This window comes from Siphateles boraxobius, unplaced genomic scaffold (assembly GCF_051911475.1).
Source record: "Siphateles boraxobius isolate OS27281-9 unplaced genomic scaffold, OSU_SipBor_1 13, whole genome shotgun sequence".
NCBI lineage: Eukaryota > Metazoa > Chordata > Actinopteri > Cypriniformes > Leuciscidae > Siphateles > Siphateles boraxobius.
Window position 1 is genome coordinate 16,161,325 of NW_027508733.1, and position 144,179 is coordinate 16,305,503.

The window sequence follows — 144,179 nt, forward strand, 5'->3', positions numbered from 1 at the left end:
TCTAGCCAAGTGAAGGACACTCTCCAGGAGGTAGGCGTGTCATTGTCAAAGTCTACAATCAAGAGAAGACTTCACGAGAGCCAATACAGAGGGTTCACCACAAGGTGCAAACCATTCATAAGCATCAAGAATAGAAAGGCCAGATTAGACTTTGCCAAAAGCATCTAAAAAAGCCTGATCAGTTCTGGAAAAGCATTCTTTGGACGGATGAAACTAAGATCAACCTGTACCAAAATGACGGGAAGAAAAAAGTATGGAGAAAGCTTGGAACAGCTCATGATCCAAAGAATACAACATCTTCTGTAAAACATGGTGGAGGCAGTGTGATGGCATGGGCATGCATGGCTTCTAGTGGCACTGGATCACTGGTGTTTATTGATGATGTGACAGAAGACAGAAGCAGCCGGATGAATTCTGAAGTGTATAGGAATATACTGTCCGCCCAGATTAAGCCAAATGCAGCAAAGTTGGTTGGACGGCGCTTCACGGTACAGATGGACAATGATCCAAAACACACTGCAAAAGCAACCCAGGAGTTTTTTAAGGAAAAGAAGTGGAATATTCTGCAATGGCCGAGTCAATCACCTGATCTCAACCCGATTGAGCATGCATTTCACTTGCTGAAGGTAAAACTAAAGGCAGAAAGACCTAAAAACAAACAACAGCTGAAGACAGCTGCAGTTAAGGCCTGGCAAAGCATCACAAAGCAGGAAACCCAGTCTTTGGTGATGTCTATGAGTTCCAGACTTCAAGCAGTCATTGCCTGCAAAGGATTCTCAACAAAATATTAAAAATGAACATTTTATTTATGATTATATTAATTTGTCCAATTACATTTGAGCCCCTGAAAATGGGGGTACTGTGTAGAGTTACACAGTAGAAGAACTGCGCTATTACACTAGTGAACTGACTCCAGGCCTACAGAGAAGGAAATGAATAGTTGAAATGAAGTCGTTATTTTTGTTTTTTTTCCGCACAAAAAGTATTCGCGTCGTTTGATAAACTTAAGATTGAGCCACTGTAGTCACTTGGACTATTTTAACGATATTTTTAATAACTTTTCGGGGCTGGCAAGTTCAATCCCTGAAGAAACCTATGGACTAGTATGGAGGAGTGATCCAGCTCTCAGATTTCATCAAAAATATCTTAATTCGTGTTACGAAGATGAATGAAGGTCTTACGGGGTTGGAACAACATGAGGGTGAGTAAATACTAACAGAATTTTCATTTTTGGGTGAACTATCCCTTTAATTATGGAACATAAACTAGGTGGTAGGCTTTAACTGATTGCCCACTTCTTGAAGGGTTTGGAAATGGGTTAAAACTGGGCTAAAACACTAGAACAAATAACTGAAGTCAGACGGTTCAAACAATGGTGGTTGAATATGTGATCTAATATTTGCAATCTCGTCTATAAAGAAATGTAAAAAATTATCATAAAGTGTTTGTGACGAATTTGGGAGAACAACTGAATAGGGATTTATAACAGAGTTAATAGTAGAAAATATAATTTTTGGCCTATAACAATTTTTTGTAATGACCTCTGAAAAATATTTAGTTCTAGCGGCTTTAACTGCTTTTTGAAAGGCTGACATGAAATGCTTAGAGATTCACTAAGACACCTGGAGCTTGTCTTTTTTCCATCCGTTCCAATCCGTTCCGCACTTCTACAGATCTGTCTTAGGGAACGTATACTATCATTTAACCAAGGCTCTGATTTTGGTTGAACAGTTTTATGTTTTAAGGGAGCAATATCGTCCAGAATATTTATAAGATGTTCTTCAGAACTCAATGCCTCTAAGGGACCTTCTAAATTACAAGACTTACATGCCTTTTTAAAGGCTGTGGAAAAAACTGCCCCGGTGTCAGCACAAATTTTCCGAGACCATCTTGTAAAGGTCTGAGGGTTTACAGGTGGACAAAAGAGAGAGGTTGTAAATATTACAGGTTTGTGCTCTGTAAAACTGACATCACAAATATCAATATCATAGATAGATAAGGCATAGGACAACACAAGATCCAATGTATGACCAAGGGTGTGTGTGGGGTCTTTCACTAGCTGTTCAAACCCAAAAGAATCATCAAAAGTTGAAAAGTCTTTTACCAAAGAGTTCGAGGAACAACATATGTGTATATTAAAATCTCCTAGAATTAAAAGTCTATCGCAGTGAGAATGCTGTATGATCTTAAAGGATTGGTGAAATCGCGCAGTCTGTAGCAGGAGATATTTACCAGAGGTTGACTAAAGCCTAACATAACTGGTGGAAATTCTCTAGAAAATCTCAGAGTTTGATGTAAGTTCATCTGTAGGTCATCAACTCCAGTTGTTTCCATTTGGGGCAAACTACTGTAGAATACGTCAAAACAGTTGATTAGCATGTTCTATTGAAGAAAACATGAATGTCCCAATCTCAGCATATAGATATCATAGGCAAATGTGATGGACATCGATTAAGCTAATTTTTGCTCGCTTCTTTGAAGGTGTCTTGAGTAAAATGGCTCTATATAGAGTGGTGCGGAACGTGGAAACGAGTTAGCATTTAGTCATACTAGTCTTGAAAAAGGCGGTTGCTAACAAGTGGCTAAATGGGACTCTATAGGCTGTCGAGGAGATTAAACGTCATCACGCTGAACAGGTAAACTCAGTCCGCTTTTACAGCATCGTTATGCTTATAATTGTGCTCTTATAAACTGTTCTAACTCAAACCTTCTGGGAAAATGTTTTTTGATAAACACTGAGAAAGTTGTCAGAAGCTTAGTGATGGTGACGTTGAAGTCGTGGGAACGTGATGTAGTTCGTTTATAGCCTATCTTTAGGTTTTTACTTCTGGCGACTGCATTTAGGCTTCAACATTTATTAAGTTGTGTTCTTGATGGTCAAAACTACTTTTTACTACATTTAAACTACAGCTACTTACTAAAAAACCACACACTCTTCTCAACAAACCACGCGATTTGAAGCCTCATTCATATCCGTTCTAGCACAAACAGTGGGGGACAACTTCAGGTTAGAGGTTTGGTCTGACCTTTAACCCTAATTATGAGCAATATTAATAGCGATACTCAGCTTAAAACCACAGCCAGCGAATTTCATCACGCAATTATCCTTCCAACGCTTTAGTTCAGATGACCATTTTGTAGTAAATGGCTGTTTACCGTGGCAGAATTGCCAGCTTCATAAATCAATGCAAAATCATATTCTCTTTCATACTCACTGACTCTCAGACACCTTCTCAGCACCGTCACGGGGCTTTTGAGCTGTCAAATACGTCCTTTCCACCACTAATACGGTCTGTGGCGAGACGTAATTGAAGTGTAAATTTATAATATGACGCACAAAAAGAACAGCCGGAGCCTTATCCATTAAGCGGCTGCAGGTAGCGTTAATCATAAACGGCCTTATTTTGGTGTCTAATCCCCACTGATAGGACTGATTGTGTTTTTGGTCATTATCTTGCAAAAGCCACGCATACTGCGCGACAAACATCTGAGTGTGTAAAATAAACAGAGACCACCACCAGGGTTGTAAGGAGCGGCAGTCATCCTGTTGTAAATATAATCACATTAGCAAATGACACCCATTAGGCAGTTTTGAACACATCGCAGTGTCTTTCTTTATTCCTCGGGGCGGACGCTGGCGTCCGCAACACTGATGTTTCCCCAACCGTGTGCTGGATGTCATTAGAAACTCATTTAGTGAGAACTGGCCCCCAAATTTCCATGTTTGTATGTGCGTGTGAGAGATAATGTGCTTAGCGCAGCAAATTTCGCCTGTTTTTTGGCTAACTAATGAGTTCTCCTCTGCATGGGAGTTTAAGGAAGATTAATGGTTTACGCAGGGAACGAGGTATCGGAAGAACAAATTATGTGCGATTCTCCCCCTCCCCCAACTCCCAAAAAAAAAAAAAAAAAACACCTCATCACAAACACCAGAGGCTGCACACCTGCCGTTCCTGTCTTCTTAAAACCCAACGTCCATCCTTTTTTAATTTTTAATGTTTTTTTCCCCTGCCCCTTTCCTCAATCGCTTGTTTTGCGTGTTGGTTTGGCGCCTGCAGGGACGCTTGACGCTCTCCGCAGTGATTACTGTAATTAATTGGATGGAGGGGAATATTCTCCTGTCGTGCAGTTCTGGGATCGGTTCTAGACATTGTCTGATTATCAGAGAGAATTGGGATTGGGCAGCGAAGACTGTTTCTGGATCAATGTGACTGTGCGTGTATACAAATAATATATGTTATATAAGTGTTTATATTTTAATATATTAAAATATATAATTATAAAAATATAAAAAATATTAGAATATATAATTATTAAAATACTATAACTTATCTGTTATATATTGTTCAAATAATTTATATGCATATATATATGTATATAAATGATTTAGTACTAAATTACACCGCTGTCTCTCTATAGAAAAAAATACACTGCTCATTGCTCAAACACACACACACTGCTCATTGCGTGAGATGATGGAAAAACCAGCCAAATTTAGTTGCGTCTCTAAATTCATTCTCTTACAGCATTGCTGCTAAAATATGTTATAATTTGACCATGGCAACCCATCCCATTTAGCATGGTATTAGCATCTGATACCATCACTGAACCATGGTTTAGCAATAATTATTCCATTTAGTCTTGTCTTGATTTAACATTAATTTCAATGCTACACTTGCAGACGACAGCTAGTAATAACATTTCAGAATCTTGGGCTGTGTTACTCGAGAATTTAGCTTTGCATAACTTGATCTTCAGTCAGTAGCTAAAGGGCAAATTCTTGATGCACAGAGAAAAGTTTGAGAATGAGCTAAGATGCTCAGGGTTCCCTTAGAAACAGACATGATCCTTCAGATCACTGCAATTCATCTTTACAGATCACACAGTCTTTCATAACGCCTTCAATGTTACTATACCTGACCGACATCCACACTGCATGGTGGCAGAAAACAGCTAAACTCATTCAAGGACATGGATGGTACAGATCTATGGAAGCTTATTTCCGCCACGGAATAAAAAGTTAATTTTTTAACTTAAAAAGTTAATTTTTAAAATAACTTTTTATCTTACAATTCAGATTTTTTTTTTTCAAAGAATTTTGCGTGTTTATACCTCGCAATTCTGAGTTTAATTTTACAATTCCCACAATGGCGAGGACAAGGAATTGTGAGATAAAAAGTCGCAATTACCCATTTTATTCCTTGGTGGTTTCCTTATTCCATACAGAAGCTTGTTTCCGCCACTGAAAAAAAAAGAAGCTAAACTTGATTTTTTTCTAGAATTGTGAGATATAAACTTGCAATTGTGAACAATAAAGTCAAAAATGCAACATATAAACTCGCAATTTCGAATTATAAAGTCAGAATTGTGAGATATAAACTCGCAATTGCGAGTTGTAAAGTCAGCATATAAACTCACAATTGCAAGTTGTAAAGTCAGGATATAAACTCACAATTGCGAGTTGTAAAGTCAGGATATAAACTCACAATTGCAAGTTGTAAAGTCAGCATATAAACTCACAATTGCAAGTTGTAAAGTCAGGATATAAACTCACAATTGCAAGTTGTAAAGTCAGGATATAAACTCACAATTGCAAGTTGTAAAGTCAGGATATAAACTCACAATTGCAAGTTGTAAAGTCAGGATATAAACTCACAATTGCGAGTTGTAATATCAGAATTGTGAGGAATAAACTCGCAATTACGAGTTATAGTTAGATTTGTGTGATAGTCTCGCAATTGCGAGTAATAAAGTCGGAATCGCGTGATATAAACACGCAATTCTGAGAAAAGTCTTTATAACTCGCAATTGCAATGTAAATTCTGAGAAAAGAAGTCAATTGCGAGATTTAAACTCGCAATTGCGGAAAAAGTCGGAAGTTTATATTCGAAGTGCGAAGTTTATATTTCGCAATTCTGACTTTATTTCTCGCAGTTGCGAGTTTATATCTTGCAAATTCTGAGAAAAAAAGTCAAAATTGTGAGATAAAAATCACAATTATCTTTTTAATTGTTTTATTCTGTGGCGGAAACAACCCTCCATATGGATCAGCCGCCATCTGACATAAAAGCGGTTTCTCGCACATCCTTGACTTTGACAGACAGTAGCCGGTCTCCTACCCCGGAGCGCTACTTCTGCCCAACGTCACCTACTTTATTACCTTCTTCTGTGTTATTGTTTAGTCCGCATTTCTCCCTCGCTATGTTCGCCCGACAAGAAACACAAAAAGTCATTTGAATCTGGCCTCCTTCAGAGATCCCTCGGGGCCGTCGGGACGCGTGCCTTCATTTGATGTCCACTCAATATCTCTCAGTCTCTGCATTATTAAAGTTGTTGTCTTGCTGCTAGTCTTTTGTTCTCGTCTGTAATAAAGTTGTGCAGACGTGCCAGTGGTCGCATAGGTCCGCGTTCGCAGGTGTGAACTGTGATTTTTTTGACAGGAAGAGAAGTAATGACCATTACTCACCAGGGCCGTAGCGTATTGACAGCAGAGCCTTATTACAGCGAGACGGCGGACACATCAACCCTTTCCAATGACCCAAGAGATCTTTCAAAAGTCAACGCACACCTGTCTTTTAAAGTTGTACGAGTGTACTTGTTTTGCCATCCTCTGTGGCAAAAAGCTACTTGTTGTCTCACCATTGAGGGCCATTATCACAAGTGCATAAAAGTACTTAAAGACAACAGTAATGTCCAGTAAAGCCTGATATATTAAATAGTCATAAATGTAGTATTTTTTTTCCCAAGAATGAATATATTTTTTATTAACTGAGTATCAAATCAGCATAATGATTTAATAATAAATGATAATGATTTCTGAAGGATCATGTGAGACTAGAATATCATTTATTTCTGTGATGCAAAGCTGAATTTTCAGCATCATTACTCCAGTATTCAAAGTATATTAAAATAGAAAACAATTATTTAAATTATAATATTGCACATTATTAATATTTTTTCTGTATTTATGATCAAATAAATGCAGGCTTGATAAGCATAAGAGACTTATTTAAAAAATGAATAAAAATGTTTCCAAACTTTTGACCAGTATTGTTTGTATATATATATATATATATATATTTATATTCTTAATATGTAGATTATTTATCTCCCATAAAAACAAACAAACAAAAAAATAATAATATTAATAAATAATATTATTATAATATAAATACATATGTGTATGCGTGTATGTTTTATTTGGGGTGAGATAAAAAAAGTGGGAGATAATTTATATGAATTACATTTTTTACATTTCACCAATATCAATATTTTTTTTAAATGACTGTGCATACATTTTATTAAAAAATGTATAATATAATAATTTATAAAAATGTATAGTATATTCAAAAAAATATGTATTTTATAATTTTTTTATATATTTAATTTTTATACATTTAAGTTACATTTCTCTTATTTCAAAATGGATATTTATTTTTTCAGTTGTTTAATCGTGAAAAAAAATCTGATTATGTGTATGTATATTAAAGATTTTTTTTTAACGTGTACTATTTTAGCATATTTAGATAAAATAGCTTAATATTCACCTGGTTAAACTGGAAAACAAGTGGTTAGTCAATAATATACTGCATGCTAAACTGCTGGTTATGTTTGACATACGTCTTGAGTTATGAAAAATAAAAGTGGAGACCAAACATACTTGTTATTGTTGCCATTATGATCCATTTTTTCTATAACAGATGCGTTTCCAGCCTCATCATCAGTGATGTGTAAATTTAGGAGCTCGCACTGCGTGTGGGTTTGTTAAGGTTTCAGACGTCAGAGGCTGCGTTTTCTCTGAAGCCGGAGTAAAGAGCCAACAAAATGGAAAAAGATCAAAAAACTGGGATTCAAAGGAAAGGAAACCGAGGGAATCACCGATGATTGGCCGCTCGTGTGTTTGCGCATCCTTGTTATTCTAAATTCAGTCTCCGGTCCATTCAGGACTGCCTGGCTACTCATAAAACGGAGATGTAAAGAGAATAAAAGCACACAGCCGTGTCTATATAAGCAGTTTTTGGTTGTGCCTCATTAGCTCGTACACTCGGGCGAATCTCACACCTGAGAGAAATCAGACTCGGAGGTGCCGAACGAGTCACAGAACATCATGATTATCCAAACGGGTACTTTCATAAACCGACCAATGCAATTTTCACGCGTCTTAAAATAAAATATCAACTTATGTCGACATGAACAAAACGCTCCAAGTGACATGCCAACATTCAACTTTTCCCAGAGAATATCACACTAATTACCGTGTTTCCGTCTACTTTGGAAACACGGACTATGTTAGTCACTTCCTGAAACGTCTCTTACGTTTGGAAGTTCTTCAAAAAACGCCTAATCTAATCTATTAAACGAACAGTTCGTTCCCTCCTGGTCATATCTGATCTTGTTTATTCTGTGGTGTCGTGCTAATGAAAGGTGCGTGGTGATTTGGTCAGAGGTTAACAACGCTGACGGCAGAGGTGTGTTCGGGACACGGGTTTTAAGCGGCTAATTTGTCTGGCAGCATCACTGTGAACAGACAGTCGAATTGTAAAAAAGCCCCCATCTCCCTGGCAATATGCATCACTCAAGTCTGTTGCCATGGCGACGGAAGTATTGTCCTCCCTCCCCCAGCCTTTATTGAGTTTACTCCTGAGAGACAGATTAAAATAACACAAAGTTTTGCTGCAGCGCAATTTCTTTTCTGCGACGCCTGAAGAAGGATTACATCTCGTTTCACGACTCATTCACAATATATCTTGACAAAGATATATTTAACATACACAACTACATAATCAGGATTCATGACTATATTTTCAGGTTTATATATATATATATATATATATATATATATATATATACTAAGCTATATATAGATAGATAGATACACTAGAATACTTCTAGTCAAAGATTCATCCTTTTCATCTGTAAATATTTAAACTTTTGTTTAAATCCTTGAAATCAATTTTGTAGACAAGTATGACTACATAATAATTTTTATACAAAACCAAAACATTTATTTTTCTAAGTATTATTTGGACCAAATAGCAAAAAAAATTGAAATAATTAAATTAAAAAGATATAAATAATGAATAATAAAAATATTTCTTAACATATAAATGATACATTTTATATTAAATAAAAATATATTTTGAATTGTACGCACATTTAACTTAAATTATATACATTTAGTATATAGCTGTTATTTCACATATGTATCTGTACCTTGGAATATATAAATCAGAATAAATAGTTCAGAATATACATATAATGTGTATATATATATATATAGTGTATATTTATAGTTATTCAGATTATATAAAATGTAAATCCTGTTGAATTTATATATGTTATTATACTATAAATTATTATCTTAATCTTTTATTTCATCCATTTGAATTTGATCAAATTCGATACACTATCGAGAGGTTACAAGGAACCTGCAAATAAAATAAAATGTGAAAACATCACAAATGTTTGAGTTCTCAAACTCGGGTTCGGGTTAATGTTTTATAAATAAATAGCTTCAGGTTTGTAACTAAAGAAAAACTTTAGTTACAAACTTTACTCATATATAGATATACACACACACACAGTGTATATATATGAATAAATAAATATGTTTGCATGCCGACAACGGTGTAGTGACCAAAAGAGCGTGCGAGAGCAAGAACAACAGTTTTGGATAAACTTTTTAAGTTTGACTTCCAGAGGAATTTATGTGACTGTTACACCTGTTCACCCAGCAAAGTTTCATAACTGGTAAGTATGTGCTTTTTCGCTTTTGCTCTCTTTTGCTGACTGTCTTGATGAAACTGTGTTTGTTTACATGCATTTGTTTACTGATAGTTGCATGCTAATCGTAAAATACAGCATATCGCAAAAACTTATTTTCAGTGAGAGACGGACTTCAGGATTCGGATTTGGGCTTAAAATGTAACTATACCGGTTGGGTCAGGTCGGGTTAAACGATCTCGGATACGGGCTTCAGTCTAAAGCCTGTACAGACCTCTAAAATGTGCATGTAACTAACATAGGAGTTTCTTGTAAGTTTATTCAGCAGTCTAAGAATAACCTACCCTGTGTCTCGTGCCAATCTGTGTCGTACTCTGGTGAGTAGCAGAGATAAGCTTTATCCCGCTTTATAGACACTCATGACCCGGCCTGGAGAACATCCTGCTCCACACAGCCTTCTATCTCTGCACTGACCTCAAAAAACCTCGGGGACACTGGGAAACCTCTCACGCTAACAAACCCTGCGGCGGTCTGCAGTGCGTCCTTTAAACCTGCAACACAAATATTTTGCAATCCAAAAAAAGTTATGCATGTTCCAAAAGAAACTTCGACGAAAATGACAAATCATGAGCAAATTCTTAGAATTTCAGTTCTTTGAATGGTTAAATGTGTAACAGGATGGCTAAATGTGCCGGATTCGAACTTGAGAAGCCCGCATGAGCACCACAGCTCAATGGGTCAATAACCACTACGCCATGAAAACTTAATGAAGACTGCTTTAAAAATAACATGTTTATTTGGTGACTTTACTGAAATGTATGGTTATTCACATCGAATATAATAGTTTCAAAAGCTGTGACTCATGCTGAGAGCAGTGATTTAAAAACAGCCATCCAATCAACTAACTCATGTTCACAGAATTAACAATTCTCAAATACTTCAGATGTGTGTAAATAACGCCTGTGACATGTAACACGCAGACAGCCCGTTTCCAAGGCAATGGCTCCTTGCTTCTCATATTGTGTTTTTTTTAATAGTTACAGAGAGTGCGTCTCATTTCTTGATGAAGAATCGTGTGATGTCAGAGGCCAGTTTGGAGGCTGCTTGGCCTCGCTTCATCTGACTTCTGTCTTTGGCCTGCTGTGCTGTTCTCTGCAAAATAAACCGTCCACAAACTCACCACCAAATCGTACAAATGAGTTGCATATTCATAAGAAAATGATAATCTAATTAAATCCTATCTAAATGAAATTAATTTAAAGAATATATAACATACTAATATAATATATACATTATTATTATTAATTAATATCATATATTTACAAACATTTTAAATGTATTTATGTATATAATAAATACATGTATATTTAACATGGTTTCTATAAAAACAATTATATATATAAATAACAAAATAAATTTGATCTTATTTAAATGCCATATAATTTTTATGGAAATAAATGAATAAATAAATATTAGTATATATGCGTTTGCTGTACCATCCGATGGCAGACGGTACAAAGGGTTTGAAGGTTGTCCAGGGAACACTGTCCTCCCCCTCTGTACACAGGGTTAATGTGGTCCACCTGCCAGAACTGTCCCTCCACGGGACTCTGTATCATCTCATTCAGCTGCAACACAATGTCAGATAAATCATCAGATAACACAGCGTGCAAAGAAACCTGCGGAGCAATCACATTTGAGTTTGAATTCTGCATGAAATTAAAAATACAAGCTTTTCTATGACCGATATAATACATATTATTTGTATGCCTAAGTGTCCGATAACCGATAAGAGGAATCCTTTTATTCACTGATTTTATTTGCAGCTTTTTTAAACAATAACTAAACCATTGTCAAAAATAATAAAAATAATATTATAATTAATTTGAATAATTTTTTGTTCATTAATAACAACACAAATATTTTTATAATCCATCAATGATAATAAAAAGATGTTATTATAAACAATAATATTGAATAAAAATATTGTTTATTATTACCGACAACAATTTAATAGAAATAATGCTATATTAATAATAATACCATACCACCAATATTGTTGTTTATTTAATAAGAGTACTATCATTAATAAAAGTATATTCTAATAATAATTTAATTCAAATAGTTAACAACAACAATTAAATAAAAAATGTGTTGTAATTAAAAATAATTATTTTAAATATTTTTAATAATATTGATACATTTTAATAAAAATATTTGTATCATTATTAACAGCAGCAGCAGCAACAACGATTTAATAAACATTTTGTTTTGTATTAATAACAGAAATAATACTTCTAATAATTTTGAGAAACGTACTATAATAGTTATAAAATGTTTAATAATTATAATAAAAGTGTTATTTTCATTACTAATATTAACACAAACAATAATTTAAATATATATATATATATATATATATATATTGTTTATTATTAATAACGAAAATATTTTTTAATAACAATTTTTTTAATAAATCTAACTGTCAAGCTTAAAATGAACAATGATGTTTCCTGTAAAGCGATAAAGTCCCACTTTAATCTCTCTTGAAGCCAATACGGAAGTGACTTAAACTGCAGTTCATCAACTGACCGCTAGAGACAGGCTCCAAAAGGGAGTCAATTCCATATATCCCTCATGTTAAAATGCTTCACATCAGAAAAAAAAACTGGTTTACAGCCTGGAATTCTTTTGGGGAATATTTCATACAATTTAATACACGTATTTAATACATATATTAATATATTAATACATAATATACAGTACATTCGCCCATGCCATTGGACTCGTTCTTCGGTACCGTTTCTCTCACTGAACAGATAGACTAGATATGCTTATGTACTGTCAGATGAATTCCTGCAGGTGTCAGTGCTTTCCCCGTCCATGCAATAAATGCTCATACTTGAATGAGCGCGGATTTCTAGCGCATTTACTTGCACTTCTTAGGTAATATCTATGGTTTGACCCATTTGAGAGGCGGCCAAAATCAGAATTTAAAATGGACTGAATATAAATAAAGCCATCTCCGTACCTGACGTGCGATGCCGCGCTGACTGACATGTATGCGCATGAATCACTGTCACACGCTAAGTTACTGCATAATACATTTTTAACTATAAGCATCACGACACACATAGTCTCACTTTTAGCTATGTCTTTTAAATTATATAGTATTTTGAAGGGCAAAAATATGAAGTTTAACTATTGGCTTTACATCATCAAGTCAGCTGTCACTTTAGCGCGAGGCCCTGTGTGGTCACACACTTGGCACAGCCCTTGCAACTGTACTGCCAGTAGCATATAGCATTAATTATCTCCTTTAGCTCCTGAGCAAACTCAATCTCGTTGAGCTAGGCGGGGGTGGTTTCAGCATCCAGGCACCTCAGCTCCACCCACGTCCCGCCTCTTTGCCCATTTTCTGTTATGCGGGAGCGAAGTGCGGTAATGCGTTGCCAAGATGGCCAAGATGGCAATGCCATCCAAGATATCCATGTCTCACGCTCGATGTCACTGGCGCTGGCAGTAGTACCGCCCCACTGTTTACAAAGCGACCAATACAATTTGAACTATCCTCCTTCGCACGGTCGCTTTGTGAACAGTGTGGCGTTACTTCCGCCGACGCCGGCGACATTGAGCGTGACCTTTCAACGTAGTTCCCGGTGCGTTGCAGATCAGCTCAATCCGAACAATTGTAGTTAAAAAGTATATATATATATGTATATATATTTTTTTTTGTGTGAAAATGACCCATTGTTTCGTTTGATAAGACCCTCCTCCGCAGCTGCGATCGTGCACAGTCCATTGAAGCACTTCAAAGACCTTTGAAACTGCATTGATTTGGACTTCAAAACGCTGGTTGTCATTGAAGTCCATAATCCAGAAATGTTTCCCTCAAAAAACTTAATTTCCATTCCACTGAGGAAAGAAAGACATATCATGGATGGCATTGGGGTGAGTAAATTATTAGGAATTTTTCATTTTGAGGTGAACTAATCCTTTAATTCTGCCATACATATTTGAACCAGGAACTAATTCAGAAGAAAAAGTGGAAGAGTGAATCATACAGGCTCATCTACAAGCTGATGTATCACAATGGTAATGCGTTTTATGTATCGCTATCTACGTCTGACACATAATGGTAACTGATATGATTAGCCTTTGGCTTGACTACGTTATCAAACAGCTAATAAGGTGTTGCTAATGTTACACAAACCAAGTTCCCGTTCACCATCTCCGAGTCAGACATCTGCCTTCTAACAATCATCAGAAACGCTTTGAACATCTCAGAACGTCAGTGAAGGCATATAGTTCATCATAACATCATAATATACATATGTATATATATATACACATACATACATACATACACACACACATATACTTACACACACATAATTCGCGTTTTTGAGAGTCTTTTTTTCTCTGCAGTTTTAAGGAAAAAATACTCAGCAACGGCGTTGACTGATGAATTTGCACATGGTTTGTCTGTTAGTCTATTAAAAACACCACAAGGACATTAAAAACTAGATTTTTCACCACAGGGGGGTCTTTAAGTAAAAAAGTGTGATTGCTGGTTAACAAATATCAGTAAAACCAATTGTCGGTTTGTCACTTGAAAGTCAGCAGAGAGTCTTGAGTGTCTCAAAAGTGTCGTTGTTGTGTGTAAAGCCTTTTTATTCCTGTTGTTTTATTGAACAGCGACATGAAAGTGCTCTGAATAGCCCACCGGGAACTCATAATTCCCTCATTCCAAACCGCTCCGCAGGCCTCAACAGACCACCGTGGCGAAGGACTTCAGGTGTTTCACCAGGATTAAAGCTCGAGTGGAAATCACAAGTGGAAGATCAGCGCTGGGAACACAAAGAGGCCGAAGCCAAAGCGCTGGCATTTCAGTCGGCGTCTGTTTTTAGCCTCGCGGTCTCTGGGGGGAAAAAGGCAGCGCTAGGAATCAATCCTTTCCTTCCCCCTCAACAGAGTCGGCCAATAATTATCCTAAATCTCTCAGGAGCCCCGGGGGTCGCGGCACGGACGATAACCTCCCGGTACGAGAGTGGGAAGTTTCCTTCCTAGACCTCGGAAGTCGATAAGTCAACACGTACACATGCTAATGCTAGGAAACGCCAAACGCACACAAACGTCTCTCCGTAACAATCCTTCGCATGTACGACAGTGAGCTTGTTTGTGTGCCGAGGGCACTTGGAGCTTAAAGCGCGTTATTGATCAGGCATCAGCCGCTCGGGGCTCTAACAGAAAAGCCGAACAAAAATCAAAGCTGCATCTCGTAGCAATGCACTGTGGGAAAAATCAATGGCAATCTGACAGACTAGGCGTTGTGTTAAGGCTGGATGCTCCGGGGAGGAAAGGACGGCGGGTGTTTGTGTGCTACACGATGAGGCCAGGTTTGTGTGTGTGTGTGTGAGTGTGAACTCCACTGATAACTCTATAGAGAGAGTCAGAGAGCAGACGCCCAAGGCCGCTAAGCTCTTATTGCCTCTGCAAGCTAAACAGGCCATCTTTATTTATCTTTCTCTGTAAGCAATATTTTCTCAATAAAATGCAGCGTCTGCCGAGCTCCTTTCGAATGTTTTGGGGATAATTCTGGCTAATGTGCTTTTGGAAGCGACTAATGCACACTATTCGGAAATCCTGGCCAACTTCCCAGACGAAATGAGTCCTGGTCGTACACGCCATGCAGATCCTTCTAGAGGAAGTTTTTGAACAGAAGGAACAAGGGGGTAATCGGACGCTTTTGGACACGGTTAAATCTAAGAAATTCAAAGGAAAGAACAATTATTTCTCATTGGAGAGCAGATGATGATGTTGATGATAATAGCTATTATTATTGTTAGTATTAACAACAACAACAAATAATAATAATAATTGTGGCGCATTTAATAATAATGATGGCACATTACTGTTTATTATTATCATTAATAATAATAATAACATTAATGACAATATTATATTTTATTATTATTTGTGGCATATTTAACAGTATTTGTGTTGTTAATAACAATAACTATTAACAACTAATAAAAATAACAATACTAATAACTATAATTAACAAATAATAACAACAATAATAAAATGTAACAAATAGTATTATTATGATTTTTATTTTATATTTATAACAATAATATTCCAAAGATAATAATAAAACTATATTAATGGCGATTTTATAATTATTATTATTATTATGTGATTATTATTTGTGGCATATTTATTATTATATGTTGTTAATAACAATAACCATTACTAACAACAACAAATAATAATAATAATAATAAAACATGCTGCAAATATTATTATTATGATCATTATTATAATTTAAAACAATAATATAAATGATATATATTATTATTATTGTTATTATTATTACCAACAACTAATAAAAATAAGCCACAAATACAGTAGTAGAAGTAGTAATAATAATAATAATAATAAACTAATTGTGGCAAGCATTAATATTTTAACAAATATTTTTATGCAAGCATTACATTTACATTTTGAAATGTGTTAGGGACAGAGACGCATTCGGAAGTGCATTTTCAGAAGTGCTGGGTACAAACTTGTCAGTGTTGTGGGGTGATGTCTTAAAGAGGCTAGGCACTGAGTTGAAAGCCAGATTACCTGATGTGTTGTTTAGGCTAACAGTAAACATTACGCACAAGCGCGGCATATCAAGAAATGTACAAATCGGGATGTATATCGTGTACTCTCACCGGCTCTCTCTCTCTCCCTCTCTCTCTCTCTTTCTCTCTCTCTCTTTCTCTCTCCCACGCACACACACACACACACACACACACACACACACATACACGCACGCAGGCACACACACAAGAGCGGCACAGGCACACACCGGTAGTTAATGTCCACTCCAGCATCAGAATGCAACCATTCTTAATCCCTAATTGTTGCACAGCGGCCAATTATGTTTGTCAGTCAGCAAAAGTAAAATCACACACTGCTCAATTGAATATAAAGGCAAATGGCTTGCATTAATTCAACCACATTTATCAATTCAATATTAAGCCAAAAATAGTTTTTGACTCACCAATCGGTAGATTATTTGTACATAAAATCCCTCCACTGCTCTTTCCTCGTGAAGACGTCGATCACATCTTTTCTTTCATACCAGTCTGTTTGAAACGATCGCACAATTTTGGGGCCCTTTTGCTGCACTAGTCCATCTAAGGCTGGCGTAGATCTCCCTCTTGCTATTAACTCAGATTTTGAATTAAAATCGAGCTTGGAAAAATTTCTTAACTCCGTGATCACGGCCAGTGCTGTCATTTTGACTTTGAATTTGGCGGGAATTAACCATGGGGACGCGTACCCACCGAAATCGACGCCTATGTGCATTGCAGTTTTAAAACAGACCAGAATAAGCATGATGAATTCACTAAACATTTGAGGAAGTTTAGCATGGAATATTTCAGCATAAAAAAACCCATAGGCCAATGTAAAATGCCGCTATAGCAGGGGTTCTCAAAGTTTTCATAGGTGAGGGCCAATTTAGTAACCCAACATTGAACTGAGGGCCGCTAAAGGGGCGGGGGAGAAAAAGAAAAAAAACCGAAATAAAATCCCATTTGAAATAATTTTAATGAACAGATTGCATCTCTACAGTTAACATTTATTGCAATAAACAGATTTTAATTCATAACTGAGGCAAAACCTGGCGAGTTTTTTTTTAACAGAAACTTTTAAAATAGAAGCTTACCAAACAAGTCATCATCATTGATATCTATCATTGCCTGTCAGTCGCGTTTCCATTATTGCAGATTTTCGCAAATGTTTTGCGCTATTATTATCTATTTTTTTTAACCGTAACTGAAAAACGAAAAATTTACGATTGTCGTCTTTTTAAAACGCAAAGTTGAACATCAACATTTTAATTTGAACTGGCAACAGCAACTGCTGCGCAAAAAAGTAAATACCAACAGACTTTTTCAGATTTTTGTTTAAATGAGCCTACTTTTTGCACCTTTATTAAACATTTAAAATATTTACAAATTAATATGGAAAACATGTCGATTTTACTGGTTTTCTAAGGCCAAATTAGAACCTGGAATTTATATTTTTCCCGCAGTGCTGAATGAGAAGAGCCATATAGGCTATAGCCTGTGTGTCTGGAACCACAGCCAACAGAAAGTTGATTTATAGGTGAGTTATAGGCGAATGATAATAAATGTGTCTGAAAAAACAGCAAGGCATTTTAATTGTTTATTAATTATTGTTTTCTAAGTGTCGGCTAAAAACATGTCTATATCTCCGCTGTTAAGCAGATGCGCTTTTAGAGAGAAATGCTCCTTTCATACGGATTACATAATCAGAAGGTATTGCTTTCGATTCGAATTTGTTTAAAAGTGGACATTTCAAGCTTTCGCCTACATAGGTTATATTGTTTCAGTTCTCGCGCTCCAGTTCACGGAGATCATGAAAGCACGTAGGCTAGCTACTGATTGTTTTATTTTATTTTACAAAAGGACAATGTTTTCTTGTTATTATGAGTTTACACAAATAAAAGTAGTTGCGAATAATGTATTATTATTTTCTGTATGATCAGAAATGATAGAGTATTTTAAGTTGTCTCCACTGTTGATAGGAAAATGCAAGTGTTCGCGCCGGTGAAAAATTTGAAAGTTAATGGAAGCGCGGCTATTAATAAGCTTGTCATTAAGTCACACTGAATATTGATTACTTGGTCAACATACCCTTTTAAATTGTAATGGGATTTGCGGTGCTGTTTTCGGCCGCTAAACACCACTAAACGGATAGATTAATTTTTTCAAAGCAATGTACAGTTTTAACAGTTTTACAGATGTTTTTCAGATGTTATCGCCATTGGCCCGCGGGCCGCACTTTGAGAACCTATGCGCTATAGTAATAGCTAGTGATATACTTGTCACCACTGTCACTCTTTTCTGGCCAAGAATGAGGGCATGAAGCTCCTATAAATGCCCAACCTGTTTGAGAGGAAGTTGTGCCAGCCATGTGTTGTCCAGCATCTCCTTGCGGTGTGTGTGCGGGGCGTCCCGGACCTGCACGTACAGCTGGTGGGCGTTCAGTCCGCAGTGCTGACACACACCCTGCTCCGTCTCCAGCACGCGGGCGCGCATGTATCCCTGATTGGAGCGGAGCTGGAAGTCCTCCATACAGGCAGGGCTGCAGAATCCTCCTGCCCAGCCAGAGTGCTCCCCGCTGGGCTTCTGGCAGGACAGACACAGGGGGGTCCCTGCCGAGTCCACGGCCTGCAGGTAACCGGCCGAAGTGTTTGTCTGAATACAAACAGAGCTCTCAGGTTCGCTGCGGACACAAAGACACAATATAAAGCAGATTTGAACATTTTCTGAAGGAATGTCACTAGTGCTGGCTGTAAATACACTTGCTGCTATACAGTTACTAGTGTGTTCGGAGTGGTTTTTACAGCAATGCTATGCAGTTGCTATGATGTTCTTGATGGTTGCCTATGTAGGGTTGAAAATAATCAGACATTTGCTTTAACAGTTTCAACCCCCCTCTTTCTTACCCCAAGGACCATTAGAATTCGTAAAAACAGAGGTATTGATAGTGCTCAAGGCCTGTAGGCCAATGTATGCACATTGGGGGTCTACGAATTGTTACACCTTTAGTACAGTGGGGGAAGTTGTCATTTTCTAATTGGTCAGTTTGAATGTCTCACATTTGGGTTAAGTAAGGGATATTGCAACTGTTGCTCTGTCTTTTATTCTCTGGCTCTTCTTTTCTTTGTCTCTTTCTCTCTACACTTTCTACCTCTTATTCTACATATATGCTGGGTACGATTATTGGTATAGGTTTTTATCATCTCATACATCTATTTTGTAACTATTTTAAGTTGAACCATAATCATATTGTCATTAAACCCTTTCAAATTGCAAATGCTGTGCTACCTAGTTTTTATTAGGTATTGACTTTGATCACACTATAGCAACACTCTCCCACATATTTAGCTATAGTAACTGCGCTTATTTCCATCATTGGTATAAGTAGCAGTGGTAATAGACAAGAAACGTACAGTTCTCTTACGAGAGGTTCTCTCGTATTGCGTAAGTTTAGCTTACGCTACGGGAAAGATTCATCTTCTCGAGATACTGAAGCCAAAAAATTATCCTTAATTTTGTATTCCTTGTCAACGCAGTGCAGCAGCTAGCAGACCTAGAGCAGGCCATCTAGCGTGCTCATTGGCTGCCCTGCGGGCAACTGCTGCAGCCTACCAGTGAGCCCGGCGTGACGTCACGCCCAATGAAGGGCGCCCGCGCCTTCATAGCGTCACAGCCCGCCAGAATGGGCGTGGCTTAGCGTATAACACTAGGGGCTGTAGGCTGACTTCCCTGGTTTTCGTCGACTGAAGCGAAGTCGCTCATGGCGCGAGCACGGCCGGTTACGCAATACTCGTTCTCTCTCTAGAGAGAACCGAGGTTACGTTAGTAACCGAGTATCGTTCTCTTACGAGAGGTTCTCTCGTATTGCGTAAGTTTAGCTTACGCTACGGGAACACTTTGTCAACGCCGTGCGCGCCAAGCATCCACATGAGACCCGAGCTTTCAGGGGAACCCCATAAGTGGAAAAAATAAGGTGGCCAGCCACGCGGGCCATCACTTGTACATAAGCTCACATAGGGAATACAGAGCAGCGCGCCGGTCTGTATAGGCACATGGCACATACCCTACTTAGTGTAGCTCAACCAGGAGAGCTGAGTCATGTGAGAGTGATCTGAGCAGGAGATCTGGGCAGAATACACCTCTCCTTCAGACTGACAACAGCCCGCTCACGAGCGCTCACGCTTACTAACAGACACATCGCCTCCGAAAAGACGTGCGTGTTTAAGTTTATTCCCTGTCAGTCCCCTTCAAACAGGCTACTGCAGTGGTTCAATTAGCAGCCAACGAGCCGGTTTGTTGACCCTCTCGCCTGCACACAAACGCCGTTTTCACGGCGACCCAGAAAAATCTCAAAAAGAGTATTTAATGTCTGGTCCGGCTCATGCCGTCGGTGTTGTAAGTGTAATGAAAGTGCCCACGCCCCAGCGTTCACCACTACACATAAGCACTCCGAACCTCGCAGAGCACACTCTCATGAAGCGCAGAGAAGCCGCTCGAGTGTTGAATGTAAGAAATGTGTCCACAAGTCTGTGCCCACTATCTGCCCGCTCTGTTACACGATCAAGAAAGCAGGTTATGAATGTAAGTCTCGTGCCCGCCAGAGTGCGTTCACGCTTGCTAACACAAACCTCCCCCCGGGCTCCGCCCGCGCGTTTAAGTGTTATCACAAAACGCAAGGCATTAATAAAACGCTCCCCATCCATTATGATCGGGGCGTCAAATACACTTGTAAGTCTAGTGCCCGCGCTCACGCTTACAGGAAGCTTTTCCGCCCGGAGCGCTGCTCGCGCGTCAAAAAAATGACAAAAGACTGTTCCCCATCCCTTATGATTGGGACATCTCACATAAATCAGCCAGTCTCGGCTTTCAGCGAGCAGCCATTGCCCAGAACCGAGAGCGCGCGCGCCGCGCTTTCGGCTCCGGGTCAGTTTCACAAAAGAAAGCAGGTTATGGATGTAAGTCTCGTGCCCGCCAGAGTGCGTTCACGCTTGCTAACACAAACCTCCCCCCGGGCTCCGCCCGCGCGTTTTTAAGTGTTCTCACAAAACGCAGGGCATTAATAAAACGCTCCACATATATTATGATCGGGGCATCAAATACACTTGTAAGTCTCGTGCCCGCGCTCACGCTTACAGGAAGCTTTTAAGCCCGGAGCGCTGCTCGCGCGTCAAAAAGTGAAAAAAAAAAAAGAAAAAAAGAATGTTCCCCATCCCTTATGATTGGGACATCTCACATAAATCAGCCGGTCTCGGTTTTCAGCGAGCAGCCATTGCCCAGAACCTAGAGCGCGCGCGCCACGCTTTCGGCTCCGGGTCAGTTTCACAAAAGAAAGCAGGTTATGAATGTAAGTCTCGTGCCCGCCTGAGTGCGTTCACGCTTGCTAACACTAACCTCCCCCCGGGCTCCGCCCGCGCGTTTAAGTGTTATCACAAAACGCAGGGCATTAATAAAACGCTCCCCATCCATTATGATCGGGGCATCAAATACACTTGTAAGTCTTGTGCCCGCGCACACGCGCTCACGCTTACAGGAAGCTTTCCCGCCCGGAGCGCTGCACGCGCGTCAAAAAAAATGACAAAAGACTGTTCCCCATCCCTTATGATTGGGACATCTCACATAAATCAGCCGGTTTCGGCTTTTCAGTGAGCAGCCATTGCCCAGAACCGAGAGCGCGTGCACCGCGCTTTCGGCTCCGGTTCAGTTTCACAAGCCCGCAAATGGCGGCGGTCTGAACCCGGAGGCCATTCGCCCCCTAGCGGCTCACATAGCTGCGTGGGAAACTATCCCAGGGATTTCAGAATGGGTGTTGAGCACAATAAAGCAGGGCTATACAGTTCAATTCATTCGCCGTCCCCCGCGCTTTCAAGCCCGGACCGCGACGATAGTGAATGCGGAAGTAGCACACCTACTTCACGCAGAAATAGCAAAGCTGCTGTGCAAAGGGGCTATAGAAAAGGTACCGCCTTCTCTGAGCGAGTCAGGCTTTTACAGCCGATATTTTCTCGTACCCAAGAAGGACGGAGCCTTCAGACCTATCCTAGATCTGAGACATTTGAACTAAGTGCTTGCAAAAAGACCGTTCAAAACGCTGACGACCAGGAAAATCCTCGCGCACGTTCGCCCGAGGGACTGGTTTATTTCTCTAGATCTGAAGGATGCCTATTTTCAGATTCAGATAGTACCCCGTCACAGGCAATTTTTGAGATTCGCCTTCGACGGTCAGGTATATCATTACACCGTCCTGCCGTTCGGCCTGTCCCTGGCACCCTGTACATTTACAAAGTGCATGGACGCGGCGCTCGCCCCCCTGAGAAGTCAGGGGCTGCGAATAATGAACTATCTGGACGATTGGCTGATATTGGCACAGTCAGAGACAGAACTGCTATCTCACAGAACAGTGCTTCTCAGTCATCTGGAAAGCTTGGGTCTCACGGTCAACTGGACCAAGAGCTCATTACTGCCCAGCCAGTCAATTTCCTTTTTAGGAATAGCACTGGACTCGGTGACCATGACGGCTCGTTTATCGACACAGCGCGCGCGCCGTGTTCGCCACCTAGCCGCATCTTTCCAGAAGGGCAGCTTTCTCCCTTTGAAAACATTTCAAAGGATGTTGGGCTGTATGGCATCAGCTGCAGCGGTGCTCCAGCTGGGCCTACTGCGTGTGCGCCTGCTCCAACGCTGGTTGAATGCTTGCGTGTCCCGCCGGGTGTCTGGCGGCCAGAAAATCAGAGTGACTCAGGCCTGCATAGCAGCTCTGCAGCCCTGGTTAGTGGCTGACTGGTACCAGCAGGGAGTAATGATGGGAACCATCTCTTATCGTAAAGTCATCTCGACAGACGCGTCCAACTCGGGTTGGGGCGCATTGTTTGAGGGCAGACCGGCCTTTGGCCAGTGGTCAGACCAGGAGAAGGGTTTTCACATAAACTGTCTGGAAATGATAGCGGTCGAGAACGCGCTGAAGTGCTTCCTCCCGTTCATAAAGGACCAGCATGTTCTTGTCCGCTCGGACAACATGTCTGTGGTATCCTATGTAAACCGTCAGGGCGGTGTCAGATCCAGAAATCTCTGCAATCTGACGGAACGCCTCCTTATTTGGTCTCAGATGCACCTGCGCTCGCTGAGGGCGGCGCATGTGCCTGGCCATTTGAACGACGGCCCAGACAAACTGTCCAGGGACAATGTTCCCCAGGGAAATGGTCCCTGCACCCCAAACGGTCCAGAAACTGTGGCGCCTATTCGGCAGAGTGGAAGTCGACCTATTTGCGTCAAAAGACAACGCTCAATGCCCGACGGTCTGTTCGAAGGACGAGGACGCGCTGGCCCAGGTTTGGCCCAGCCTCCCGCTATATGCTTTCCCTCCGGTCTCTCTGTTGCCACAGGTGATCAAGAGAATCAGGGAAACGTGCCACTCGGTGCTCCTCATAGCCCCGCGTTGGGAGAATCAGATTTGGTTCCCGGAACTAGCAGGGCTGTCACATACAGCTCCGTGGCCGAATCCGGTGAGGGCAGATCTCCTCTCTCAGGCTCGCGGCACGATCTGGCATCCCAATCCAGAGCGCTGGTCTCTGCATGCATGGTTGATCAACGGGTACTCGTTGCCCTGCCAGAAGGAGTGATGAACACGATCACGCAGTCTAGAGCCCCTTCCACGAGAAGGCTCTACGCGTCTAAATGGTCGGTTTTCTCTGGATGGTGCACCGACAGAGGTCTGGACCCGCGGACATGCGGGGTGGCGCATCTGCTCACCTTCCTACTAGAGCTGTTGGATAAGGGAAGGTCCCGATCCACGCTCAATGTATACGTGGCGGCCGTGGCAGCGTTCGCAGAATCGACGCACGGCCAGTCATTGGGAAGACACGAGTTGGCCATCCGCTTCCTTAGAGGAGCTAGAAGGATGAATCCGCCGCGCCCCCCGTTTCCCATGTGGATCTTTCATTGGTCCGCGAGGCCCTGAAAGCTTTTCCATTTGAACCACTAGACACCGTGGGGTTGAAATATCTATCACTGAAAACCGTCTTTCTGACTGCAGTGTCGTCAGTAAAACGTGTAGGGGACCTGCATGTGCCGTCTGTCAGCGCGTCGGGTCTTGAGTTCGGACCGAATGACTCTAAAGTCATCCTCAGACCTAGACATGGCTATGTCCCTAAAGTGATGGGCACTCCATTCAGAGCGCAAGTTATTTCGTTGTCAGCTCTCCCAGCATCTGACAGCGAAGGTGATGTGAATCTCCTCTGCCCTGTCAGAGCGCTGAGGTTTTACATTACGCGCTCTGCCTCCTTCAGGCGTTCGGAACAGCTTTTTGTTTCGTTTAGTGGGCGCACCAAGGGTCTCGCCTTCTCGAAACAGAGCCTGTCCAGATGGATAGTAGACGCTATAGCGGCCGCTTACGCGTCAAAAGGTCTGCAATGCCCTCTGGGCATCAGGGCTCATTCCACGAGAGGCGTGGCCTCTTCGTGGGCATGGTCCAGTGGAATTTCTATCCATGATATATGTGTAGCGGCGGGCTGGAGCTCCCCGTCTACCTTTGTCAGGTTTTATAACCTAGAAGTTCCTGCCTTGCAGGCTAAACTGTTGTCAGTCTGAAGGAGAGGTGTATTCTGCCCAGATCTCCTGCTCAGATCACTCTCACATGACTCAGCTCTCCTGGTTGAGCTGCACTAAGTAGGGTATGTGCCATGTGCCTATACAGACCGGCGCGCTGCTCTGTATTCCCTATGTGAGCTTATGTACAAGTGATGGCCCGCGTGGCTGGCCACCTTATTTTTTCCACTTATGGGGTTCCCCTGAAAGCTCGGGTCTCATTTGGATGCTTGGCGCGCACGGCGTTGACAAAGTGTTCCCGTAGCGTAAGCTAAACTTACGCAATACGAGAGAACCTCTCGTAAGAGAACGATACTCGGTTACTAACGTAACCTCGGTTCTCTCTAGAGAGGGAACGAGTATTGCGTAACCGGCGGTGCTCGCGCCACGAGCGACTTCGCTTCAGTCGACGAAAACCAGGGAAGTCAGCCTACAGCCCCTAGTGTTATACGCTAAGCCACGCCCATTCTGGCGGGCTGTGACGCTATGAAGGCGCGGGCGCCCTTCATTGGGCGTGACGTCACGCCGGGCTCACTGGTAGGCTGCAGCAGTTGCCCGCAGGGCAGCCAATGAGCACGCTAGATGGCCTGCTCTAGGTCTGCTAGCTGCTGCACTGCGTTGACAAGGAATACAAAATTAAGGATAATTTTTTGGGTTCAGTATCTCGAGAAGATGAATCTTTCCCGTAGCGTAAGCTAAACTTACGCAATACTCGTTCCCTCTCTAGAGAGAACCGAGGTTACGTTAGTAACCGAGTATCGTTTTCTACCATCTTGCTTACAACGTTTCTTTAGTCATTCGGCAGTCCTGCAGCCTGAACCCCTGTAGGAAAACCACACTTACATATACAGTACATGGTTGCTAGGGTGTTTTGGTTGGTGACAGTGTTGCTATGACATTCTATATATATATATATATATATATAAAACAATTTAAATTAAAAAATATTTGAATATGAACGTTTGATGGAAAATGATAAATGAGAATGTCTTTAGTGAGAAATTAGATTGTTTGACAAATAAATCTGCACTTTTACCCCCAAAATTAAAATAAATGCATCTACATTTATTAAAATTACAAGAAAATAACAATGCCACAAATAAATATCTATTAATAATTGTTTCAAAAAGAAACAAATTGACAAACAGAAAGTAAGTTATCAAAAACATAAAAATATCATTTGTGACTATTCATAATTCAAAAAATGCATTAATATGGAACATATTATTATTATTTTATAATTATGTAGTTAGTTTTAAAAAGCAAATGTAAAATTACAAATTTTGCATGTTATCGGACTCTTAAACAAAAATATTTAATTTGTGACTAATTATATTGCAAACTGCATAAATAACAATAGCTTTAACAATAATAATAATGTTATTATTACATTTACTGTTAAGCTAATGCAGTTATTGTTTTAAAAAAAAAGTATAAATGAAACCACAAATAAAAATTGGTCCAGCACAACAGTTATTGGACACTTAAACATTGGAATAATATGTAATTATTGACTTTATAGATTCGCTAAAAAAACGCAAAAATATGACACTAATAATAAAAATAATATTTTTATTACTATTATTATTATACAAACATATTGTTCCAATAAATAAATAAAAATTATACAAAAATGCAGAATTATCTGTAATTTTCAACCATGTAGATTTGCAAAAAAACACATAAACATGGCAAAAATAATAATAATTATTATTTATATTATTATCATTATTATTATGGTACAAAGTAAGTTTTTGTTTCAAAAAGCAGAAAAAAACTATACAAAAAAATCAGCTCTGCATAAGTTTTTGGTCACGTAAACCAAAATAATCTGTCATATTGGTCATAAAACAATCAGTGGATCTCAAAACGCCACGACTCCAACATCATTTGACATCGTCACAAATGTTGTCAGGCATCATCATCACATTCAAACACAAAACAACCAAACATCTTCCTTCACATCTCCCAAATATGATCGACGTGTGATTAAGTGTGTATGTATGATACTGATCTTCCCTACACTAACTAGTCTAAAGTTCATCAGGAAAGACTTTCTCTCTAATACTCCATCAGTTCTCACTTTCTCTATCTGGCTTCTTCCTCTTTTCTCTCCATCTCCTAAAAATATCCAGCCCCAGACAGCGCTCAGTACGTCGCAGTTTTTTCCTCCCGCCGTTTCCATGGCGACGCCGCAGCACTCGCATGTGTGTGGATTAAGCTCTTATCCTCTGCACTAAGCATTCTTGAGCACACTCTACACACACACACACACATCCCAGGTTTACAAGGTTAACCGTTCGCTACTACACACATAATTACATGCGGAAATGCACTTTCAAAATAAATTGTCACTTGCTGTGCAATATATATTTTTTTTTTTCCTGACAGCAATGCAAATTCATAAAAATGTATCCGTCAGCGTCAGTCTCTACCCTGACCATGTGGGAAAAGTAATTTGATGATCCAAAAGCCAAGTGAAAAATATATCTATTCATTTCCGTTTCTGCATTAGATACACCTGGGGTAGCAGCCGTCGGTTTGAGGTCTGAGCGCGAGATCTCATCGCGCAAGAAGAAAGTCTGATGACTTTCGCACGTACAGACAAAGTACGAGAGGAAACAGCTGTCACATATGATCAGAAAGCTGTGCCGTGGCTGACAGGGTGTGTGTGTGTGTGTGTTGATGACTTCATCAGCAATTGCGGCGTTATTCTCTTGTTCCTGTCAGAGCGGCGGTGTCGAGAACTCGCTGAGATTGTGTCGTTTGTGTGGTCGCCTCATCAAGCTCAACGTGGAGAAGGTTTAGAGGGTTTTTCCAAAGGATTTAACGTTTGAAATACTCTCTAGATGCTAAGTGGGTGTTGCTGTGTGGTTGCTAGGGTGTTATGAGAGGTTTTCACGGCATTGCTATGATGTTCCTGATGGCTGTCATTAGAGGTGGGATCAGGATTTACCGACAACCGATTTCTTGTCATCGTGATCAGCCAACCGATCACAATCATTCAAGCGTTATTTTTAAGTGATATCTAAATTCTCTATTGACTGTCAATGTTAACCCCTTACACCCTGAAGCCATTTTTTTTAATGATTCACATCTAAGTGGCATATTTAAAAGCAATGGTAACTAATAACTCTACAAAAAAGGTGTCATCAAGTACATAATCTCATTTCATAGAAAACCTTTAAAAAAAAAAAAAATTATCATGTTTGGCGGTTCTTATGTAACATCCCTGCTGACAAAACCCCAGAAAAAGTGATGCAATTTATTGATTTATTTTGTTATCATTAATGCTTGACATGATGACTATTAGAATGTATATACACTATAAACTCTTGTTCTGTAAACTGCTTTGAAACGATATTTATTGTGAAAAGCGTATTGGGATTGTTCACAATTATGTCAACTGCATCTGGGCTAAATTTTGTGTTTTGTGTAAATCTCAAAGTAATCAAAAGTTATGGCAGCCTCTTTATCAACAGTCCAGAAACCTCTTCGAACAAGTGATCTGAATGTTTTACTGAACATAACTACTCACAAAGCATAACAATATTTATAATTACACAGAATAAGTAACAAATATTAAGATCCTTATTTATGATTGATGATCTTCCAGCACTGTTTCAGCTGTGCGCCCTAATTCTATGGCATACGGTAAATCAAGACCTGTCAATCTGAGCAATCGATCAAATCCAAGCGCTCTCCAGCTGTCAAACAATGTCTCGATAATATTACCCGAGATCCAGTTACCGTTGGCTGAACTTTCAAATGACGTTGCAAAACACTGCGTCAAATTCGTGACGCGACCAGATCCCGGAAGTCATAGCTTTAGCCAAGCAGTATGTCAATGTCACTCCATGAGGTTTTTTTTAGGATCTACGTGTCATATTATGTTGTGTGTCGGCTCGTTTGATTCAAAACAATCTGGTCTAAATAAAGATGTGCGATTTACTATGGTTTACTAATGTTTCACAAAGTTATAAAGCAGAATGTGATGCAAAAGCCTCATCTGTGTACTGTTTACATGCGCATCAGCGGGGACTTTTTACGGTTTGGTCATAACATTGTGATGGGTTTGTTCGCTCAGCCAAATTTAGTGACTACCGATCGAGTCATTGAATGGGGTTATTGACCGATACTGATCTGCGGCAGATCAATTGGAGCATCCCTAGTTGTCATAGCATTGCTAGGTGGTTGCTAAGGTGTTCTTGGGTGGTTGCCAGGGCATTGCTATAACATTCAAAATTGAAACCTGTTGGAGTGGTCAGTAGGTTTGGATGCGGATCTTCCTTTCAGGGCAACGTTGTCCTTTTTGATGATGCGGAGGGCTCCGCCCTCTTTCTGGGCCACAGCGATGGAGGTCTGAGCTACATCCTGTTTGGAGAGATACCTGAGAGAGAGAGAGAGAGAGAGAGAGAGAGAGAGAGAGAGAGAGAGAGAGAGAGTAACTGTGAGTACCATAAGGGGAACATCATGGTGCCATTAAAGGGCAGTACAGTATCTGCTCCCGTACAAAACTCAGAGTTGATGTTTGTGTAACAGAGCAACAAACTGAGTCAGGAAATCCTCAAATAAAACTAAAATTAAAAACCTTCTCAACAATAATCTTACATGATTCACAACTTCATGTAAAACTGATAAACATTGGGCTTTAATTTAAGTGAACTTAACTTAATTATAATAAATCACACATTTACCTGCCCTTCGATATATCAGGGCTCAATTTCTTTCTATTGGCCCAGTCAGACCGGTTCAGATTTTTACTTTCCCTGTTAAAATGCACATACAGTTTTTCTTTTTGTTGTTTTGACCCATGTAACCTTGTAAACAGTGCTTTAAGATTTTTTAGGTAAGTCCAACAGGTAGGACATATATAAAGAAATTAAATAAAGTTACCAAACACTTGACAGTCTTCACTGCATAAAGTATAAATTAAATATAGATGACTCCTTATTAAAGCTAGAAAAGTTATTCAGTCAAGTGCAGTGAGTGATTTTCTCATTTTCTTTTGTTCTTTGATTAACATTAATGACAGACAGTAGCAGATTTATTAGGCTGCTGTCACTTTAAGAACTGAAGCACATGACACGGATCTGACACGCATTTTCTCACAACTCCTTACGTTCATTTAAGACTTTTGAGGATACTCGACAAAACAGCCATTTTGGCATAATTTTGTGCGTTTTTGTCTGTTCAAGTGCTGTCTGAAGCGGCTTTCTGTGCGTGCAATGTGATTCTTGTGCAGCAAATCATCATATTAGAATGATTTTTGAAGGATCATGTGACACTCAGGACTTGAGTAATGATGCCAAAAATTCAGCTTTGATCACAGGAATTACATTTCAAAATGTATGTTATTTTAAATTGTAATAATATTTCACAATATATTTTACTTTATTTTTGATTAAATAATTTGAGATTAAAAAGACTTCTTTCAAAAACATCAAAGAAATCTTACCGACCACAAAAATTTGACTGGTAGTGTGTGAACTGCAGAAATAGATTCAAAATTTAAAAAAAGGTGAAAATAAACAATGAATTACCAAACACATTTAAAATAAATAAAATATATACATTAAAGGTTAAAGGTAATATAAAGGTTCCGTGATTCTGAAGTTTAAAATTTTGAGTGTGGGGGGAAACAAAATAAACAAAAACAGCTTAATTTGATTGACATCCACATGTGAGCTAATTAGATTGGCCCACATGTCCCAATCCCCTCCAGCTTTGATAGCGTATGTGTGTTTTCTCTTGCCTGGAGGTGCTGCTGTGCCGTCGCTGTGATTGTGTTAGTTCCTCCAGCAGCAGGATAGGGCTGTGAAACGCTCTTCCACTCTTCCTCACCATCCTCTGCCTCATCGCAGTCAGAGAGCTCCACTCACGCACGAATCGTACAACCTGACACACACACACACACATTTACACACAGATGTGATTCAAGAAATCTGATGAAACAGTACTTGAAGATCCCGTCACACACACACCTGTCTCCTGTTCTCTCTGTGATTGAATTCTGGTGGCAGTTCCTCCCAGTTCTGCAGTCTGATATCCAAGGGAATGAAGTTACAGTGGAGCGGGAGGCCATCCTGTAGGAGAGAAACACACACACCCACAGACACACACGCACACGCACGCATCAAAATCAGTTCTGATCATATATACTGAATATTTATAATTTATTTATTAATTTGTTGATGATATAAAATTAAGCAAAATTGTGAAAATGGAGATATTTTAACTGTTTTTATTTGAATTTTCAAGCCAATACTTAGAAATATCATTTCTGTGAATTAGTTCTTTCAAACTGCTAGATTCAATGAATTGGTGCAAAATGATTGAATGATTTAGTTGAGTCTTCACTCAAAAGTGTTCACAGAAACCTCTGTGGGGCGTTTGTTTTAAAATGTTTTAGTAAAAGCGTATGTAGGTACAGAATTATACTGTCGCACATAAATAAATGATAAAAAAATAATAATAATATTTATGTTTAGTAAATAAGGAAAATATACCTAACACTTTTTATTGAACATTTTGATCTCAATGTTTAATCTGGAAAAAAGGTAATTTATGTATATAGGTAATTTAATAGGTAAAAGGTAATTTATGTATATATACATATATATATATACATATATATATATATATATATATATATATATATATAAATATGGACTAAATGGACTATATAAATGTTGGCTGAAATATATTAATACACTATTCCACAAACCTAATACCTTTAATAATTTTTCAATATATTTGAATAAAATTCAAATAAAATATTGAAACAAATCCAATTAAATCAAAAAAATAATACGTATATATATATATATATATATATATATATATATATATATATATATATATATATACATACATACACATATATGCTTTTATATATATATATATATATATATATATATATATATATATATAACATACATACATACATACATACACATATGTGACCCTGGATGACAAAACCAGTCTTATGGGTCATTTTTTTGAAAATGAGATTTATACATCATATGAAAGCTGAATAAATAAGCTTTCCACTGATGTATGGTTTGTTAGGATAGGACAATATTTGGCCGCGATACAACTATTTGAAAATCTGGAATCTGAGGGAGCAGAAAAATTGAAACATTGAGAAAATCGCCTTTAAAGTTGTCCATTCATGTTCAACAAAAATAAATGTTTTATACATTTACGGCAGGACATTTACCAAATACCTTCATGGAACATGATCTTTACTTAATATCCTAATGATTTTTGGCATAAAAGAAAAATTTATAATTTTGACCCATACAATGTATTATTGGCTATTCCCACAAATATACCTGTGCTACTTAAGACTCGTTTTGTGATCCAGGGTCACATTTATATGCTTTTTTAAATAAAATATATAATTCACAGCACAGCTGAAAAGGATAGGGAAAAAAGAACGATTTTAATTAAACAGATTTATAGTTGCAAGTTACTTTTAGACTGAGCAGTATTACTACACTATACCACAAATCTAATAGTAACTATGAAAAAAATGTAAAACACAAAACAATCAGTACAGTACAGCTGGAGAATATAAAATAACTTCAACGTGGCTGTTTCTTTAAGTGAGAAATAACGAATATGAAGAAACACCTATAGGTCATCGCTCAAGGTCATGATGACAGGAAGCTGTGGTCGACCAAGCAGAGACGTTCCTTAAATAGCCGCCAATCACAAGAATGGCCCTTATAGGCACCTGTCCAGTTCTCATACACCAGCTGGACCGCCGTCCTCCAACGTCTGTCCACAGGGATCCACTAGGCCCTTTAGAAAATATTACATTTCCAGCCCAAGGCAGGCCTCTTTCCAGCTCTGTCTTCTTACTAAACTCCACCATTCATCACTGCTCAGCTGAAATCGCCTCAGGAAAAGCTCTTATTAAAAACGAACCTGGATAATATTTCTCAATCAAAGTCAATTAGGGGCCCCCTGCTTATATCTGCTTCCATTTAATACAGTTGCAGAGAACTATAAGAATCCCAGCGTTACGCTGTACAAACGAGGACTGTGAGATTTCAACACTTTATTTGCCCTCAGATTAACACTGGAATCCCTTGTCATCCAACCGTGTGTTCAGGACTCTGGAACGAGATAATATTTAAGGCCGTTTTCACACTAGAGCTCCTGGTGCAGGTCTGAGTGAGATAAGTATGAAAGAAATCTGGATGTATTTGCAGAATTTAAGTGTTTCTGACAAAGTTATACAATAAATATATTTTTATGCCTTGCATACTTAATTTGGTTTTCTAGGACATTTGGTTGTGAATTCTGTAAAATTATTGGCTAACATAATTTTTGTCAAAAGAATGACTTGTAATCGCATCAGTATCAATATTTTATTAAATACTGTATTTTATCATCTGAAATGTGCTGCAAATTTTATTCCAAATTGACTTGTATAATGCAATTAACGTAACGCACAAAAAACATTTGCAAAAGTCACAAATCTAGATTTGTGTTGAATGAGAAGTAAGTGAGCACAAGTTTATTTGTTTAACGCATTTCCAACATGCAGTAGTTTCAGTTTTCATTTTAAATAAATTTGTTTTTAAGTTTGCCGTTTATACTAAATGTTGTTTTTAATGAATGTCACTATACTGTAATTTATCTTCATTTTATATTTACATTTTTATTCTTGTTCTAAATACTGTTAAACTTAAGATTTTTTTTTTGTGAAGTTTAACTTAAATACGTGATTATAGTTTTTATGGTTGCAAGGGTTTTGTTTTATTTAACAGTATTTTACATTATTTCTGAGCGTAATAATCACCAGATCCTCCCGTCAACCCTCACGACGAAAGGCATCTCAAGAAGTGCACCCCATGGACGGGTGAGTTGTCTAAGTTGCAACATCTAGCTACTGGGGTGCCTCAGGGCTCAGTGCTTGGACCACTTTTCTTCTGTCATTACTAGGATCTGTCATTAAGAAACATGGCTTTTCCTGTCACTGCTACACTGATGACACAAAACTCTACCTCTCATGATCCAATGGTCGCTGCTCGCATCTCAGCCTGCCTGACAGAAATTTTTGACTGGATGAAGGACCATCGCCTTCAACTCAACCTTGTGAAGACAGAACTGCTTGAGGTCTCAGCCAAGCGAACACTTCATCACAGCTTTTTCTTTCAGCTAGGTTCATCAACCACAACTCCATCGAGGTCAGCCAGGAACCTTGGAGTTGTGATTAATGACCAGTTAAACTTCACAAACCACATTGCTAGAACTTCCTGGTCCTATATATTTATCTATCTATCTATCTATCTATCTATCTATCTATCTATCTATCTATCTATCTATCTATCTATCTATCTATCTATATATATATATATATATATATATATATATATATATATATATGAATGTTGTGTGTGTCTTGAAGTTTCTATATAATTATATAAATTATTGTATATTTGTTTTAAATGTATATTATTTAAAAAATATTATTAAAAATGCTTACTTTTTTTAAATAAAATGTTATTTTTAATATAGTATTCAATAATATAAAGTGTGTAAAATTTTACATTTATTACATTTAAATGGTTTATTATACTTTTATATTATACATATAAATTATGAATTGTAATTTTGATGATAAATAAAAAAAATTATAAAAATAATATAATAATAAATAAAAAATGTGTTGGGGCCAGTGAAAATGCTGGCAGGCAAGTATAAATCTGAACTCTTCTCTCAACTTAGAGAGCAGAAATCATCTTTACTCATCTTTACTTTATTCTAATCCTTACTAAAAAAATCATAAGTAGTAAAGGCAACTAGTTTATCTAGTTTTTTTTTTTGCAGTGCTTTAAAGTGGATGAATATAAACTGTTAATTCAAACAGTCTAAAAGTAACATACAACTGTTTGTATGCTTCAAATCTATTATGAAAATTTGCAACTCTAAATTTAACCCAAGCACCACCGCGGTAATTTTTTCAGCAAAAGATGCATTGACTCAAAACATTTGATTCGATTCACTGAAACACGATTCATTTGAACCCAATTCACAGAAATGAGATGCCATTTTGATACTGAAGTTTAAATAAGATACGGTATTAAAACTCACAAAGGTCACGAATAACCAATCAAAGAAGTGCCGCCAAATTCGAATCTATCATGAATATTCAATAGCTCTAGGGGTGTTTGGATTTATAGTCCTCTTTACCTTGTCATAGATGTAGATCCTGTCCGTATTTTTGCTGGCACAGAACTTCAGACAGTCGTATACACGAACAGAGTCATCCGACTCCTTTTGAGTGTGATCTTCATTATCTATCAGAGAGAGAGAGGGAGGGAGACATGATGGGAAAGTCGGAATGACTAATAGAAGGAGGAAAAAAAGAGTATAGGGCAATGAGAGGACGAGAAGAGCAGACGATCATTATGCTCCATACCGACCAATGATAAAGGTCAGGTGGAGCGCAGCAGAAACGAGCACTCTAACGATGCTAACGAACACTATATTCAGCAGGTACGGAGTGACCTGAAACGATCCTGCTGTTCTAAGAAATCAGATTTGTCCAGATTTCGTCCCACAGAGCCGTTCTACATTCATTTGGGTCAGGCTCTAAAGGCGCCCCATGAGGCTTAGTTACCAGAACCCTACCGTGGACTAAAATAGCCAAGCCGTCGCCGGCTGGCCAATCACACCATGTTATTAAAGAGCCATTATGCGTACTGTATGCTGGTGGGAAGCTGGGATTGTCTGTGTATGGTACCGTAGAGGTGGGTGTTAAGACAAACCCAGCAGTGTCTGAAAGTTGCACTATAAGAATGGTGAACGCTTGTCAATTGTCTAGCTTTAAAATGGCCTGTTATTATCAGTATTTTATATAGACGCACTCTTAGCTGCAGTGACGCAACTGTGAGTGTTCTTAGAAGGTAATTTTACTTACTTAAAGAGTTATAAGAGTTATAAGATATTCGAAAAATGTCGAAGCTGCTACCTAAATTGTTATAGGTTCTTTAATATCCAATTTACAATAAATAAATAAACTCTATCTATCGATGTATAGTATCTATCTATCTGTCCGTCCGTCCGTCCATCCATCCATCCATCCATCCATCAATCCATCAATCCATCAATCCATCTGCGTTGCTTGCTTAAATTTTGATTTTGTTTCTATTTAAACGTTTAATTTATTAAAATGTATTCTTTTTTTAAATTTTAAATTAAATTAATTTAAATTACATTTATATTTAACAATCTTGTAATCTTGTATAACGTGTCGTTCACCTTCTGAAGTTAGTGATGAATCCTTTAGTCTTCATATCGGTTATTGGGCACTTAAAAACAAATGAAAACCGTATTGGTGGAGTTTCTGTCATAAACAAACAATATCTGTCATTCTAAATTAAATAATAAGAGAACCTACATTTAGGGGTGAACTATTGCTTTAAAATCTTAGTAAAAAGTGCTGAAACTGTGTTTGGAACAGACCTGGATTACTACTAGTGAGTGTTTGTGGGGTGAATACACCACTTGGTTGCATTTCTTGAGATATATCCAGGTGTGTTTCCTCCACATCCTGATTGGCCCGTTGGCTTGGGCGTGCGTGTGGAGTTTGTGGGGTGGTTGGTTCACTTTCGTGGTCTGAATCAGAGATGCAGACGGTAGTGAGCGATGTGGACGAGGAGGAAGAGGGGGGGTCCGGTAATGAGGAAGCCGGGCTAAGAGCTAATAGAGAGAAAGAGAGAGAGAGAGAGAGAGAGAGAGAGAGAGAAACAGAGGATGAGTTACATTGATGGAGTTTATGTTGGTCGATTGACAACATTTTATGACACAAAACTAGTCTGGCTAAACTGATACTTCACTCAAAAATTTAAATTCAGGGCAGAATTCAAAAGTTCTTTTTGTGAGCGTTTGAACGACCAAATTTTCCTTTATTCTGCCAAACTATCCCTTTACTTCGGGCCTTTGGCTGGTGAGCTCATACCCAGAGAGGGCCGTCACAGTTCTCCGCAGTCGTCTGATGTGAAGGACATGAAGACGAGCCAGCGTTAACGTCGAGCACACAGAGCGGGGAACAGATGCTGTCTGTTTTGCGTTTGACTGATTCCCTTCCCTCAGACCAGCAGTTTCACATCTCTCTGCCATATGGCGCCACGGGACAAAAAAAAAAAAATAATTCCGATCTACATTTAAAGCCTCCCTTACGCCCCTCCATCTCAGAAAAACATCTTTATGATGTCGAGGCGCTGAAATGCATTATCTGTCTCGTAACTGTTGTCTCACCGCCTCCCCAAGGGGACGATCGTCAAAAACGTGACAGGACGCTCCGTCCATAATGATGAAGTTCTGATGCGCTTTATTTGGATCTGCGAGGCTGTGGAGGAGTTTGATAATTGCGATTGTCTTCCTTCGAGGCCGCTAATGAATTTCCACACCTCTGATTCGCTCGTTTGCCTTCTTTTTTTCGGATTCTGTCTCTCTTCTTTTTCACACCATCCCCTCCAAGCTTTGCATTACCCTTTCTTTCTTTTTTCGCTCTCTCCTTCTCACTCTCACTCTCACTGAAAGGTCTCGTATGGATCTTCTAAAATGTCAGCTGAATTTGTGAGAAGCCGAATAAAAGCTCCACTGCTGTGCTGTCTCTTAACAAGCGGGCTTGCAGAAAGAAAGCCAGACACTAGCAGAAAACAACTCCCGCTGCGTATCTGAACCCTTATCACTGTCTGGAGTGCTCTACGGTTCCACCTTTGTGGCCGCGGATCTGTAACAGTCCAGGACGGACGGATAAAAAGCCCTGTATTCGTAAACTCACCGCTTTCATTCGGAAAAATGAAATGCAGAAAGGTTGTTCGAAGGGGCAAACGATCAAAATGAGGACTGCTGTGAATGTCATGCAGATCATGCACCATTTTCAAAACTGAAATTGGATATTTGGATGAGTTGTGTAGATTGGGGACATTTACTTTGACGCCACCTTTATGACCACATATCTATAAAAGTCAAGGGCAAACAGTTCAAAAGTGCTGTATTCGTAAACGCTAACTTTCTTGGTTACATTATTTATAGAAGGGGGAAAAACAGGCTTTGTTTAAAGAAAGACAGTAAAGAAAGTGAGACATCCAAAGGCCAAGCTAAGGCATGATGGGAGGTTTCAGAGGACTGCAGTGAATGCTATGCAGAACAAGCTGAAAGGTTTGAAAGCATAAACACCTTAAGTTGTATAAATATGCACTATTTGCCCATGACAGTGTTTAGATCAATATTCCTGGTGTCTGAATTTATCAGTCTAAGAAAAGTTGCCTGGTTTCTCTCAGAAAACAAATCTTGAATGAAGTCTTGACATACCGTTGCTGTCATTTTCTAAAAAAACAGTTGAGCTTTGATGGGTTTGTGTTGAGTTGACAGAGACACAGCGCACCGCATGTTTGTTTTACGCTTCAAATTAAGCTGGTAGTCACAGAGAATCAGATATTTGCTGCAAATGATTGATCTACAATGATGTGGGTGTCAGCGTTTGGTCTGTTTTTGTGAGCGCAAGCAGTTGATGTGAGAGTGAGAAAGAAAGTTTAATTACTCATACAACCCAAGTCAACGTTTATAACGTTTTTAATAGGGCTGTCGACGTGAGCGTGTAATTCAAAATCCTTAACGCATTCAAATAATTTAACACAAATAACGCGAATTACTGAAGCATGTGAAATTGCGTCATTAACTTAATTTACATCACGCAGTTAGATGATCTGAGAAGTCTTAAGTTTATCACAATGAACATCTACAACAGCGCAAGCATCTTTAACACTGGTAGGCAGAATTTTCTATTCTAACCCTTTTAAACGATTTTCGCTTCCCTGTTTGCGATCAGATCATTTTAAGCCGCTAAACTCTGAGAAAGGTTTCACTCCAATGATCCTTGTATTGTTTGGTTATTTGGTGTCTTTTTTTTTTTTAGTAAGACATAAAAAATTACGTTTAAAAAAAGATTGCAGAAAATTGTGAGAATCATCATTCAATCTGAGTTTACTATGCTGGATATAGAAAATTATGACAAAATAAATGCGTTAAACAAGATAAATTATGTTTGCTTCATTTCATAATAAGTATGCAATTAATCACACAAAAAGGGTGCGATTAATCGTGATACTTTTTTTTTAAATCTATTGACAGCCCTAATTTTTAAGTGTGTTTTGCATGGCACCAATCACATTTTTGTTGAGAACATCTATGTAATGTATATATTATATATATATGATATAATATATTGTATAATATACTATAATAATTTTTTTTTTGTATAAATGATACATTTCTGAAAACTTGTGACTGCAGATCTATAAAAGTAGCTAAAATAGCTAAATGCAAATAGCTAAATGCCACATCACTATAGTATAAAAATACAAAATAACGATAATAATAATAATAATAATGCTAACTCACAATAATAATAAAACACTCACATATTTTGTAAAACAAATCTAGTTGTAGATGCAGTTTTTAGAGAAGAAAAATCACATTAATAAGAAAAAGAGGAAGAAAAACAACATTTAAAATATATACATTTTCAAAATTTGTTTTTTATTTATTTATATATTTTTTAAATATATAAATTATTTAAAAAAACTTTTAAAACGATTGATATTACACACCTTAGCAATGCCTTGGCATAATGGTTTTTGCATGACACCACTCACATTTTTATATAAAAATCTAGTTATAGATGCAGTTTTTATAAGAGAAAAATCATATTAATGAAAAAAGATAAAGATTATAATAAGAGAAAATATACATAATAATAAAAATAAATAATACATGTATATATGTAAAATATTTAATATTTAAATATTTAAAACACACACATATATATAATATATTTTTTTTTATATGTACATTTTAAAAATATTATTATTATTAATATTATTATTATAATTAACAGGTTTCAAGTCCTCTTTCGCTTTCATTAAATAATAAAAGAGCAGCGAGAACATGTTGCTAAACGTCTCTTTTTGGTGTTCCACGAAATAAAAATTCATGCAGGTTTGGATTAACAAAGATGAATTAATAATCACATTTTTCTCTTTTAGCTGAACTATTTTTTTAAAGAACAAAAAAAACATATCATAAACGGTGTGTTTTAAGTGTATACTTGTCCAGATTGTGGCTTTCAAACACACACAGAGATGTACACGTGCAATAAGACAGCAGCAGCTGGCCTGGTATGTGCTTATATCTCTGTGTTTGATTTTGCATCACCAGGCTGTTGTCAGAGGACAGGCTGACGATCTGATCGATGGCATTGGAGTTGATGGTGAAAACAAAGCTTACGAAGATTTCACAAACTTTTCCAGTGGTGACGCTGAACGAAAGCGGCATTCTTGATTTGACAGGTGCCAAAATCCATTCCGCCTCGCCGTGGCCGTGATAATGAGTCATTTTCAATCTGATCTATTTCTGTCGTTCACAGTGCACACCTCCTTTTTAGTCTTCAAGACATTTCTGCCTGTTGTTCTTTCACATTTGGATTCTCTTGGAACTTCTGCGACAGAGAGGAAGGAAGGTTTCGACATTGCTTTACTAAGGATCAGGGCCTTGGATCAGCCGTGCCTTTATAAAGCCGATCAAATACAAAAGGGGTCCAAAAGTCTGAGACCAAACTGAAAATCTGGGGTTCAAAATCTAATTTAAACGTAGAAATAAACAAAGTTTTAGGATTTGAGTGCTGCTGTCACTAAAACAAAAGATAAACGCAAATCTGAGACACTTAAACTCTTAAAATAGTTGAACTTTAACAACACAACTTTCCTCAACAAGCCACAAGATTTGAGGCTTTATCCATGTCAGTAGCACGAATGAGTTAAGCACATACTGTAAGTTTGTTCAAATACAGGATACTGCTTTGATAAGTTGATGGTCCATGTAAAATAAAACTGACTAATGTAAACACATATGGACGTGGTATGTGTGTAGATATCACCTTTCTGCAAATTTCGTGGACTTTCACACATCTCACAGCGTAGCAGCAGTCCGCTGTTAGAGAACGTACATGCCGAACAGTTCCACTTCTGATTGTGGAGCGGAGCCTGCAGTCCCGCCGAGAGCCTGCGGGGGGCGCACAAGGGGCTCTCCTTACCCCTGCGTCGCGACAAGGGGCTAACCACCCTAAAGCGCTTCACCTGCGGTGAAAAATCCTCCCCCTGGTCGGCCTTCAAATCAGCACTCTGGATCTCTGGTGTCCGAATAGGCTCCGCCCCCTCTGGTAATTGGGGAAGAGGGGATCCATCGGAAGATGAATCCCCAGTTCGTTTCCTCTTCTTTTCTTTGTTCACAGAGGGGGAAAAGAATGATCGGATGTCGTGCTGCTTGTCCCTTTCAAACTGTGGCGGATGGGAAGAAAAGAAAAAGAAAAAAAGAACACTTTTTGTGACACACAAAATGAAACTTCATCTCATGACAGCAAAGTGATGAAACCACAGACACTTCTGAAAGAATAGCACTTTGTGAGGTTCAGGTTTCCACGATTGGAAGCCTAGTCATGTGCAGGGATGTCAAAAGTACCAGTTCTATCACTAACAATGTCGATTCAATAAAAAAAAAATTATTAACGATAATTAAAACATCTTTTTTTGATTGAATCGGCATTGCTAAGAGTAATTTGCAAATTTTCATGTATATATTTCAATTTTTGCATAAAGCATATTCTTATTTGCTGTGTTAATGGTATCATGACAACCCTAGCGCAGTGGATAAGACACATGCCTTTGGTGTGAGAGACCTGGGGTTCGAATCCACTGTGAGACACCAATGTGTCCCTGAGCAAGACACTTAACCCCTAGTTGCTCCAGAGGCGTGCAACCTCTGACATATAACAATTGTAAGTCGCTTTGGATAAAAGCGTCAGCTAAATAATAAATGTAAATGTAGTCACTTTTACGTTTAATTTGTGGTGATGAAACTTTTTACATACGTGAGAAAAGAAAATTCCGTCTTTGTCGTCCTCAGAATCACCCTTCACGTTCTCGCTTGGCGTCCACGCCTGAGCAAAGTTCAGAAAGTCCCATTTCTCTTGGTCTCCCACCTCAGCTTTCAAATATTCTTTCTTTCCATTCAGAGCGCTGCCCGTAACCGTTTCCTGTCCAATATCATTTGTAAGAATCTCAGCAAATGAAAGCAAATTTCCCAAACAAGCCCTTATTTTACACTCAGAGCTTCCAGTATATATTTTGTTTCATCTTTATTTAGTCCCAAGACATTATATATTGATTATTTTAAGAGCAATTTGGCAAGTCTGGAAACTAAGTTTCGACCAATTCAAAAGTGTACATTTAAAGTAATTATTAAAATGTTCACAAAAACTTTTTGAGTGCATCTATGAATTTTTTCCTAATCTGAAGCTTAGAGACCGTTGATCTACCTTTCTGTTGAGCATGGACCACATGACCGTGTCAAAGGTTCCTTTAGCGATGAGGTAGTGGATGTGTACGGTCGTGGTCTGTCCTATGCGATGTGCTCTGTCCTCTGCTTGTTTGATTTGTCCAGGGTTCCAGTAGAGTTCGGCAAAGACCACGTGAGACGCTGCCGTAAATGTCAAACCCTGAGTGCAAGTGGATACATCATACAGTATTACAACAATATTTGCATGTCATCCAAAAATATAGTTAGTAATAATATAGTAATAATATAGTAATAATAAAGTTATTAAGGTTGACACGCTTTAGAGTATTATGAGGTTGCGTGAAGAATAAAGAAGAACAGTGCAATGGTTATGAGATTGAGGTGTTACGAGGTTGTGTGAAACATTACGGACGTTTAAGAGGTTTTACGAAGTTGCGTGAAATGTTATGAACATCAGTGTGAAGGGTGTTAGGAGGATGTGACATACAAACGGGAACATTACAATGTTTAAGGCGTTTAGGTGTTACTATTTGCATTAAGTATAAAGAACAGTAAAAAGTATACAAATGTTGAATGTTACAAGACTTTGTAACGTATAAAGGGGGGCATTACAATTTGCCCGAAGTTGGGGGGTTACATGGTTGTGTGATGTACTCTATAGAGGAATGTTAAAATGATTACAAGTTTGAGTGTTGTGATGTTGTGACGTACTACTATACAAAACTGGGGTAGTACAAGGTTGTGGGACGATTTACGTACAACAGTACAATGTTCATGAAGTTGAGGTGTTACAACATTGTTTATAAGGTTGAGTCCTCAGTACCTGTCCAGCTGCCTGTATACTTAGTATGGCCACACGCGTGTCTGGATCGTTTTGAAAACGATGCACCAGTTGAATCCTCTCTGCAGATGGAACGTTGCCATCGATGCGGATATAACTAGCCTGGAAAAAAACGCGGAAAAGAAAGAGTCCAAAGTAACACCAAGTTTTGATTTTAAACATTATTTTATTCTTTTTGTATATGTAAAAGCTTTAAAATTACTGAGTGCACCTAAAAATCAAAATGCCTTCCAACTCAAAGCATTGTAAGAAGTATCAAAACCCTTCATAACTATCGATCAATGCCATAAAGACTGAGTTTCGCAGATCTGTGGTTGTTCAGAGAGCATTAGCGTACTCAAGTCAAAACTTGCTGCAAAGTGACATCCAGAGTTGGCAACGTTTTAGTGTGTTTCATGTACATTTTGGGCATTATCATCTTCCTACCATCATCTGACAGCTGTAAAACACAGGTGAAGCGGTGTACAACACCTTTCTCTCTCTTCGCCTGGCAGAATTTCAGAACTTTTCTCACCCGTGTTAATTTTAGCTTCCTGCCTAACATTTCTTGCCATCTCTCGCTCGGATTGCAAGGAGCGTGACAGGTGTGAGAACGTAGGGAGCGCATACGCTGCCCCATTCGCATGCGATCACACCTGCTGGTGCGAGGCCCCCTCTTTCCCATAAGATTCATAAGCACCAATTAACGGCTGGATGGCTAAAAAAGGAAGAAAATCTTCACAGTGTTTGGGATCAAACGTCTGGTCAGAGAGCAGCGAAACAAGAAAGTGAGAGAGATGGAGGAAAAGAGAGGGGGCCGGGGGTCTAAAAGAAGAGGAAATTAACAAAACAAGCTCTCATTAAAACAGTGAGACATGTGTGAAGACACCGTGTCGGCAACCAGTCGCGCTCTTTAGGGTGCAAAGTGTTTTTAGCGTGCCGCTGTGTGAACAGGGACAAAAAGAACGGATAGTGGCAAAAGATGAATCAACAGCTCTGATGAAATGTCTGTTAGGCAATAAAAATGGATTTGTCAAGTGATGCAAGTTTTGGGCTGATACGATTCAGAAATCCACCCATTTCTGAGTCAAACCAAAGTTTATGATGGATTTGTCATTACCTGGATTAATATTCTGGATCAGAATTTGAGAACAGTCTGATTTGTAAATGAATCATTCGGACCGTTTTGTGAACTGGACCAACTGATTCAATCTAAAGATCTAAGCCAAATAATAGAGCAAAGCTATAAAAAATGTATTTCCATGCCGTTTCCATAATCTTATAAATTGAATTAATTTTCATGACTTTTCAAGAACTTGAAATCACCTTTTTCCTTAAAAGTCCTTGATAATCCCATGTTTTTTACTTGTTATAAATGCTTTTCACAAAATCTTTCACAATAAAAAGATACTGAATCATTTGATCTAGTTGAGAGAAAAAAAACCCCACTCTAAATGTTTAATTTACAAATCAGGCTAATCAGGTTCTCGAACTCAACTCAATTTTAATGGAAAAATTACTGAATCACTTGATCCAATTCACAAAACAAGACTGAATGATTCATTTCTAACCGGACTGATCTGGTTCTCGAACTCAACTCACTTTTTAACAAAAGAAAAAGTACTGATTTGTTTGAGCCAGTTCACAAAATAAGAACGATTAATTTACAAGTCTGTCTTATCAGGTTGTCAAATTCAACTCGCTGACTCCAACACAAAATGAGTGTTTGATTCATGAATCAAACATCGTTACTCCAAGAACTCTAATGAAAGCGACCAGAGGGATGAATGTCAAGATGATTTCATAAGACTTAAAATACAGCGCACAAGCCGAATGGATGATTTTTTTTATTATACTTTTATGAATCTTTCCAATAGCACAATATTCAAAATTTCTCTTATATCGTTCATCAGAATATAGAAAGTCATTTAGCTTTAGAACAACAGGGGTGAGTAAATGATGACAGAATTGACTTTTTTGCATGACATTTTTTTGAAATATAACTAAAGTAGTAGTTCACACACACTCACCTGATTGACAGCAAGACTGACCCATTCTTTTGCTGTAAGAATGAACCAGTGCCCTACTGAGGGAATGTGTTAAAGCAAAGAATGAACTCTACCCAGGGAATCAACATGCTCTCCTTCACCTCCTTTAGTCCTGTCAAGCCCTTTCATTCTGTGTTTTTCCCCCCACAAAAACACTTTTTTCGGCCTTATCTCTCATTCAGCTCACACACAAATACACACCTCTCTTTCTCTCTCTGAATGGGTCAGTGTGTGCATGTTGGGACGGTGGTGTGACAGGCTTTGCTGCTGGCTGATGTAATGAACAGTGTTGAGGTGCTAACATACTTTTGCTTTCACTAGAGTCTCAGCTCACGCACACACACATACACACACACACACACACGCACACACCTACCTTGGCCTCGATGACAGCCTCGGTACACGCCTGCAGCATGCTGAGATGATGAGCAAAGACCAGAAACTTCAGCTGTTCGGTCTCCAACATCATCTTTATATAGTCCTTCACCGCTCCGGCCTGAGAGAGACGGAAAGAAAGAGAAAAATAAAGAAGTAAAACACATTGTGATCCAGCTAGGAAATGCCATTTAGGAATTCCAACTAATATGTCACAAAATTAATTTAAAAATTTATCATTTATATACAAAACCGTTCAAATGTTTGGGGTCGGTATGATTTTTGTTCTGCTCTTCTGCTCACCAGATCTACATTTATTTGACCAAAAATACAGTAAAAAGTAATAAAGTAATAAAAAAAAGATCCTTTCTTTCTGTGATTTCCCTGTGAATTTTTAGCATCATTACTCCAGTCATCAGCATCGCATAATCCTTCAGGAATCATTATAAAATGATGATTTGCAGATCAAGAAACATTGATTTTTACTATCAATTCTGAAAACAGTTGTTCTGTTTAATATTTTTGTGGAAACCATGATTCATTTTTATTCTTTGATAAATAGAAAGTTAAAGAATTAAAGTCAAAAGAACAGCATTTACTCAAAATAGAAATATTTTATAACATTATAAATGTGTGCTTGTGTGTGTGTGTGCGTGCGTGCGTGCGTGCGTGTGTGTGTGTGTGTGTGTGTGTGTAAAAATCCAGCACACCCTAGCAACCGCATAGCAATGCCCAGGCAACCTTCCTAGCAGCTTCTGTAAAAATATAGTCAATAATTGAATTATTTGTAAGACATTGGTGTCTTTTACAAAATTGCAGTTGCCACATTTCATAAATGCAACATGCTATCTGATTCAACACATTTAAAGGGGTTCTGTTTTGCCAGTTTAATCTCAAATCTCCTTTTATCCTCCATTACCTGCCTATCCCTCTCCAAAAAAATCTTATTAAATCCCTAAACTTTGAGATGAACTCGAGCTAATGCCCGTTATGTCTAGCGTAGTTGTTAAATGAACAGCGTATCGAGTCATTTGCCGCAAGCCAGTCCTCTTTTCTTGAGTTTCAAAGCTGCGCTCCAATTTCTCATTACTGGAGAGTTGTGCCTTTTTAATATCGCCTAATTGGAGCCCAAAAGTGTCTGTGAAGGAGCGCAAAGGCTTTTTTTTTTACAGCCTCAAGTGTACGTGTGTGCGTGGTGGGCTCCGGCTCACTCATTTTCACTTGGCAAAAACAGCGATTTCAAAAAGTGACACCATTCCTGACGCCGCACATTTCTGCCCTGAGAGAGCGAGAGGATATCATCTCAGCGGCAAACAATAAATGAAAGAGCGAGGAGGACAAGAGCAGCAGGGACCAGAACACATGGGTTTGACAAATTAAAAAAAAAAACACACGCGGTGGTACGTCGGGGACGCACACTGCTTTCGCACACGGGCTGGTTTGATGTACACACACACACACGGTGGAAAGCTTCATTCAAGACGCATGCTGTGCTCAGGAGGACGATATAAAGTGGTTGTAGTTTGAGAAGAAAGAACATCCAAAACTCCTGGTGGAAAGCAAATGTGTTGGTAGAGCCTGCTTTTCATGACAAAACTGTGCGAAGTCACTTTACTGTCCGAACTGTGACGTTAAAGTTCATCCGATTGATGCAAAAATCACAAAAAGTTACTGCAGGTCTCGCCTGGAGCTCATAAAAACACCTTGTTAAGTCTCTGAAACAGCGAGATCTGCAGGAAAAGATGTCGGGCAATCAAAAAGGTCAGCATTAAGGTCGGCTCAGCGCTGGACCGGCCCCCCTGGAGCTCGTTCCCATGGCAATGTCGCGGTGTTTGATGTGGAGAACAGAAGGGCCGGTTGCCATGGTGGTCGTTAGCGGTGATATCACGCTGTCCCTCATCGTTAGAGGGAACGAGAGAGAGGGAAACTCACTGCAGATGGCCGTTATTCTGATGGCATTCAGAAAAAGAGCTGAATCTGAAATGCGGGCTGATGTCATTTTCCATTTACAGAAACTGTAAATAACAGATCCGATGTAGATCTAGTGCATTAGTGTTTTGTTTTAAAGGAAGGTTTGTTGAGGAGTGGAGTGATATTACTATTTAAGTGATTAGACTTATGATTTTCGGCTGATGGATGATACATTTCATAATCTTACATTGAAGGAGGGACCCAAGCCATAGTAATGAGAATCGGAGAGGAATTAGCTTAATTTTTATTAAAAAGAAATCTGTACAATCTGTATGTAAAAAAATATTCCTTATTTTTTCCCTTCTCATTTTGGGGTGAGGCTCAAATGTGTTCATGACAGTTTTTATGAGAGTCAGACATTTAAAACAAAAGTAAAAAGCTAATGTTGGTTAATGATACGGTTGATCTATCCCACATTTAAAGGAGTGTTTTGAAGCCAAAAGGAACAAAATACTCTTATACAACACTGTAAAAATGCCAACAAATGCACAGAAATTCCTACAGCATCAAAATCCACAATCCTTTTAAGAAATAAACATTGTGACTATTTTGCAAACGCTTTACCTTGGCAACGGCGGTCTGCTTATACATGTGTGTGATGAGACTCATCACCTCCACAAACTGATTCTCACTCTCACAGCTCATCAGTTTCTCCCACTGCTCAAAACTAGCACTCGCTTCCTGTGTGAGAGAGAGAGAGAAAGAGAGAGAGAGAGAGAATCCATAAAGGGCAGCACAATTAATGATATCGTAAACTGTCCTACTTTCCCTGTGTTTGGCAAAAAGCAGCAAGAAAAACAGAAAATAAAGAAATATGAAGTGTGAACGAGAGAAAGTGAGGGGTAGAGAGAGCGAGAGGAAGGAGACACAATTCCCTGAAGTTGCAGAACGAATCCTTGGGTCATGTGACCTGCCCAATTATAGCGCTACAGTGACAGCAGCAGTGGAAGATGGAAACACACCGTACCGGCACCATAAATCTCCTGCGCGCACACACACTGAGTCCTGCTCTGCCTGCCCCTAAAACAAATGCAGATCCTCTCCGTCTCCTTTCACACAAACACTGCACTACCCGAGAGGTGCTGCCAGGGTTTGGACATCAGGCTGACAGGAAGTCAAGCAGTGAATGAAGGAAATAGAGTATGTGAAAGACACACAACCATTATTCACCCCAGGGCTCTTTTATAAGCTTCACAATGTATAACTTGACAGTAATAATGAGGTGACAAAGAAAGAAAGAAAGATAGATAGATAGATAGATAGATAGACACTGTTGATACTTTGGACAGACAAACAGAGAGATAGATAGACACTGTTGATACAACAGAAATACAGATAGATAGATACTATAGACAGACAGACAAACAGACAGTTACTTTAGATACTATAGACAGATAGAGAGATAGATGATAGATAGATAGATAGATAGATAGATAGATAGATAGATAGATAGATAGATAGATAGATAGATAGAGACACTGTCGATACAACAGAAATACAGATAGATAGATACTCTAGATACTACAGACAGACAGAGAGATAGAGATAGATAGATACTATAGACACTATAGACAGACAAACAGAGAGATAGATAGATACTATAGACACTGTCGACACAACAGAAATACAGATAGATATGGCGCTTTTCCACTGCATGGTATGGTAAGGTTCGGTTCGGTACAGTACGCTTTGGCGCTTTTTCCACTGCATGGTACGGTACGGCTCGGTACGGCTCTCTTGTGGCGCTTTTCCACTGCATGGTACGGTACGGTTCGCTCCGGCTCGCTTTAAATGGTACCACCTCTGTTGAGGTTCCAAGCGTACCGTACCGATACTAAAATGTGCCGTGGAAGCACTGTAGATCACTGATTGGTCAGAGAGACAGAATCGTCACTACCAGCGTCATTGTATTTGCGAGACATCAAACCTGCTAGATTTAAATAGCCAGTAACAGCCACCGCTGTAGCACCTGTTTTAAAACTACTTGATTGACTTGCTTGAAGAAAAAAAACTTCCAAAAAATAAATGGCTAAATCGAGGTTAGTGGATGAGAAGCGCAGACGTGAAAAGTGAAGCGAGCCGAACCGTGCCGAACCGTACCATGCAGTGAAAAAGCGCCAATAGATATTATAGACAGACAGACAAACATATAGATATTTTAGATACTATAGACAGACAGAGAGAAAGATGGATAGATAGATAGACACTGTCGATACAACAAAAAATACAGATATTACTATAGAGAGAGAGAGAGAGAGAGAGAGAGAGAGAGAGAGAGATAGAGAGATAGAGAGATAGAGAGATAGATAGATAGATAGATAGATAGATAGATAGATAGATAGACACTGCTGATACAACAGAAATACAGATAGATACTATAGACAGACAGGTACTGTCGATACTTTAGACAGACAAACAGAGATATATAGATAGATACTACAGACAGACAGACAGACAGACAGACAGACAGACAGACAGACAGACAGACAGACAGACAGACAGACAGATAGATAGATAGATAGATAGATAGATAGATAGATAGATAGATAGATAGATAGATAGATAGATAGATACTATTCATACTTTGCAGTCACGTGACTACCATGGATACATGGTGGGCAACAAACGCTGAAAAAAACGGCAAATTTCCAATACAATCAATTATATAGTGAGGCTATTTCGTTCCATAGCACATTAACAAAACGTTTAATGACACTAATAACACTAAACAATACAATTACTAAATATTAATATCACTAAAATGACGTAACGATCCCGAGCTCTATATCATTTTATTGATATTATTAATATTTAGTAATTGTATTGTTTTTAGTGTTATTAGTGTCATTAAACGTTTTGTTAATGTGCTATGGAAACAAAATTGCAGTCTTTAGTTCACGAACAGCACAACTCTGCCATCTGTGAAAATAAAAAGCAGCTTCAAAAACTTGTTTAAAAAGAAATATTCTTCTAATTTTTTACTGTCATTAATGTAGGTCCACAAGAGAAATATTAAGCCAGTAAATTAAGATAGTCGCTATACCGTTATATCCATCGTCGTCTCTGAGAGAACGCGGTGTTAATGCAGCGACAGATGCTGAAAGCTCAGTCCGTTTCTACTTTCACTTTAAGGGAATGAGCGCGTTTACATGCACGGTCTTAACCCGATTATGCTGAATTATAGTGCATCCAATCGCACAGCAACTATCTGGCATGTCGTTTAAACCTCAAAACACCAACTTTTGTATATCAAAAATGGCGACGTCCTGGCATGATCCTTGATTAGTTTACTGGGTTTTGTTGCTAGAGAACGACGTTCTTGCCCGCCAGCCAGCACTTGTGACGTCACGGGCAAAGTATGAATTGACACTACAGACAGACAGACAGGTACTGTCGATACTACAGACAGAATAGATAGATAAACAAATAACAAAAACAACATTACACAAAAAAGGCTGTTTGTAGATAACCTAATGCATAATTAGTGAACAGCTAGTGTGTTTGTAAAATATAAATGCATAAATTTGTCTGTGAGGGTCAGTTAGCAAACGAGTCACAGGGTGTGTGTTTGCTCGGCCCAACTGTTCGTTAAAACACAGGTCGTTTCTTTTTAAAAGTGATCTGGTGAGATTTGGGTTATGATGGTAGCTGAAGTTGAACATCTGTCCCCTGGATCAGTGTGTGTGTGTGTGTGTGTTTGTGTGAGAGAGTGTGCTGACAGCAGATGATTTATGAGGTCCTACAGCAGGTGAGCTGCTCTTTGTGTTTCTGAAATCTGACACACACACTCAAAACTTGCTGTACAAGCACTCCTGCCCACACACACTCATTACTTGGAGAGAGAGACAGCGAGAGAGACAGACAGACAAAATAATCACAAGGAAAAAAGAGAGGCAGCAAGATACATAGAGGGGAAAAAAAACGTCTTTATCTCAAGGCAGACTGAAGGATTCTCACACATTGCCGCCCTGGTCCACAGAAAGTTCACGTGAAAATGAAATAACGGAGGGACAAGCACCTCTGACATTTTTTTTAGACAACACAGCAATTATAAGCCGAGCCCCGCTAAACGCGTCGGCTCGGAACAGGATGTGATGATTACTAACGTCCATTCGTCTTTGAATAACATGCTGGCATCTTGTTCGGCTGCCAAAGAAGGAAAAAAAAGATGTGGAAATAAAAGAGAGTGATCAGAGACAAGTGAGATGAAATGATAATTTGTGTTAATCGGATACTATTGCCTAGCAACAGGCACGGGGCGGTTATACTGGGGAAAATAACTATATTTAACTGCTATTGTTCTGTTAGTTCGGAACAAGTGATGGAAAAAAGTGTAAAGGAGAAAGAGAGAGGGACAGTAGAAAAACTACTTGGAATGGATGATATCAATGCCATTTTTATAATAAGAAACTGATAATTGTATTTGTTTGTTCTTTCGCCTGTTGTTTTTTTAATGTAACCTTTGTTGTTTTTCTTTTTTGTTTTATTCAAGTATTTTTCGAACAATTTTTAGATTTAGGTATTAATTTAATTACTAGTGAAATTAATGTATACAAAAAACGATTCAGAGATGATAAATTTCTTAATGTAAATGTTATTTTCTTTTTCTTTTCTTTATTGAAATGTTTCCTTCTCACTATTTTTTAGATTTGAAGTATTATTAATTTAATTACTAGTAAAAATGTATGTATAAATAAAAAAAAAATCATAAATTAAGTTTTTTTAATTTTTTAAATTTTTTTTAAGTTTTTAACTATTTATTAGATTTAAGGTATTTTTACTTGAATTTCTAGTCAAATAAATACATACATAAAAAAACTATACAGAAATTATATTTAAAAAAATATATTTTGTTTTTGTTTTATGCAAGTGAAATTATTATATAAAATGTTTTATCATAAATTTAGTTTTATGCGAGTTTTTACTTCAAACTATTTTTAGATTCAAGGTATTATTACTTGAAGCAATAGAAAAAAATTATGCATACATAAAAAACTATTCAGAAATTATATTTTAAAAATTAAAATTGTATCAACTGGCTATCAACTGTGTTAGTTTAATACTATAAAAATGTAATATTGGTTACTTTGATAAATACCATGCCACTGACTTCCAAGATAACCATGATATAAAAAAAACACACAAAAAAAACTATGTATTAGCATGGCACATATTCAAAAAGCATGGTAATGACCATAGTACCATAACTTTTTATATTCTGAACTGTGAAGCTGTGGAAACTTGAGAAACTAGTTTTGAAACGTTCACTGCCTACCTTGGCGGCATCTTTAGGAAGGTCGAAAGGAATTCTCTGGCGTATTTTGGGTGGCAGTTGAGTCAGCACCTGATTCTTGAGTCTACGAATCATAATCTCACTCAAACGCTGGTGTAACTCGTCCAAATGAGACGCGCCGCGACAGTCCCATTGCCGCCTGGCCCCGAAAAACCTGCACAAAAAACCCCCCAAAACACAGGCATTTTACTTATTCATTCTACACACTTCTGCTGTGTATATCCACCTCATTTAACCACAATCCTCAGGCATTATCATTGTAATGAGACCTTTTCGGTCCTAAATGTGTGTGTGTACGAGCGATTTAATTATGAATATTTTATATTTACTGCTGCGTATACGAATGATTGGCAGGAACTTGTGGCCACGCTTTCGAGTGGCAGAGCTTTTTCCTCGGTAGATTAATTTGTACTCGGAGACCCTTGTGTGAATCGCTGTCGTTTCATTTCTCCACTGTAGATTTGATAAGAAGAACAGGGGAACAAAACTCCTCTCAGATGTTCTGAACACCTCTCATCTTCATGACATATCTCATATTTTGGCTTCACATAAATGTTGCTACTTCACACACATAAACAAATTAGCTCTGCACCAAAACCTAGGCAGCTGTCTACATTTCAAAGCATCATAGAGTTGTGTTACAAGTGTAAAATCTATTAAAAAAGGTATTTACATTGTCTTTTAGGGATGCACCGATATGAAAATTTTGCCTGTTACGATAATTCTTTTGATTTGCAAGCCGATAACCGATATATTGGCCGATAAATCTAAAATCACGTTTTTGTATAATTTTTGAGAGCCCAATTTCAAAAACAAAGCACACAATTATAATGTTCTCATTCAAATTTGATGTTGTCTATAAGACAGACAGTGATTCCAATCATATTTTAAGCAATTCAAAACCATCATGGTGAACATCTGAAGTGTCTCAGCTGAAGGAAATAATCCATTATTTATCGGCTTTAATATATCGGCCAAATCTGCTTTTTGGGCCGATAACCATAACATTAAAAATGAACATATATCAGCCGATAACGATATAGCGGCCGTTTTATCGTGCCACCCTATTTTCTTTAACAAATTTTAAGCAAGTGTCACATGTATACTTAAAGAAAACCATCCCAGAATTACCTGTTATAAGACTAGTGAAAAAATATCTAAGATGGAAGTTGACAAGTCAATTTCATGAGATACTGAAAAAACATAAATAAAAATATAATTAAAATTAATAATAATGAAAAAAAAATCGTAGGATGGAACAAAATTGGCAGGACTTAAAAATGTCCACACAACTAAATCTTTGAAAAACAATTTAATTATATGATTATCAGTAAAAGTTGCCTGAGAAATAAATGGTAAACAATAACAATAATAATGATAATAATAAAATGGCGTGTAGATTTAGCGGTCAAACAACTAGTTAAAAGTTTTCTAATAAAATAAATGTAGGAATGTTTACTGTTTGGATTGTACTTAAACTGCATGTCATTGATGCCTTTTATTAATTTGTCATTTGAATTCAATATTGTAGAATAAAATAACATTTTTTACCTGTAGTGTGCATTGCAGTATTTTTTGGCGTAGTCGCTCCAGGTTCCAAATCTCCGTGGATACAAAGCATCAATTTGCATGAAAAGCTGAAAAAGAGAGTAAGATGTCAAAACATCAAACAATGTGACATCATTAATGTCATATACAGAACTAACGTTACAGTAGCAACTACCAAATGGGAAAAAAATACCATTAAAAAGAGGGAGACTTTCATAGTTCTGACCTTGGACCTTTGCAATCATGAGTTTATTGAAATTCGGTCAGCAGAATTCTGTTTATAGCTGGTGCAAATGAATACTCTTGCTGATTAAATCAGGTATTAAGTTCATAAATTGCAAATGTGTTTCCTCTAAGAGAAAGTCTCACAGTGCCCATTATGCTCAGTTAGCATAAATTAAACAGCGGTTATCTTGATGAATTAAAAAACCACGGTCTTTCATAAGAAGTGCAGCAAGACGTTTCAGGGGAATCAGGGAAGCAATAGAGGACGAAACTCCCATAATATAAACACAAGGGTTATCTTGAGAAGTCTTTACATTTTTGTCCCGTGAAAATTTTCAAGACGGAAAATAGCAGCTCTCACAAGATACTAGGAAAGTAAACAGAATGTAACATCCCTTAAAATGAAGCCTTTAGTATTGTCTTTGTATAATGTATTGGTCGATTAACTGGCCATCAGTGACTGGTAGTACAGCTTTAAAACACAATTCAGAGTAAACACAATATATAATATGTAATGAATAAAACTGAGGCTGTGAAGAGTTGAATTATAGTTTGTTCAGTGGGCCTCGTTCATAAAACAAGAAGAATGAATTTCGTAAAATCATTTTTGCCACTGTTGCACTGAACTGAATGAAACACGTTACATAAATAATGGTTTTATAAACAGGTTACAGAGAAATGGTCTCAGTCTGTTAAAAAAAAAATGTAACCAATAATTTGCACAGATTTGTTCAACTCGTAAGAATGTTTTTTTTATAAATGATTTAAACCTAATGGTTTAGAACGATTTGCGCAAAAAAAATTGTTCATAAGAATGTTTTTCTTAATGATTTGCGAAAAGAATTCGTAATGGTTTTGTGAACGATTGGCACAAAGAATCGTTCCATTCTTAAGAATGGTTTCCTGAACAATTTGCAAATGAATTCACTCCGCCCGTAAGAATGGTTTTACGAACATTTTGCACAAATTCACTTTGCTTGTAAAGTGGTTCTGCAAACAAATTTGCTCTGCTTGTAAAAAATGGTTTTGCAGACCATTTGCTGAGAAATTCATTCTGCACATAAGAGTGGTTTTACGAACATCTCGCAAAAAAAATATTTTTGTAAGAATGGTTTTGCGAATGATTTTCAGAGACATTTGCTTAGCTTGTAAGAATGATTTTCCAAAGTTTACACAAATTTGTTCTGCTCGTAAGAATGGTTTTCCAAGCATTTTGCTAAGAAATTTCTTCTGCCCGAAAGAATGTTTTTGCACAAATCCGCTCTGCTCGTATGAATGGTTTGCGAACATTTAGCAGAAATTCATTCTGCTTGTAAGAATGCTTTTACAAATGATTTCCCAATAAATGCACTCTTCTCCAAACAATGGTTTTACGATCGATTTACACAGAAATCCACATGGTTAGTAAAACTAACCATCTTTAAAAAAAAAAAAAACTAAAAAGAGAGGAAAAGAGACAGGAACGGAGCGAGAAAGTGCGAGGACGAAGGTGTTTGTGTAAACTACAAATATTGCTGGCACATCTCTGGACAGAGTAATAACAGCAGAGATGAGCGTTGTGCTTTTGAGACCTCAGAAAGAGACCTCTCTCTCTCTTCTTTTCCTTCTCATTCAGAGCTGTGGCTCAAATCTCCTCGTTTTTCCTCACATCGCCCCTTGGTATTGATATTCCCCCTTCAATAGAGGTCACTGGGTTAAATAAACACCCGCGCCAGCGTAATATCGAAGCAAACAGAACAAGGTGGACAAAACCACATGAAATGGGATGTCACCAGTGCCAAATTACTGGGCTGTGTCGTATAAAAGGATAAATGTTGAAAACGATCTCTTGTTTGATTGATTAATTTAATTTCGCTGCGAGTGGGTCATTAGACCAGCAAGATAGTAACTGCGTGACAAATTCCAAGCTGTCACTTTACAAAAGAAATGGGAACGACTCTACATGTTTATTTCTAACGTAAACTAATGTGCTGTACAGGGAACTTCATGTAATAACCCGATCATTTTATAGTGTGTAGTAGTACAATAGTAAAATAAATGATTTTAATAACTTTAGTGATAATATTCACGAGGGAAACTTATCAAAACTTTTAGTTTATGATATTATCGTACTTGCAATTTTGGGGGACATGAGCGATGACTGGAGGATTGGAAATATGTCAGCTAATGACAAGATCTCCTCCTGGTTTAGCTCAAACAAAACCGTGCTGCATATTACCAAATGGCTTAATAAATCAAAGCAAATGACAAACAGATTTGGAGGAAACCGTACCTCCTCTGGTCTGCCCAGCGCCGGGGTGCCAGTTAGAAGGATGGCACGCTTGGCGTTCTGAATGATTGGCACCAGTATTTTACTACGAGCTGCGTTGCGAGATTTCAGGTAGTGGGATTCATCCACCAGGACAACGCCGAAACGTTGCTTGTTCAGGGCCTCCAGCAGGGGGCGCGCGTCTGTCGTGAGCAGCCCGTATCCCAGTATTGTCACTTTGCTAGTACTGATACTCCTGCAAAAAAATAAATAAATAAATAATCTTTTTTTCTTTTCAAATGTGCACCAGATTTATATTCAGATTAAATAAAGTCCCACCCGGCTCCATTTTGAAAATGACACATTACAAAAATTGCGATGTGAATGTATGTCTGTTGTCTTTAAATACTTCTATACACAATATCACAAAATAAAGCTAGAGTTTTCAGCTTAGAACAATTTACTAAACAATATTTAATTTTATTTACTGTAATATTTAACTTTTAATAACGTTTTTACGAAGAATAATTTTTTTCCGAAAATTTGCTATACATTTTAGTCTCACAGCTTCCTTTATTGCATTACTGTTTTAAAAATACCAGACGTACTTGGAAAACCATCAAGTTACAGACATTGAGGATTCCGCTTTAATACACAATATATACAACCAAGACTCAAAATTTACAAGCTCAAATTTAAGCAAAAAATGTCACGCAGCATCTCCATGTTGACATTTACAAAAATGTAGCTTGCTTCTAAAAATGAACGGGTAAAAATTTAAAACAAACGAGCTTTGGCAAACAATTTCGAAAATAATTATAAACGAATCTTGTCGGTTGCACTTTGAATTACTTTTTGACAGCGGCTTTTTGCACTAAGTGAAAATAGCATATTTTCTTAGCGACGGATGCTATTTACACTATGTTTAGATAGCAATAGATTTTATTTACAGTAAGTGAAATTAGCGATATATTCTATTTACAATAGGTAAAAATAGCAGTATTGTCTTTGCAATAAATATAAATAGTGGTTAGATGCTATTTATACTTATAAATAGTGGAAGATACTATTTGCACCTCAGTGTTGTTGTACATTAAACAGTATGCAATAATAATATAGAGTGTAAACAATTATATTTATTAAAATTATTATTATTCTGCCTTACTGGGACAATAAAGCCCTCCCTACACCTACCCCTAACCACCAAAAAAACCAAAAAACGTTATTAATAAACTCACATTAGACGCTATATTCACTTTTCGAATATTTTCTTCATTTTTATTGAAAATAACTGCCTTTCCGATCTGATATTTGATGGGGAAAAGGAGTAGAGCAAGTTCGGCGAATTCGAAAACGGGTCGATTCAGCTCAAAACTTTCTGCCACGCGCCTTACATACTATTGCTACTGGTGACAATCGCGTGTCTTGGACAGAGTTAGTGTAAATAGGCTCTGCCAATTACTTTTTTGTCTAAAACAAAACTAATATTTCCTCACAACACACTAGTAAGTCGTAACTCACAAATCCGTCACAACAGAAACTGTGCACACGTAGACATATTTATAATGGTTTATATTATTAGTGCTTTTATTGGAGCCACAAGGTTTTTACAAGGTCTTTAGCCTCACAGTTTTCAGTTACAGACTGTGTAAAGACTGCCAGCCATACACTAAGAGGAAATGATGTTTGTGCAATATGAGCCATTAGAGTTAAAATATCATTCACCATGCTGACAGGCCTTCATCAAGCTCGGAGGGAGATGTTGCCAAGGTAACGACTTTACAGGTCGCCTCAACCTCGGGCCAGAATTCTCAGGGTAAACAGAGCAATTTGTGAGCCTCTTTTTAGAAGCGTCAATAACAGGCAAAAAGACAACATGACCCTCTGACTGCATGGGCTGTACAATCAATCCCAGCATTCTCTGTGGAAGGGCAGCTCTCATAAGCTCTATCTGATCCTAAGATAGAGCTAAAGTATTCTTCATGGAAGATTCCTAGCCGTAAAAGGTGAGATAAGTTAGGATTTGTTTAATATCTCTCCGGGGAGGTGATTTGATTTCTGCGGTGTAATTTGTATTGTGGTGTAATTTTGTAGTCACTGAACAGGAGATTTTACTTCTGTTTTGTATTTCCACAGGCTGAAAATCTGCAAGAATGGCGTTCATAACTTTCTAAAGCTACTCATAAAAATGTGTCACACAAAGAGAAGGGAAAAAAAGAAATCAAGAGATTTCCTCCTAACTTTTCCGGAGGCTTCTTCAAAGTCAGACCCAGTCATAAATTTCATGAATCAATTTTGCCACTATGATTAAACTCACACACAGTCTGAAAGAATCAATCTTTCATTTTGAGCAAAAAAATCTCTCGGCCACCAGTGCAGACGTTCTCTAGTACGGTCCACTGGATCCCAATGAATTACGAACCGATGTCCTCTTTTTTTTTTTTGTGCCAGGGACTGCAAAACAAACTTAAACGATCGATTACCCAAGATGCCCATTGGGTGTTTGAAACTAGCAAGCATTTACAAGGCATTACATTTTCTCCACTTTAACAACATTAAGATGTTTATGTGACGTTTAATATTTAGATTACATGTTAATCTGCTGTTTTTAAGAAGATAATCATTGGACAAAAATAAAACACTTAAATTTGAATGCAATGTTTTCCGGATGGTGTGCGCTTAGCAAATAGTTAAATATAGGAATTAATAAATACAAATAAATAAATAAATATATTTATCATCTTTCACCTTTAAAATCTTTTACATTAAATATTTAAAAAAATATTAAAATGTTTAAATTGTTAAATTATATATTAAGTTCTAAATATAAATCACTTAAGATGTTAATGACAAGAATGAATTTCTCAATGGAGAAAATAAATGCGATTGTCAATTCACTTCCTCTCCAACTGATGCACTCTATTGAACTTAAAGTTGTCGTACATTGTATCGGTCTTGCTTTCCACCAAGTTGATGTCTCTGGGGTCGAGTTCAGGAAGCCACTTCTCCAGCTCTTCAATCCAAGGGTATTTGAGAGATGAAGGTACCACGATGAGCAGAGGCCATTCCTGTTTGAAGATGTACGCCACAGAAATGGCCTGGATCGTCTTTCCCAAACCCATCTGATGGCAAAAATGGTGAGTGGTCTTAGGAGTCTCTGGGAAAACGAATTGGATCAGAGTAGAGAAAAGCAAATTGCTCTTACCTCATCTGCAATCATACACCTGCAAAAGAGAAATGAAACCTAATAAGGCATATCGAACTCACGCTTTCAGAGTTCAGTGACGATGACCTACCCAGACTACACAACATCTTCTAGTCATTCTCTAAATAATTACCATCTGTATCACGTTTTTAATTTCTTCCCTAAACCGATGTCCGGAGAGGCACGTATTGATCCAGGCAATATTGTGAAAGCTGGGCTTCCTAGCCAGTGCACATTGCTCAATATAATTTCCCGCACACCTGAACTCAACGACCAATTTCACACTCACAGCCAGACACCTTGGAAAAAGTCAATCCCGAAGCAGAGCCGTGTGGAGCCCTATAGCGGCATACAGGGGTTTATTTAAAATGGCCATTCATTTAAGACCCCAATAAACAACTTATATAGGACTTGAATCAATCAAGCTGCTCCTCTAAATGAAATTTTGCCAACATCCTGAGCTCAGCATGTTGTCGTTGAAGATATGAGCCACATGATTCCTAATCAAAGCAGCAACAAAAAGATCCATATTGTACACGTTCGTAGCCTTTTCATTTAAAAATAAGTCAACAAAAATGTGAAGAATGTGACCATTGCCCCCCCCCCCCCCGCTCGATAACCCTTAGAATTAAAAAGGCTGTTTTTGTTACTATACTTTACAAGTCGGCAGATATTTGACCATTTTGAGATAAGACAATAAAAACAATTAAAAATGATAAAACTATAATATTTAAAATATATGTACTTTTATTTAAAAAAAAAAATAAATGATAAATGATACTCTAAATAACTGTCAGTAGGTGGTTAATGTCTAAATGAGTAACTGAGTCATTTATTTATTCATTCGATTAGTTCAAACGGCTGATTCATTCAGGAATGAATGAAATGGCTCTCTTTATGAATGGGTCGTTGAATCATTGGTTCACCCGTTTGATTCGCTCAAAATGCGGATTCATTCAGAAATTAAACATCGTGTTGCTCGGAGACACACAACAGTTCTGCTCTGGCTTTAAAGGTAATATTTTGTGGGTAAAATTGAGCAAAAACAGTAAATATTGCGTTTAAAATAAAACAATATTAACTTCTTATTAACTGACCTGTTGTGTAAAATCAATTTCATGTTTGCACTCATGCTATTGGGGACAGAAACATCACTCGTGTGATATTGCGCTTATTACTTGTGTGATATTGCTTAACTATATATCATATTATATAAATATGAGATAAAAATCTCCTGAAGGGGTATTTTTCCACAATCTTTAATTTTAGTGGCATTAAATCAACAATATATATATATATATATATATATATTGCAGTTTAGTTTTAATGAAGGATCCGAGTAAATTATAGAGGCAGCTTTGTGATCATTATGACGTCTCTGCAAAGTACACTTGTTCAAAAGAAAATAACATAAAAGTGTTTTATGAACATCTTGTACATACTTTTCATCTCTTGCCTGTGGTTAAGCGTATGATAAAATCTACTAAGATCTAAAACTTCCTCGAATGCCACCTGAAGATAGATGCAGATAAATATAGTTAAACAGCCTACAACATTTGTCTATATCCTGATGATACCAGTAAGAAAGCAAAGCATCAATACTTTTCTCATTTCCGTAACCGAAATGTCACAGTGCTCCGCGAGTCGCCGTATCCATTGTTCAAACAGCGGATCTACTCATTAGAGGGGAGATGTTTCCTCTTTTTCATCTCACTTTCTTTCTTTCTTTTTTTTTTAAGTAATGCCGAGAGACACTGATCTGCTGTGGATTCTTTCAGGGGAAAAAATTTAATTGCTCATGCGGCAGGCAATGTTCTAGGATTTACTGGGAACAAATGAAGCAGATACATGCAGGGCTACAAAATGAAAGAGCTTTGCATCTTTTTGGGGGTTTTTTTCTCGTTTATTTACTCTTTTTGGTTTATTAATGCGAATTCCAGCAACGCCTCGGTTGGCGATGACGTACAGGATGGTCATTATAAACGCGCTCCCTTGACAGCAGCGCATTTAGCTAATGCTGATGCGATATTTGCATACAGTGTACAAATACAGTGCATTTTCCAAACAATACATTACACAGAAGTCTAATGCAGCAAAATGTATTGTAACAGTTTTAGAAACAAATCCATCTTAATAGACTCATTGATACAAACAAAAAGTATCAAGTATTAGTGGGATTTTTTGGACATCACAGTACATTGTGTTGAAAATACTAGAATTGTTGTTCTATTATGAAAGCAACATGTAAATATTGTGACAATACCTTTTTGTATAATTAATTAATATAAATACTACTAATAATAAATGTGTATATGCGCGCGCACACACACACACACACACACACACACACACACACACACACACACACACACACACACACACACACACACACACACACACACACACACACACACACACACACACACACACACACACACACACACACACAGTAGATTTAAAATATGTATACAATAAATGTGAAAAACAAAAATGGCACATATTGTGTCAATTCCTTTTTTTAAATAAATCAATAAATAACAATAAAGGAAAGAATATATATATATATATATATATATATATATATATATACATCAAATAATTTTCTTAATATACTGAAAATAAACAAAAACTACAATAGCATTTGTATGTTTTTTGAAAATGATAGTCCAGAATATCTATAGAATTTCTTAGTTTTTAAATAGCAAAACTCCTAAAAGTTTTGGTTTATTTCCAGGTTCAAACCCCACTAAACCAGCATTATATATAAAAGTACCATAGTATTAATGTCACTGCATTTTGAAATGGCACAAATACTATTACTAAAGGTAATAAGGCATAAAAGTAAGCTAATTTAACCTTATGATATTTTTTATCAGTATCGATAAGAGAATAAAGTGACCTCTTGAAATGTCTAGGAGCGACAGAAGACCAAATAAAGATAAAGAGATGAGAGACAGAGAGAGACAGCTATGATGCCCATTTCATCTTGTTTTCTCCTCCCTTACTGTGAAAGGATGATTAACAGCCTCTGTCCTGCCGGTGGGGTTTTATTTTTTCTTGCCTTCAAATTGTTGAGCACTTGCTAGGGCTGTGTAATGCGCTCTCACACGCCTCGAATGGCTCTCAGGTGTGTGTGTGTGTGCCGTTTCACACATTAATCACTGTTCTTAAATAACGGCGCTTGCAACCGATGCACCGCTGTGTCCTGAAGGAGGGCCCCGTCTGATTTGCTTGTCAACAACACAGTGAACTTAATTCGAGCATGTTTTTAAATGTTACTGCTTCAGCTTGTGAACTTTCCTATTTCACAATAGTGTAAATATATCAAAGCTAACCAACATAGACTGAAAAGTCACAAAACCAACTAATCAAATATTAAAATATGCATATTGTTCTGCACATCCATAATACCTTCTCAAGGCATTTTAAAACTACAGTCCATAACTTACACACCTGCTGTTTTTGTTGCCCGAGTCATTGACCCTGACATGAAGGCCACCGATAGAACTAGTAAAGACAACTTAATTTGCACTAATTCGCTTTGTTATTTCACTTTCATTACAAGCGTAATATTGAATAATCTCTTAATCTTCCTCCATGCCTTCATTTGCACTTCTGATGCAATTATAAGCGGCCGTACAGTATCACTTCTTTGCTGCCTTCATCTCAGATCAATATCTATCGATCGTCTCGGGCCACGGCGCTCGATACAGAGACAGATATAGCTTGGCTCCTGTGTGCTACATGGTGGCTGATGGTGTAGCGCTTTGATTGGTGGTTCAGAGTTCAGGGCTCATTAAACCGCAGTAATTGTGTCAGCGCGGCGTATGCTAATCCGCCCTCGCATAGCATTTCATCATCCAATATGATGAATTAACATTTAGTCATAGTCCATACGCTGGTGCTTTACGGCTTTATTAGCATTTTTTAACGTGGTGTGAGGGTGTTGCGCGGTAGCACGCCGTTGATAAACATGGGCTTCTAGCTCCTGTGACACACAGAGAACAAAAGTATGCATCATCCTTATATATATACATCCCAATTCTGTGGAAAAAGAATCTTAAAATAAACAACAACACATGCTGTACCAGTATAACCAGTCTAGATGACTTCTACTACTGTAGAAATGCTTTGTTTTTACTTTTATGAACACCTTAAATGTTATTACAGTAAAACTGTGGTAAAACTTAGCATTAACCACCACTGTAAACAAAAAATTACATTTAAGGGTTAGTTAAATGAAAATTATCCAATCATTTACTCACCCTCAAGCCATTCTAGGTGTATATGACTTTCTTCTTTCAGCCAAACACAATCGGAGTTATATAAAATATCTTGACTCTTCCAAGCTTTATAATGGGAGTGAATAGTAACTGAGATTTTGAGGCCCAAAAAAATTTATCCATCATAAGAATAATCTATACGGCTCCAAGGGGTGAATAAAGGCCTTCTGAAGCAAAGCGATGCATTTTTTGTAAGAAAAACATCTATAATTATAACTTTAGAAATCACTAATCACTAGCTTCCGTCCGCGCGTACACAAGAGAGTCGAGTTCCGGCGTATGATGCAGGACATTATGTATAGCGTAAGCTTAGGTAAGAGAAGACGCCTCTCGCGGTTCAAACAAATAGAGCTGGGAAACAAACTCAAGCTTTAAAATTATCGTTTTAGACTTCTAATTCGTGACCGGTATTGCTCTATCCTCTGCACTACTACATTCGTCAAACCGTTATATGTCGGGTCAGAGGTCACTCTTCTGCTGGAACTAGACTCGTGTACAGCTGTTACACGAAAGAAATTAAACACATTATAATTATGGATATTTTTCTTTCAAAAATGCAACGCTTCACTTCAGAAGGCCTTTATTAACCCACTGAAGCCATATAGATTATTTTATGATGGATGGATGTGCTTTTCTGGGCTTTCGGACACCATTCATTCCCATTATAAAGTTTGGAAGAGAATATTTTTTAATATAAATCTGATAGTGTTTGGCTGAAAGAAGAAAGTCGTGTACACTTAGGATGGCTTGAGGCCAGGGTGAGTAAATTATAGATTATTTTCATTTTTGGGTGAACAAACTTTTTATTTCTGAAGAAAAAGATGCAAAAACCATGCTAACATGTTGCTATGCGGGCGCAAAGGTTTTTTGAACGGTTGCTAGGGTGTTTTGGGTGATTGCTAGGTGCTTGTCAAAAGAGCTCACTTCCAAGTCTTTATAATATTCGGATCTTTTGTGTCTATTTTACCAGACGAAAAACGTAGTATAATTGCTTAGAAAAGAAATGAGAAAAAAAAGCTGTTTGAATGAGATCCCAAATTAATTCACTATGATTTTACAGTAGTAACAATAACCGACTATGGTATTTTAGAGTAAACTGTGGTTACCACAGTAATTTCTCATAATCTATAGCCTTAGATCTAATACTCCAAGTAATGGCTGCCGTTCACCTTTTGTGCTTTCAAGATATGAAAGCAACCACGGATATCTATCTTCTCGACTGGTAACAAGCCGCTGATGAAATCTTGCTATAAACAGCACAGCGCAGCTTAAAACACTGCATCATCTGAACAAGTATCGTGTTTCAGTGTGTGGTTTGGCTGTGCTGTAACAAAAAAAAAAGAAGCAATTCTGTTTCAGGGGGATTATTGAATTGCAGAGAGAGAGGTGGGAGATAAAGAGAGCGAAAAAACGGAAATCAATGGTTTAGAAAACACAGAGTGGTTGTATTCTATTACATGAGGGGCACATCTACTCCAACCGCAGGGTAAAGATTCACACGAGTAAACGAAACAGACTCTCCAAACACGTAAACAAACACAAACACCACTAAATACTTCCTGCCTCAGTTCTCAGTGCCACCGAGTACAGCAAATCTGTAGTCCCGCGACTGAAGACAATCAAACGTTTTATTTAAATACCTTCCCTAATCAAAAAGTGACATGTCTGAATTAACAAACTGACACTGACACTGACCACTTTTACTTCAGAATTTCTGAATGAAATATGGATATTCCAATAAACATGTGTGAAGGAGTAATTTAACTTCAACATTAGCAGAGGGGAAAAAACGAATAATTTAATTTAAAACAGTCCGTTTTGTTGCAGAATTGAACCTGCATCACAGGTTTGAGCACCACAGCTCAATGGGTCAAGATCACTTGTGACGACAAGGCATCTGTTTAATAGCAACATCTCATTCTGATTAACAACCTGACACTGAAAACAACTGGAAACAGCTTGTTTTAAAACAATTTGTACGCAAACCAATTTGCAATCAATTTTTCTTCCAAATTTCTGATTTAATGTGGCGGAAGATAACAAGGTATGATCTGATATTAAACTAATAAGTAAAATGCTCCAAAAGAAGTCTAGTTCTGGCGGAAGAGTGACCTCTGACCCCACGCAACTAGACTCACGTACGGCCGTCGCGGAAGCCAGTGATTATAGTTTATTAAGTTATAAATATGGATATTTTTCTTACAAAAACGCATTGCGTCGCTACAGGAGGACTTTATTATACATTGAATTACTCTTAAGAAAGTAATGAAATGCTTGGAATTGATTACATCTTCAACGGAGTAACTCACCAACACTGCTGGTTACTTTAGGTTTTTATCGTAATCTATTGCCATAGTTTTAATACTTCAAGACAATACAGATAAAAGTGACATTTCATTCGGATTAACAACCTGACACTAAAAACTAAATAAAAAAAAGGTTTGTTTAGACACAATTTGTATGCAAACCAATTTGCAACCAATTTTACTTTCGAAATTCCGAATAAAACTTGGACATTCCAATAATTGGTGGGGAAGAAGATAACGGGGTATGATCTGGCATTAAACTTCGACATTAGTGAGAAACGAATAAACAAACTGCTCAAAAAGAATGTGACAACGTTAAATCAACGTTAAATAAACCCTTGGAGCAAATATCAATTTACTTTCAGCATCGGCGCTGCTCTCAAATTATCCACGTTAATGAGATTTTCTCTTAAGTCTGTCAAGTCTAATATGAAAAGTAAACAGTAACTAACCACCTTCATTTCCCACGGCAAAAAAACATTAAATGAAAAGTGGCTAGTCATTGGAGTTGACACACAGCCGTGTGGACGCCTGTCCTGATTCATTAGACTGTAGGTGGAGAGTCTCTGTACGGATAAAGTAATTACAGTTGAGGATTTCTGGGGTTATTGGCTGGAGTGGAGATTACATATTTAATTAGAGAGCAATTATCTGGGGCCATAATCCGCATACTAACTGATTAGCGGGATCAAAGCGCTACACAAGGGGAAATTAATCGCTAAATTAGATTCAAGAACGAAAAACAAAGGACGAACCAAACGCCCGTTCGGATAAAGTGATAGCTTCACAGAGGTGACTGATGTTGGCTTCATGTCGTAACTTTTAAGCTGCTACTGTTATCAATAATGTCTAGATCCAATAGAGAACACAGGACACTGAACAGAGACACACACACGCCCAAAAAAATGATATGTTGGCTTTAATTAACTTTTTTATCTCAATAGGTTCCACATAACTGGGTTACGTTAAACAAACATAATTTGTTCATGTAACTTCAAAATCATGGAATTAAGTCATTTTACATCTATTAAATCTTTTGAATCCTATTGAATCTTAACTTTAAGTGCTTCTGAATGGAAGGTTACATTTAGAATGATATACACTAGCGTTCAAAAGTTTGGGGTCAGCAAGATATTATTTTATGGAAGGAAATGAATTATTTGATTTATTGTTTATTCATACTTTTGAACTTTCTATTTATCAAAGAATCCTGAAAAAATATTTCCACAAATATTATTAAGCAGCACAACTGTTATAAGAAAAGTGAACATCAAATCATTATATTAGAATGATTACTGGAGGATCATGTGACACTGAAGACTGGAGTAATGACGCAGAAAATTCAGCTTTGCCATTACAGGAATAAATAATTTTAAAATAGAAACTAGTATTTTAAATGGTTAAAAAAAAATCCACAATATTACTGTTTTACTGTATTTTTGATTAAATAAAGGCATCCTTAGTAAGAGACTTAAACATTCAATAATACACTTTACTTTGATTGTCAAAAAGACATTTTATACAAAATTGCATTAAAAATGCAAGAGAAGTAAAACTAAAACTGGACTTCCGCAGTCATATGACAACCCAGCGATAATCATTTTATCCAATATTTGATTGCAAAACAACTTTGCATAAATATGATAGCATATGTTTTGTATTTGTTGTATTCTAATAACCAGTTTGTTATTGCCAAAGTGCACAAATAAGAATTAAAAATCGGTTGCAAGCAACCTATCAATCACAAAAAAAGCAATATTTGTAAATATTTTCTATTGTTTGAAACGTCTACATTACATAATGTTTAACACACTATTTCTACTATTGTAGACACATAACTTCTTCCAGATATTTTGAATTCATTTAATTTTGTATTTTTTGTACATGTATGTAAAAAAATGGAAGGTCAAGTTGATTTGTGATGAAGCGAGTTGCATCATGGGATATGTTACGCACACCTTTTTCAGATCATCAAACCATCTAATATTAAACAAAGAGAATTAAAGTGCAGAAAATGATATTTGTTTACTGAAGAGAGTTATCTATCAACAGCTGGCACTGTGCGAAACCGTACCTGTCTAGTTAAAGAGGAAATTAGTGTCGGCCCACTGAATACAGTCAGACTTGATTACAGTCAATAAAAGCTTGTTTATTCTGCGGCCAGATGCACCAGATCCCTTAAAGGAAGAAAAACCTTAGAATAATACCCTTACAATTATTAAGGGTTTCCTTAACTTTCGGATCAGCAACAAACACATTACGCCAAATCCGTCAGTGTGGAAAGTGGGAAATTGTGTTCGAGTGTTTCTAGAGCTGTTTGTTCAATAATACATTCAATAAAAGATGCATTATTTATGGGAGCTAAAAGAAAACAAAACATCTGCCAGCAAAAGGTTTTGGTTATCGACAAGTGCATAAAACTTTTTTTAAATGGCACGATAATATAATTCTTATCAGATTTGCTCATAAATATAATAGTCATCAGTTAATAAATATATATATTTTAAAGGGATGTAAGAATAAAAAGTAAATATTTATTTGTTCGTTTAATAATATGTTGTAACGTTCATTTTTGTTTCCGTTTCATTTTCCTGAGGTACGTCCCAATTCGTGTACTTCTGCACTATTCTATGACATTTTTAAGTATAGATAGTGCGAGTAGTGGGTTCACACTGAAAATTCCAAAAATAAAAAGTGCACTTTAAAAACTAGGATGATGCACTAAATTAACAACGAAGTGTGGAATGTTGGACAATTCATACACTCGAATCGACTATTACACACTGGTACATGTAAATTGCACAGCGGGTGGGAGGGGCTATCAGATTCCAATGTTGAATGAAAAATAACCTTAAAAAATTCACACACTACACAGATGAGAACATAGTGCGAAAGTACATAGAGTGTGTGCATAGTGTACTGTATACTGTGTCATTTGGGATGCAACTCTCGAGTTTTAGTCTTTAACTCTTCGTTTCTAGAAAGTTCTCGTTTGTTGTCATGGCAACTCATTGAAAGATTGATTTGTTTCACCTGTTCCTTGCTTGGCCTTTTGTTTCTCTCTACATATAGCCCTCAGTTTCAGTTGATCTTGGACCGTTCTCATCTTTGTTTACATTGACGTTTTAGCTGATTGTTATACTCCAGCGTTCTTATATTCTTCTGTGGTCTTGAGTATTTTTGTTTTGTCAGAATTATTAATAAATGTGACTGCTGTGATTAGATCCTGCCTCTACTCTCTTCACAGCATACATGACATACATTCAATAAAAGATGATTATTTAAGAACAGCTGCCTGTTCGTGGATGTTAAAAACTAAAAGTTTTGGTTATTGATAAGTGCATAAAATTTACAAAAAAAGACAATATAATGCTTATCAGCTTTGCTCATAAATAAATAAACATCAGTTAATAAATATTTTTATATTTAAAAAAGTAAACAAATAAAACAAATAAACACCACGCACAATTAAAACACTAATAAATTGTTCATTTTTTATGAATTATTTATTTTTATATATTCTGTTATCAATGTAATTTTTGTTTAAACTTTTGTTATTTTGATGTGCCTTTTTGTTTTTCTAAAATTAAGTTAAACTAAATGAAAATGTTGCTTTGGAAACTAGCTGAAATAAAATAAGCTTAAGTTTCTTAAATATAATATATATATTATAACAGTTAATGTTTACTTTATTTTGAAATAGCAAAACATTTTTTCTATGGGTTTAGTTAATTATTATAACCCGGTCAGTAATTGGCTATGTTTTGTTCTCTCCCTTAAATATAGCTATTGAAATAAAAAAAATCTGTAACTACATCCATCCCATCAGCCACTGTGACTCCTTTGAGATTCTGACATATCCGTCCCGCTGAATGTCTGCCTAATTAAGTGACTGACCCTGTCTGCACCAAACAGAACTCTGTGTGTCCTGCCATCGATCCGGGACCCCTCAGCAGCGTTGACTAACTGACCCTGTCTGACCCAGAACATTGACTGACAGAACTGGAGTAAATTAGATTCTCACCTGCTTAAATCAGGCACAGGTTAAGAGATAGAATGACAGACAGACAAAAGAGTGAAATATAAAGAGAGCTGTTCCGTTTCTAGATACCAGATGCAACAATACCAAGTCTATAAGAAACACAGGGGTACAAAAAGTATATATATACACTGATGAGCCAAAACATTATGACCATCTGCCTAATATGCTGTTGGTCCTCTGCATGCTGCCAAAACAGCACCTACCCGCCGCGGCATGGACTCTACAAGAGCACTGAAGTTGTCCTGTGGTTTCTGACGCCGAGGCGTTAGCAGCAGTTCCTTCAAGTCCTGTAGGTTACGAAGTGGACCAAATTTGTTTGTCCAGCACATCCCACAGATGCTCAATTGGATTGAGATCTGGGGAATTTGGAGGCCAGGGCAACAACTCTTCATCAAGTTCCTCAAACCATTCTTGAACAATGGGTGCCTCTCAATACTCAAATTGATGCTTCCTTGTTTCCTCAAGCCTGTGACCCGGAAACCGATTGAACTCAGCCATCTTGAAGGACATCCCAATTCTCTAATTGCACCGCGAGGAGGCGAGGAATGAGGAGCGAGGAAGCTTCATGTGGAGTCATGAGCGAGGACACACAGGTGTATCCTTTCACTCGCATCCTAAAGGGGGGCGGGGCTGAGACACAGGGAATGGAACCGAGGAAAGGAAACAAGGATGCACAAATAAGACATGAGAAGCACCCAATGTGTGCAGTGTGGCAAGGTGCAGTATCCTGCTGAAAGAGGTCCAACAGGGAACACCATTGTCATGAAGGGGTGTACCTGGTCTGCAACAACTTTAGGTAAGTGGCACGTGTCAAATTTACGTCCACATGGATGGCCGGACCCAGTGCATTCTGGTGCCATCACCTCCCAGGTAAACGGCGCACACGCACATGGCCGTCCACGTGATGTAAAAGAAAATAGGACTCAACGGACCAGGCAACCTTTTTCCACATATCCATTCCCGATGCTCACATGCCCGTTGTAGGCGCTTTCGACACATTCCCCCATAACCATCATTAAAATTTTGTGTGGCTTGTTCCACAGTAGGCCTTCTGTTGGTTTAGACCAGACAGGATAGCCTTCATTGATATCCAATGAGTCTTGGGCGCCCAACACCATGTCCCTGGTTTGTGGTTTGTCCCTACTGGGACACTGTTGCTAAATTCTCACCACTGCTGACCGGGAACAACACACAAGTCTTGCCGTTTCAGAGATGCTCTGACCCAATTGCCTTGCCATAACAATTTCGCCCTAGTCAAAGTCGCTCAGATATTTATTCCTGCCCATATCTCCTGCATTCAACATGTTGATTCCGGGAACTGATTGTTTGTTTACCATCTAATCTACAAGTAGGTTTTTGAGTGGATTAAAACATGATTAATAATTTTTTTTTTTTTAGAAAGCAAACATATTATTTCAGTACTTAAGCATCATAAACTATGTATTGATTCTTACAAAATTCTTTGTTTATTAAGCTAATCAATTTTCAATTTTAACTGGTCAACTGGAATTAAATATTAGTTCATTAATATTTATGAAAAATAATGTGGCTAAATTATTGAGATTATTGAATATTGTAAGAATTACCTATTTTTTTAAACTTGTTTTTATTATTATTATTTATTTAGATTTATTTAATTATTTGATGCATGAAAATATTTACGGGTCAAAAATGTTGAATAATTGTGTTTTTATATGCTCAACAAGGCTGCATTTCTTAATCATACACACAGTAAAAGCAGTAATATTGTGAAATATTATTACAATTTAAAATAACTGTATTGAATATATTTAAAAAAATAAGCCATGGTGAGCAGAAGATCATTCTGTCAAATAGATAGAAAAATCATAATTACTCCAAACTTTTGAACACCAGTGCTTATGTACATGTTACGTGAATGTATCTATATATATATATATATATATATATATATATGTATGTGTTTGAGATTTGTCTTAACATTTCATTTAATTATCCGTATATTTATGTTATATAAGTGCCATTCATTTCTAACGTGCAAGTTCATATCTTGTTTTGCCTGATTTGATGTAGGCCTATATTGATACACTTTGTAATAAAGAAAATAACAGAATTGGACATCAAGATGAAAAAATTGGTTATTAGCAAAAAAACAAACAAAAGGCATATATTCACATATATAACAGAAAGCTAACTGACCGTCCATCCATTGATAGGGCAAAACAGACACCCTCTCTCTGGAAGGGCATCAGCTTTTCCTGCAGTTTCTGTGGAAGGAGTTGAAGTGCATCCTTGCCATGTATGGAAACCCCATCTGAACCTCTTTTGACTTGACTTTTCATTGTTTTCATTCTCTGTATATTACAAATGCATGCAGTCAGATTCATACAATTAAATGAGATGCATTGTGGTTTGTAGTTTGCTAAATTACACACATTAAGAAAACAAAACAAATACATCATAATAGAATACTGCAGCATTACCTTTTCACACTCACCATGAGACGATCATTTCTGAATTCCTACTCTGCCATGATTTGACATTTCGCGGCAATACAGTAAGATGCGTCACAAAAAACGCTGTGCGTCATATCCGCGCGACGAGTGGCAATTTGCTGGAAATGAAAGTATATATATCTGTAGTGAAAATAATGTTCTTTTTTGTTTTTTTGCTGAAAATGTTTGCCATTTAAGACATTTTACTGCCAACTAACGCTTAATTGAGTTTGTCTGGCAACTTCAAATGTGTTTATTTAAGAAGTTAAGGTGCCTCGAAGTTCTACTATTTTTTTATACAGTCAAAAGAGCATTTTTAATCAAATTTAGTAAGTTTTAAGAGTAAATGTCACTCACTGAGTTTCTTTCACCCTTCTGTGGATCTTAGAAATGTGAACAAAACCTAGAGCGGAGAACAGTAGAAACATAGCAGTACTTCCGGGACGTGATTACTGATCACCGATTGGTTAAACCCGTGTCACGTGACATAACGATTCATAGGAAAAGTTTAAACTTTCAATAAATTCTATAAGAAAAATAACATATTTACTATTATTAATGTTTAGTTTATGAATTATGACATAATGAAATCTTATTCTCCTTTATATTAAAGTAAACAATAATATTACATTATTAAAGTGTTTATAATAAAGATAATAGTAAAAATAAAAAGAAAGATTTAAGATTTAACTGCAAATATTCAAAATATATTTGCTTAAATTATAATATTAAAGTGTCCAATGTATATATAATAAACTTGTTTTAGTAATTTCTTTACTTTCCATATTATTTGCATGTTTTTTTATTTAAAAAACTATTATTTTTGTTTTTTAATTAATGTGAAATTGAATTAAATTTTAGCTCCTACGTTGCTTTGAATCTTATTGTGTACTTATTATTTAAATAAATATACTAATTAAATAAATGCATCTTAAATCGTTTTTCTTTTATAATTAGACTAATTATTTTTTATTTAATTTTTTTACAATATTTTTTTTTATCAATCTTTGAATTATTGCAAACCTTTACTACATCTCAACTTAAAGTGGCTATAAACATATTGCATTTTTTTATATATAATAATTTATAATTTAGGATAAAAAATATAGATTTATTTCTCATTCAGTTGAATTCTTGAGCCACTCTGCGCCCTCTTTCGGTATATTCCTGCTACTTCGCCTATTGAAATTATATTTTCCCTTCTAGATGTTTGAATATTGTGTCTTCAATGCCGCTGACAGACCGACAGCTTTGACTTCAGCCTTTAGCAGCCATTAGACTCATTATTTCTCTTCATTCCTTCAAATATTTATTTGTCTATCCATCTTACAGGTAAGCTTCAAGCATATTACCTTCCTTAACCCTTTAATATCAAGATTTTCGGTGTTATTCCTGTGAATTTTAATGATCTGGAAAAGCTGTATGTGTGTTTAAACTCATTTAGCTTTACCATGTGTGCTAACACACCACAGTGTTTTAGTCTCATATGAATGATTTCAAAGCAAATATCCGCCTCAGATGACTGACAATGTGTCGTTTTCGTGTCAAAGAGTGTTTTATAAACAGCCTGTGTGTTTTGCTCCTCATATATTTGAAGTAAATGTGATAAATGATCTTGTATCTCAAGGGCCAAGGAGAGATCAGGCACATGAAGAGTAAATAAACATGCAGGTTTATAAATTACAGATATGTACATGCTTTGATATGCTTTATTATTATTTCATGATAAAGTAGTGCTGATATGTTTTTGTAGCTTTAGGGTTGATCTTTGTATGTTTATGAAGCTCCAGGCTTCATTCATAAGGGCCTTTGCAGGTTATTAAACCACCAGGAGGAGATGTCAAGACAATAAGTGTTTTTGTTATTAATTTTTTAATACATTTTATTAAATGTTATTTTTTTTACGACTTACACTTATCTAACCTGTTAATTTACACTGTTTTTGTACTCCGATTTAGTTTTTTTTGTCTGTTCAGATTTCAAACATACAATTTTTTTTCTGTACATTTTCACCCCCTGCGCTTTTCTTGCATATTTTTCCAAAAATTGCTGTAGATATTTTTTTGTAGTGCACTCATCTTGCTGGAAAAGGAAATTCGAGCATGTTGCATACAACAGTGTGCTTAGTTGTGTATTTCATGCTTTTAGGCAAATGTAGTAGATGATCCTGGTATTCAATGCATACAAAAAAATTGCATACTATGCACAGTATACATACTGCCATGGTAGTACAATGCTATTTGAAATGTTTTGAAACCTAATTTCAATATTGGCTCTTCAATTTTAACACTTAAAAAAAAGCAAGCTAATCAGTAGGCCTATAGATTTAAATATAAATAAATAACTAAATAAAGAGATACTAATTATTGGTATAGGGCGAAATTTCTAGATTGTTGCGTGCCAAATTCACATCTACTATTTAAATGTTAGAAGTCGCTGAATAAATGAATAATTGTAAATATTTCTTTATAGTAAAATGTCTGATTTTGGGCTGCTTTCTCTCATCCACATTTCTTAGTCTTTGTTTTTATTTAGGGGGTTTGGTGTCACTTAGTAAACGGCCTACTTTGTCATATTAGGCGTCAAATCTAGTGAGCTCCCTTTCTAGACAGCTTTTATTTGGTGTCATAAGTAGTGAGTTTCTTTCCTAGACTACATTTTTGCACATCAACCCTAGCTGTGTAGCTGCTTACCTGCTTTTTTATTTTATTTTTCAGTGCTAAATTTTATTGAATAATTGTAAATATTTTTTTTAGGAAAAAGTGTCTGGTTTTGGGCTGCTTTCTCTCATCCACATTTGATCTGTTTGCAGTTAATTTAGCTTTTTTTTTATCTTAAATCCTTGGCTTGAAATCAATGTTAGTTTGGTTAGTCACCAGATGCTTTTTGATCCTTGCATATTCTGATTAGGGCTGCAAGATATTGGAAAAAACTGGCATTGCGCTATTTTGATTTTCATATATATATATATATATATATATATATATATATATATATATATATATATATATATATATATATATATATATATATTTGCGACATGAAAACAGTTTCACCAGATGCCTTGAATAGCTCTATTTTGACAGAATGAATTGATGATTCGGGTGATATTGTAGGGGAGTGAATCTGCATAGAAAATAAACAAATTACAAGCATCAGATGAATACAATAGAGCAAAGGTACAAATGAAATAAACAGTGCTTTAGGTTTTTCAGGTAAGTCTAACAGTAGTATTTAGGTACAGAAATTGAATAATCAAATGTAAAATAACACTGTATATGTCTCGACTGTATAAATTTAATTAAATTAATCTTTTGTCAAAGCTACAAAAGAGATTTCTTCTTTGTATTTTGTTGTTTGATTAACGTTAATGACAGACATTAGCAGGTTTATTAGGCTACTGTCACTTTAAGGCTGAATGCACGGATCCAATATAATGATACGCATCCGTTTTCTTTCTCAATTGTGTACGTTCTCGAAAGCCATAAGCGGCTGTATTTACGAGGAAACACACAGAGACTGGTATTTTAACTTTGCAAGTATGTGTCCGTTCACGCTCAACCAGAGGTAGAAGAGAACTGAATTCGGAGTTCACGTAATGTTACGAAATTAGTTCTCTTTCTTGCGCTCAATTTTACTTAAAATCACTCAAATGTTTAAACTGACAAAACCTAAAACCAATACAAATAATATATCACTCTATGATGGTTAAACTTCGAAAATTGCCTGGTCTTACATATCACAGATAAACTATGATCGTCTTGACATCGCACATCCTGTGATGTGACATATCGCGGATGTGCACATCGCAATATCGATGCTAAAACAATTTATCGTGCAGCCCTAATTCATATGAATCACAGTGACAACGCAAGGTCACATCAGTGATATCACAGATATTATAATCTGCATTTTGCATTTCAAATCCAGATCTTTGACCATATTCCAGCAGCCAAACAATATATCCCGTATCTGGTACATGAACTTTATTTTTCTTGTAAAGCGCTGACATGATGCATAGTCTTGCGCTGGGGTTCTTTTTGACCTTGCGATTGTTCAGCTGTTATTTTATTTATATATATTTTTAAACACTCATGCAGTGTATTGTTAGGCGTCCTGGTTTCCTGTGCCGCCGGCCTGTTTCTGTCACGCTGAATATTAATGTTCGTGCGCGGAGGCGCTGCGGTAAGGAATGATCCACGAGCTCCTGTTCGTACAAGCTCATCTGCATCACCACAGGAGAATTCTCACCTGCGCGCCCCTCACCCCCCTTTCACCTGAGCATCACTTCATTCTGCAGCACCGCATTCATTAAAGACAATGAGATGACTTTAATTTAATGACTTTTTACCTAGTAGGTACTAGGTGGACTGCCATTTGTGTTAAGAAATTAAACTAGTGCTGTGAAATGCAGTTGAACTGGTGTCCAAAGGAGATCAATATCGATTTGTTAAATTTTTCTGTCATTGTGAACATTACCTGTTCACCATATGTGCCCTGTTCACCCATTAAGTTCTGTGAATTTAAAGCCGGCCATTTGTGTTGAGGAGTATCCACTGTATCCTTACTGTTTACATACATTGATATGTAGTTGAATGGTGTCCAAAAGACGCCATAATCCCTTTTAAAAATCCCTAAGTTTTTAGCATAATATTATAACCTGTTCACCTAAAAAGTAGTGTGGATGTAGAGCCAGACTTTAATGAGAGTACAGTGAAATACAATTAAATTGGGTCCAAAAGAGTTAAAAAATAAATAGATAATATAATAAATAGAATTGTATCTGTTATACCTGTGCATCTTGTGCACTCAAAAAGTACTTCGAATCTTTCTGCCAGTTTTTTTTTTTGTGTGTGGAGTGAAGAGTTATATGCTGTTATATACAGTTGAATTGTTCCAGAATAGGCCATACTCACCAGGTTTTTAGCAAACGCCAGTTATTGTTTTGAATGTTACCTTTTCACCCTGTGCGCCCTGTTCACCCAAAAAGTAGTGTGAATGAAGAGCCAGACTTTGTTAATGAGAGTACAATGATATAAAGTTGAATTGGTGCCCAAAAGAGCCTATAATCACCTTGTTAATGAGAGTAGAGTGTTTTATATAGTTAAATTGATGGCTAAAATCAACTTGATACATTTTTTGGCGAAATATTAGCCTAGTTTTTACCCGTTCACCCAATAAGTACTGTGACTCTAGAGCAGGACCACTTTATGTTTTTCGGGTAAGATTTCTTATCGCCTTGAGAGGGTCTTGCATCCATATTTCCACAAAACTCTCGTCGACTAATTTTTCTCTGAAGCATCCAGGTCTCAGAGCTGTCCAGAGGTGTCAACTAGACCAGAGAAATGACCGTTGTGACCGGTCACCTTTAAATGTCAACACGTTTTCTCATTCTGTTCTTACATGGCTGGAAAAGCCAGTGGACAGCAGACCTTCTCTCTTCCCTACGTATTAACGAGAATAATGGCTAGTTTGGTGAATTATGGCGCTGTGGTATTTTGGGGCGCTACAGAGTTATTGACCTGTTCTATCTTTCGGTAATCAGTGTGGAGCTGGACATTTCTCCCTAATGAGATAATATCTGATACAAATTACCACTGTGCTACCTCTCGCTGTCTCCACTGCTTCAGTAATCCATATCTTTTTCATTTATTCTTGTTGTTTTGCATAGGTAACGTTTTTTTTAGTTGTGGGTCAAGATAGCCCAGAAGTACAATGCTAACTGCCCCTGACCCCAACATGCTTATTAGAAGTTGTCTGCAAATCCCGATCCTTATCCTGAGGCTATTCCCACCGTTCTTGCAGACACCACCGTCAGGGGGAAAGCAGAATAAACGCGGCTGTCACATTTCCTCCGCAGGCTAACGGCATCTTGGGCTACAATTAGCCAGCAGTGCCAGTCCTCCCCCCTCTGGTCTTTTGTTATGCAAATGAGACGCATGTAATGCGGCGTTTAGCTGGAATTTTTGCAGATTTTCTCTTTCACTGAAAGGAGCCGCTTGGTGAATGGGGAGTTTTACTTTAACTTGACTGGCTTTGTGCAACTGTCAGTTTGACTTTTATTCCTTTTTTTTTACACACGAAAACGGCGGTACTTGTTGTCAAAGTCAGTCACCATCATGTCAAGATTATGATTGTTTGTTAATTTTTAGTGTTGTCTGGATATATTGTTTTGTCTGGAAGCATGTTTGGTTTGAATTGTCTTTCTAGACTGTGGTCAGCATCAAGCCTAGTGAGCTACCTACCTTGATGACATTCTGAGCATCGAACATTCTGACCTTCCTTCCTAGACAGAGTTTTTGAGCATTAAACAAGAAAGCAGAGGTGGCTTTTTTGTCAACTCCCTACCTAGACAGCATTTTTAGACCTCAAACCTAGTGACCCGCCTAGCTAGATAACATTTCTGGCATTAACCCAGTAAGTACCTCAGTAAGCTTCCCATCTAGAAAGATACTTGGGGAACTGCCTAAGTGGACTGAAATTTGGGCATGAATCCTAGTTACATTTTGGGGGGTAAAACCTCCTGACCTCCCCATATAGACAGCATTTTTGAGTGTCAAAGCTTGAAAATTGCCTTAGTTAGCTCCCTTTCTAGACAGAATTTTTGAGGATCAAACCGAGTGAGCTCCCAATCTAGACAGCATTTTTGGCTATCCAAGCTAGTGAGTCCCCTACATAAATAGCATTTATGGGCATTTTACCTAGTTATCTCCCTATTTAGACAGCATTTTTGGACATCAAACCTAGCGTGCTCCCTGTCTAGATAGCAATTTCGGTGTCATACCCAATAAGCTGGCTACAGATAGAAATGTGGGCATCAAACCTAAGACCGCATGTTTGGGCATAGACTGCATTTTGTTGGTTTTGTCTGAAAATCGTTTAGTCTGAAAGCTTGTTTGTTTGGCTGTAGTTAACCTTTCGTTCATATTCAACGCCATTTTTTTTACCTGCCCTTTGTTTTTGGGGCGACTTTTCAACAGTAACACGTAAATCGTTTTCCGTGACCCACTTTTCTCCACGACCTCACGTCCCTGTGTCAGTCAGCAATGGAAAGAGTGCTTGCTTGTTAAACCGGGGTGTCTACCTAACCACCAGGTATTATTTTTTTCCGCAAAAATGTGCACGCAAATGTGCATTTGAGGCACAAGGGGACATCACTTTAAGTAGGGCGTGTGTGTGCGACTGCGGCACTGAGTTCGATGAGTATCTTACATGCACCCTTTGCAACCGAATAAGGTAGATTTGCAGTGCTGGCGTGCTCCTACCCTGACAGACTGTCCCACAGTGGCACTTCGCCACAGTTGGTCGTGTGTGTGTGTGTGTGTGTCTTCGCCGTCTGCCTCTCTCTCCGGTCCACAGGGGCCCTCTGATTGGCTCTCGAGGGTGGAGCCCTGCTTAGCGCTGACATACTGCACCCAGCCCTCAGGGCGTTCTGATTGGCCAGGGGAGGGGTGACATCACAAAGGCCAGCTGTTGATTTGGCGGAGAGTGTGTGTGTGTGAGAGAGAGAGAGGAGAATCAGGAAGGATTGCGGCAGCGATGGCTTTGGGCAGGTACGCGAACGCTCCACGCTCAGACGGAGGAGTGCAGAGCTGCACTGAGCGCGCTCCGTTTGATGCCACTCTGTCTGCTATGGAAACTAATGATGTGAGCCGAGCAGCGGATCATGAACGACAGGCAGGTGTGTGTGAAGTCTTGAACATGTTGATTTGCATGCTGGTGGTTTTTTTTTTCTTGCTCTTTTTAATTGAGGTGAACGTAAAAATATATACGTAAAGTAGTAAAAAAAAAAACTCTTGAAATTTCCTACGTATATTTTTTACAATGAAGGAATTTAATTTAAATGGAAAACATTGCAACATTTGAGCTTGTTCTTCAAATAAATATTTGCAAAAGTGATCAAATAATCTAGATTAGTTTTTAGTGCTAATTCCATATTAATTCTAAACCTTGGTTAAATTCATTGTGACTAAATTTGCATGTCAGCAAATTGCAGTCTCTGCTCGTGTGTGTGTGCGCACTTTGTAATGACATTCTTGTAATTGCTCTATTTTATAATTTAAAAAAGCGCCTGAGGCGGCTATCAGCAGAAAGCTGGGTGTTTGTGACGGTGTAAATTACAGCCGAAGGCAGCCCGGCTAATATCGTTAATGTGGCGAATCGTGTAAATGAACTGATGAGGAGAGGAGAGGAGAAGAATAGCTCGACTGTGACAGCGGCCACACACTGAGAACACGGATTGTGACGGGAGGAGGAAAAAAGAGGGAAAACCATTAGCAATGCTTTTATCCAGAAATATGGGCCATTTGCATATTAGTCTAAAACAGGGGTGAAGTGAAATATGTGTAGCCTGGAGCCCGGCACGGTGGTGCACTTCTTTTGTCAGGAGGGTAAGTCCTCGTTGCTTCCTGAAATATGGTGATTAATAATTGATAATGGGAAATTACGGATGGGCTTTATTATCTTGGACAACAAGGTTAAAGCGAGATGATGTTGCATCCATTTTTGTGAAAAGTTGTGGTTGTGTTTGTCTTTATTTATTTTACTTTGCATGTGTTAGTCTGCTTTTTTTGTCTTTTTTTTTTGTGTGGTTCGTTGAGACAAAATTAAAAAATAAACGTAAGTAGTATTTGTGGGCTGATGTTTTAGTTTCGTCTAAATAAAGTCTGTGTGTCCGTCCCAGATTTAGTGACATTATGACGGTCTCAAAACTCAGTAAACTACCTTGGAAGCATTTTTGGGCATTGTACTTTGTGAGCTTCCTACTTAAATGCCAAAAAAAGCTTATTAACTGTTTGCCTAGATGGCATTTGTGCATCACAATTAGTGCAGTTGCTTCTTAGACAGCATTTTTGGGCATGAAACCTTGTGAACTACCTTGTCGGATGCATTTTTTAAGTATCAAACCTACTGAGCTGCCTACTTTGACTGCATTTTCAGGCATCAAAAGCTGTTTGCCTAGACAGCATTTGTGAGCATCATACTTTGAGCATAATTTTTTGTCTGCTAAATACATGAATATAAATGTAAACCCTTATTTAACGCCTACCCAGAGAGCATTTCTGGCCATCAAATTTAGTGAGCTGGTTTCCTTGATACATTTTATGGCATTATACCAATTGAGCCACCTACCAAGACGGCATTTTCAGGCATCAAAAGCTTATTAACTGTTTGCCTAGACAGCAATTGCGTCCTTCCTAGACAGCATTTTTTGTCATTATTCCTTGTGAGCTGCCTTTCTAGATGCATTTAGAGCATTATATACCCTTTGTGCTGCCCAAGTAGCAGTTTTGAGCATCATTTTCCTCATGCTAATGCATAAATGTGAATGTAAAACCTTGTTATACACCTACACAGACCGCATTTTTGATCATCAAATCTAGTGAGCTGGATGCATTTTAGGTCATTATATCTATTGAGTCGCCTACCTAGACTGCATTTGCAAGCATCAAACGCTTATATGCCTAGACAGCAATTGTGGGCATCATACTTAGTGCGCTACCTTCCTAGACAGCAGTTTTGGGCATTGTATCAAGTGAGCTTCCTACCTACACAGCATGTTTCGGCATCAAACCAAGTTAGCAAGCTGTCTACCTAGATGGCCTTACTTACCTAGACAATATTGTTGTGCACTACCTTTCTAGACAGCCATTTTGGGAATTGTACCCCTACTAAATGGCGATTCGGGGCATGAGATCTAGTTAGCCGCCTTTCTAGAAATCTTACCTCGACAACAGTACCAAGAGAGCTGTCTAAGACGACAATTTTTTTTAGCATCTTATATTGAAAATTATGTAAGGTGCCTATCTAGACAGCAGTATTTGAGTATTTTACCTTTTGAGACCTTGACTGTTTTTTGAAGGGGCTTGTACCTAGTGAGCTGCCTAGCTAGAATGCATTTATGGGCAATCTCAGATATAATATCCAGTACATTACCAATCTAGACAAAATTTTTAGTCATCATACTTAGCAAAGATAGCTTTTTTTTGGGCAACATACGTTATTCTTGAGCATCAATCGACTGGAAACACACCAATTATACCCAAAAATGCTGTCTAGGTAGTCAGCTGTGTAGTTTTTGAGAGACAGTCGGTGCATTTGTTTGTTTCTGCGGTGGTTGGTTTTTCTCTCTTTTTTTTATCCTCCATCATCAAACTCGGACATCTGTACTGTCAAGTTTGTGAAAATATGCAGCCGCCGATATCCGTGGGGAGTCTTTTCTCTCTAGTGATGCTTGGTAGAACTTATTGAATATGGAGTGAAAACTGTTGTGCGTGCAGGAGGGGAGGGTAGTTGCGGTGGAGGGCGTATTTTGAAATGCAGATTTGGATATTTCACTTCACCTCGACATAAACGCTGTGTTCAGAGGAAAAGATACGGTAGCGCTGAGATTAGCCCGCAGCAAGAGAGATGCTTGGATATTTATGAACAGCGCTCGTGTAATTCCTGCCCAACAGTAGGTGTTTCAATCCATGTGTGGGAGGAAAAGCGCTCTCATAAGTCATAATTGTCCTTGAAAGCGTCAGTTGCTGCGCAATTGTGCCGCCCTTTGTCCCTGCGCCTCAGATTGGTCTGTTCTGAGCCTAAAGAAGATAAAGAGACCCTTTATTCACTCCTACTTCCTGCGGTGATATGGGATAATGCCAGTGACCTGTGCGCAAACACTCACGAAAAAGTCATGGCATGGTCTCGGATAATTTTGAGGGACCGTCTGGCTGTTATCTTGAGTGGTCAAACACACCTGTTCTTGTCATCGCCACCTGCGCTACTGTCAAATCGCGCGTGATGCTAATCGCTTGAATTTTGATCAGTGTGCGTGTTTCGTGGTTTGATGGTTTCGGTAACTTGAATCTCTAGCAAGACTCTACCTTGGTCAAATTTGTACAGTGTATTTGGACCCAGTTCTTTGTGGGATTACTGAGGCAGGTTAGGCCTGTTTGACCTCGAGATATATGGTGGGTCACAACTTGGCACAGCTTTCTAGATTGGCGGTGGCAGGATAGACGAGGGCGGAGGCGGAGGCTGGGTGTTTTTGGGTCATTAATGCCCAGGTGAACACTGGCACTTATGTTCAGTTCATTCAGACACAAGCTTGAATGAATGAATCCTACTGTCGGGAAGGCGTTACTTTAACGTCATAGGATTATTATGAAACAACTTATTAATATTTATTATTTTCTTAACTTGTCAGAACACCAAGTAGTTTGAATGAACTAAACATTCATTAGTAGGATTGGTATTTGGTCATCTTTATTGAGTTGGCACCAGGGTTGTTGTCGAAATAAAGCTGAAATAAAGAAAAAAATACTAGGGATCGTTCACCCAAAATAGATTTTTGGGTGAACTATCCCTTAAGTTTTGTGAACGAAACCTATATTGAAAGGTTACGTTACACTGTGACCTATTAAATATTCATATATTTCTTGACATCAACTATGATGTTATCGGTTTACAGTATTATCATAATTTTTTATGATAGTTATTCATAATGTGTTTTTTTCTTTCTTGTGTTAGTGTTGCTTAAATACTACCGATGCTAATCGTTCATCATAGTAGTGCCAAAACATTTTTTTTTTTTAGAGTTGGTACTACTAAAGATTTGTCATAGTAGGGTGCGTTGAATCAACGATACTAATCATTCATCACAATAGGATTCCTAATTGTGCTACTTGTATTCAGTTGGTACTACAAATTCTTCATTGTTGGATTTGCAATTACTCCAGTCTAATTAAGTTGGTATTATCGGTAGGTACTAATTGTTTGTCATAGTAGGATTCGTAATTTCACCACTTGTGTTGAGTTTGAAGTACTGATCATTTCAGCAGTCATATTGTTCGTAATAGTAGGATTTCTAATTTCGCAACTCTTGTTGAGGTGATACCAATCGTTATTGTTTGTGACACTAGGATTTGTAATAAATTTGGTTTGTTTTTAAATACGCCTTGACAAGTACTGTACCAAATGTCACTTGCTTTTTCTTATTTATAAGTCTCTTTTTTTTTTTGACTAGCAAGATTTCTCAGTTCGAAGATGAATAGGGCTTATCTCAATTTATCTCCATCTGTTAATTAAAGTGATTGCACTACATGGGAAGGTTAAAGATGAAACATCACAAGACCTATGCGTGAGCTATATTGACTGAGTGAAAAAAACAACTATTTTTATATATCAACAGATATATACTTTTAAATTGAGTATGGAGCCGTATTTATCGGCTTAGAATTCCTTTTAGCTGGTTGAAATGCTTAAAATGCGTATAAGGTTAAGCGTTAAACGTGACTTCCTCTCAGTGTATTTTAATGTCCCTGCTTCTCTGCGGCACAGACTGTTCTCCATATTCATGTCACCACCCTGACACTTTTTTAAAAGCGCTGCAGTGCTTCTGCTCCCGAAAGACCTTTTATACTTTCCATCAAACAACCCACACACAAGTTCAGTTCTCCCTCACGGATGCTACTGTATCCATGCATCCCTGACCTCTTGACCTCGCTGTATTTGACCCCCTGACCTCTGTCCTTGTGTGTGTGACAGGTGTCCGAGGGTGATGCGGAGCGTGTGCATGAGCCGTGGCTTGGCGACCCGACCCGAGCGCTGGTGACGGGGGTCATGGGACTGCTGCTGCCCCCTGTCCGTCTCTCAGTCCGCCCCTCTGCCTCCGGAGGCCCCAGGGTCCTACGCTCCCTAAGGTTCCTGCCCAGTCCTGAAAACAGCACAGCCGGTAAACACCAACATTCGTACCGATGTCGTTTGTGCGAATACATTTACTTTTAAACAAATAAAAATAATTTGTCAAAATATTACTTTTGACGCAAAAGGTGAATAGAAGTACCCCGTTCTCTTTCACGTTCCTAGATTTCAAGAGTTATGTAACTTGCGGAACTCATAGTTATAGACTACGTTAATGCATGTTGGTTTTTTTAAACTTCGAATAATTCCTTGGAATTTACTGAACGCCTTATTGTGCGTACAATCTTGTTTTTATTTGCAGCATATTAGTTATGGCGGCTAACTAGCGAAATTTGATATCCAAAAACTGTAAAGGCATTAACATTTGCGCAAATATTTCAAATCTAATCAACTATAATTAAAATGTAGACTTTCAAGAATTAACCTACAGTATTCTACAGTTTCTTTTTCAACTAGCCTGCACTGCTTGATTTCTTTTTTTTTTTTTTACGCAAGCTTTTCTAACAAATCAGATTTACGAACTGTTCAAAGTAAAAGGTTTTGTAGATGAATATGAATTAGTTTACGTAATTTCTCAATTCCAGATGTAATGTCAGCAGCTAATTCATATTTATGAGTTAATCTTTTGCCATATGTGGCGAAATTACGAATCCTACTATGGTAAAGTTTTTATGAATGCCTCATGAATATATTAATTTGTTTGTGATTGCATGTTACATAAGGCATGGCATTAATAAAGCTTATGATAATACATTTTATGAACTAATCCTTTTAGTTAAGTAACAAATTGAGTCCTACGGCAACTATCCAGAAAAATTTGGTATGACATTGAGCATGATTTAAGTTCGCAACCTCAAATTTATTCACATCAAATTAACTATAGCTGCAAATTTATCTATGAAAAAATGTACTTATGATTTTTAATTATCTATATTGACATTAACCTGCAGGCTTAACTGATTGACCGAAAGGCATATGATGAAAATTTGGCGCTAGTCAGCTGGCTAATTAACGAATACTACTATAGGAAATAAATATTAATTAGGTTACATGACTGCACATTCAAGGAAGGTTACAAAGCAGCTTCAGACATCATTAATATTCATAATGTGAGCCTATGGCACTGCAGAATTCGTAATTTCGCCCAACCTTTGTTACGTTTTTTACAAGTTTAACATCAATTTTGGAGCAAAGAACTAGTAATTTTAACATCACAAGTTGAAATCAACATAATTACGCTGTCAACGACATCACCATTGTGTCTGTTTATCTGACAGGTGGTGATTTTCGGCCTTGCGTCTGAAGATAATGTCTGAATCTTCTCTGGACACCAGAAGTTGTGACGTTATGAAGGTTCTGGAGAGTGACGGGCCGCACGTGGCCGAACCGTCCGCGACCCTCAACGACCCCCAACACACGCCCCAGAACAACGGCACACACGCCCAGGAGTGTGTGACAGACCAAAGTTCCGCACATCAAACTCAGGTAAACTTGTGCATTATGGGTAATATTATCCAAAGCCAACAGAAAATGAGATTGTAGCCTCTTTGCTGATGACTTATTATGGGATGTTAACGACCACTGAGTGGTATGCTGTTGCTGTGGTTTCCATTGTCTCTGCTTAAAGACAACAAGATGAGTAGAATCAGCCAATCGAATCCAAGCTGGCTTGTGATTGGCTAATGCCAGTAAAGAGAAGAAGGACAGTTAATCTGCACCTGAAATCCTGCTGGTTTATCTGCAAACCCTCAGGGTGTGTGCGTGTGCGTGTGTGTGTGTGTGTGTGTGTGTGTGTGTGTGTGTGTGTGTGTGTGTGTGTGTGTGTGTGTGTGTGTGTGTGTGTGTGTGTGTGTGTGTGTGTGTGTGTGTGTGTGTGACTTTGCCACCATCTGCTCTTGGTGCAATGAGAAAGGGCAGTGGCCAGGTGCATTGAAACACATGCTGATCTCAGCTCTATTCCTCGCATTGTTCATTTCTCTCTCCTTTCCTGCACAATTAGCTGCTTCACTGGTGCACACACTCCTTTAACGATATATTACCTGCAATATCTCAACTTTTTGACCTTCTGGATTTGCCATATATTTCCAGGACTGGGCGATACATTAATTATTTAATATATTTTAAAAAAAGAAAATAATTTATTTGATTTAGAAATCTAGAAAACATTATAAATGTCTTTACTGTCACTCTCGATCAATTTAATGCATCCATGCCGAATATTAATAATAATAAAAAAAATAGTGGTGACATTAGTAGTGTAAAAAAATAATGCTTTCAGCTCAATTGAATATAATGTTTAAGGTTTTTACATGATTGCAAAGGCAGTTTGGTTGAAATTAGGGTTCACAAAAACTACATAAATATATCCTAAAGTCTGAAAACAAAATATATTTTTTAATGTACATTTATATTATTATTTTAATTAAATCCACTATAGTTCACATATATATAATTTTTAGCATGTCATACTTTAACAAACAATTGTGTATTTTAAATATTTAATAACATGATCCAAATTTCCTCCTTTTTAACAACAGCTCGGCCAATCAGCACAGAGTATTAAACGGTCCAAGGTACGGTATGATCACAGCATGAGTTGGTTCGCTTTTTTTTCTTCTTCTTTTTTTGATTGATTGGTTGGTTGTTTTGTTTGCCTGCGCTCTGTGTGCCTTGTGAGAAAAAGAGAGAGAGAGAGTTCAGCAGTGCATTGTGGGAATAAAAGCCCCTGCTCGAGTCAGTAAAGAATAATAAATGTGCTTATAGAGGGGGGATGCTGCGTTTACCACTTTTGCAGCATGAACCAAAATGCCGGGGGTTTGTAAAAAGTGCCTCCTCTGGAGATTTTCCCACCTAGTGTCGAATTCTGCTCTGCTCTTGATGTCGGTTTATCCCTGCATTTTGAACAGCCGCTGTTTTTGTGATTTTCGTTGAGTTTGTGCATTAAAACTCTGTTCTGTTTGGTTGTTTTGACATTGCCTGCAAGAAATTGTCTCTTGTGTTTATTATTATTTCTAAAAATTATTTATACATTCGAGATTTTCAGACTTTCAGGGGTTTCAGGTGTGTTTATATAAGAGTTGGTTTTAATAAACATGCCTTTAATTAACACAGACCCCTCCCAGAGCTCTGAAAAGTCTCCTGAGACGTTGCAAAATGGTGCTTGTATATTTTTAGTCATGCGTTGTTGGACGTTTTTTTGCGAATGAGTGCCAGACGTTTTGGTAACCATGGTTACTCTCCTCCAGTCCAACGGCAAGTTAAAGTTAGTTCGCAGCTTGGCGGTGTGTGAGGAACCATCTCCACCTCTGCTCCAAGAACTGCCACAAGAACAGGTAAACGTGTGTGTGTGTATGTGTGTTCGAAATAGCATATGCCTTACCTTTTAGGTCATGTGACCTACTTTATTCACATACTATTTAAAATAAAAATAGCATGCCGTTCATAATACAAAGTATGAAGGCCCTTAGGGGACATTGTAATGGTAAAAAAAAAAGAGAATAAATTATATTTCAATGATTTTGCATTCGCTCACAAAACTTTTGTGATGAAATAATATGAGGTGGGAGGACAAACTATATTTCAGGGCTTTTGCGAGCGAACGCAACGTTTCTTGGGGGAACGGAAAGGTTTTTATGAGAAAATGCAAATGTTAATTTTCTCGGGGGAACACAAACTACATTTTTCTTGGGGGAATGCAATAGTATTGCAAAAGCGCATTTTTTCTCTGTGGAACATAATGGTTTTGCAAGAGAATGCAAAGTCTCTCTGGGAATGCTATAGTTTTGTGAGAAAATGCAAAATGTTTTGCGAGAAAACTCCAAAGTTTTGCAAGAGAAGGCCAATTTTCTCAGGGAAACGCTATAGTTTTGTGAGAGAATGCAAAGTTTCTCGCGGGAACGCAATAGTTTTGTGAGAGAATGCAAAATTTCTTAGGGAATGCAATTGTTTTGCGAGAAAACGCAAAAGTTTCGCATAAGGCAAAGTTTCTCAGGGAAACAATAGTTTTGTGAGAAAATGCAAAGTATCTCGGGGAACACAATAGTTTTGCAAGAGAATGCTAATATTTTAGCGAGAAAACGCAAATGTTTTGCAAGAGAAGGCACATTTTCTCGAAGAACGTAATAGTTTGGCGAGAATGCAAAGTTTCTCAGGAAACAAAATTGTTTTCCAAGACAACTAAAATTTTCTCGAGACAATGCACATTTTTTGCGAGAAATGCACATTTTAAGGGGGAGAGCATATGTTTTGCGAGAAAACAGTAGTTTTGCGAGACAACACAAAGTTTTTCTGGGGATGGCATTTGCGATAGAAGGCAAAAGCATTGAAATATAATTTTTTCTTTGATTTTACATCATTCCCCTTAGGGGCATCATTGGCAAAGCACATAGACTATGATCAAACCGATGTCCTTGCTCCAGTGCTTCCCACATCAATAACGCTGTCAAAACATCAACGCTGCTCTTAGTTATAAAGACGTTTTGCGCGAGTCGATCGCGTGTGTGCACGTTTTATAGAGCTGTGCGTTTATTAAAGGTGTGCGCGTCCCCAGCACAGGATTGCATTCATCCATCATCTATACCAAATACAATTTTCCTGTCTCAGCTGCCTAGCTCAGTGGATTGCTATAATTGCCTGTTCTTATCCAAACCCCATTTTTGTTCTATTTATTAGGTTAGTGTGCAGCTCAGAGCTGGTATTAGGAAGCCCAGAGCTCGCTTTAGGCGGTCAACACCATAAGCTCTTTGTATACAAGGCTGCAACTTTCTTTGTGTGTTGGTTATTTCATAGTTACTGATAGTGATCTGCAAAAAGTATGTATTTGGTAAAAAGGGTTATGTAATTCTGTCGCATATGGATACATCACAATTACTTTACTTTAGGTGCGTGTATATATATATATATATATATATATATATACACACACACACATACACACGTAGTATGTTTCTAGTAACAGGCACGACTTCATTTATTTATTTTCTAGATCTATTTACTCTTGAATCTATTTATAACACTTGAAATGATAAAAGAAATTATAATTGCATTGTATATATTCAACATATTTATTCATTTTTTAAAACTTTACTTTTAAGTTTTTCAAAAGTAATGCATATATTGTTTTTTTTATCATTATTGATGTCACATTTGAGATGTAAACCAAATACATTGCATGTTATATCATACTCATTGTTGGCTTGCATTTATTTTTATAAGCATGTCAACACTTGACCATATAATATTTCAGAGAAAAGTTATGCACAGTGAATACATTTGACAACCTTGCTTTTTAAAGACGTTTTTGTTAAGAAACCCAGCCGATCGTTTCGTTTTTATCTTTTTTTTAATCGGAAGTCATGCAGTGCAAGAGCAGGTGAGGACGAAAAGAACTCAAGGTCTTTGTGGACAAACCGTCTGAAAGATGAATAAATGTCCTTAATCAAGTTTACGTCCTTGAAAGAGTGAATGAGACTTCCTCCCCGAGGAAAGAGGGTCTCTATTCATAGACCTTTCTCATCTCTCTGTACCCCCCCCCACCCCCCACAACCTGCTCATTCACGATCTGTCCGTTTGTCTTCTCTTTCGCCATCCCTCGTTTTGCATGACATTTTTGTCCTCGTTGAGGTGGAGAAAAAAGGCAGAGACCGAAAAACAGTGCGTTTTATACGAACGATTTATAACGAACATAAAAGGACCCAAAAATGAAACCTGTCATCATTTACTATGTACAAAATCCAAACCATTTTAGAGCTTGACAGCCCTGGTTCCCATTTACTTTCATTATATGGAAAAGAGCAGCATGAACATTCAGCTAAACATCTCCTTTTGTACTCTGTAGAAAGAAAGTCAAAAGATTTGGGATCACGAAAGGGTGAATAAATGATGAAAGAATTATAATTTTAGGGTGAACTATCTCTTTAAAGCCACTGCTGTTCATTTGGCTGGCTCTTTCTCTCGCTCTCTTTTTGAAATAAAGCCGAGTTTTAGCATCAGAGTGAAGGATCATGGTGGGATCGAGTCCAAAGCTCACAGAAGGGCAGAATGATCTCATAACCTCCACAATCCTTCGTCTTTCTCCTCAGGGGAGTTTGTAAATCCCATTCATAAAATATAAATTCATGTGCAGTAGAACAGGCCAAAATACCCTCTAAACCCAAAAGCTGCGCACCTGAATGGAATATATTTACTATAATCAACATGCACTTCTTGTACTATCACTATCAAAAGTTTTTAACTGTTATAGGGTCAATTTAATACAGTTTACCATAACATAATAGAATGAACAATAAGCATCATTTATGAGAAAAATGAAATTCTGTTTAAATAGCTAATGAAGTGGCGGGAATAGGCCTGGCCTAAAAAAGTATATTACTTTTTTAAATTTGTTTTTTTGTTTGTTTTATTATTTTAATAAAGTTTACGTTTTTGTGTTTGAACAAAAAATGTTTATTTATTGGGCGCTTTGTGAAAGTGTTATGTAGTATTATTATTATTATTGTTGTGGAATTATATTATAATGTGTGGAATTTAGTTTTAGTTTATAATTATATATATATATATATATATATAATTTACACGCGCGCACACACACACACACACATTTTATTTTATATGCTGTTTTTTTATTATCAATATTATTGTCCAATATAGTGTATATATAACTATATAGTATATATAAAAATATATTTTTTCCACTATATATTATTGGAATTCTATATTATTGTGTGAAATTTGATTTAGCTTTTTTATTTATTGTTCTTTATTTTAGTTATAGCCAGAATTGTGATATCCATAAATTCATAAATTACTAATCTAAAAGTATTTTTTGTTTTAAATTGTGCTTTTATAGTTAGTTTATAGTCAAGGGTTTATGTTGAACTTTTTTGGTCTCTTTTGTGATCATGTGAGAGGAGGCAAGTCTTTATTACTTGAGATGATTACAAGTCTTGTGCTAATTGTCTTCGCAAAGTATTTTAATCAAACTCGTCTGATTAGCTGCAGCTAAGGGAAAGAGATCATAATTAGCTTTAAATTACCCTCCTCACTTCATAATGACAAAAATGAGCTGTTGTTTTTCTTCTAATCATCAAAAAAGGTGTTTGTTGTTTTTAGAAACTTGGTAAATGTGAATGTGTTCATATCAAATATATCTATAATTGAATGAAATTGAATGAATAACTTTTTAATATAGTTAATATCTTATTTCTAAATCTGTTTTGTTATTTGTATTAACAGGAAAAGATTGATATCGAGCTCAGTCAGTCTTTTGAAAAAGACGAAACTTCCATCAAAATTGAGGACAGTGAGAAAATCTCAGAAAAGCCAGAGAAAACAGACCGACTGTCCAAGAAGACACTCTCAAGAGGTGTGTGTGTATGTGTTGTCTTTGTTTTTTTGGCAGAGGAGGTGTTTTCTCACAGGCCAGATGGATGCAACAGAATGTGTGTGATGAATCTCTCTCCATCTCTCTCTCAGATCCCAGTCAGGAATACACAGACTCCACAGGAATAGACCTCCACGAGTTTCTGGTCAACACGCTGAAGAACAACCCCCGGTGTGTGAAAATCCCCCCACCGTCTCATTAACACACCCTCATCTGAATGTTACTGCTACTGCTACTGCTACTTCCTGTCGATTCATTGAGCTTTTTTTTTTTTTAGGTCACTTTATTTCGATAGTCCACTTTGTAAAATGGACTGTCGAAATAAATTGTGACCTAGGTCACTTTAAATGGGACATTTGCAGTTTATTTAGTTTTGAGGTCATTTTCTATTTAATATTTGTATATAAATAAAATATTTTTAGATATTATGTTTTAATAATTATTTTAAAGGGATAGTTCACCCAAAAATGAAAATTCTGTCTTCATTTACTCATGTTGTTCATTTCTATAATACAAATGAATATATTTTATCTGTCCCTCCATTGAAATTCTGTACACCCAAAAGTCTGACGCTTCATAAAGTTCATAAAGAGATCGTAAACTAAATCCATGTGAATTGAGCGGGTTCAATCCTAGTCTTCTGTTCTGAGGAGACACAGTCGCTTTATATGATGAACAGATTTCATTTCGGCTTTTATTCACATATAAACATTGATCAGCAAACATAAATAGAAGCTCAACCGTACTTGCTTGACGCGCAAGAACAAACCTCATTGGTTCTGGCAAAAGCTCAAACGTGCTGCGTAACACGAGAATGAATCTCATTGGTTCTGGCAAAAGCTCAAACGTGCTGCGTCACACGAGAATGAATCTCATTGGTTCTGGTAAAAGCTCAAACGTGCTGCGTAACAAGAGAATGAATCTCATTGGTTCTGGTAAAAGCTCAAACGTGCTGCGTCACACGAGAATGAATCTCATTGGTTCTGGTAAAAGCTCAAACGTGCTGCGTAACAAGAGAATGAATCTCATTGGTTCTGGCAAAAGCTCAAATGTGCTTCGTCACACGAGAATGAATCTCATTGGTTCTGGCAAAAGCTCAAACGTGCTGCGTAACACGAGAATGAATCTCATTGGCTCTGGCAAAAGCTCAAACGTGCTGCGTCACACGAGAATGAATCTCATTGGTTCTGGCAAAAGCTCAAATGTGCTTCGTCACACGAGAATGAATCTCATTGGTTCTGGTAAAAGCTCAAACGTGCTGCGTAACACGAGAATGAATCTCATTGGTTCTGGCAAAAGCTCAAACGTGCTGCGTCACACGAGAATGAATCTCATTGGTTCTGGTAAAAGCTCAAACGTGCTGCGTAACACGAGAATGAATCTCATTGGTTCTGGTAAAAGCTCAAACGTGCTGCGTAACACGAGAATGAATCTCATTGGTTCTGGTAAAAGCTCAAACGTGCTGCGTCACACGAGAATGAATCTCATTGGTTCTGGCAAAAGCTCAAACGTGCTGCGTAACACGAGAATGAATCTCATTGGTTCTGGCAAAAGCTCAAAGTGCTGCGTTAAAATAGAATGAATCTCATTGGCTCTGGCAAAAGCTCAAACGTGCTGCATAACATGAGAATGAATCTCATTGCTTCTCATGCTTGAGCTTCCATGACCAAATTTGAATGCATCATGTACATTTACTAATCAATGTCTATGTGAAAAAAAACCTAAATTAAATCTGTTCATCATTTAAAGCAATTGTGTCTCTTCAGAAGACTTGAATTAAACCTTTCGATTCATATGGATTTATTTTACAATGTCTTTACGAATGTTTTGAAATGTCAGAATTTTGGGTGAATAGACTTTCAATGACAGAAATCTCTCAGATTTCATTAAAACATCTGTGTTCTGATGGAACGACATGAGTGCAAGTAATTGACAGAATTTTCATTTTTGGGTGAACTATTACTTAAGTATATCTATTAAAAAGTATGAGAAAAATCCAATTCTTTTTGCACAAGTATTGCATCTCTTCTTGGTTGTTAATGTGGATTGATGTGGAGCTTGTAGGCACACATTTGAATACTCTGGCACTTGTGCGCTGGATTCTCATCATGCTGATGAGCTGTAATAAATGCTAATGAACGCTGTTCTTACAGGGACAGAATGATGCTCCTGAAACTCGAGCAAGATATTCTGGACTTCATTAGTAACATCGAGTAAGTCGAGCCAAAAAAAAAAACTGTTTAAACTGAAGAACTGTTTAAACTGTTTAAACACACACATATATATAGCAAATTACTTAATGTAAATGTTTAACATTTTATTTTCTCTTATCTTCATTTTTATGCATATCAGTCCTAGGTTGAAATGATTATCAAAAATTACATGTATTTTAATAATTGGCCATTTTGAGTACATTTTCTGGGGGGGGGGGTCTTAATTTTTTTCAGAATTTTGAGAATTGTATGTAAATGTTAATAATAATATTGTATTTGTGTATGAGCATTAAATTGATTGAGGGGCCATTTTTACACAACACCGTTTTCAACTAAAAATGAATTAATGCACATAAATATTATAAAACCTAATATTTTATAAGTATATTTATAATATTTTCATCCTTAAATTAATTTATTGATGAGGTAAATAATTGTCTTTTTTTTTCTCCCCACAGAAGTCAGAAGAGGAAGTTCCCACCGATGACATCATACCACAGGATGCTCCTTCACAGGGTGGCGGCGTATTTTGGGCTGGACCATAATGTCGATCAGACTGGGAAATCAGTAATTATCAACAAAACCAGCAATACTAGAATGTACGTGTGGATTTAATGGTTACTAGCCTCAGTTGTTATAACTATGAAAGTTTTAATGTCATTTTTTTTTCTTTTCTTTTTTTCTCTCACAGACCAGATCAGAAGTTTTCTGAACACATTAAAGATGATAAAACGGATGATTTCCAAAAGCGGTACATCTTAAAGAGAGATAACTCCAGCTTGGACCAGGAGGATGGCAGGGTATGAATTACGAAATATATTCCAACTTAAATATATTCCTTACAAATAAATAAACTACTTGCAAATTCTGATTGAAATAATTCAACAACCAACAAATGTATTCGACAAATGTAATACAATAATACCGCAATATGGTATTAAAGATAATGTGTGTGTGTGTGTGTGTGTGTGTGTGTGTGTGTGTGTGTGTGTGTGTGTGTGTGTGTGTGTGTGTGTGTGTGTGTGTGTGTGTGTGTGTGTGTGTGTGTGTGTGTGTGTGTGTGTGTGTTTAGCTGCGGATGCGACTTAAGGATGACAGACGGAGTAAATCAATAGAGGAGCGAGAGGAGGAATACCAGCGCGCCAGAGACAGGATCTTCGCTCAAGACGTGCGTCTCCTTACCAAAATACAACACCTCATTATAAACCTATTATTAAGTTTTGTTTTTTATAAGTAGTGTTATTTATTACTTAGACATTTCTCACACAAAGTTGTGGTTTATACTATCATTTATCATATAATAGTTAATTTGAGCATAAATAATGTTTTGTACTTTAGCTGTAATATAAATTTTAAGAATGTAGTTTGCTCAAATGTTTTATTAATTTAGATGAAGCTAAAAAAAATTAACTATATATATATATATGTATACATATGTATGTGTGTGTATGTATGTATATGTATGTGTGTGTATGTATGTATATATATGTGTGTGTGTATATATATATATATATATATATATATATTTATATATATATATATATATATATATATATATATATATATATTAGGCTTGGGCGGTATCCAAACTTTGATACCGTCAAACCTCCTCCCTATTTTACCGGGGTATACAGTATTACCGTGACTAATTAAAAATTATGACATAAGGCTCAGACAGCGTCACCAAACTGTTGGCTTGTGCCTACACCGTTCAGAAACTGAATACCAGGAAAAAAAAAAAAAAAAAAGGCCATCAAGGCCAACCTGTCTGATCCCGGCTGACGAAATTAAATGTAATATGAGCCGTAGCCCTATGGTGGCGCCAAATAATTTTTTAACCCAGGTGCTGAGGGGGTGGTAGATATAAATACTGTTTATAAATGAGCAAAAATGGGACAATTAATAATATTTAATTATTTTAATTATGACAATTGTATTGATTTTATTAATTAATTTAAATTAAATTAACAAGCAAGAAGTGCATTTGTAAATCCGGTGACACGCGTCCATTGATTTTTATTAATAAAACTTTTCTGTCAGTGCTGCAAAGATTAAGTTGACGATCGCCATCTCCTAGTGAACACGCATATATAGAGAGAAATGCAAATCATGGATTACATAATCAGAAGGTATAGGCTAGCCTTTTTCTTTTAGTTTTGAATTGTTTCGTTTAAAGAAATTGACGATTGATATCTCCATAGTGAACGCGCCTATAGAGAGAAATGCACATCATGGATTAATCAGAGAGTATCCTGCCTATATTTCTTTTCCTTTTGAATTGTTTCGTTTAAAGAAATTGACGAATCGCCATCTCCATAGTGAAAGATAGAGAGAAATGCACATCATGGATTACATAATCAGAGAGTAGGCTAACCTATTTCTTTTCGTTTGGAATAGTTTCGTTTAATTTGATGATCAACATTTCCATATGCACGCACATAGAGAGAAATGCACATCATGGATTAAATAATCAGCGAGTGGCCTATTTCTTTTCGTTTTGAATTGTTTCGTTTAATGAATTTGATGATCGCCATTTCCGTATGAACGCGCATAGAGAGAAATGCACATCATGGATTAAATAATCAGCGATTGGCCTATTTCTTTTCGTTTTGAATTGTTTCGTTTAATGAAATTGCAAGCTTTATTTAGATGTAGGCCTATCTGTCATGTCTGTGAGACATACACTGAGTTTCGGTTAATTTATGATGAGATTTCAATGCAAGTGACCGCGGCGCTCCAGCGCACGATCATGTCATGATTATGTTGTCTGTTATATTTGATTCTTATTTATTAAATCCAGGCAATTGGTTGATAAAAATATATATAAAAATTAAGATACAATTTATACAAAACGAAATTCACTTTAAAGAAAGGCCTTTTACAAAATGAAACTTAATTAAGTGGTCAATGACTGACTCCCGATGCATCCCATCTTACTCGTGCTGTTCAGTTTTCATAATCAACGTAAAAAAAAAAAACATTATAATATTTTAACAAATATAAACTAATGCGTTTATTTAATGAACTCGGGGCAAAATGCATCCTCGCAGCACTGAGTGGGTGGTTGTTTCGGAGATGCGACATTAGGTTAGAGGTGTTTCCATCTCTCGCGGTCACCTTTTTTATTGCAACATTTACAAATTGCCTCGTCAGTATTTACCGCCTCTCCCTTCTCTCTCTCTCTCTTTCTCCTGAACACTGTCACTTGATGACAACTACATATGAATTTTTAGGTATTGAATAAATTATATTTATATATTATATATAAGTGCCGGTAATGACGGTATTGAAACTGATACCGTTGCTATTTTAAGACCCCGCGGTATACGATATTACCGAGATACCACCCAACCCTAATATATATATTGCACTTTACAATAAGGTTGTATTTGTTAATATTAGTTAACTGAGTTAGTTAACATGAACTAACAATGACAAATACTTCTAAAGCATTTATTAATCTTAGTTAATAATTTCAACATTTACTGATAAACTAGAATGTGTTAATATAGTTGAATGGATTTCAGCTAACATTTAACTAGCAATTAACAGTTGTACTTTTATTAACTAACATTAACAAAGATTAATAAATAATGTAACAAAAGGTATTGTTCATTGTTAGTTAATATATACTGTTAGTTTGTTTGTGTTTTGTTTTTTTAATGTGCGTCTATTTTTATCTGCAGGGACAAGAACATTTCCCTTTTGATAAAAGGTAAAAATATTAAACACAGTTACTAGTGTGTAATATGTGGGAGCTTCTTTATTGCTTTTTTGTTTGTCTGTTGTCTTATATACAGTATGTCATAATTGTAATGCTTAAATTCCCTCTAGAATTCAAGAGGACATGACTTTCATTAACACTCAGCAAAGACGACAGATATTCAGGTAGTTTTTTTTGTGTACTTTGTTTATTAGCTTAATTACGTACCAGTTATGAGACGGAGATTTGCGCTTTTTGGTAAATGGCAGCCATCTTTGTTTATCGCCGGGCTTTAATGCGTGAGTTGTTGTTGTTATTGTAGATTGAGAGACGAGCGCTCGGGAAACAGTCGTCAGAGCAGCTCCGAGAACGAGCTGAAGTATTCGGATCCTCGGCCCTGGAGCAGCACGGATTCAGACAGCTCCCACAGAAACCTGAAGCCCGCCATGACTAAAGCCAACAGCTTTAACGGCATCAGCCTGCTGATTCGAGGAGACAGTACGGCCAGCAGCAAGAGCATGGGGAAACTGTCTAAAACCAGTAAATAACACACCTTCATTCACCTATTGTCTAACTGGGGACTTGGTAATAGACTTTTACAGGGATGCACAATCCTTTTTTTTTTTTTTTTTTGCATCAACATGAAATCAAAACAATGCCTATTTACCTTTAGTCGTTTGCGAACGATTCATTAAGTTATTCAAAAGAAAAAATTTGAACTTTCTTCAAAATACTTGTTCCTGCCTCTGAAACGACTTTCCATTTCCTCTGACATCATCAGGCCTTATTTTTAAGCCCCTCCCCTTCATCTTTTCAACAAAATATAATAATTGTTCCTGCCTCTGAAACGACTTAACGTTACCGCTGACATCATCGAGGCCTTATTTTTAAGCCCCTCCCCTTCATCTTTTCAATAAAATATAATAATCGTTCCTGCCTCTGAAACGACTTAACGTTACCGCTGACATCATCGAGGCCTTATTTTTAAGCCCCTCCCCTTCATCTTTTCAATAAAATATAATAATCGTTCCTGCCTCTGAAACGACTTAACGTTACCGCTGACATCATCGAGGCCTTATTTTTAACCCCCCCCCTTCATCTTTTCAATAAAATATAATAATTGTTCCTGCCTCTGAAACGACTTAACGTTACCGCTGACATCATCGAGGCCTTATTTTTAAGCCCCTCCCCTTCATCTTTTCAATAAAATATAATAATCGTTCCTGCCTCTGAAACGACTTAACGTTACCGCTGACATCATCGAGGCCTTATTTTTAACCCCCCCCCCTTCATCTTTTCAATAAAATATAATAATTGTTCCTGCCTCTGAAACGACTTAACGTTACCGCTGACATCATCGAGGCCTTATTTTTAAGCCCCTCCCCTTCATCTTTTCAATAAAATATAATAATCGTTCCTGCCTCTGAAACGACTTAACGTTACCGCTGACATCATCGAGGCCTTATTTTTAAGCCCCTCCCCTTCATCTTTTCAATAAAATATAATAATCGTTCCTGCCTCTGAAACGACTTAACGTTACCGCTGACATCATCGAGGCCTTATTTTTAAGCCCCTCCCCTTCATCTTTTCAATAAAATATAATAATCGTTCCTGCCTCTGAAACGACTTACCGTTACTGCTGACATCATCAGGCCTTATTTTTAAGCCACTCCTCTTTAATTTTTCATCATAATGAAATAATTGTTCCTGCCTCTGAAACGACTTTACATTTCTGCATCATCGAGGTCTTATTTTAAAACTTTCAACTTCCTGTTATATTAAAATGCTTTTCACCATCCAAATTAATTCTTGATAAATAAAAACAAGTCCCCAATATAATATTTTTTTTGCGCTGAATATTGTTTCACTCTGAAGCCAGTTCATGTTAATTTTCAGGCTAGAGCTTCAGTTTCGAATGTACAAGTAAAATTAATAAAGTTAAGCTACATTTATAGCTGAGAACATTGATAACAAGTAGTTTTGAAACCTGGCACAGAAAAAGAGAAAATTAAGTTTTTGTTATAATTAGTTTAGTTTGAGTAAAAAGTAATAATAATTATGTCTGCTATGAACTGCTTTTTACATCAGCCTAATCAGACCATTACAGATGGTTTAAAGTTAAAATTAAATTAATATATTCAGATTGGCTATGGTCCCGATATAGCGTGCATCCCTATATATGTCTGTGGTTTTTTAAATGAAGGCAATATAATGTTTACAGACTACAGTTTATGTTGGAATTACCGTAATTAGGAGACATGAGATTCTGCTCCAGTCGAATCCCTTCCCCCGCTTTGTTTCTATGGCAATGCTAATAAGCCCTGTTCGGTATTGTACTTTATACTTATTTGCTACACATAATTCATATATATGTATATGTGTATTCTTTTGAACAAATAAAGTGCCATTAACTAAAACACAATGGAATATCAAAAATAAATCATGTAGTTTTGTTTTGTTTTTGACAGTGGTCAAATAGGACCAGTCAAGTAAAGAGTTTACAACTTCCGAATTCCTTAAATTTACAGTAATTCCAACATGAACCCTAAAATAAATGTTTTTATTTATTTTTTATTGTAGTTTGAGATCTTTTCTAGTTTGTCTTGTTCAAATACTACATGAACTGACCGTGTGTGTTTTCACTTTCACTATCCCAGTCCTGCTTTCCTATGCTCAGCGTTTTGTTCTTTTGAAGACCATTTTTTGTTTCATCATTTCATGTTCATGCTTTAAGCTGCCGTGTGTGTGTGTCTGTGTGTGTGTGTGTGTGTGTGTGTGTGTGTGTGTGTGTGTGTGTGTGTGTGTGTGTGTGTGTGTGTGTGTGTGTGTGTGTGTGTGTGTGTGTGTGTGTGTGTGTGTGTGTGTGGTGAATCTCTCTGCCCTCTTTTTTCACCTATTTCATGTCCATCGAGGAACAGCTATGAGAACACATTCATATTCATGGCCGTCTGCTCTCTGGATTCATTGGTTATTTATGCTCTGGCATTTAGAAGCTCAAGGAGTCGACGCCAATATATATTTATCACTTTTAATATTTAATGGCACTGCTATTAAATGGCACTTCCGTTCAGCAGCCGCTGGATCTCTCCTCATGGCCAGTTACGTTTGAACAGCCCTCTGAATGATCACGCATTCTGTTGCTGTTATACATCAGTGGTTTCATCCAGATATAAACACATCAGATAAGAATTTTTTATTTATTTAAATAGTTAAGTATATTTATTTGTTATTGTTTCATTTTGTTTTGTTTTTTCAATTACTAACAAAAATCACTTATGTGGTTTGCAGACAGATTAATACTTTAACTTTATTTTATTTTTATTTTAATCATATTATTTTTAAATCAGATTCATTCTGAACAATCAGATTTCATGTAGTTTTCATCGGTATGAGACTATTCTGGATAAATATGTTAAAAAAGTAGCCGTAATAATGATAATTTATAACAATTTATTAAAGCTGCAATCCGTAACTTTTTTGGGTTAAAAATTATCCAAAATAAATTTCTGAGCAAGTACATCACCAGCCAGTGTTCAAAACTATCTGCTTGTCTTAGCTCGATTCAAAACGGTAAGCGTGGAATAATGTTTTTAACTCCAGTGGTACTGGTGGATTTCCGTGGGAAATTCGAGCATGTCTTAACGTCATTACGTCACATCTGTACACATACAGAAGGAGTCTCGGCTAGTAGGCTATATTGCGTGTGAGGATGTTGGAGGTGGAGATTTATAGCCTTTTCTCACAGCACTTAATATAATTAGACTTATTAATTTGATGGCGGATCCAGAAAGGTTCAAACGACAATCACCTGTGACACCTGGAGTTTCACCCGTTGTAAAATGCAAAAGACTTCGGAGTGGCTACAGAAAATAAGAGACTGCAACCGGGCCCATGCGAAAACAAGGATAAATATTGGAAGGGCATTAAATGTAGTCACGCAATGCTGATGTTGTTAACATTAACAATTTGAGAAGAAAGTATAAACGTTTTGACGTGATATGATAAGCGATCGTTAGATTTAATCAGCGCGATTTACTGCAATGCTTTTTTTCCCTTAGTTGTTCAGAACAAAAGTGGATGTTTGTTACTTGTTCAGATCACATTTTCCAGTGAAAATTCTTATTTTGGTGATATTTCCAAAAAGTAGAATCTGTGATTGCGAATGACAGTATCCACACCGGCGCGGTGACTGACAGCCGCACATTCTCCTCAAAACATTGGATTCATCCGCGCTGTGCCGTGCCGAGGCACAACCCACGTAAAGTTGATAATTCCGCGAATAACTGCAATTGCAGATTTCGAACAGAGATGGCGACAAAAGAGGCAAAACTACGGACTGCAGCTTTAACAAAAAATATTATTTTATTAAAAAAGAAAAATAAATATTTTATCAAATTAATTAATAATAAAACAAATTAAAGAATTCTGATTATTAGAAAGAAATCACCAGATGAATTTTTTTTGCCATGATTTTTATTTCGACCACCATTCATGGTTCCGCTTCCTCTTTATGACATAATTTCCTGTATCTGTTTTTAGCCCCGCCCATCATCCCCTCTTCATTAATTTCCTCATCTCCCACCTGACAGTAAAAACTCTTTCGCTCTTCACCCTCCTTCAGGTTCAGACTCCTCTAGTAGCGTAGGTTCTTCTTCCGGGTCACTCTCTCGGCCTGCACAACTGCCGTTACCCGCCCCCGTTGTTCCCCATCCCGGTCGGGGCTTCACCCCAGCGGCCCCTCTTCCGGCCGTGCCCATCGGGGGCAGCGCAACCGTCCCGGTCTCTCAGAGCGCAACTACTAACTCTAACATTAATACTAACGCTAGCTTCTACATTGTTCCTCTGGACACCACCGCCATCCCACCTGGCAGCGTTCTGCTCAATCCACAGACAGGTGGGTACTTCCTGAGTCCTGAACAACATTTACTTCAAACGATGGAGGTTACGCTGCGTATTCGACATACTAACTTTCCTTACTAATTCAGTGTTGCATGAATGAAGTAAAAATTCGAATGTAGCTGTTTTGCGTTAGTGTTTTTATAAGTGTTTGTTTGTTTTTTGTCCCGTAAAGGTCAGCCTTTTGTTAACCCCGATGGCAGCCCGGTGATCTACAACCCTGCCATGACATCACAGCAGGGGCGGGGCCAGCAGCCCATGTCTCTCCCACCCCCTCCTCCTCCGCCTCTTCCCCCTCCCCCTCAACCTCAGCCAGCCAATCACCTTCTAGCACAGGTCAGGAAAACATTTTACTATATAGTTATATATACATTTTACTTTGTCTTATATTTTTGGTCTTATATTTTAATATTAAATATTTAAATAACTATTTTATCTAATCATTTAGTTCAATTAATTTAGTTTAATTTGTCCCGTTTTGTTTAATAATATTTTTGTATTTAAATTATTTATTTAATTTAGTTACACTTTTCTTATTTTTAGTAATTATTTTCTTACATTTTTTGATACATACTTTTCTTTTATTTACTTGTTATATTATTGAATTTAATTTATCTTTTTAATTTTTTATTTACATTTATTTAAATTTTTGTAGTTTTTCATAATATTTAAACAGTATTTAAATGTATATAATTAAATAAATTTGTAATTATATTCATCATCATATTGGTTATTGGCCGTAGTGTAAAATAGTTATAAGCTCTCACTATCTCTCATAATTGTAATATATCAGGCAAATTTATTCTTGTATTAATTTTTTAAACATGTTTAAGTTTTATTTACTTTTTTTTAATTATTATTCTCATTTCTTCTTTCATTTAATTGTATGCATGCAAAACTGTATACATTGTATCATATTGGTTATGGTTCATAGCTCAAAAATTACATGGTATATATAAAAATAAAATATGGTATTTAATATGGTTTGGTAATAAATAGGTAATTTAAGTTTTTTAATCACTTATGGTGCTAGCGAAATTTTATTGTCAGAACATTGACACATTTGTTTAATGTTATTAATCTATGACGTGACTTCCGTTCTCGTTCATTCTGACCTTCCTTTTCTGTTCAGTGCTGTTTTGTTCTCTTTCTCTTTGTCGTTGTGGCCTGATCCCGTCGTTCATCCTCTCTTCTTCTCTCTCTCTCTCGGTGTCTCTGCAGTCGTCTGCTCAGCCTGTGCAGTTTGCTGCGGTCTCTTGTCCTCCTCTCCTGCCTGCTGCTTTCACTCAACAATACACTGTGGTACTTCTCTCTTCCTTCTCTAAACTTCACTTTTCTCTTCCCTTGATTTATTTAGGGGCCGTATCTTGGAAAGCATGGAAAGAATTTTTCGGTTAATTTGAAATAAGTTCAATATACGATGCACTAAAATTCACAGCTCTTAAACTTTTCAAATTTTTTAAATAATTAACTTCATTTAATATTTGATTTATTGATTTATTTATTTTTAGATTTTTCTGGTTAATTTGAAATGTTCAATATACAATACATCCCCTAAAATTCTCAATCCTTGAACTTTCAAAATTGTATTTAATAATATATTTTATTTTAGTGTTTCAACTTGTTGTTTATTTGAAATAATTTCAATATACAGGACATTCATACCCTAATAGTCACAACTTTTAAAATATTTTCTATTAATTTAATGTTTTTATTAATGCTTCAATAATTTTTTGTTTCGTTTTATATTGTATATCATTTTTAGATTTTTCTTTTTCATTTGAAACAAGTTCAGTACATATCCTAACAAGATCCATTTAAAATTTATTTATGCATTTTATTCGATTTTTCTTGTTTATTTGAAATACGATACAATACATACATGCCCTAATATTTACAGCTCTTAAACTTTTAAAACTTTTAATTTTACATTTTATTTATACATTTATTTATTATATTTTATATATTGTGTATTATTGTATGTATTATATTAATTTATTCATTTATCTATTAGATTGTTCTTGTTATTTTGAAACAAGTTAAAATATTAATATATAAAATAATAATAATAATAAATATTATTACAAAAGTGCAGAATATGGCACCTTTAATTTTTTGTCCTATTTTTTCTCCCTATTTTCTATTCTCTATTTTTCAGTCTTTAATTCTTTTCTTTGTTGTTTTGTTGGTTTATCCCTGTTCTTTACCTCAGTCATTTTAACTTTTTGTTTTATTAATTTCCATATTCTGTGGCATCCTGTGATCAGAAACTGGATGTCAAAAGAAACTCTGTTCTCGTTTTATTTCCGTTCCCTCAGTTTCATTGATTAATCTCTCCAAAGTTTCAAAAATGAGCCCCATGTGATTTGTGTTACCCAGCGGAGCCTAATGACTGAATTGGGTCACTTCTGTCATATTTCTCACTGTGTGACCCTGTTTCCACCAAATATAACACCCTCATTAACAAATTCAGACCACATGAATAATTAACCACACCAGATGTTGTTACTACTTTAATAAAAAGATGTCTGCCAGGGGTGATGTCCTGGTGGATGAGGGGCAGGACTTTGATCTGAGCTTAAAGTCCTCGCTGTGATGCCCTGGTTTAGTTTTTGATAGAGTCCCATGATCTCATGACACCTTCAGCGTGTGATCCACTTCAACTTTTACAAATATATCTCATTTAGTTGCGTAATCAAATGAAGATGGGCTCTTGGGTTTCAAATGAGAGAAATTGATTATAAAAATGACCCAATTGTAATTTAGAATCTTTTTTTAAATTTTTTTTAAGAATTGTAAAATTGGACTATTGGTTAATTTTTTTTTTTTTACCAACCCACAAGGCCTTGATTAAATAATTAAAAATAAATATTACATAAGTAGGCAATGATTTCCTACATAGCTTTGTTATAGTCACACTTTTTTCTTGTGTGTGTGTGTGTGTGTGTGTGTGTGTGTGTGTGTGTGTGTGTGTGTGTGTGTGTGTGTGTGTGTGTGTGTGTGTCTGTGTCTGTGTCTGTGTGTGTATGTGTGCGTGTACAATATCTAATAAACTTTTAATAAAAAGATCATTATTATTTTTTTCAATATTTGTTATAAAAGTGAATTTGAAATGTTTTGTGTGTGTATTAAAACAGCAACAGGACGGCTTAAGTGCCCAGTTCAGCCAGATGAATCTAGTTCGGCAGCCTTCAGGTGACGGTCCGGACCCCCACACGGGCCTCTACCCACAATCCCTGGTGCTCCAGAACCATCCGTCCAGCGGCTACATGCTTCCTTCAGCAGGACAGCCCATGAGCGGCCATCCCTACCCCCATCCACCACCCGTCAATCAACCCATCCTACAGCCACATGGATACATACAACAGCCCGTGCAGCAGGTATCAACACACTTATGGTGCATTTTCAACTTATATGAACATATAAATTATAAAAATTATTTTCTTAAGTAAAATATATACAGTATTTATATGTAAAATCTGTATTAAAATCACATTTACAATAGTGTAAATTATAAAATGTCTATATAGTACCTTTTTAACACATAATTAATTGTATAAAGGTAAATACAATTTATTATTAAATTAAATAACTACATTTTATAGCATTTATATTATTATATTTATATAGCAACTGTTTTTTTTAAATAAATGTAAAATATGTATTATAACATCCGATTTTATAAATAGTTTTTTCTCGAATAATGTTTTACTTAAATGTTCATTATCAAATTAAATAACTACTTTTATTTGTATGTATACATTTATAATTTTCTTTTTAATTTAATTTTTGAAAATTAAAATTGTAAAATATGTATTAAATCACATTTAAAGTAATGTAGATTATAATATATTTATTATAAGTAGCTACGATTTAGACCATTTCTTAAAAAAAAAAGTTATAAAGGGTTTTCAAATACATGTATACCGGTAAATGTAGATGACATTTAAAATGTAGATTATAAAAAAATGTATTTAGAATTTTTTTCGCACCTTATTTTTTACAATTAAATATTACATTTAAAAATATTTAAGACATTTTTTTATGTGTGTATATATATATATATTTATATATGTATATGTATATATATGTGTCTATATATATAAATCAAATGTATACCTGTGCCGCCGGAATAATCAGACTTTAATGGTGTGTGTCTGCAGGTGTCGGCGTGTTACTGTGCTCCGGGTCAGTACTCGCACTCAAGCCAACACTACAGAGCAATGACGCCGCTACACTACAGCGCCCCCCAGAGTCAGACACTGCCACCGCAACAGACCGGTACAAACACAGCCTCTACACACTCACTTTCTGTCCAAGAGTCAGCAGAAACAGGGCTTGGTGTCGGTGCGCTCTGATTGGAGCGCTGGGAGACGGGGCCGTGTCACTGTATGAGATTCGTAGTCATTCTCACAGTGAACCGGTCTCTTTTCCCAGCCCTCACTCCTCAACCTTTGACCTCTAACCCCCCACACACCCCCTTTCTGCTATCAGATTTTTGTTACCGGACGTTATTATGTCAATATATTCATAAATTACATTTAAAATCAACAGATCGTGAGCCAGAGTGCTGTACAGCAGAAAACCAACTAACAAACAAATCAATAAATAATTGATTCATTACACAATTGCCATAGGCTATATTTATTACAAACAATACATTCATTAAAAATATTCACTGCCATGTCACTTAAAGTTAAATTGATCACAAACAAGCAAAAAAAAAAAAAAAAAAATTTATATATATATATATATATATATATATATATATATATATATATATATATGTGTGTATATATATATATATATATATATACTATATATTCATTACCACATAACTATAGGCTATATTGATGGGAAAATAAATAAATATTTACTACCCACTCACTAAAAGCTATATTCGTGATAATAAATAAATAAGTAAAAACTAATTACCCAATCACCAAAAGCTATATTCATAACCTAGACTAAAACCATGCATTTCAGGAAAAAATAAAAATATTAAATTATATAAGATAAACAAAATTTAATGTTGAAAATGAATCGTTTATTTTTTAAAACGTTTAGCTTATGAAATTTATTGAATGTCAACTTTTGCCTCCGTTTCTACAAGTGCTTTTTAGTGTTTCCAGACACAAATAAATTGGAATAATTTATTGAAATAAATGATATTTCATTATTTTTAAATACTTGCATTACAATTGTGAATTCATCCAAAGTATATATAAATATTTAGCTAATTATTGTCATACTAAGTATCAAGTGGCATACATTTTTATTAGCATAGTGACATGCTAACAAGCTCTCAGAGGATCATAGCAACAACCATGCAGTGCTGAGTGGAAATGATCACTTACATTTCCTTCTAAAAATGTAAAAACCTGGTTAGAAATTAAATTGGGTGAAGCTGTAAGAGAAATGAAAGAAATAGAGAAAGGCTGCAGAGGTGGTATTTTAGAGTGTGTGTACCCATAGTGACATTGAAAGAGCCCCTTTCACAAGCACTGTGAAGTGTGTGTGCGGGGCTCGTATGGTCGAAATCGACAGGCTTTTATTCTCTTCACTGTGGCCTTGCAAGGGCAGGTAAAAATAGCGGTGCACTCGCGCACGCACACACACACACACAGGAGGAACGAGCCGTCTCTTCATCTCCACTGGATCTGATGAGAGGAATGAGAATCGCTCACGTTTAGATGCTCTGTCATTGTCCATCGTAAAGATCTCAATCTGCACACAATCCCTACTAGACGTCTCTTAAAAAAAAATTATTATAGTTATTATTATTGATCATTTCAAACGTGTGTGTATCAATTCAGTGTTTGCAAAAAAATCTTTACTAATTTATATACATTACTAAAATGAAATATTGTGAGACTATATTATACTATATGTAATTGCGATACAATAATATGACAGACGTTTATATTATTATTATTATTGTTATTATAATTATGTAAAATAAAAATATATCATTACAATCCAAAATGATATAAAATATTTTTTGAAATGGAGTATTTAAGTTACATTTTTAAATATTAAATATTACAATACTATTATGTATAAACTGATTATAATAAACATTATCAGTCTGGCTCATAGATGTTAATTAGGTGACAACATTTACCCAGACATCCTAACAGATTTGCTGTAAAATGCTGGTAAATAACAGACTATTATTATTATCACCAACTATTTTGAAGACATCACAAACTTATATCTAATTTTTTCAAAACTTGTATTTGATGACACGAACTTCACTCTTTTTCATCAGAAGCGCTACTATTTGCCACAAACAGTCTAAGACTAAGACATGCATTAACGTCCATCTGTTCCCGCTCATTTACACACCAGCCCACGTCTTTTTACTTCATTTCACTTATTTCAGTCTTTTCGTAATTAAACTGCTATTTAAAAGTTGTTTACAGCTTTAATGTTGCATAAAACCCCTCTTTGTTTTTGCACTTTGTCCTTAATGTTTCACTTCCAGATGTTGTTTGTTCGTCCTTCGTCGGATTCGCTGTTGTTTATGCTAATGAGTTGTCATTTCAGGTTTCCAGACGGTCATGCCCGGTCAACCCCCCAGCTACCAGGGCATGATGGGAGTTCAACAAACTCAAAACCAATCGCTGGTCAGCTCTCAGGGCGGAATGGCCAATCAGATTCAGAGCGTTATGGTGCAGTATCCCACAATGCCTCCGTATCAGGTCAGTGCTGCATTTTGCAAATCTCCTAATTGTTTTCTCTGTACCTGGAGTGATTTTGATGAAGTAACGCGTGCGTTTGGCAGGTGTCTATGCAGCAAGGTTCTCAGAGCGTTCAGCAGGCAGCCTATCAGCAACAGATCATGCTGCAGGGACAGACCAATCAAGCGCCAGCGCCCTCCGGCAACATGCAGGTGTATTACAGCATGCTGCCGCCAACACAACACTCTAGCATCAGGTAACACGCATTGAGATGCATCCAGTGCATGTCAATGCATTTAAAAGTGAATATTTGCTTTCAACCAATCAGATTGAGGCATCGCTGATTTGATTGGGCCTTTAGTGTGTCTCATGTCAACTTTCTGTGTGTCTGTGTGCACAGCTCAGCCGTTGGCTTCCTCTCACCGCCGGGTTCAGAGCAGATGTCGTTTCCCAGAGCGCCCTCCCCATGCGGCTCTCAGCCAATCACAGGCCAGCAGTGCACAGGTATCATAGCTGCCTTCAGTGTACAACTATCCATAATGTTGAAAATTTAAAAAAAAAATATATATATATATAAAAGTTTTCCCGCCTTTATGCTCCAAACCAAGGTGAGACAATTTTGAGTGCATCTTAACCGCTCGCAAATTTTTGGTATATTTTGGCCAAATTTTGGTATATATATTTGGTACATAATCAATACTCAATTGTATATTCATATTATATTTCTAAAATAAATAAAACTTTATCAAAAAATTTATTGTAAAAGAGTAGAATATTATTAAAAATGTTTTAAATGTAAACAATTTTTTTTTTTGGGTGAAAACTCGAACTCACCTCTAAAGCGCAGTGTCATTTACTAACTAACGGCAGGTTTCTTTTTAGTCTTTGTACATCTCTCGGTTTATAAATTGAGTACATATAATGAGCTTTGAGCAGTTCTTTTCTCATTTTGAAAATGTTTTACTTGGCTGTTTAATTAAATCTTGTTTACAATTCTGATTTCTGCCTGTGCCTTACGGGCGTTTGTGAAGAGTTCATCACACGTTTCAGAAGCTGTGAGAAGACTGTTTATTTGAATAAACCTCAGTCTTAATGAACGCTCAGCTTGTGTGTGTGTGTGTGTGTGTGTGTGTGTGTGTGTGTGTGTGTGTGTGTGTGTGTGTGTGTGTGTGTGTGTGTGTGTGTGTGTGTGTGTGTGTGTGTGTGCGCGTGCATGTATAGATGAGGTGATGATTATGTTGCTGAAGAAGAGGGTGTTTTTAATGAGGAAGAGGCGAGACCCACACACTTTTTGACCTTTCACTGTTTAATAAAGCACTTTAATTGGCGTGTGTGTGTGTGTGTGTGTAGTGGTACATTTCATTTTTGCCTGCTGTCGAATAATTCAGTAGCAAGCAGTGTATTTTCAACACCACTGATTAATATATGTCAGTTCTAAAGGTTAATAAGAATATTGTGTGTGTGTGTGTGAGATGGTATTATATTAGATCTGCAATGATGTTAAAAATAATTGAGAACAATATGATGTCTAAAAGTTTTAAAAAGTCGTTTGACTGTAATGGTTGACCTTAATCAATATTAATAGTGAATTTTATTTGTATATATTAATATATAATATTATATTAATATTTATTATGTATTATATATAATTATATTAAATTATTAAATTAATAATACAAGAATGATGCTACTATATGTGTGCAATAGTACTTAAGACAAAATATTAAAAAAATAATAGAAAACAATGTGGTGTCTAAATGTTTTAATGAGTCTGTTTGAAAATATCAGTATTAATAAAAATATGTATTGATATTAATATTTAATAAATAGTTTAATATTTTGATAATTTACATATTGATTTAAAAAAATTATTACCCTAACCCCTTGTATTTTATTGCAATCTGTCATTTAGATTATTATTAAAACCATTAGTTTTCACAAACTTACTTTAAACTTTATTTTTTAAACATTTCTAGTTTATTTTATTACAGTAACTTATTATTTAAAACAGTAATTAGATTAAATAATATTTTTTTAAAATATGAATAAATTAAAAGAGTGATACATTTTAATACCATTTCTGTTTTGTTTTTTTATTCACAATTTAAAATTTAAGAGTAAATAATTAGTATTAAATGTAAGTAGTTAAACGAATGTGTGTGTGTGTGTATATATAGAGATGCATATCTTATATTTTCTGTCTTATATTTTAATTATACATATTATATATTTGAATATATATAATCCCTTCTCATTTCCAGTCCAAACACTTGTGGTTAAAGTGTGTAGTAAAATCTGTGCTGTGATTTCCAGCAGTGCCTCCGCCGCCCCCTCCTGGTGGAGTGGTGATGATGCAGTTGAGCCTTCCTCACAGCCAGCAGCCGAGAGCCCCGTCTCCACCGCACTGGAAACCAAACCGCTACTACAAACCCAGCGATCTTCCCCCGCAGGACGTCACGCAGGTACAAACATCTGCATTAGATCCCATGTGACGTCACTCTCAAGTGACGCAACACACATGACCTCTCTCTCTCTCTCGCGCCTTCTAGAATAATCCGCAGCAGCTGCTAAGCCCCTCCTCATCTCCGGCGCAATCTCCTGTTCCTACCCATCTGGTCAATCTGAAGGGTCCTCGTCCTGGCCACGCCCCCTTTCCCATCATGCCCCAGTTTTCCCGCCCTTACGCTCCAGGCCAAAGTGAGCCAATCCGAGTGAATCTAATCTGATTAGCTCATAGCTTTTGGTACATTCTGTTATATATTTTGGTGTGAGTTTAGATAACGCTCGTGTTGGTGTGTTCACAGGTGATGGCAGGTATCCTCCTCTGATTGGGCAGCCGCTCCAGTATAACCCTCCCATCAGACCCCCACTAATGCACGGCTCTCATGTGGTCAACCACCACCATCATCATCATCTTCATCACCACCAGGTTGAACACACACACACACACTGCTCTCACACTCATGTTCAGTTGATCTAACAAGATTAATGTGTATCTAGCGTCACCTTCATCCACATCGTCATGTTAAACACGGGAGTTTCTTGTTGTTCACACACATCGACTGACGTTCGGCTCTTTCTCAGGGTCCTGTGGGTATCCGGCACGGCGTGCGCAGTCGAAGACCCCCAAAGAAATCACTGTCTACTGACATGAGCACTGGAGAAACGGGTACGAAAACATGAATTATGAAAATACAGATAAATATTCAGTAGTTAAGTATTGATAAACTTTGATAAATTGTCATGATTAGTCTGATCGCTGAAATACAATTTTGAAATACAATACAATTATGGGGACCAAAAAATGTCTGGATAAATGCATAAATGCAAATCCTATTTGTGTACACTTATGTGTATACATAAAAATTGCAATATATATTAAATTATATGTGTGTGTGTGTGTGTGTGTGTATGTATATATGTGTGTGTATATATTAGTGCTGTCAAATTGATTAACCGTGATTAATTGCGATGTGTGTGCACAAACACATACATGCACACACATATATATACATATAATTAATATATATACATTAATATATACATATATATATATATATTCACAAATAATATATATTTGTGCATGTCTGTGTGTATATATTTATATATATATATATATATATATATATATATATACACATACAATAAAACCAAAATTTATTCAGACAGCTTCAACATTATTTCTACATTATCACAGTTTATTCGCTATAGTTTAGAAAATGGTAATAAAATGTGGCAAGAACTCAGTGTTATCAAATCAGTTGATATTTGATTTAGGCTGAATAGCTTGCAGCTGTTAAATTTAAGTACACAATTAGATAACCAATTTAGCTCAACCAATTACTAAGCAATGCTTAATTTTAAAGGTCGCATTAGCAATTAAAGAAAAAACACTTAAGCAAAACATGGTCAGGTCAAAGTGTCTGAATAATTTTTGGTCCCAATTTTACTGGTAGTCCATTGTATGAAGAATTTTGTATATAAAATCCTATATGTATGCATGTATCACTATGAGTTTTAGTATACACAATCAGTTTTTCAGTAACATTATTTTTGTGCAACCAGACATGGGCCGTGTTTTGGAGGTGACGGACCTTCCGGCTGGCATCACTCGAGTGGAAGCGAACTGTTTACTGGCAGAACTGAGCAAAGTTGGTGCTCTCATAAAATGGCTGCCCGAAACCCCGTCCCCCAACCAATCAGAGGGAGCGGACGTTACAAACTCTGACCCTCCCAAACCTGCCCCTCACGACCTGGCGTCCACGTACACCATCTTGGCCTTGTTCCCGTCGAAATATGCGGCGCAAAGTGCGCTTCAAAAACTCAACAGCTCCATCAACAAATTCAAACTGAGAACTAGCAGGGGACATAATGAACAGCACACGCTCGCCAGATCCAGCTCTCGCCCCTTCCACCAATCACCACCATTGCCTCAGGCTCACTTCCTGCCATTTCAGTCACATGCCTTCCTGGTTTTGTTTGTTTGTTTGTTTGTTTGTTTGTTTTTGCACCACTATGGCTTGATCCAAACGAGTTTGTTATTTTCGAATGGGGTTTTCACGCTAGTTTGTTTAAAAAAAAAGAGAACATCTCGAATGTTGTAGTTGAATTGTTCTTTCACGGTTTCAGGCGAATTTGAATTATCTAGCTTTGTTATTTAAAAGAAACCAAAACGAAGGCAAAATAATATGTTTGGCTTATTTTTATTATTCTTTTTTTTTTTTTTTTTTTTTTAGATCAGGATTGCTATACTGAAATCGGAGGATGTTGTTTGTGGGTTTTTATCGCAAATGTCACAAAACGCATCATATTGTTCGTACGAATTTTTTGGCCATTTTTTGTTAAATGAATGGAAACAAGCAAACAAACATGTTACAACTGACCCATGAACTTAAAGACGGGACACAAGGGAACACTTCGACCTGTGCCTTTAAACAGGGACTCGTTGTTTACGCTGAAAAATGACTAAGCCAGAAAAACAACGTCCAAAAATGCGTAATTTGTACTGTAGCCGAATCCAAATAAGCGAGTAATTTTTTTCCTTCGTCCGAGTGCCAGTTTTTGGCTCTCAAGAATGTGGACTGAGTGTTTTTGAATTTTTAACTTAATTTAAACGTTGATGGAAACGGCACAGTGGCCAAACGGAAGGTTTTATCGCTTTCTTTCTCATAACCTGTCTTTGGGGTGACGGACAACAGTCCATTTATGGGTTTTTAGATTTCTTATCCTATTAAGTCACTGGAATAAAGGTTTGCGCGCTCTCTCTCTCTATCTCTTGCTCTCTCTCTCTCTCTCTCACATTTTTCCCCTCTTTAATGCATTTTTTTTTTCTCTTATTTTATCTTGGTTGCGAGATGTGTGGACTATGAAAGGCTGTAAAATGTTTGCTGGAGCAAGTTGTTTTTATCTCAGTTTGAAACCAATAAATGTTTACACATAACGGTTTTTCCATGTCCCAAATGTTTTTTATTGACTATAAAAGTCCAATTGGATTGACAACTTTAAAGAGGGGGAGGGGAGATGAAATATATTTGTATATTGTATAAAACAATATATATATATATAGATATTTTTAAATATTTATTTCAAATATGTTTCATAATTACATTTAAATAAAATATATCAATTTTCAAATGAAAAATACATTATTATTTTATTTACATATTTAAAATACCTTTTATACATTTTGATTATATATTTATATTTTTTAAATATATTTTTTGAAAATGTATTTAATTACATGCATCCTAAATTTAAAATGATATATATATATATATATATATATATATATATATATATATATATATATATATATATATATATGTTATTGATTACATAAAACATGTTTTATGAATTTTATTTATATACTATTTAAGTTGTGGACCACATTAAAGAAGAATACATTGTGTAATGAAACTGGCATAAAATTACAGTGCTATTATGGTCTGTTATGGGAATTAAGAGTCTTAGGTCTAAGATGATGCAACTATTTCCATGTCAAAACTAAACACTTTTAGCATATTGGGTTTCCTGTTAAATTGAAAACGACCAAATCAAAACAGGTGAAATCTGAAGAACCACATGTGTGTTTCGATTCGGTTCTTGAAGCATCTCGAATAGTGTTTGCATTTTACAGCCTCACAAAATGTTGCGTCCTTCTAGTGTTATTTCCCATTGATCAACTTTTAAAGGACCGAGATTTAGCCTGGTAAGTCTTACATTTATGCAGCAGAATTGTATCTAAACCAGTTTACAGTACATTGCATTGAAGGTGTCAATTATCAGAAGCCATGGTTTGAGCTACAGGCACAATTAAGCGAGGATTGATTCCTGACGGTTCAGAAGAGAACAGGGTGTACAAAAGATAACGACGAGTGGACCGATAGCAAGATTCGTTCCCAGAGCCAAAATCAACCCACTGATTAGAATGACTTTTAGAATATTAGGCTACATTTTAATTGTATTTAGTCCTCCTTAAATTTGAGTGGTTAATTAATTGTAATTAGCTACATCTGTCTCAAGTTCTACATATCATGAATCATGTGTTCTCCAGTTATCAAAACGTTGAAAAAGATGTTCATAGAAGGGGTAATGAAGTATCAATAGCCACGCAGGTTAGACGCCATTTTGAATTTAACGCGGATGAAAACGAGGATCAGAACTTTAAAAATATATTTTGTGGAGTTTTTTATATAGATAAAAAGCATTGTAATCCTATCCCTCACAGCCTACTTTTCATTCCCGTCAAAAAAATAAATGGAGCAACCTTGAATGTTTAGGCCAAAATGACCACATTTTTTTAAAGAATAGTTATTTATTTATTATTAAAATAGCTTTAATAACGACCAGTGTTGGACCATAACAAAATACTGCAATTTCTCAAAGAAACAATTAACAGCACAAACTAACACACATAGAACCAGATGGGGAAAATACGCTATAATAACCTATAAGAGATCAATAATACCGTAGCCTATATATTATAAACTATAGCATATGTTCTTGTGTGTATTTGAAGCATATTGACAAAGCTCTTGACCCACATTCCCATGATCATTGAACCCATATCCACAAAGACGGATGTTGGCTTCAAAACTCCACGAAGACCTGCGGAGACGAACAAGATCTGTCAAGCCCGGATTACACACCGGAGGATCCACGGAGGTGTTTGTCTTTGTTCACATGCCTGTCTGATATCAAACAAAGAAACGTGTGCTTTCATTCAGACATCCAGCGGAAGAGCCTGACAGGATGTGGGCGGTTTAACGGAGCAGCGCGTGAACTGATGTTGCAGGTGCACGCGGAAACTTCAACTCACCTGGAATGTTAAAACAGGAAATGCTGATGAATGTGTTTGAAAGGTCTGTTAGGAATATAAACCTCTACAAAACATTAGCACAGGGAGGATTGCATAGGGGTCATGACAAATAAAGATGTCAGAGATGATAAAAATCGTTTAAAACACATGTAGTCTAGCCTACTTCCTAGAAATGTAGCTAATATTAGTTGTGTTCACGTAGCTTTAGCTACAAACGAACTAGCCTACTCATGATATTTTAGAGCCATTAAATCTACCAAGTAGAAAGTACTAAAATTCAATATTTTTGTTGAAATTACTCTGATAAACAAACACATTTTTGCTTTGTCTTCTGGGCAAGTTTCATCTTCACAAAGCCAGAACCATTCATTGTAATCCTGATTTTAGAATTTTCTCATCTGATATAAAGTCCCCTTTTTCTTCCTTTAAGAATCTTTCAAAACCTTTAAATTCTAAGGTTTCTAAAACAAAGAATATCCTTGAGTCTGTTGTAAAGAACCTTTAATTTATTATTGTAACAAATTGTAATATTGTATTGTTTTGTATAACCTAATGCATTATATTTTGATATCTGTAACCCCTCTCTTATTGTTATTGCAATTATTAATTTTTTCTTCTTTTTCCTTTTTCTCTCCTGCTTTCTGTTATTGTATTTTTTCATTAATTTGCAATAAAAAAAAATAATAAAAAAATAAAATAAAAAAGCTTCTGTGAAAAAAACAAAAAACAAACAAACACACTCACTCACTCACTCACTCACTCACACACACACAGAGAGAGAGAGAGAGAGAGAGTGAGAAAGTTGGCATGAGACACATTATATGACACTAAATGCCCAATCGTGTGTGTGTGTGTGTGTGTGTGTGTGTGTGTGTGTGTGTGTGTGTGTGTGTGTGTGTGTGTGTGTGTGTGTGTGTGTGTGTGTGTGTGTGTGTGTGTGAATATTTTAATATTTAATCAAATATAACGAAATCTGATAATATCTAATAATATGTTGTATCATTTAATGCAAGCTGGGATGTATTTAATTATTTGTTAGGCTAATAATCATATTTTAACCATTTCAATGTGTAACCCATTTTTAAGGAAAATAATAATAAGCCAAACTAATAACGGCAATATATTTTTCAAGTTTTTCACCATTAACCTTTATTATAGACCCACAGAAATCTCAAATTTACTTTCAATATACTTTTAAGAACATACCGGTATGTCATTTGTAAGCCTATTTAAGTCATTTCATTTCTGATTAACTTCACTAGATTCTAACAAACAAACAACAAAACGAGAATCACGTCATTGACCCTTAAACAAAATAGATGCATAATACCTATCCAACATACACTCTATGAATACGAAAGCTACACTAGAGAGACGAGAACGAGACTGAGGAGAAAGGAGCTGAATTCACAGACACGGTACATATACTGTAACTCTGCAACGAAACACCAGAGGGCGCTATCGACCTAACATTAATAAGGCGTTATCCACTGTTTTCTAGGCTAGTCTACCGCACACTAAATTTTATGCTACGTTGATATTATGAGAAACTGTTGCAGTAAGTGTTTCACGCGATATATCATTGTTACAAGACGAATTTCGTTGCATGTTTTATTCAGCGCGTGAATTATACAGACATTTTGTGGTTTTAGTCTAATTTTTTGTAAAAATGTCTTAACTTTTGCCAGCAGAATCGCTTAATGAGTCACGAGGACGAATTACCTTGATGGATATGGTAGCTGTCCGTTGAGGTATGCTCTGCTTTGACACATGTAGACTTTTTATGGCCACTTTATTTTCTAATAGCAAAGATATAGTATCTTTCTCAAACACATTTAAGATTCATAACCTTTGTTAGGGCTGTTTTATTGGACTACGTCTGTGTTTGGCTCATTTCCATGTGATTAAGACAGTAGGTGTTGGATACAAACGACCTCATCACTCAAAACTAATACCATTTTAATAACACCCCATTATTAACTGTCATAATAGTTATTGACTTAAAATTGTATTTGCTTAGCCTATTCAAAATATGCTCTTTTTCAGTAACAAATTACAGTAAATCTAAAACTAAACCATATATTAGGACAGTAATATCTCTGTTTATATGAATTCAAAGTGTTTAAACCTCTATTCCCTGGTTTTCTGTCATATAATTGATGCCAGATGGAGAATTTGTCAGGACAAAATATGGGGCAGCGGCTCCCTGCCAATCGAGAGCGAGTGAGTGTCCCGCATAAATTAACCGACAAGCGTGTCTTGCCATTATAGCAGGTGTCAGGAAAGATGTTTGCATGGGACGAGATCAGAAAGGTGCTGCTTAGAGCTCCGAATAACCAGTTTGGGCCCGGACAGTGTTCACAGTCTTTATTTTTCAGGATTGAAATGCTGTCGATTTGGATTTGATGGATAATTGTTGCACTCCGGTGGCCGTGAGCCCAGAGGAGGAGGGCGAGGGTGTGATGACAGACCAGCTGTCCTACACACTCCTGTCGGTCAGAGCCAACGGCAGGACGTGTTTCTACATGCCTAGACATGTTCACCTGATACTCATTGTGGCCGATGTAATTCAATTCTCAAATTCTCACTGATAATGATGGTAGAGACGCTTAAATAAAAAATAAAAAGTTACATTTGAAATTCACCTCATTCATAGATAGATAGAGTGCATCTGTCATTGTAATCAGTGTAGTGCTTTAGCTTGACCCTCTGGGACCCTGTTGACCTTTGACCCTGGTTCCACAGGGGTCACATGTCAACTGTCCACCTTGCTATGGGGCAGCAGAGGCATCTCGCTCACACAGCTGTCCAGAAACGTGCATTTCAGCACACAGCTGAATATCAAACTTTTCATCAAGATAATGAATCCTATTTTAGCACCATACTGTCCTATCTATCTATCTATCTATCTATCTATCTATCTATCTATCTATCTATCTATCTATCTATCTATCTATCTATCTATTTGTCTGTCTATAATAGATCCATCTGTCTGAGCTTTGTGACTGTGAAATACTGTTACAAACCCTTCATCAGGCCACTCCATGTTGCCATAGCGACGTGATGGAAGCCATCCCAGCTATACAATTTTAAGGGGGAGGGGGGTAATCATAAGAGGTTTAGGGCCAATTTTGGACACAGAAATACCCCCCGCGCACACACTCCAGTGCCGAGGGTCCTGTTGTTCGGGGCCTCTCCTTCACTCTGGGGGTCTTTCATCTCACTCAAGGCCTCCACCCCATTGATATGTTTCTCCCTCTCTCGAATGTTGAACGACTATGGCCACCCCCACCATCATCCTAATTGCTTTTGTCTGTCCAAGGCTCTCGTCATTTCTCCATTTCTTTGACTTCCTCTCCAACATTTTTGTCCCTTTTCAAAACCTGCAGATTCTTTGTGCTGTAGTTCTTCTCTTTTTTTTTTCCTTTTAAAGAAAGATTCGGAAATGGACATGTGGCCTCTCGGATGATTCTGCAGGTCAGAGGTCTTAATTCACTATTCCTGAAGGTTACCAGCGGGGGGAAAAAACGAATTGGTAATATATTATTTATTTACTCACATTGATTTTTGAGGGGAAGGTCGCACTTAACTGTTTTAAAGGTTTTACAAATCAATATTAGCATTCGTTTGGGGAAAATGCCTGCATAGTACTGCTTGCCATTTTTATCTAATTTCAACAAAATTATATAATATCATCTTTTAACATACTGAAATTAATTGAAACTCAGAATTCTGGGGTTGCAGTGCAATTTCCTAGGCTTTTTGCAGTGTTGCCTTAGAATTTGGCCAAAATTAGGAGTACCTGCTGTTTTGAGGCGCCTTTATTGATCCCTGCTATGAATTATGGACCGAGTTATTCACTAGGTCCTGCTCTCACTCAGGTCCTCTTTTGGGGTTAAATGCATTAGCTGCAGCCACTCTCTCAATGTGCAATGGCAGGTCACAGATCAGCCGCAGGGGTACAATTTATCTGCTGTGGTTACTCTTCCTCCTATATCTCTCTATCTTTCTTTCTCATGACCCATGACGATTTCTCAATAGGTTTTATAAATTAAATGATTGATAGATCAGAGGTAGTTTGAACATCTTCTCGTCTCATGTTTTGATAGATGCAAACACACAAGTGCTGTTGTTTGTCGATTTGAGTGATGGCGCAAACTCCAGAAAACGCACTTCATTGCCTCAGTTTTTTTCCATCAAGCCTGCACGGAGATCCTGCAGAGGAAAAAAAGAGAAATGAGACTGTTTCCTGAGGTAACAGATGGGTAAAGATGTTAGGAACCATTTCGTCCCCAGTAGTAATAAATTTAAAAGTCTATATGTCAAAAGCACATACAAATGTCCTGAAGCCCTTCACAACAATACAGTTCTTAAAGTTTATACTGCTTTCCTAACAGCTTTTGGATCAATCAACCACCTATCCGAGACAATTTATCTCCAGAATAGATTTCATTGGAGACATCTCTAGTTGCCTGGAAAACAGCTCGCACTGATGCGTCTGCAGGCGACTGGCAGCTGGCCTGAACGGACAGGATTTTCTTGCTATGCTAATGTCCATATCTGCAGGCTAAGCATTCTAGTATAATGATGCTAATTCGCCAAAGCCATATGGAAAAACAAAGGCAGGACTTTTACAGAGAATACCAAGCACAGTATGCATCAGAACAGAGGGTTTGATTCAGATGACAGATTTTAATGAGAATTCCTGACTGAGCACAAACACATTTTGGCATGTTGTTTTGCCGTATACGTGGTATGACTGGAGCATGTTTGGAAAAGGTTGCTGGCTTAAGACTTACAGTACAAGATGTGTTTCAGTATACGCTGTATACTAATTTTGAAACTGTATGCATATGCAAGATTTTAAATTTTAAAATATGGTTATTTAACATTTTTAATTCAATTTTGTGTAAAAAAAAAAGTCTGTTGGATGAGTGATCAAATAGAAATGATAACACTGTGGATGAAATTCTTCACAAATGTAAAGTAGTCTAAGTATACTCCGGTGTGTAATTCACATTTTGCTAAAACAAGTTGAAAGTTTGTGTATTTCATGCTTTATATTAGCTAAATATTAGCGTATTGCGCAGAGTATTACAGCTGCTAAAATTTAAATGTTGCTAGTATGCTATGCCATTTTCATAGCCATAAGGTATGTCTGAAATCGCATACTTAGTGCTACATTTGATGAGGAATGAACTTCTTGAGTGCTAAAAGAGTATGTGCTATGTAGTATGAATAAAATCTTGATGTACTACATCTGAGATGTTGTCACTGTCATGTGACTTTTCGCGTCACTTCCCTGCAATTTACAAATCCTCTCCTGTGGCCTCATGGTATGGTAAAATGTTTATCAGATGCGCACTTTGGAATTACTATCCGCATATTTTATTGTTTTATGAATACTATGTATTCAGACTTACTACTCATTTCACATTATGTTTTTCGCCTATATACAGTAGGAAATTTGGTATATTTGGACGCAGAGATAATTTTTTTCTTAATAATTGCAACAAAACAAACTCTTGAGTGTTGATTATTGACACAATATGACACAATACTTTGCTGAAATGTTATGCTAAAATCGCATTCACAAAACAATCTCGATTAAGGTCAATTTAAGATGCATTGAAAACACGAAACAGCCTACATTGAGTTCTTTAGGGTACTTTTCTGAGTAAAAAGTTTCAGTGCATATTTAAAACAGTGGTGTTTTGGTGACTTGCAGTTCGCTGTTGTAATATTTTCTCCCAAATGGTCTGTAAATGGGACAGCGTTATTAAAAGTACTCCTTATACGAGTTTAAAAACACCAAGCAACACTGCATATTTGCATAAATGCCTCATTTTTGTGTGGTTCATCTCTCTTGGGGCTGGTTTTGTGTGTGTGCTGTTCATAAGGTGTCTCTCAGAACTATTAGCCGCAGAAAAAAGAAACATTAGGAGTTCTGTTATTTATCACAAGTAAAACTCGCCCACGCTGCGGCACCTGCATGTACACATGCAGGATTCATAACTGCAAAATTCAATAAACGATTATACGCTTGCTAATTGGCTTATAATTAAATATTCAGTGTGAGAGAGTGAGTGATACTTGGGGAGAAATTAATGGCTGACATGTTGTCCATATCTATTTTTTTTAAAAGAAAAAGTAAAAACATACTTTTGCATTTATTCATTTATGCTTTTATAATTCAAGCCGTTCTGTTGCTTAAATTTGACTGTTTTTTTCTCTCTCAACAACTTCTTTTTGTGGGTGGGTCCCACATATAGGAGGCCCTAAGGGGGTCCCAGCCCCAGTAATTGGCCCTGGCCCAGGCCCCTAGACAGCTTTCCCGGTTGTCCCCCGCTGTCGATGGCCCAGATTGGATGTTGCAAGAGCCAACTGACCAAATGTTTGGAGATAATCCAAGAATTGTTGTATTGGCTTATATATTTGGATTGAAACATGGATTGTCCAGCCATATCTTTGGAACACTCAACCGTAGAAATTATTACAGATTTTTTTGTGGAAACTATGCTGCTATTTCTGATATTTTATAAGGTTTAGGAACAATATTTGGCAAAAATCAAAATCAGGCATCCATTAAGTCTGGCAATCATCTGAATTGGGTCAGTGTGAACGGCTAAAGTCCCTGTTTGAGTCAGGCTCAGACGTTTTAAATCATAATCACGTTCACTTGGCCACTGGGTATGCAGGAGGACCTCCGTTAAGACAATGTGAGGTGAAATACTGAAGAATGGCATTCGGAAGTGCTAATCGGATGAATGGATTGGGACTTCTTGGATTTCCAGCTTTGTGGAGTTAGCTGCTATGCTAACAGGCAAAAGGTAAGTGCTAACGCAAGTCATTATGTATAGGCCTGCTATTTTTTTAATCTTTTTGCCATTTCTTTTTAATCTAGGCTATAGGAAAGGCCATTTCTTTTTAATCTATAGGAAAGTAGAAAGATGACAGGATAGAACTGGGAGAAGAAAATGGAATGGTATTGGAAGGTATAAAGAAAGCCTATTGATGATACCATTGTTGCCATGTTTTGACGATTTCTCATTCAAGTTGATGAAAGCTGTGCTTGTAAGCTGCCTTGGATACAAGATGGACACCAAGTATCTAGATGCGTTTAAGTCCTCCTGAGAAGGACTTACCATTGTTTAGCAAATTTTCAAGTGAATCCACGTGATTGGAATTTCGCGTGAGAGCGAAACCTGATTTCACTATGGGTTCAGTTGGTCATGTGAATCACCTTGGTGAGCAAAAGACAGTGACTATGTGAGAGCGATGCTTAATATATCGCTACAAAAAGTCAATTTTATTTTAATATGAATATATTTTTTTTTAAAACAAATTTTAGATAAATCCTGAAGTTTTTCTAAGACATTCTTATCAGCTTTTGGCAAACTCTGTGAGTTTTAAAATAATTAAAATAAATAATTAAACTATTGTAAACTATACAAAAAAACTTATCACACTATAATAGTCAAATTTTTGTCTTTCTCTTTTCCAGAAAAGCTGCCACACCTTTCATAAAGGGCTCAGGGCCAGCGTGTAAAGACAAGCAGTTTGAGTAAACTGTTTGTCCTGTGAAGGCGGCTAGGAAATGTAAGTGAAATCATTAAATGAGGAACTTCCATCATAAAAGAGGAGTTCAAAGAGATTCCTGCTGTAGTGCCTTTATAAAGCCTGACAGCATGCGGCGTTAGCATCTGTATCGCAGCATGGAGTTTATGGAGAGAATTACAGAGAGTGTGCCTCCGTTCCAAAACTTAGCGAGTTGCCTTGTTGTCCACCGCCTTCTAAGACAGCAACAACTTAACTAGAAGTGTAGAAACATAGATCGGCAGCAACTTTACACAGTTAGGTCTGCAATTATCATTTATAACAGGAGGCTTGATTTGAGAAGTTTTGAGCCAAGCTAACTATACTATACTTTTATAACCATAAAAACACAAAGATTGGGTAAAATAGGTGAATTTTTTGCAACTTAATTGGATTGACTATTGTTTTATCACTAGTTTTGCCTTTGAATTAATTATATTTCTATCAAATTGTCTCTTATCTTAGAATGCTGCCTATGTAGTTCGCTCTCTTTGTAGTTTCCAAGACTTTCTTGTCTCATTGAGGTTTGTATGCTGACAGAATTCTGTGTGAGAAACTGTTCTTGTAGAAGAACCCAAAACCGTGCCCCTGTTGACCTTTTTCAATTGTGAACCATAACTTAATTATACTAACACCCCCCCCCCCCCCCCCCCCCCCCCCACACACACACACACACACTCTTGCCTAAAACCAGAGGACGCTCTGAGAACCCTCAAAGGATCAAAGGCTGCATGCCAATGCGATCTCCCGGCGTGTGAACCGCAACTGAGCCCTTTAAACACACGCAGACCGTCACCGTCATCAACGGGGACTGGCACGCTGTTGCTCCGGAGGGAACGCCTCCCTCTGCAGCTCACAGACAGAGGCCGAAACAAAAGACTGATACAAACAAAGACAGATGGATAGAAAGAAAAGTAGTGAACAAGAATAGAGCATTACAAAGAATAGTTACACCCACTATTAGAATGGCTAAAGGATGGATGGAGAAATAGTTACTGAGAATAGTTACTTTTTTTCGTTTTAGAGTCTCCATCCATATTCAATGTATGAAAGAGAGCAACCTAGAAGTTCTACTAATCACCTCCTTTTATGTTTAACAGATTACATAAAATCATGCAGGTTTGTAATGACGTAAGGGTGATTAAGAAATGATCACAATTTAAAATGTCAAAACTACTCATTTAAGCGTTGAAAGCACTATGTTTTTTCCTACTGAATTTATTGAATCCCATTTCCTGTTTGCCAGTGTGGAAGTGGTCTGCGCTCCCTTCCGTCTCTGTTATCTGAGTGTGTGGTATCGCAAATCTGCATTGCAGCTGTCGACTCTCTCTCTCACGACCTGCAGTGTTTTTGTTTTTTTCCCTCCACATAGTTTTCTTCTTCGTTCTCGAGTACCTCAGGGTTCAACCTTGGGCTCCCCTATTTGTTGAGGAAATGCCGGGCCAACAAACGGCAGTTTGATGTAGTTGCCTTTCTACAGTGAGGTCTGAATGGGCCGGTAATGAGATTTGGCTCTTATTGTTGTGACACTGACAAACGACACATCCTCGACTCTACATCAAAGACCTCAGAGATAGATTTACCACAAAAGACTTTCCCCTATGTCACTACCGTCCACACCCAGGGAATTATGGGAGTCTTGTCACACAAGCATAACTCACAAGCACTGTATGAAGTCTCCAATCAGTTTGCCACGTTCTGTGGATCAAAAGCGTAAAATACCACACATGTAGACAATCACGGGGAACTTGCACAAACCAGCCGCCAACAGAGACACAGATTAAGTGCTTCTTTGACAAATCCTGATGGTTTTATTTAGTTTTGTGAAGTGTATCATTTTTTAGGAAGTTAAAATACTTTCTTTTTTTTCAGGGAGTTGATCAGATTGGTAATTTGACAATGGTTTGTTCAGTCTGGTTTGTGAATTAATGGGTCAGTCCGATTTGTAAAGGAATCATTCAGTCTGATTTGTAACCAGATCATTCTGTCCATCTAATGAATGATTCAGTTTGATTTATGAATGATTTGTTGAGTCTGATTTGTAAACAAATGCTTTAGTTTGATTTGTGAATGAATTGTTCTGTCCAGTTTGTGAACAAATTCTTCAGTCCAGTTAGTGAACAATTTGTGAACGGAAATACATTTTTAATAAACTGCACCTAAACCTATTCTTTCCAGGAACTGTAGTTATTGTTAGCTATTTACTTCATTCACCCTGGGGGATTTTTGGAGTTACTCATATGTCAAACTGACACGTTGTATTTAATTTCATTAGACAAGTTTTTACTGCAGTGGTCGCTTATTTATAATGTCTTGACAAAACTTGGCTTCATGTTAATGACCTTTAAATAAACAGTTCAGACTCTGGAGACAGACTTAAAACTGAATGTAGGGACATGTTTTGGTCTTTTGGTCTTACCCTGTGATTGACAGTTAGAATAATTGTGAAATGCTTCTGGTTCATTCCCCACTACGCACTCCCTAAAACCACAAACAAATGTAAAAGCATAAGATCATATAGTAATACCCATAAAAGATGTTCATTTCAAGTGAGTAGAATGTATATAGTTGAAATTTGTCGTGTAGCCTATATATTCTGTGTCTTGACAACGTGAAGCGGAACAGCATTACCTCCCATTCGGAACAAATAAATTCCGTAATGTGACACATTTCTGAGGTAAAGTTCAGTGGAAAATAAATAGGATGTATTACTGTTATACTTGTGTAGAGAGTAAATGGTGTCAATTGTGATCTCAAGTTACTACTAATTCTGTATTTAAGACTGGACAGCCCACTGACAAACCTCTGAAGTGATAGATAAGATCTGTTTCCCATTCCCAGCGCAAGCCGACACCTTTTAAAGTTGACCAGCCCCAACAAGTGTGTGTGTGTGTGTGTGTGTGTGTGTTTGTGTGTGTGTGTGTGTGTGTGTGTGTGTGTGTGTGTGTGTGTGTGTGTGTGTGTGTGTGTGTGTGTGTGTGTGTGTGTGTGTGTGAGAGAGAGAGCGTCTTGCATAGAGGACATGTCAAACTGCAACATCTTTCCCGCAGTTCTCTCTTATGTTATGTCTATCTACATGTCGCTCAGTGATGTACGTTTGGAATTATCCCTTCAATGTGCCTCATCGCAGTCCTGATCTCATTTGCACTCTCTCTCGCAGTCACCTCCACTTGAGGAAAATGAATCTTCAGTTTAAAGAGAGCAGGATTTGAGCAGTGTTAGTCTGAGGGAAATGTCAGCATGTCTGCCTGAACGACTATTGACAGAAAGATCTGTGAAGCAGAAAGCAATTTAAGAAGAAAGGGGCCATTTTACTGTCACTGTGCATCGCAGAATAACCCCGACAATCTGCCACTATCACTAAACACAAGTCAATGGACATGCCGCATAAACAAACAAATAACAGTATGAGGTTTGTTAAGTCGCTTACTGTGGTAAAACCAACAGAAAGGTGTTTAAATTACAGATACTCAATCAAATCATTTCTGGTGTGTTAAGGCTAGTTTCACTATTGCTATTGCTAATAGTTAGCGTTAGCAATCACTTCTGAGTTTGTATAGTAAACAACCATATATAAAACACCCAGAACACCTTAGCAATCACATAGAAACACCCTAGAAAGTACTTAGAAGATGTTAACATACTGGTACTTATCATCACTAACATTTTCTTCAGGAAAGAGTTTTCATTACACTGAATAATATATACACACTATATAAATACAAATATAATATCTTGACCTCAACCTTATTTGATATTAATACATTAATTTGATAGCAATTGGATAAGCTTGATAAAGATGTCTACCGCACAGAAGTTGTTTAGCATTACTGTTAGTTGTGCTAATTTTTCAGTATTATAGTGTAGTCCGAATACTTCATTTTGTGAATATGTAGATTGTTTTATGTGTTTCAGCTAGGATGGCAAAGCGGGTTTATTTCAGTGTTCTCAGACTTTGACCTTTGACCAGGAAGAACATTGCATTACCAAGTGCGTAGGTGATTTCATTAGACTCCCAAAATCATGATATAATTAGCATCATTGCTGATCACATAATGATCTTTTATGGGATGTGCACAGACAGGTCAGATCTCACAGAGCGATGTGAGATGTTACAGCTGTGTGACGGCTGCTACAGACGAGGGGCTTCATGCAGTTACCATTGGATACGAGGAGCAAGGTAGATTTCAAATTATTAGCTGTACTTTGGGTCAATATTTGCTCTCATTTCATGGAACAAACTTGAAGGAATGTGTGTCAATATAATGACCTTCCCTCAACACACACACATCAGCAGCTACAGTCATCATCTCTCTGACGGCCTCTGGGGTTTGTGTTGTGGGTGAGAAGATTCACAGAGCTCATTGTATTATATTGGCTGTATATCTTCACAGAGAATAAATGATATAAACTGAAGACAATAGAAAAACTATCTATCTATCTATCTATCTATCTATCTATCTATCTATCTATCTATCTCTGTCGGTAGTATCTATCGATCTATCTCTGTCTGTAGTATCTATCTATCTAGCTAATCTATCTATCTATCTATCTATCTATCTATCTATCTATCTATCTATCTATCTATCTATCTATCTATCTATCTACCAATCGATCTATCTATCTATCTGTCTATCTATCTATCTCACCATGGCGCATGTCCAAACAAGTATGATAGGACCATGGTACTTTTTGGGGCTTTTGTCTGTTAGTAATCTCTCTCTCTCTCTCTCTCTCTCTCTCTCTCTCTCTCTCTCATTATCTCTTACCCTCTTTCTCTTTCACTTTATCTCTCAGTCAGATAAATCAGCAGGTAAATATACTTTGGCTCCTTGTCTTCCAGACTGGGTGTTTCTGCTCCAGTGCCTCCACACCTGGGCAACTGCTCTACAGCCAACATGATGTGATTATTAGATCAGTTTAGTGTGTGTGTGTGTGTGTGTGTGTGTGTGTGTGTGTGTGTGTGTGTGTGTGTGTGTGTGTGTGTGTGTGTGTGTGTGTGTGTGTGTGTGTGTGTGTGTGCGTGCGTGCGTGTGTGCATGCGTGCGTGCGTGCGTGTGTGTGTGTGTGTGTGTCCCATTTAAACATACACCGGCTCCTGTGGTCAAATTTATATTGATGATTTTTGATTACTTCACATTTCTCCTGTGTAAATGAAATCTGAAGAAATCAACTTGGAAGGTAGCATGAAATACTACATCTAAAATATTTTAATAATTTAATAAAAAATGTTGTCATTATTTTATTGAGAAGAATGTACATGGAGTATTTTACTCTTAAAAATGAATTTGTCAAACCACAGAACCTCTGGACAATATATACTGTCATGTTTACAGCATCTACTGTAAGAGCCAATGCCTTGCTGATGGAGTGAATGTGTATAGCAGATAAATATATAGAAGGTATATAGGTATACCTTAAAGAAGGTATATAGTGTTTATTATCCCGACATGTTTGTAAAGCGCTTTGGGTGTACAGTAGTACATATGAAAGCGCTATATAAATGCCTCATTCATTCATTCATTATAATGTATTATAGAGTCAACCGGTGTAAGTTGTCACACATTTCAGATTATAGGTTTATTTTTTTAAATAATAAGAAAAAAGTTGAGTCAGCACATATAACAGCAGAAATGACACAGGTGTCATTTGTTTTTGTTTTTTGGAGTTATTATTATTTTTATTTTATTACATCATTAACACATCTCTGTATGATGGTGATGATGATGGTGGAATTGTTGTTATTTATTTTGAAGGGCAAAAATAAATGTATATTCAAGACAGTCGGAACGAGATGTTTGGTCATACTAAACTACTGCTAAAAGCGTTTTTGCATTTTTTAAGCATTTTGTCATTGGAGATCCATCAAATGTTTTCCTCATAGAGCTAAAAGCAAATTCATATTTATTAAGGCCTGTAGGGTGTGCTCTTTCCCTCTCCCTACTGTAGGAAAGGGGAGGATCTCAGGATGTCTTCAAGGACAGTCATTGGTTTACCAGGCGCATATAAAACACAGTGCATACCCAAAAAGTGAGAGGGCTGTAATTCAAGCAGTTGATGTATATCCCTGCAGGAGAGAGAGAGGGTGTGTAGCGTGTATAGAGAGAGAGATCAGAACACGGACAGAGGGAATCCGCACCTTCCCAAGAGTGATTATAGAAAACTGTGCGTGTGTGCTCCTCCGCGGACTTGCGCGTAAAGACAATCAATGAAGGAGAGAAGATCTATTCAGAAACTGTCCCTTCAGCCCGGAATGGATCCGAGTCAGAGCCTCAAATGTAAGATCGTGGTCGTGGGGGACAGTCAGTCTGGGAAAACCGCTCTGCTCCACGTTTTTGCTAAGGACTGCTTCCCAGAGGTGAGATGCGTAAAATCCAGTGGGTGCGCAACTGAGCCTTACGATTTAGGCATTAGATTTGGGCATGTGCTTTCATTTCTGTAGTCTTTCCATCTACATTTCAATCTTTTAAAATATACATGTTTGATAATATATGCAATTTTCTTTCATGTTTCTTTATTCTAGAATTACGTGCCCACTGTGTTTGAGAATTACACTGCAAGTTTTGAGATTGACAAGCAGAGAATAGAGCTCAGCCTGTGGGACACCTCAGGTGAGTCTCAAAAAATGTTTTTGTCCTGTACCATTTAGTTTATATGTGTTGTATTATAAAGTGCAATATACATAAACATATCCGGTAGTACAGGGGTATTCATCCCTTTTCAGCCCACATATTTTATATTTACATATTTGATCAAATTGAGTGTTGTGTGTTAAGTGTGGTCTATAATAATATGCATATATTAACATATTATTGTATAAATACTGAACTTTAGCTTCTTTAGTTGTATTTTGAATAAGTTAATATATACTAATAACAATGTTTTAGATCAAACATTAATTTGCGAATTACCTGAAGTAGCATCACAGACCCCCGCAATATTGCTATGCAGAGTAAATATATATATGCACTATATAATTCCATAATGTTGTGAACATTGTGGCTATTAATATACAATGAAGTCAGTAAATGCAGGCCTTGTTACAATTTAAAAAGTCAGTGTTTTACCCATGAACCTTCAGAATGTCCATTTAGTTCATTTACGAGATGTTTTTTCAAGACATGTCCAGACTTGTTGTGTTTATTCATAAAGCCAGTGAACTATTCATCATTTTGATGCATCATCATGTTGTGCAGGGTAATGATGTGATTGTTAGTGCTTACTTTTACGCCTGGAGGAAAATTTGGAATTGTTTAATAGCTTTTCTTTCTTATTCTGAACGGTTTAGCAATTCTTGGTTGTTGAGTCAGTACGACAGCCTGCCAAGCGTTTAATAACACACACATACACACACCCTGCTTATACACTCTCACACACTCCACCCATCTGTGGAATATGATCCACGGACACCTCACTTTTAAGGAATGTTAGGATGGCATCACCGGGAACGTCGCTATAAGTGATGTTTTGGATAAACAAATGAAACCAAAACTGTTGCCACAGCTGGGGTCGTGCTGCAATTCACACGTTTAACAAAACCAAACAGCCGTTACCGCACAGGCAAATTAGAGGAGGGTCTTGACTCGCTCCGTCTGAATGTAGGGTATTGGTACGTTTCCAGAGCTTGCGCCCGGATCACCCAGGAGAGATCAGACCTGCTGTCTGGAGGTAATCACAGGCCCTTTAAAGCATCCAGCCAGACAGACTGCTTTAGACGTGGCCTCTTTGGAGCTTAGCTATGATCTGGGGTAAATGCATTCAGACCTGAACATGGGGCTTTAAGTTGTTTGCTGCTGTGTGTGGTCTGAAATGAACAGTTATGTGCTAAATATTTCCTTCACTATGTATATGTTAAGCCACCAAGCTTCCTAAATAGGTAAACCAGGAAGGAAATGCTGTTTGATCAACTTTACCAGCTAGGTTTTGCAGCCTGGCCAGGTAGACCAACACCAAATCAGCTAAGCTGTTCTTTTCAGCCATGTGCAAATAGTAATTTCCCTGTTGCTAAAGTTATATTCTCAATCTGAATCAATTTCTTGCATCCAAAACCATGTGCCAGTTTGGACTGGAGTCATTTCCTAAATCAAGAATCATGTGCTAATTTGACCAGCTGAAAGGCTAGCACAGCTGGTCACTATTATATGTTGTGTTTTGAATGCTGGTATGCTAGAGTCTAGGCTTCTTAACTATCTTAACCAGCAAAACTTGATACTTGTGAACTGCATGGCTATGCTGGTTCATTAGCTAGACCAGCACCAAACCAGCATTGGCAAAAAAAGGACATTCATGCTAGTTCATTTATCGCGTGGTAGAATCAGTCCTAGATCTAGAGAACTGAGCTAACCTAAAATCAAATCTGCTGCCATTTTCTGATTATGAAATGTGAATCTACATTATAAATCTAAACATAACATTTTGAGCTATTCCCTAAAACTAGAGGAATGTGCTACAATCATGAGGTCAATTTCCAACATTTGGATTCATCTGGATAAATTTCCTGAATAATTTTCTGTGCTAAATTGGAATTAGTGAGCCAAGTGTTAATCTAGAGTTATTGCTTAAATCTAGAATTATTTTCTCAATCAATAGCCATTTTAAAGCTCAAATCAGAGCTATATCTGATGATAATTTAATGTATGGTGGTTCAGTTTTGCTTCTGATGTAGGTAGGTACAGGAAAGTGTTAAGCTGACGGATGTCTGCGGTAGGCGTCTGCATCAGGGCCGCCCGTCTGGTACTGACGTTTGGATATGTAGTTAGTTGCTTGTTTCAGGCTGTGGTCTTCCAGTCTGCTGTTCATTACTGTGTAAGTTATTGTGTCAGAGACAGGCTCCAAGGTCTCCCCAGCGTGTGTGCGGTCTTTCCTCTCAAATACCTAAGTCTGGGATTTAACAAGTTCCAAACACACCTGAGCACATTCCAGATAATGAGAGAAAGAGACATGTGGACTACGCAACCTTGTCAGTTTGCCCTCAAATAAACTTACATTTATTTGCTTGGGAACAGTCGATGAATTCGGGGGTTGCTCCTAGAATTGCCCGAATGGATAGTTTCTTGGCATCTCTTCTTTATGCTGCTTTGTTTCCAACAGCTGCCACCCCCATCAACCAAGAGGCTGACTGCTCTTGTCATTGTCCATCAATCAGCTGTTGAGTCACGACCCCATTCACCATTCAGCTGGCGATATCCGTCACTGATCCGCCATGGAACCCATTGATACAGTAGAATACATGCGTACCATTCCGAAGTCAAACAGTTAGTTTTTGAGAAAGTACAACCTAGAGGTTTTTTGTCGAGTACAAAAGAGGTAAATACAAATGTGTTTCTTTTTGTTTGTTTTAGTTTTGATTGAGCTCAATTCTTGCGTAACATATTTTTTAGGACTGTCGCCCATTGTTGTGTTTGTTAAAATGATTTCCATTTACAGCATTGCAAAACCGAGCAATCTTTGTTCAATATTTCAATGTCAAAGTGCCGTCGCCAGTCCGCCGCATGAATGTTTCATTAGCGGTTTCTTGAGTATATTGATTCTAGGGTTTAGTAAGGCCTTCTAAATCTGAAACCCAATGGTGTATGTGCATGTATTGTGTGTTATATCACACTCAAGAAGTCAGTATTACACTACCGGTGACGAGGGACCGTGTGCTCTCTGATCTTCTCGATGGCCATGAGCATGCATGTGTATATCCCTTAACAGCCGATCCTCTGCGGAATCAGACCCCTTCCCCCATTTCTGCTCTTCCAGACACTTATTGACCAGAAACCCCCTGTAGATATGAAGCCAGGATCTCGACATGCCTGTCTGAAAGGTTCCTTATCCACCAGTCAGACCATGATCAATCAATACATGCACACTGCTCTGGGATCGTTTTGTTCCTTTGTGAGTTGTACGTTTTTACAAAAAGCATATTGTTTGGGACAACCATAGTACCAAATTCAGTCCATTGTTCCTCAAGCGTCCTATCTCTTTGCTCCCCTTGGGCCGCTGAACGTTATGCTGTCATGACGCAATTCGATTGGATGGAGTCTTTGAATTGGCAACTTTGATTGGGTGACCTTGTGAGATGTCACTTTTTTGCAGCTGAAATCTTTTATCAAACTCCTTGATCAGATTGCTGAGGTTGTGGGCTGAAAGCTGGAATAGATACTTCCTTGCAAAAATGTAATGTGAATCTCTAGCACAGAGCCCAACACATTTACACTCTCCAATGTGATGTATTTTAAACTGAAATAGGCTATTAATTGGGAAATAATGAAAGGTGTGGCTTGATATACATTGATAATGATTGGATCTTGAAAAGTGGTTGTTTATGGTCAAAAATAACTACTAGTAGGATATCCTAGAGGCTTAGGATGTTGGGTGCTCTTTGACTCCATGTTGGCCTGTAAGATACCATCTAGCAACCATTCAGAACACCCTAGCAACCACTTAGAAACCAAGCACCAGACCCTAGCACTGTTTTTGCATGCACTGTAAAAAATTATCTGATCAATTAGTTCATGTTTTTAAATTGCTTTAACTCATCAAAATAAGTTAAGCAATTTTCAACTTTTTTATAAGTTATACAAGAATCAACTCATTTTTAAAGTCAGTTTAATGTAATTTAAGTTGAAATGACTTACATTTTTAAGTACAATCAACTTGGATGTTTATGGCAGCAACTTTTTTTTACAGTGCAGGCACACTTTTCCACTCTTTGCTAAATGTACAAATCTAGTTTCATTTTGATGAAAGACAATGAAAACAAAGCTGCAGAATTACACCAGGGACAATTATTAAGTAGGTAAATAGTTAAATTATAAATGAATATAAGCTTAGTCTTGTTTACACATTCAAAAACTTCTTACACTTCCTACATTTTATTTTTTACGTAAGCATCATTCAGCTATTGCATGTTTTTTCAATGTCTTGACCTAAGAGGTTGTTATCTAACCTTCTTAATCCAAACCTTGACTGTTATCAGCAAGGGAAGACCTCATTATCAACTAACCCCCATAAACAAAACGTTCCCGGGTTAATTTGAATGAGCTCCTGCTGGGACAGGCTCTCTCAGACCCACTCCTCAAGGCTGGTCAGCTATTGTCGGTTGGATCATATTTCTAACCTCAGTGATTTGGGCCCGCATGCCTAACATTCCTGTGAGGAAAGGTTTGCTCTTGTACTCCACAAAGCAGCTATTGTGTGGTGGGCCGTCAGGGGAAAAAAACTGCCATGTGAACCATTATGTTCTCTGAAATGATTCTTACCTTGTTAGTCAAGGAGGAAATTACATTCAGAAGGAACTTGTGTACTGATGTGGAGTTTGAAAAGACCTTTTTGTAAAAGTTTATAATTCTGGTTTAGCAATTCATCAAGGGATTTTCAGGCGGATTTTGTATAGCTTAGTTTACGCTTTATATTTACTTTGCAGAATTGGAGAATTGTTTCTGTTTATTGCTTTGTTTTGATGTAGATCAAGAAGACAGTGAGGGATCTAAGCCAAAAAATGGCAGTGGCCAAGAATTCTTTACTGTGTGTGTGTGCTTTTACGTGGTTGTAGTCACCACATGTTTAGAGAAGGATCAGGGAATCCATCAGCTGTCAGTATCCCACACACACACACACACACACACACACACACACACACACACACACACACACACACACACACACACACACACACACACACACACACACAGACAGATGTGGTGTGTGTATTAAGGAATGTAGTTTGTGTTGTGATAGCTATGGTGTCCCACAACTGCCACAAGTGTGTGTGTCACTGCAGTTAGCTATTACTTACACAAATACTGTACAGACACACGCTCAGCTGGGTTTTGGTTTGTTATGTGTGCACTGGACAGAGAAATAAAATAATATGTTTAGTGAGCTGTTTAGAGAGAAAACTGTGTGGGGGGTTGCAGTAGAGAGTGTATATGCATGTGTGTGTGTGTGTGGGGGGGGGGGGGGGGGCATCTGTTGTGTGTGTCTCAGAAAAGGCAGAATGCCACACTAACAAAAAAGTTTTTGTTTTTTTAAATAACTGATAATTAGATCTAAATACACATGTAGTTACTACTTGACATTACAAATTACTGATTAAATATTTAATCATAATAAAAAGCAAATATATCATGTGAAACAGTAAAATGTTGTCCTTGTTGTTTTCTTGTTTTTTGGCCTATGGCTGTGGCTGGAATATGAGCTGTAAAGTCCTGCGGCAGTGCGGCTGCATGTGTTTTTAACTTCAAATTTTTCTACTTAACTTCTGGCACTGTGAATTATCATTCTGTCAAACTAAACAGCCCTCCCTTCTCTCTCTCTCTCTCTCTCTCTCTCTCTCTCTCTCTCTCTCTCTCTCTCTCTCTCTCTCTCGTAAACACCACTTCTGTCCTGGAATCTGGCACGTTATAAATGTGTTTGTCCTGTGTGGATTTTACATACCGTGTCTGGCAGAGTTAGCTATGGGTGGAAATGCTTCGTTCTGTCAGAGTAAATCCTGGATTGTACCGCCCTGAAAAAGAAAAACATCTCCAGTTTTAGCCAGGAAGGGAAATGCTACATCTGGCAAGGGTCTAGTTATTAACTGTGTTTGCTAAGGCAAGAATCAGTATTTTTACTGCTCATACTTTGATTTAGGGATTTGAAGAAGTGTCTTGTGCTTGTGTAAACCATTATCAATCATAATTTTGCACTAGCTAAACTATCCGCATTTTTTTTTCAGAAATAAAAACTGATTTAAAGGCTTTTTCATTCCTTCTGGAAAGCAAAAGCGTGCAATTATCTGTAAAAGTTTCATGTTTTGTGTGTATGAAGAGGAGCTTCAATGGTTTAAAAATTCATGAATGCTTTCAAATTACTGTCTGTACTGCGTCGCTGAGTGAAAGTTAAATGAGGTTAAGTAATATTTTGACAGCCCGCCAGACAGAACCACTATCCTTCTTCACTTCTCTGAGTGTGCGAATGTTCAAGCAAACTTGTTATTCCTGACCAATCCACCTTTTTGTGTTACAGGCTCCCCATACTATGACAACGTCAGACCACTCTCATATCCAGATTCAGATGCCGTCATCATATGTTTTGACATCAGCCGGCCGGAGACCCTGGACAGTGTCCTAAAGAAGGTGAACATTTTTAAACCAGTAGTACTGAGCTGACACACTTAATGTGAGCTAAACAACTAGGATACTCCTTTATTAACACCCATTGTTGTTCCTGGAATGATATTTATACCAACCAATCAGATTTTAGGACTGGGGTTGGGGTTCTTGAAGAACATTCCCATCAACCAATGAGATTTTAGGGCTCCACCTGGGGGTCTTGATTAAAGACATGTAACCTTCCTTTTATATTGATGACAAAGGAAAAATGTTTTATTGTCTAAGTAGTTGACGTCTTGGTGCAAAATACGGGTGTGGTGCACTGAATTTTGTGAGTTTCTTGTATATCAAACTGTAGGCTTGACCTTACTAGTTCCCAACAATCTAATTGGCTTTTAAATGCCTTGACTGTGATTCAGAGAAATTCTTCTACAATGCCTTTGTGTTCTTCCCACTCTTTGTTGCATCCCAATAAGGTCGTCCTTTGTTTGGTAGGGTTGGATGTCTTCTCGTAGACTCTCAGTCTGGGGTCAGGTGTCTGAAATGGCCTATGGCTCAGTTTCACTCGGTTAGGCCCCCCTTGATAATATTATGCTGGCATTAACTAGACCATGTGAGTGGAAGTTCAGCCCGATTGTCTTAAAACGGTTGAAATCTGGGTCGCAGAATCGGAAATACGATCAGGCTACACGTGGGTCCCTACTTGGAATAAGCTAGTACTGTCTCCTGGAACTTTGAGGCCTCTGGGAGCCAGAGGTGAGCACAAAAGGATCATGGGAATGAGGGAATGTAGGGTGTCTGTGTTCCTGTGTGAACAATCGTATGGCTGTTGTACCCGCCTGTCTCCCGCCAGATTAAATCCGGTGATTCAATGCCACACCGACACAACAAAAAGCTTTGTTTGGTAAGGTAAGGAATGCAGATCACCTGTAGCATTGTTGGGAAGAAGCACACACAGATACACACCCTGAAAAGCAGTCATTACAGTGCAAGCTTTATCCCTGCAGGAAGCATGTGCCTCACCTCTAGCAAAGAAGATTGATACTCTTGTGCTCGTGAAAAAAGGGATGGGATGGAATGTAATCCGCCAAAAGAATGGAAACAGGAAACACTTGTTCTTGTCTTTTGTCCTCTGGATCAAGGCCAGTCGGTTTCATCTTTCCGTGTTGGTTTTGTGTCTTTCTCTCACAGTGGAAAGGAGAGATCCAGGAATTCTGTCCCAACACAAAGATGCTCCTCGTTGGATGCAAGTCAGACCTTAGAACGGACCTCACGACTTTAGTGGAGCTGTCCAATCACAGACAGACGCCGGTGTCCTATGATCAGGTGGGTGGTTCTCTTATAAACTGTATTTGCAATTTGGATGGACGGCATTGAGACGCTCAACTTTAGATCTTTAATTTGCCAAGTTATCTAACGCCTATCTTATTACTTTACCAGTAATTACGTTTAGCAGCAAAGGCAGTTCAGCAACATTGCAATGGTTTGGGTTACTAATCTAATCTGTGCATTAAATATCTGGGTGATAAAGAGCTACATCTTCCAGTGCTCAAAGCTAAACTTAATTTTGATGAAATTGCAAGCAGTAATCGTAGAACTTCATGAACAAATCGCGACTGAAGTGTTAATTGCTGATCAAAGCTCATTATGTCCTCTTTCTCTTTTAGGGTTCAGCTATGGCTAAGCAGATCTCCGCACCTTATATCGAATGCTCCGCAGTACAGTCGGAGAACAGCGTGCGGGACATTTTCCACGTTGCAACGTTGGCTTGTGTAAATAAGAACAACAAAAACATCAAGCGCAACAAATCGGCACGTGCCACCAAACGCATCTCACATATGCCTAGTCGACCAGATCTTACTGCCGTTGCAACAGACCTACGCAAAGACAAAGCAAAGAGTTGCACGGTCATGTAGTGCAAGGTGTTCGGGGGGAAAGATTTATTCTGGGAAACAGTGAGGGTGAACTGTGGAAGCAAGAAAGGTCTGGAATTCCTTCCATAGACAAAGCAAAAGTGGAGAGCGGGAGTGTTTACTTGATGTCCTTGAAGGTCTCTCTGGTTTGAGGGTTCCAGCTTGTGGACGTAAACCCATAGTACGGCCCCAACCACCTCTCCTAAACTTATCCACTCGGCAGGAGGATGTCACCACCCTCTCAGCCGATCGGAGGCCTTCCTCCCTGCTCCTGGATGTGAAACTGCTTCCTCTCTGGAGGGTTCCTTGGAAGCTTCTGCTGCAGGAAAGGAAGGAGGAAGTAGAATCACATAACCATTGAGTCCAGTGTTTCCGCTGAGCTTTGGTTCACAGCTATTTTTAAAAGATGCACATTTCAGTTGGTCATGCAACGAAACAGCGAAGGGGAAGATGACTTTCATAATAGGCTTTCTTTTTGAGTCTGTACTGCTTAACGAGGATATGAAACGAGAGTGTATCACTGTGGTTACGGATCACTTCCTCCTCCGATTCTTCTCGTCTTTTTTTTGTTTCTTCTGTAGACCAAGAGCACGAGTTTGTGTGTGTGCGTGGTTTTCGTTCTCTAATGCTAAGCTCAGCTAAAACCGTCACCATGGATACGCCGCTGGTATATTTGAACTCGCACTGTTTTCTGTATAACTCCTCATAATCACATTACGGTTCATTAGGATTCAGAAAAAGAAAAACCAAAGAACTGGAAGGTTTTCAAGTTGGATAATTCAATGTTTGACGTTCTGAAGTGCATGATGGATGTGTGTTTGAGGGCTTTTGGTGGATCAATGAGAATTTCTTTCACGGTTCCGTAAGAACATGGTTCCGCTTTATGTGGAAGCGCAAATATGACATTTGAGAATTGACCCGATCATTTAGTATTCATTTGAATTCGATTTATCCCTGAAGTGGCATTCACATTGACAGAGATTTGCAGAGACAAAACATCTGGAAGTCTTTAATTTGCAGTGAGTGTTGGTGATTTGATGTCTCATGAGCAAGAGAGACCATTTACAATGCAATGCAGTTTAGAGTTCAACTTCATGCAAATCTGAAACCAAAATAATGGTGGGACTGCACAAAAGACTGTTAGCATGCTAATTTATTTAAGCATTTCCTCTGAAAATGTCAAAAATATAAGACCTTTTTTTAAAACATATTTCAGACAAAATCTTGCTAAACTAGACAACCTCGCTAAACGACAAGTCAGTTTTTGAACTACTAATTGACCATTGTGTAGATACGCATGCTAGAAACCAATTGTATAGCAAGTTAGGGAAATCCAGTTATTTAATCTGTCAGTGTGAACGCCCTATAAGAATAACAACACTATTGCAGTAAAAAATGATTGCTGAATAAGCACTTAACTAACTTTTCATTGTTAAAGTCGTTAGCTGTAAAATGTTACTTGAACATTTGTGCCTTTTGTGACATTCTTTTGTTTAAGCACAAATGTTAAAATGTTAAATAAACAATCGAATATCAAATTCAAGGTCATATTAAATCTGCGCTTCTATCTGCCCAAGAAAGAAAATAATGCTTTTCGAAGGGCATGTTAAGAAAAAAATGTCTCTCCTCTCCCTACTAAACTATGCAGTCTGCTTCTGAACACACGCGAGAGGATTGAGAAAAAACGATTTCTCATTTAAAAAAAAAAAAATGTGTTGTGACTCGGTATATTGCCTTGCAGAGCCGTGGAAGAATATGCTTTCCACTGTTGTAGTGCTTAAAGTTTCTCAAAACAAAAAATCTTCAGAAGTTTGAAGCTAGCTGCAAAATCTCATTTGCTGCATGTTTGTAGTTGCACTTTTTGTTTAAATTGGCGCAAAACAAACCTTTTTGTTTCATTTGTCTTTGTTTTAAATGGGTCAGAGAGAAATTTCTCGACCGTGACACAAATTTGTTTTCACATAGACAGTATTACAAATTTTGGTGTGTGTTAATGTTGAGAAATGTGTAGGTCCTTATTAAAAACAATGTTTCCTAATGTAGGATGTCTGTAATTTTTTGTAATTTTTAATGCCTTCTGTTTGTTGAGGTCCATGTATGTCTGTTTTGTTGATGTTGCCATAATATTTATTGAATTATATATATTTTTCCTTTCAAAATAAATCCAAAAATAAAATGAAAAGGTTCTTTTTGATATGAAATGTTTTCCTTTTGCTTGTCTTGTGGGTCATCAACTACAGGGGATGTGAGAGTATATATATATATATGTATATATATGCTATACATTATAATAATGTATATAAGCTGGCATGTGTTTGAGATTCATCGTCTCATTCCTAATGACTCATTCCTTATTACATTCCAAGAGTGACTTTGCCCTAGGCATCGGATCTCTTCCTGTGTGTTCCTCAAATTCATTCATGCGGTTTCGGGTCACTTCCCCCTGCGGAAGGAAATGACCCTCAGATGACCTTCACCCAGCCCTTTCCGGAGTCTTCATTCACAAACCCCACGGGCCTCATCTTATGCAGTTAGAGCTGCAAATATAGGCATAATTTCATTCATTTCAGTTTTGTATTGTGTAGATCACACTGAGTTGGCCAAAGCTCTTTGACCTATACCATTTAAAACATTATATGTGGCTTTCCTCAGACAAACATGGCATCAAATATTCTTCATGTGGTTCGGATGAACACTATTCATCATTAACTCTGAATATGAAAGCTGTCGTTCAGGTATAGAAATGCCACATTGACAAGCTTCAGTCAAGGCCGGAATATTCGTTATTTTATCCTCGCCGTCTTCTCTTTGTGTGAATGCAGTCTAAACACACTTTTTTTCTGTCAAGAGCATCAGACTGTATTTTCGTTCCAGACAGACAGCTATTTCAGAGATAAATCCAGACCATTACAAACACGGAACTGTGGCCCTGGTTAATTGTGTGAGTTGTGAAAGTGCTTTGTCGTTACATCGAGACAATGCCGAGTGAAAGTGATTCATTACAGCAGCGTCTGACTAGAACACACATTAATAGTATTTCCTTTACGCATGATAGCTCATATATCACAAGCAGAAACATGGAATATATATAAAACATGATGAATGATAACACAGGCCTGTCAGATTTAAAGTGCTTTTGTGCATATAAACAAAACCAAAAGCAGTTGTGGTGAAAATTCCTTACAGAAAAGTATTGTGGCAGTATCGTGGTATAATGATGGCAATACTTCCACATCATGTGCTATTTTACTTTTTTTTCTAATTAAATAAAAAAAAATTGCATCATGTTATATAAATATATTTTATGTAAATAGTATATATAAAATTATATTATAAATAAACTATATACATTTTGCATAAAGTTATATTAAATAAGTTTATATAAATAAAATCATGTATATCTTTTAAAATGTCATAAATTATTTTAATATTTAGTTATTACCATAATACACCTTGGTATATTTAAAAATATATTTTTAAATAATTTTGTAGCCTATAAATAAAATTCATAAAATAAGTTATGATAAAATAAGTTTTATATACTGTAAATTAAAATATAAT

The 144,179-nt window shown here is 37.2% G+C and overlaps 3 protein-coding genes and 1 long non-coding RNA gene across 27 annotated transcripts; 3 read left to right on the forward strand and 1 right to left on the reverse strand.

Moving 5' to 3' along the window:
* Window positions 1–10,500: 10,500 nt before the first annotated feature.
* Window positions 10,501–73,562, reverse strand: zranb3 (zinc finger, RAN-binding domain containing 3). 4 transcript variants are annotated; one of them, XM_077226138.1, is made up of 22 exons: window positions 73,507–73,562; window positions 73,138–73,268; window positions 72,854–73,008; window positions 60,045–60,063; window positions 59,783–59,961; window positions 56,864–57,095; window positions 54,370–54,455; window positions 52,801–52,972; window positions 48,090–48,206; window positions 45,556–45,675; window positions 43,135–43,254; window positions 42,331–42,510; window positions 41,884–42,048; window positions 40,894–41,293; window positions 36,414–36,650; window positions 35,139–35,245; window positions 30,914–31,015; window positions 30,685–30,827; window positions 29,182–29,319; window positions 18,693–19,032; window positions 11,220–11,351; window positions 10,501–10,875 (listed from the first exon to the last, which is right to left on the reverse strand). In XM_077226138.1, exons 3-22 carry the CDS (start codon window positions 73,003–73,005, stop codon window positions 10,777–10,779), a joined length of 3,240 nt encoding a protein of 1,079 aa, XP_077082253.1. In that variant the 5' UTR covers window positions 73,006–73,008; window positions 73,138–73,268; window positions 73,507–73,562; the 3' UTR covers window positions 10,501–10,776. The 4 variants fall into 4 exon arrangements, with proteins under 4 accessions (XP_077082253.1, XP_077082255.1, XP_077082251.1 ...); XM_077226140.1 differs by having other exon boundaries at window positions 73,152–73,268; window positions 73,507–73,551; XM_077226136.1 differs by having other exon boundaries at window positions 35,139–35,293; window positions 73,152–73,268; window positions 73,507–73,550.
* Window positions 73,563–74,326: 764 nt separating this feature from the next.
* r3hdm1 (R3H domain containing 1) lies at window positions 74,327–116,157 on the forward strand. Of its 21 annotated transcripts, none has more exons than XM_077226142.1 (27): window positions 74,358–74,481; window positions 85,681–85,867; window positions 87,114–87,321; window positions 88,374–88,409; window positions 89,082–89,168; window positions 93,070–93,199; window positions 93,310–93,388; window positions 95,371–95,430; window positions 95,889–96,029; window positions 96,122–96,230; window positions 96,503–96,598; window positions 99,117–99,145; window positions 99,265–99,318; window positions 99,456–99,673; window positions 103,755–104,027; window positions 104,205–104,365; window positions 105,251–105,331; window positions 107,167–107,409; window positions 108,193–108,310; window positions 110,579–110,733; window positions 110,817–110,968; window positions 111,113–111,216; window positions 113,026–113,174; window positions 113,262–113,409; window positions 113,517–113,641; window positions 113,797–113,881; window positions 114,778–116,157. In XM_077226142.1, the coding sequence occupies exons 3-27, from the start codon at window positions 87,145–87,147 to the stop codon at window positions 115,314–115,316; spliced, it is 3,549 nt and encodes a 1,182-aa protein (XP_077082257.1). In that variant the 5' UTR covers window positions 74,358–74,481; window positions 85,681–85,867; window positions 87,114–87,144; the 3' UTR covers window positions 115,317–116,157. The 21 variants fall into 21 exon arrangements, with proteins under 21 accessions (XP_077082272.1, XP_077082257.1, XP_077082260.1 ...); XM_077226145.1 differs by having other exon boundaries at window positions 113,274–113,409; XM_077226144.1 differs by having other exon boundaries at window positions 113,029–113,174.
* LOC143735852 (uncharacterized) lies at window positions 111,712–112,040 on the forward strand. Its single transcript, XR_013203308.1, has 2 exons — window positions 111,712–111,849; window positions 111,934–112,040. It is a non-coding gene; the product is annotated as an uncharacterized LOC143735852 (long non-coding RNA).
* A 15,470-nt stretch (window positions 116,158–131,627) lies between the features above and the next one.
* On the forward strand, window positions 131,628–142,794 carry rnd3a (Rho family GTPase 3a). The gene is made up of 5 exons (XM_077226164.1): window positions 131,628–131,984; window positions 132,150–132,237; window positions 138,620–138,729; window positions 139,897–140,031; window positions 140,373–142,794. Exons 1-5 carry the CDS (start codon window positions 131,835–131,837, stop codon window positions 140,619–140,621), a joined length of 732 nt encoding a protein of 243 aa, XP_077082279.1. The 5' UTR covers window positions 131,628–131,834; the 3' UTR covers window positions 140,622–142,794.
* Window positions 142,795–144,179: the final 1,385 nt, after the last annotated feature.

Excerpts from the sequence above, each read along its gene's own strand:
- zranb3 (XM_077226136.1), bottom strand. Across the intron at positions 52,973-54,369 it reads TACTGCAATGCACACTACAG|GTTTTTCGGGGCCAGGCGGC; the intron begins GTAAAAAATGTT and ends TTTTTTGTGCAG. Across the intron at positions 29,320-30,684 it reads CGGCACAGCAGCACCTCCAG|GTATCTCTCCAAACAGGATG; the intron begins GCAAGAGAAAAC and ends TCTCTCTCTCAG.
- r3hdm1 (XM_077226142.1), top strand. The coding sequence starts at position 87,145 with ATGTCTGAATCTTCTCTGGACACCAGAAGTTGTGACGTTATGAAGGTT. Across the intron at positions 96,231-96,502 it reads TGGACCAGGAGGATGGCAGG|CTGCGGATGCGACTTAAGGA; the intron begins GTATGAATTACG and ends GTGTGTGTTTAG. Across the intron at positions 99,674-103,754 it reads GGGGAAACTGTCTAAAACCA|GTTCAGACTCCTCTAGTAGC; the intron begins GTAAATAACACA and ends ACCCTCCTTCAG.
- rnd3a (XM_077226164.1), top strand. The coding sequence starts at position 131,835 with ATGAAGGAGAGAAGATCTATTCAGAAACTGTCCCTTCAGCCCGGAATG. Across the intron at positions 132,238-138,619 it reads CAGCCTGTGGGACACCTCAG|GCTCCCCATACTATGACAAC; the intron begins GTGAGTCTCAAA and ends TTTGTGTTACAG. Across the intron at positions 138,730-139,896 it reads TGGACAGTGTCCTAAAGAAG|TGGAAAGGAGAGATCCAGGA; the intron begins GTGAACATTTTT and ends TTTCTCTCACAG.